This window comes from Coregonus lavaretus (genome assembly GCF_964263955.1).
Source record: "Coregonus lavaretus genome assembly, chromosome: 11".
Lineage (NCBI taxonomy): Eukaryota > Metazoa > Chordata > Actinopteri > Salmoniformes > Salmonidae > Coregonus > Coregonus lavaretus.
In genome coordinates this window covers 3,099,035-3,243,213 of record NC_139998.1, presented here as the reverse complement: position 1 = coordinate 3,243,213, position 144,179 = coordinate 3,099,035, and the positions used below count along the sequence as shown (strand labels likewise).

Sequence of the window (144,179 nt, the reverse complement as noted above, 5' to 3'; positions counted from 1 at the left end):
TGGTAGTGCTCACCTTGTCTTCTCCGGACAAGGTGTTTTCCGGATGCCCCAAACAAAGGGGATTCATCAGAGAAAATGACTTTACCCCAGTCCTCAGCAGTCCAATCCCTGTACCTTTTGCAGAATATCAGTCTGTCCCTGATGTTTTTCCTGGAGAGAAGTGGATTCTCTGCTGCCCTTCTTGTCACCAGGCCATCCTCCAAAAGTCTTCGCCTCACTGTGCGTGCAGATGCACTCACACCTGCCTGCTGTCATTCCTGAGCAAGCTCTGCACTGGTGGTGCCCCGATCCCGCAGCTGAATCAACTTTAGGAGACAGTCCTGGCGCTTGCTGGACTTTCTTGGGCGCCCTGACGCCTTCTTCACAACAATTGAACCTCTCTCCTTGAAGTTCTTGATGATCCGATAAATGGTTGATTTAGATTCAATCTTACTAGCAGCAATATCCTTGCCTGTGAAGCCCTTTTTGTGCAAAGCAATGATGACGGCACATGTTTCCTTGCAGGTAACCATGGTTAACAGAGGAAGAACAATGATTTCAAGCACCACCCTCCTTTTAAAGCTTCCAGTCTGTTATTCTAACTCAATCAGTATGACAGAGTGATCTCCAGCCTTGTCCTCGTCAACACTCTAACCTGTGTTAACGAGAGAATCACTGACATGATGGCAGCTGGTCCTTTTGTGGCAGGGCTGAAATGCAGTGGAAATGTTTTTGGGGGATTAAGTTCATTTTCATGGCAAAGAGGGACTTTGCAATTAATTGCAATTCATCTGATCACTCTTCATGACATTCTGGAATATATGTAAATTTTCATCATCAAAACTGAGGCAGCAAACGTTGTGAAAATTAGTATTTGTGTCATTCTCAAAACCTTTGACCACGACTGTACTTGATTTCCAAAGGAAGAGAGCTTTAGTGGTTAGGGTCATTAAGTCTGTCAAGAGAAATGCATAGAGACAGTTCTGCTGTACAATAGGCAAGGGTACTGAGCTGGGGGATGTATGGTCAATGTTGAAGAAGCAGACTGGAAGAAGCAAGTCCACTCGAATTCCAGTTTTGCTTGTGCGTAAAACAATGGCTGTAACTGATGAAGAAAAAGCTGACTTGTTGGGGAAGACATTTGCTAGGGTACAAACTGTGGTTACTTTGGACAAAGTACAGTGCATTCGGAAAGTATTCTGACCCCTTGACTTTTTCCACATTTTGTTACGTTAGAGCCTTTTTCTAAAATTAAATTGTTTTTTTTTTCCCTCATCAATCTACACACAATACCCCATAATGACAAAGCAAAACAGGTTTTTAGACATTTTTGCACATTTATAAAAAATATCACATTTACATAAGACTCAGACCCTTTACTCAGTACTTTGTTGAAGCACCTTTGACAGTGATTACAGCCTCGAGTCTTCTTGGGTATGATGCTACAAGCTTGGCACACCTGTATTTGGGGAGTTTCTCCCATTCTTCTCTGCAGATCTTCTCAAGCTCTGTCAGGTTGGATGGGGAGTGTCGCTACACAGCTATTTTCAGGTCTCTCCAGAGATGTTCGATCGGGTTCAAGTTCGGGCTCTGGCTGGACCACTCAAGGAAATTCAAAGACTTGTCCCGAAGCCACTCCTGTCTTGGATGTGTGCTTTGGGTCGTTGTCCTGTTGGAAGGTGAACCTTCGCATCAGTCAAGGACCTCTATGTACTTTCCTCCATTCATCTTTCCCTCTATCCTCTGTAGCTCAATTGGTAGAGCATGGTGCTTATAACGCCAGGGTAGTGGGTTCGAACCCCGGGACCACCCATACGTAAAAATGTATGCACACATGACTGTAAGTTGCTTTGGATAAAAGCGTCTGCTAAATGGCATATTATTATTATTATTATAGTCTCCCAGTCCCTGCCGCTGAAAAACATCCCCACAGCATGATGCTGCCACCACCATGCTTCACTGTAGGGATGGTGCCAGGTTTCCTCCAGATGTGGCACTTGGCATTCAGGCCAAAGAGTTCAATCTTGGTTTCATCAGACCAGAGAATCTTGTTTCTCATTGTCTGAGAGTCTTTAGGTGCCTTTTGGCAAACTCCAAGCGGGCTGTCATGCGCCTTTTACTGAGGAGTGGCTTCCGTCTGGCCACGCTACCATAAAGGCCTAATTGGTGGAGTGCTGCAGAGATGGTTGTCCTTCTGGAAGATTCTCCCATCTCCACAGAGGAACTCTGGAGCTCTGTCAGCGTGACCATCTGGTTCTTGGTCACCTCCCTGACCAAGGCCCTTCTCCCCCGATTGCTCAGTTTGGTCGGCCGGCCAGCTCTAGGAAGAGTCTTGGTGGTTCCAAACTTCTTCCATTTAAGAATGATGGAGGCCACAGTGTTCTTGGGGACCTTCAATGCTGCAGACATTTTTTGGTACCCTTCCCCAGATCTGTGCCTCGACACAATCCTGTCTCGGAGCTCTACGGACAATTCCTTTGACCTCATGGCTTGGTTTTTGCTCTGACATGCACTGTCAACTGTGGGACCTTATATAGACAGGTGTGTGCCTTTCCAAATCATGTCCAATCAATTGAATTTACCACAGGTGGACTCCAATCAAGTTGTAGAAACATCTCAAGGATGCTCAATGGAATCAGGATGGACCTCAGCTCAATTTTGAGTTTCATAGCAATGGTCTGAATACTTATGTAAATAAAAAATTTTGTTTTTATAAATTTGCCAACATTTCTAAAAACCTGTTTTCGCTTCGACATTATGGGATATTCTGTGTAGATTGATGAGGAAAACATTTATTTTAATCAATTTTAGAACAAGGCTATAATGTAAAAAAAGGTGGAAAGAGTCAAGGGGTCTGAATACTTTCCGAATGCACTGTATATAAGCAACAAAGGTTTGAGATTTTAAATGCTCATGTAAACGTGTATAAGAAAAGGGATACTTCTTTGGATGCTGATTTTACCATACATGAGATGTGTTTAGCCTTAATAGGCTGTGGATATACAACCCCAGGTCATGATCATTTGTGCTATGTAATGTTTAAGCATCTACCTGATGAGGTCATACATGTTCTACTGGAATTATTTAATAAGATTTGGAGTGAGGGGGTTATACCTTCTGGATGGAAACGTGCAGTAATATTACCTTTCGCAAAGTCTTGTAAGGATCCTTCATGTGCTAATAGTTACAGACATATAGCACTGACCTCTAACTGATGGAAAAGTTGATAGTCAACAGACTGTCTTATTTCCTGGAACATAGAGGTTTATTGAGTCAATGTCAAAGTGGCTTCTGTAAAGGTAGATCTACCTTGGATGCATTAGTAAAGGTGAGCAATGAAGTTGAAAAAACTCTGGTCATGAAAAAATGAATGGCTACTGTCTTTTTTGACATTGAAAAGGCATATGACAATATGTGGAGAGAAGGCCTCCTGATTTAAGATGGAAATACTTGGTATTGGTGGGAGGTTATATAACTGGGTTTTGGCCTTATTTAATTGCTATTTTTGAGTTAAAATAGGATCCATTTTATATGAAGCCAATGGAGTTGACAATGGTATTCCTCAAGGCAGTGCTATCAGTCCTATTTTGTGAGGAGGGTTTCTACATTCAAATATTTGGGTCAATGAGTGATATACATGGAAAAATCATGTCATACATTTTGAAATAAAGTGTAAGAAGGTGGTGAATCTTATGCGCTCGGTCTCTGGTTATGAATGGGGTGCTGACAGACAATCGTTGATGGATATTTATAGAGCTCTGTTCAGGACGACAATTGATTACGGGTGTATAGTTTATGGAACAGCGCCAAAAATGTGGCTTCAGAGGCTGGACAGAATCCAGTTTCTAGCTTTAAGCATTGGTGCATTTAAATCAAGATCTGTAAGTGCCTTACTAGTGGAGGCAGGTGAGATGCCTTTGGATATATGGTGTAAAAGATTGTCATTAGCTTATTGGGTTAGTCTGTGAGGTTGATCATCCCACTGCTACTATTCTAGATGACTGTTGGGGAATAGTAGATAAGGCAGTGGTTTTGGTTGGACAGTTGAAAAGCTTGCTGATGAGAGTGGTCTGAGCAAGTTGGAGGTTGGCTCTTCTGTGGTGATAGAGAATGTTCCTCTGTGGTTACTACCGGATTCTGTTGTTGATCTAACCTTGGTTGAGAAAATAAAAGATGGGTCAGAAGTCAATTATATAGGGAAACTGGTTGACAATTACATTGGTAGAAGTTTTTATGCATTTTTACTGCTTTTCACAGATCGATCCAAGGACCCAGATAGTGGGCGCACAGTAGCAGGCATTTACATTCCTGAATTTGATGTGCAGATATGTAGAAGACTAACAGATGAACTGTCAGTATACTCAGTTGAACTGTTGGCGATAGTAGTTGACCTCCAGTGGGTGGAGGGCGCTCAACCTATCAGAATTATAGTATGCTCAGATTCTCTGTCTGTATTGAATAGTTTATCATCTCACAAATCTAATAGGAGTGACCTACTATAGGAGGCATTAATGTTATTATGGAGAATCGAAAGACTGTGCGTAGGACTGAGATTCTGCTGGAATCCCAGCCCATTCGGGTGTGGAAGGGAATGAAATTGTAGACCAGATAGCCAAAAGGGCTTTAAAACGAGATATAATTGATATTCATGTTCCACTGGGTTGAGGTGAGGCCAAATGTAAGATCACAGGCATTTTGATAGATGTATGGCAGAAAATGTGTTTATATGCCCTCCAAAGAAAGGTTGGTGGACCAAGATTCAAAGGCCAGATTAGGAAGGAAGAGGTGGTGTTTGATCAATTGCGCCTAGGACATTGTACATTGAACTCGTCATTACATCTGGTTGGCAAGCATGTGAATGGTTTGTGTCTGGAGTGTTGTTATATTGTTGTAAGTATGTTGAAGAGAGGGAACATTTGAAGTGTAGGGTCTTTGGGGTTGGGCGGGTTTGGAAGGGATTTTGGGGATGGGGGAGGGTCTTTTAGAAGTAAGTAGGGCTCTTTTTTTTTATTTCTCAGAAGTACTGAGTTAAATAGGAGGATTTAGAAATGTGGAGCTAATGTGATTGACCACACACTCCAGCACAGTAGGTAGCGGCATGCACCTTAAACGTTAGTTTGCGGGCCACCATTATATCATAGAAGAAGAAGACTGGCAGTGTGTGAGTGAGAAAATGCAGCACCACCAACATTACTCACCGCACAGGGTAAAGTAATTGTTTTGTGGTAACAACAAAGGAAGTTTAAGTAAAAAGCGTGTAAAGGGCAATGAACATTAATATGTTAGAACGAACGTGAGCAACTATAAGCTTTCTCCTGGCTAGTAGCTATTTAGCTTTACATTTACAGTTTAGTCATTTTTATCTGTGTCAGGTTTTATCTAGCCCTTGATCATGACTCTCAGTTCCATTACATTACACATAAATCATTGGATTTAGGCATCTTCTGTAGGGGGAAGTTTTGTTAAGATCCCCGAGGCTCAATCGGAACATTAACACGTGACCTTGTGGTACGGTATTGGAAACATAAGGACCTTTCCCCCCCAAAAAAATTATAGGGTTAGTGTTTCCACATGGCATATCTCCATGTTACAAGATTTGTTTACGGAAAACAGACGGAAGACGAGGTGACCACCTGTGCTAATTAGCTACCTAGCATGCGCAGAACGCCTGTGTTCCTTCGTGGACACCAGCACGCGGTACCGCGCGGTGAAACACCACTTCCCATTCTATTTCAATGGAGGGAAAGCGGCAAGAAATGGAGTGGGCGGGAACCGTTGGGTAGCGCGAACGTGGCGTGGGAGGCGGTGATAAAGTCAGCATTTCCCAACATTATGCAAATCACCAGCGGCGACCGCTGGGCGATGACAAATTTGACGCTATGCGACCCAAGGCTGGAGACTTTCTTCAGCGAAGATGGCTGACAAAAATACTAATGTAAGTAATTATAGCGTGGAACACCGTATTATGGGCATATTCAACAGCGTTTAAGAAATATATTACCTTCAACAGTGTTATCTTGTGATCAAGCCATCAATATTTAGTGATTATTGGTGTCGTAAAAATGTTAGCTAAAGGGTTAGCAATTAGCATGTTTGACATTTCAATGGAAATACTACTATTATCAGCTTTTTGATAAGCAGTTTAGCAAAAACATACGTCCCGTATTATCGGCATACGGTCGACAGTTATTGGCCACCTTACTATTTTGTTAAATTACAAGACATATCAGTTTAATTTTGTTGAAAAAAGCGACACCAACCTCGTATCCGAAGTATTTACTAGATAGTTGACTAGTTGGCTAGCCTTTCGGTAAAAAATAATGACTTGCCTGCCTGTGGACTCTTAAAAAAGGGTTCCTCACCAACATATTCAGTGTTGTAACCAAATAATGTCTCATAATTTGTTTTACAGATTAGTCTTATGTTTTGAGAAAGTAGATAACAGTTGAATACTAAAATATAAATGAGTATGAATAATTTACATCAAATAAAACGTTAATTTCAGTAATGTGCATTGACATAAACAATGAAAACACTGTTGGAGTTTGTTGCAGAGTTGCACTTGGAAAGTAAAGGAAGAAATACACAAGATGGGTTGAATAAATATATATATATTATATTTTAGACATGTATTTTTTTGTACAAATAAATAATTTAATATGAACACAAACAAAACAAACAGTTAAATCTCGACCTCCATCCCTATATTGTCACAAAAATCACAATAAAAATCCAGCTCCACCACTACCTCTGGATCCCACTGCACACTTCTGCAGTGGAACCAGTGCTGGCAGAAGTCACAGCACACCCATGGCACCTCGGATCTACACTCCTGAGGGGAGCTTGCAGGCGGATCATGCTCCCCGCAGCGAGAACAGCAGGTGGTGTCTTCTTTTATATAAAATAATAATAAAATTGATTAACATATTTTGCAAAATGTAGAAGTTCTTCAACAACAATAGTAATTGATACAACTGAGAGAGAAAAAAACAGATTATGAAGTACCTGAGAGTGATGCCATGGGTGGCGTGACAGACGTGACCGGTGGAGCTTTTCTCTTCCTTTTCTGTGCTGCAGTTTGAGAAAAAGTAGTGTTAGACAGCATGTTTCATGAAAATCCTTTTCAACTTTTTTACATCAATACTTCTGGAGGAAGCTGCAGAAGTTTTGGAGTAGGTGGAGATGACTTGAGGGCTGGTGCTATGGACTGTAGATACGTAAAGATATATTTTTTTTACATTGCTGTTTTATGAAACAGATAACAAACAGTCATTTTTTCTTAATTTAACATGTGTTTACCTGTGGAGGTGGCTGTATTCAAATTGCAGGGGGCAGGGACACCAGATGAGGTTGCTATGGTGGTGTGACCAGGGGAGACGGAGGAGGCAGTTGGTCCAGAGGAGGCCGTGTTGGTGGTGACAAACAGGTGGGGTGGTGTGCAGCGTGGTGGTGGTGGTGGACAAAACCGCCGACGATGGCTTGGAGGACCTGGTGTTTGTAATGGTGGGGTTGAGGGGCCGACGATGGTGTAGCCGGGAGAGTAGGCACGTGGCCTTCTGCAGCTGGGGACTGCGGCGGCTCCTACAGGTGTTGCACACTGGGAGGCACTGGCAGTGGTGATGCAGCTGTCAGGAGTGGTTCCAGCAGGGGGTCCAGCAGAGGCGATGGCGTCAATGCCCTCTCCTGTGCCCTCTGTGTTCTGAGGGCTGCCCAACCCTCTTTCTCCTCTGCCTCTGCCCTCTCCTTCTCACCCCTCTCCTGCCACTGGCGCGTGTATTCCTCCCCGGTGAGGCATGTGGCGACCACAGGGAGTCTTCTGTATCGATCTAGCCGATAGTTCAGGACAGTAAGGATGTTCCCCAGGTCCTTCGCTATCAACCCCCCCTCTATTAATGGGTGCTCTTCTAGAGCTAGGGCTGGGACTGGAGCAGGGACTGGGACTGGAGCAAGGGTTGAGGGTCCTCCTGTGGTCACTGGGGAGGAGGTACTGATGGACGGCACAGTGCTGCTGGTTCCAGGAGAGGCGGTGGTGGGACCCGGTAGGGACCGAGACGGCATTAAACGGGACCCTTCAATGGCTGAAGGGTCAAAAGGGAAGAGGCCACACTTCTTAAACCCTTCCACCACATAGCGCATGTCCTTGCAGCGCTGGTACGGGTAGCGGAATACTCTGGCAAATTCTGATTTGTTTACCATGTAGGAGTGGTCAAAATGGCTAAGGTCTCCAGCTACCTTGGAGAACTCAGCCTTTAAAGGGCCAAAGTATGCCACATCCAGCAGCTGCAGGACATGGGTGCAGTGTGGTGGAAGACAAAGAAGTATAACCCCTTCACTTAGTGCCGCCGCGAGCACTTCCGGCTCCATGTGGCTCTTGTGCCCATCGAAGAGGAGGAGAGGGCGCTCTTTCACTGCTGAAACCACTTCCTGAACAGGTCCCCGTCAATGTAGCCACTGTTTGACCGTCCATACAAGGCTTGGGGGGGGGGGGGGGCCTCCCAGTGTGTAGTGGCTACCGGGGAAACACTTGGGGTAGATGATAAATGGGGGGACGTCCTCTTCAGCTGCGTTGAAGCAGGCCAGCACTGTGATGTGCTCCTTGGTCCCCAGACTCATTGCAGCCTGCTGGTACACATGTTTTGCGCCCCGGGGAGCCAGGACTTTGTGCCTGCGCTGGTCGCTACGAAACCCAGACTCATCGCAGTTATAGATTTGTCTGGGTTTCACCCTCAACCCACTCTCCTCCAAGTACTTGTGCCTCCTCCTGAACATTTCCCACCACCTCTTCCCCAGTGGTGGGATTGTTTCACCTGGGTGCCGAAACCTACAATAGAATAGAATATATAATTGCCCATCCAGGATGAAAATGTTTGTTTTGGCATCACCATACACATCCACATTTACATCACACACATTGAGAACAGTCAGTCCAGCAATCTACATACATAAACACATAGAACACCAAATACCTGCGTATTTTGTCAGCGTATTTCATCAGCCTCTGTCTGGTGAAGCAGAACCCATGGCTGGCGCTGTAGATACAGTACTGCACCAGAGAATTTTCATCCTCTGGTGAAAGCAATGTGGGTGGTCCACTGCGACAACCATGGGTCACCCGTCCGCTCAGCCTGTCCGCCAGGGTCTGCCGCGGTACACCATGCACCTTGGTAGATAAGAAAAGAAAACTGTTACTAGCAGATAAAATTCACATACACATGGTAATCTCCTAAAAACAAAAGATGGCTAACCTTGGCAGCCTGGCGGATAGCCATCCCTGCCCCGCAGTCCTCCATGGCATGGAACATGTCCACCTCACTCCACTGCTTCCTGTTGACTTTCTCCATGCTGTGGTGGTAAATACATGTAGCTAAATAACTTGGCATACTATACACATTTTAGAAAGATAACTCAATCTGAATATGTATAAACATTTACATTTCAAAGCTAAGGCATTGAAAAGTGATGAAAGTTTTCACAATAACTGAAAGTGTACCCACGTTTTTTGTTTGATGTTATGTGTAATGAAAATTAGTGTCCCAATTAGTTTAATATTGATGCATACATTGTAACATTTGACTTAATACTACCTCTATTTAGCTCTTGTAAGATTAAACATAGCCAACAGTGATAGGTGTCAAAAAGTTAATGGTTCAAAGTTCCAAATAAATTTTTGCAGATTGTGCAAAACGCCCCCATCAGAGGACTCAAATTTTGATACGGTAAAGCTTGACAACATTCAGCTGTTTTCGTGATATGTATTATCTAACGCTTACAATTTCTTTCCTTTTTGCTGTCTTAGCAGTTCTATCAACATTTAGGAACTAAGCTAGCAAACTCTCAAAACCTAACTTAACTTACATAAATTGCACTGAAAATCAGTGGTCAGCTAGCTAGAAGGGTGTCTTTAGTCGCAAAATGTACCATTATTTTCCAGTCCATTTAAATGTTGAGCTCGAGGTGATTTAGTCCTCTAACCGCTAGAGAGTGTCCGAAGTTAGGGGGTGTCCGATGTTGGGGGAAAATTAGCTAATGTCATAACGAATCATGTGAAAAATGTACAGTTGAGAGGAATATTTTAGTTAATGTAGAGACAAACGATTATGCATATTTTTTTGTCATAAAGTTAATTTACTAAAATCGCTATTTAGCAAGCCAGCTGACTAGCTAGCTAGCTAGCTAACTTTATAGGCGTTGTGACATTTACATTTACATAATTTAGCAGACGCTCTTATCCAGAGCGACTTACAAATTGGTGGGGTCGTACTCTGCGAAAGTTGTAGAGCGTGAACCTGCAGGATCGGGTCACCGCTTTGATGTTAGCGGAGAACGACAGGGTGTTGTCCAGGGTCACGCCAAGGTTCTTTGCACTCTGGGAGGAGGACACAATGGAGTTGTCAACCGTGATGGTGAGATCATGGAGCGAGCAGTCCTTCCCCGGGAGAAAGAGCAGCTCCGTCTAGCTTGAGGTGGTGATCCGACATCCACACTGATATGTCTGCCAGACATGCAGATATGCGATTCGCCACCTGGTTATCAGAAGGGGGAAAGGAGAAAATGAATTGTGTGTCGTCTGCGTAGCAATGATAGGAGAGACCATGTGAGGATATGACAGAGCCAAGTGACTTGGTGTATAGAGAGAATAGGAGAGGGCCTAGAACTGAGCCCTTGGGGACACCAGTGGTGAGAGCACGTGGTGCGGAGACAGATTCTCGCCACGCCACCTGGTAGGAGCGACCTGTCAGGTAGGACGCAATCCAAGAGTGAGCAGCGCCGGAGATGCCCAACTCGGAGAGGGTGGTGAGGAGGATTTGATGGTTCACAGTATCAAAGGCAGTGGATAGGTCTAGAAGGATAAGAGCAGAGGAGAGAGAGTTAGCTTTAGCAGTGCGGAGAGCCTCCGTGACACAGAGAAGAGCAGTCTCAGTTGAATGACCAGTCTTGAAACCTGACTGGTTTGGATCAAGAAGGTCATTCTGAGAGAGATAGCAGGAGAGTTGGCTAGAGATGGCACGCTCAAGACTTTTGGAGAGAAATTAAAGAAGGGATACTGGTCTGTAGTTGTTGACATCAGAGGGATTGAGTGTAGGTTCTTTGAGGAGGGGTGCAACTCTCGCTCTCTTGAAGACGGAAGGGACATGGCCAGCAGTCAAGGATGAGTTGATGAGCGAGGTGAGGTAAGGGAGAAGGTCTCTGGAAATGGTCTGGAGAAGAGAGGAGGGGATAGGGTCAAGTGGGCAGGTTGTTGGGTGGCCGGCCGTCACAAGTTGCAAGATTTCATCTGGAGAGAAAGGGGAGAAAGAAGTCAAAGCATAGGGTAGGGCAGCGGTGTCATTTGACTTAATAAATGATGATCGGATGCCTTCTTTTCAAAATGGTTGACGAAGTCATCCACAGAGAGGGAGGAGGGAGGGGGAGGAGGAGGAGGATTCAGCAGGGAGGAGAAGGTGGCAAAGAGCTTCCTAGGGTTAGAGGCAGAGGCTTGAAATTTAGAGTGGTAGAAAGTGGCTTTAGCAGCGGAAACAGAGGAAGAGAATGTAGAGAGGAGGGAGTGAAAAGATGACAGGTCCACAGGGAGTGTAGTTTTCCTCCATTTCCCTCTTCTGTGAGCTCGCAATGAGTCGTCAAGCCACGGAGCAGGAGGGGAGGACCGAGCCGGCCGGGAGGATAGGGGACATAGAGAGTCAAAAGATGCCGAAAGGGAGGAGAGGAGGGTTGAGGAGGCAGAATCAGGAGATCGGAGGGAGAAGGATTTAGCAGAGGGAAGAGATGATAGGATGGAAGAGAAGAGAGTAGCGGGAGAAAGAGAGCGAAGGTTGTGACGGCACATTACCATCTGAGTAAGGGCAGAGTGAGTAGTGTTGGAGGAGAGCGAGAGAGAAAAGGATACAAAGTAGGGGTCGGAGACTTGGAGGGGAGTTGCAGTGAGATTATTAGAAGAACAGCATCTAGTAAAGATGAGGTCAAGCGTATTGCCTGCCTTGTGAGTAGGGGGGGACGGTGAGAGGGTGAGGTCAAAAGAGGAAAGGAGTGGAAAGAAGGAGGCAGAGAGAAATTAGTCTAAGGCAGACGTAGGGAGATTAAAGTCACCCAGAACTGTGAGGGGTGAGCCATCCTCAGGAAAGGAACTTATCAAGGCGTCAATCTCATTGATGAACTCTCCAAGGTAACCTGGAGGGCGATAAATGACAAGGATGTTAAGCTTGAATGGGCTAGTGACTGTGACAGCATGGAATTTAAATGAGGAGATAGACAGATGGGTCAGGGGAAAAAGAGAGAATGTCCACTTGGGAGAGATGAGGATTCCTGTGCCACCGCCGCGCTGACCAGATGCTCTCGGGGTATGCGAGAACACATGGTTAGAAGAGGAAAGAGCAGTAGGAGTAGCAGTGTTTTCTGTGGTAATCCATGTTTCCGTCAGCGCCAAGAAGTCGAGGGACTGGAGGGTAGCATAGGCTGAGATGAACTCTGCCTTGTTGGCCGCAGAACGGCAGTTCCAGAGGCTGCCAGAGACCTGGAACTCCACGTGGGATGTGCGCGCAGGGACCACCAGATTAGAGTGGCAACAGCCATGTGGTGTGAAGCGTTTGTATGGCCTGTGCAGAGAGGAGAGAACAGGGATAGACAGACACATAGTTGACAGGCTACAGAAAAAGGCTACAATAATGCAAAGGAGATCGGAATGAAATGAACTAAACATCTGGGAAAGCGAGAGAGCGGGGCCTCCCTCACTTACGTTTCATTGAAACACTCAAATATAACTCTCCCAACTTCCACTTTAGAAATTATAATTGTTGTAAACTACAGCGGTTCAATGTTTCTAGGAATAGACTAACTTAGTTTATTCAGCTAGCTAACTTGGTACAGTATTCTTCCATGAAAACCGTCCAGGGTATTAGTATGAAATTGTAATTAGTGTTGTTTAATGTTTTAGGGACTCCTGAGAAAACCAGCAAACCAGGCTGTCGTCTTGTGAAACAGTGGATGTAAAGAATCTAGCTAGCTAAAGCATTTACTACAAATTGAATGTACAATTTTGTAAGCTTGCCTTGCTGATATTTGCAATGCAATGCAGCTGAAGAAACTAGCTAGCTAACTATTTTCTTGCTTATTGTGTAGTGGAGGATAAAAATACCTGTATGCCTATAGATGTGTAACTAGCTATGTAGCCGATCTGTGTATGGACCCTAAAACGTTTGGTATAAATATTAGTTCAGAACCTCAGCTATCATAGCCAGTTGTATCGACTTCAAACCAGTCTGAATGGTATAATGAAGCCTATGGATTGAGTACAATGTAATATACCTTGATTGTGCCAAGGATGCAAGTCGTATATACATGTAGTTATTAACAAGCATGAGATCCCCACATTGTAGCCTGTACATTGAATATATTCACTGACCATGTACTCTACCTTGGCAAATAAAGGTGCAGTTCAAGTATGAATGTCTGTGAGACATTCTTTTTCAGTCATATCCAATACCAGGAGTATCAAACTCCAGTCTTTGAATGATGCTGTGTCTGCATGTATGTATTACAATTATACACTTCAACAATGTTTACCAATCCTGGTCCTGGGACATCAATGGTTACACATTGTAACTATGCAATAGACTAGAAACATGATTTAACTGATTTGTAATTCATATATACAGAAACATCATTTTAAAAAGAGTACACTACACTTCCTATGCATTATGTAAGTACTCTAAAACAGGTTCATCTCAATATCTAATTTCCTTCATCTGCACTGATCTGAGGACACAGGATATGAAACGCTTTATTGAAAGTTCATTATCCAAGTGTTATAAATACATTAATGCATTATAAATATTATAATTGTAATATTATAAATACAAATTCAATCTGTACTTCAATGCACATCTGGTGTGCATTATAACAACAGAGGAAGAAAGAGGAGGTGGGTAGAGAGGTGTAAGAAAGAGTGTCAAAGACAGAAAGGGAAAGAGGTTAGAACAGAGGAGCATGGAAGACAGCATATGATTAATGAATTACAGTGCTACTAAACTTCATATTCTCTCAGGTCATCACAATTATATAGTGTCTCTAGTGGTGTCTCCTAACCAGCCTTGGTTGCCCAATAGGCCCGAAGGTTATCTTAAGAGCGGGTGAGTTGGCGATGACGGGACTGGGGGTTGGCATCCTCTCTCACATCAAAACATACCTGCAGTTGAGAGACAGATGGAGAGAGAGATAGCATGATTAAGCCTTGTGTTGTTGTTATTCTAACACTGTCAGTCATCATAATCATCAGGAGGTGAAATGCAAAACTGACCTTGGATAATTAACTCTGGGACTACTACATCTCTATCTGTATTTCAATGTAAAGCATGTCTTTAATAATACAGTGCTTCCTGTTGACCCGACCAAGTGATCTCTCACCTCTGATCATGCTGTGCTCTCTATGTAGCTAGTTCAGATGCGTAAGGGGGGAGAGGGACGAAGTGAAAGAGAGAGACTGTTATTGAGAAAATAAGGTAGTTAAAGAGACAGTGTTCAACAGGAATCTGTGTGTGTGGCCTCACCTGGTGTCCACACTAAGTGGCTGCAGAGTACTTTATACTGAAAAACAAGCACAGACACATGAGGACAAACAATATAGAGTAGTTATATAAATATAAATAATGAAGTGTCTTACTATTCTCCATGGTTGGTCCTCTTGCCTATTCTTTGAAGGTGGGAGCAGCCACAGTTCTACACCTGAGCCTGCTTACTGCACAACACAATCCATCAATCAGATTGATACACGAGTGTGTAGGTGTGGGTTATAGGGGTGTCTAATTGTTCATATATATATATATATATATATATATATATATATATACACACACACACACACACACACACACACAGTGGGGGGGGAAAAGTATTTAGTCAGCCACCAATTGTGCAAGTTCTCCTACTTAAAAAGATGAGAGAGGCCTGTAATTTTCATCATAGGTACACGTCAACTATGACAGACAAATTGTAGGATTTTTAATTAATTTATTTGCAAATTATGGTGGAAAATAAGTATTTGGTCACCTACAAACAAGCAAGATTTCTGGCTCTCACAGACCTGTAACTTCTTCTTTAAGAGGCTCCTCTGTCCTCCACTCGTTACCTGTATTAATTGCACCTGTTTGAACTTGTTATCAGTATAAAAGACACCTGTCCACAACCTCAAACAGTCACACTCCAAACTCCACTATGGCCAAGACCAAAGAGCTGTCAAAGGACACCAGAAACAAAATTGTAGACCTGCACCAGGCTGGGAAGACTGAATCTGCAATAGGTAAGCAGCTTGGTTTGAAGAAATCAACTGTGGGAGCAATTATTAGGAAATGGAAGACATACAAGACCACTGATAATCTCCCTCGATCTGGGGCTCCACGCAAGATCTCACCCCGTGGGGTCAAAATGATCACAAGAACGGTGAGCAAAAATCCCAGAACCACACGGGGGGACCTAGTGAATGACCTGCAGAGAGCTGGGACCAAAGTAACAAAGCCTACCATCAGTAACACACTACGCCGCCAGGGACTCAAATCCTGCAGTGCCAGACGTGTCCCCCTGCTTAAGCCAGTACATGTCCAGGCCCGTCTGAAGTTTGCTAGAGTGCATTTGGATGATCCAGAAGATGATTGGGAGAATGTCATATGGTCAGATGAAACCAAAATAGAACTTTTTGGTAAAAACTCAACTCGTCGTGTTTGGAGGACAAAGAATGCTGAGTTGCATCCAAAGAACACCATACCTACTGTGAAGCATGGGGGTGGAAACATCATGCTTTGGGGCTGTTTTTCTGCAAAGGGACCAGGACAACTGATCCGTGTAAAGGAAAGAATGAATGGGGCCATGTATTGTGAGATTTTGAGTGAAAACCTCCTTCCATCAGCAAGGGCATTGAAGATGAAACGTGGCTGGGTCTTTCAGCATGACAATGATCCCAAACACACCGCCGGGGCAACGAAGGAGTGGCTTCGTAAGAAGCATTTCAAGGTCCTGGAGTGGCCTAGCCAGTCTCCAGATCTCAACCCCATAGAAAATATTTGTTGAAAGTCCGTGTTGCCCAGCGACAGCCCCAAAACATCACTGCTCTAGAGGAGATCTGCATGGAGGAATGGGCCAAAATACCAGCAACAGTGTGTGAAAACCTTGTGAAGACTTACAGAAAACGTTTGACCTGTGTCATAAATTCATTAAAAATCCTACAATGTGATTTTCTGGAAAACATTTTCTCATTTTGTCTGTCATAGTTGACGTGTACCTATGATGAAAATTACAGGCCTCTCTCATCTTTTTAAGTGGGAGAACTTGCACAATTGGTGGCTGACTAAATACTTTTTACCCCCACTGTATATATGGGTGACTTAAAAGAGTATTTTGTTTTTGTACAGACATCACCCTTTCCTAAACAGCATAAGTAGAAATCAAAGGGAGAGAAACTGGGAATTGAAACACTGCAGTTGACATAGCTAATTAAATGGAAGAATCCTCTTATTGCAATGTGGATGGCTCTTAAAAGAGCCTTTGGTTGTGCATAGTGTAGTCTGTGTGTTGCCAGGGAACAGCACCCTCTTCGAAGAAGTAGGTGAAGATCTGCACACGGATTGCCTCCCGTGCTGCGTTGTTGGCCCCCATCCTTGAAACATCCTGCAGAGCAGAATACCTCTCCTCTGGCACACAGCGGCGAGATGCAGATCCCCTCCAGGTCCTCATGTTCATCCTCATGAAGTTATGCAGGACACAGGTAGCCTTCACACGCCTTCTCCCAGGAGGCAGTCCCAGATGGCCCTGGTCACCCAACCTTGCAGTGCCCTACACTGTAACTGTAGGCAATCGTTTTGAAGGAATCCAGTTGTAAGGTATCTGTAGGAATATGGAAGATAATGTCATTATTAGACTTTTATATCACCAGGTCATTGTGGATTACTAAAGTATAATATATTTTATAACAAATCATGATAACATTGAATAGATAGATGCATGTGACAACAGCAGGATCATATCAAGGATAGCATCACAAATGAATACATAAGACCAGGACTGAGACCCATTGCTCTTCATTGGGACCTCTTCATCTGCAGACATGCTTTCACAGCTCTCTGTATCTGAGGACAGAACACATCACAAGAAACAGACTTCATTATACTCAAATTAGACAGCACTGAACTTTATGTTACTATTGTTACTATTATCTCTGTCCTCAAATCTATGGCCTGGAACTACACAAAAGTACCTGCCCTATCCAGAATATAATACTCTCTCCCTTTGACAGTTGGAGCTGCTATCCTTTCACCCTCCTTCATGGCTGTTAGCTAGCTACCTACAAATGCATTTGGAGTTTGTTTTTTTACAATGATAAATACATCAAGATAGTTAGCTGATATGAAGTTAGGTAGCTGGTGATATTTCATTCACTTAGCTAGCTATACAGTATGTAAAGTTGGCTAGATAGCTAGCTAGCTACGTTAGCAGCTCATTTGAGCCTGAACTGTAGCTAGTTAGATAATAAAATTATTTACTTACTCGAAAAGATTCTCCCAGCCATGTGGACAATTGGAAACAGGGCAGCAAAGTTTGTTTGTCACCAGAGCGGTTTAGAGCATATTACTATTTACCTGTGAATAAATTCATGAAATGGAGAATGGATTAAACTATTTACCCATTTAATAACCAGACCTTCATACAAACTTGCTATGCTGAATTCTTGACACACAATCGAACGTGCTGCTATATGCTGCCAGCACACCCACAAGCAAGCCACTCTGGGCTTCCGGAGCGGCACGCAGCAATTTACCGCGTTCTAATGTACACGTACCGTAAGTGTAATTCGTGAAGTGTTGCGGAAATATTGTTTCGTCGGATGGAGGCACACATAGCTGTATGGATCTGTTCAAAACTGCTACAGTATATGTATATTATTTTATTTTAAGGATTCTTTCTCACTGATGAAAGATAAGGACCATATGTTTCGAAAGCTGTATCGCAAGCAATGATTATTGACGTTTCTAAACGTTAAAACACAGTGTCGGGATTGTAGTTCACATGAGGCAGTCATGGGCGAAGCTAATGGCTGAGAACTGTAGGGAGAAAGCATAATGCCGCCTAGAGTTTTCGAGAGTTAGGTTTTATCTAACTAGCTAACGCTGGGTAGTTCTGGGGGGGAAAAAACGAATAGTGAATGTTTTGAAGCCAAGAATACTTGCTAGCTACAGAAGTACTTGCACAATCACTTTCTTTGTCTTCATCATAGGGTCAGCAAGTTAGCAATGGATGTGCCACCAGTCAAGAAGATAAAAAAATTGATCGCAAAGGCATATAAAAGTAAGGTTCTTGGCAACTGCCAGCACACCACCCCTAACAAACTAGCTGGCAAATTTGAGTGCTTTCAGCTTAGATGTCTTTAACTTCATCACAGTAATTATGGGTCATGAAGGTGTGGACTTTGTTTGGTGATATCATGATCATGGCAGGAGAGTGACAGCCATGAGAGAGGCTTCAAACCAACAGGTAAGATAGAGAAGTGCCTCTCCAAGCTCAGAGTTCATTGACTGATCTCTTATCGTGTGAATCAATAATGAGAAAAATACTAGGAAATTCGTTATACATTAGCATAGAAAGAGTACAAAATGGATGTTTAATTGAATATATCCACATTAACAGTCACACTGGTATTCAGTACAGCCCTAAGACTGATTGGACTGTACCAGTGTAAGTGCCCCTCTGCAAGGCCCCATTAGCCTTGTAAATGTGCCTATTTTTAAGTTAAGATTTGTCTGTATAGTTTTCCCAAAAGTAACTAGAAATTAGCATTTAAAACCTATTTTATATATATTTTAAACGTAGCAAAATGTGTGTCCCCCAATGTCAGTCGCTCCTACACCCCTGCTCTTTGGCCTAGTGCACCTTTTATCCCCAGGCTTATTGGAAATGAGCGGACGTTTCTGGTGAATGAGATTGTTTGGATTTTGAACAAACTTTATTCTCACCCTCATTTTTGAGATACAAGAATAATCGGAAAGGTAGTAAGATGAACAAACCTTGTGAGTTGTAGACAAAATTATAAACCATTTGGTATCGTAACCATAGAGATATCTGCGCCATTATGGTGTCTGTGACAGCATGGGCAGCACCATTGAGGCTATGCTATCTCCATTTTAAAGTAAAGTAGTATTTTGATGTTTGAAAAAAGTATAAAGCTAATATTGATGACTTACTGCCACCTGCAGTGTTGGAGCCTTAAACCAAATATTGTCATTAATTTATTGTGGCCACTAGATGGCAGTCATATAGCTTAAAGCCATTTCCAACTAAGCAAACCAATTTGAAGAAGACAATGCCCTGATCATTGGCTGATCGCTCTCAATCCATAGGAATCCCCACCCAGTTGACTACTTTAAAATGGTGGAAGCCCTCAATGGCAAGGTCCATGCAAAAACAGGTTATTTCCAGGTAATGATCTCTATACATCTCTATGATCATAACCTAAAAGACCCACCTGGAGTGCGAGCTGCCGACATTCCCGGCAAACTGCATTGAAAGAGGTGACTCACTGAACTAAACTCCAATCAATGAGCGTCTGTTTTGTTCCACCTGAGCGGTTGTTCTGTCAAAGCAGGCGGATAGAACATTAAGACATTTTCTTATGCATAAAACATTATGTCATGACCAATTATGGGCCTGGAACAGTGGAGGCTCCTCAGAGGAGGAAGGGGAGGATCATCCTCCTCAGTGACTTTCAGAAAAATAAAAATAGTAAAACATTGAAAAAGTTATCCTTTTTAGATAAAACTATACTAAATATAATCACGTCACCAAATAATTGATTATTTTGCAATGAAGGTCTAAAGTAGCCTCAACAGCACTCTGTAGGGTAGCACCATGGTGTAGACGAAGAACAGCTAGATTCCATCCTCCTCTGGGTACATTGACTTCAATACAAAACCTAGGAGGCTTATGGTTCTCACCCCCTTCCATAGACTTACACAGTAATTATGACAACTTCCGGAGGATGTCCTCCAACCTATCAGAGCTCTTGCAGCATGAACTGACATGTTGTCCCCCTAATCAAAGGATCAGATAATGAATCTAGTACTGAAAGCATAAGATACAGCTAGATAGCACTGCAATGCATAAAATGTGGTGAGTAATTGACTCAAAGAGAAAGAAAGTTGAACAGTTTTGAACAAATTAATGTCTTCCAAAATGAAGGAGAAGCAAGAAAGAGTGTCATTTTCTTTCACTTTCAGTTTCACTTACTTAGCTAGCAAATGCAGCTAACTAACTTAGCCTACTCAACCAACCTACTCATACAGAGGGATGCCATGTTAGCTAGCTGGCTATCACTATCCAACACAACACTGAAACTCTTCCAAGTCAAGGTAAGCTTTTGGTTTTACAAATGTATTGACACCGGGGCCCGCCGGTGTAAGTGGTAAACTGCTTACTGACTGTACACTGTAACGTTACTGCATGATTGTAGCAGGTTTACTAATGCATTAGTTATATTAGCTATGTTGACTATGACATTACTTGAGCTAATATGGTGACAACGATGTAGGCTGTGTGTAGCAGTTATGATATGGTTTGGCTTGGAAAGGTTTTTTCACCTGGTCACATACAGCTGATGTGTTGTGCATTGACGTCCACAAGCGATGAAGGGAAAAGATGAGAGGAGGAGAGCGCATAGATGCGAGAAGGAATACAACGTGGCTGTTATGAAAGTGAACTGTGTTTACGCGTGATCAGGGGTGTATTCATTCCGCCGATTCTGTTGAAAAATGTTTCTTAAATGCAACAAAACCGGGATAAACATACCTGAATTTGTCCAATAGAAACTCTCGTTTGCAACTGTTGGACGATTGATTACACCCTATATCAGCTAGATGCAGGCAAAAGTGTGCAAGGCGATATTGAATGTGTTGCTGTCACCTCAAATTTTTCTCTCAACCTGTGTGCACCTACGTTGTAAACTTTAATTCATAGGCTAGGTTGTAGCAACCTCATGATTTCTGTATAGCACTTTGTGACATCTGCTGATGTAAAAAGGGCTTTATAAATCAATAAATTGATTGATAATGGGTATAGCGAAAATTTGAGTATCATGTAATAGCCTAAACCTATCGCTGTTACATTGAACTGGGTGAATGGAATATGAATGACAGTCATCCAATATGATGTATTGGAAATAAGGCCATGGTGATAAAAAAAAAAAACATTGTCCTCCCTCATCTTAAACGGCACCGACCGCCACTGGGCTAGACTAGTTCATGACTTGTGAATTTGTACAAAATCAATCCATTCTCGGAGACTATGCTCAGATTTGAATCTCGTTCTTCACTAGACACTTTCACCCATGCCTCATTTAGGATCAATAACTGAGCGGATAGATCTGTGCTACACTAATCTACCAGAAGGGGGAAGCAGCACACCTGTACATAGACTGGCAATACTTCTTGATTTACTTGCTTGTTTTATAAGCTGGTGAATGTGAGCCATTGATAGGGAAAGGATTTTATCCAGTGGTGGTTACCTGCCTGGGTGAGAAGTTTCACCTGCGGTCATAGGGAGCATTCATTTTTAGCTTTGTGAATATGAACTCTCTCACCTCGTTACTTTTTTATTTTTCTCATGTTGGAATTTGCCTCAAATCTGAAATTAAGAAGTGTGTACATTGCGGCAGCTTGACGGACCATTATTATAGGCTCTGTAATCTGTACAAACGAATGCTCAGTCCTCCTGTCGATACGTTTCCAATGACTTTCCATGACAACTCTGATGCATTCATTACACTCTATTCTCTGTAGACTGAAAAATCCTTGTAACCACAGATGAACACTGAGGTGAACATTTGACGTGACCGTAAGGGGCTTGATCCTAAATTAAACAGGGTGTCTGAACAGTGTGTCTCTCGACGATTCAGAAACATTTAGCTTTTGACCCTATGATCAGAACGTATAGCACCAGTAGCAGTCCATGTCAGAGGACACACACACACACTGATTTGATTCAGGTCAGTAGCTTGCTGTGTGTGTAACAGCTGCTAGGTGTTACTGGTGGTCAGGCAGAGTAGCAGCAGTATTTCAGGCTGGTGTGTTATTACTCTCAGTATGGTTGGGGTAACAACACACGTGTGCCTCATTAACACGAGGCCGAGGTGTGTGTGTGCCCCTCCACCAAGACCCAGTTGTGTCAGACTAGCTACCTCCATCTAGTTCCATCTCCCCTTAGCCATTAAGAATGGGACAGCTATAGATATGCACACTTTATTGCTTCTTTATGCTACCTAAATGTGATGGATTGCAATTTGTTACTATCATCAAGTTGTAAGCCTCCCTTTATTCACATCACTTTACACTCCTATCTCTCAATGTGATGTTTCAAACCGAGATGGATCATGGTCAGATCAAAACGAAGACCCAAAGGTCGTAATCAAAATATGGTCACTTCAAAGGTAGTTAGGGAGAAATATGTAGGCTAGTGTTGCTGGTGTGTGTTACCCCATTTCACTGAGGACCACACTACTAATTTCGCTGACTGAATAGTATCAGAAAATACATTTGGCTTGCTCAGATATTGGTATGTTTTAGATGGACAGCTATACGACAACTTGTCTGTCTGGCAGCTAGTCTGTTTCAGTATTGTGGCAAACACATACATACACACAGACACACACACGCACACCTCAGCCAGTTGTCTTGCCAACTCCATTGGCTCAGCCAGGACAGAAACAGTGAAGTCTGCCAATGGGGAAACAGACTGGAATCCAGGTTGAAGACTTCAGTTTGTGTGTAGAACACCAAACATATAGAAGTAGAATGACTAACTGAATAGTTATATGTAGTTAGCCTATGTAGCCAGGGAATGCATTTGAGTAAATGCTAAGGCTGGAATTCAATTACATTTGACATTAGTCATTTAGCAGCGGCTCGTATCCAGGACGACTGACAGTTAGTGCATTCATTTTAAGATAGCTAGGTGAGACATCCACATACACTACATGACCAAAAGTATGTTCGTCGAACATCTCATTATATGGAGTTGGCCCCCCCTTCGCTGCTATAGCAGCCTCCTCTCTTCTGGGAAGGCTTTCCACCAGATGTTGGAACATTGCTGCGGGGACTTGCTTCCATTCAGCCACAAGAGCATTAGTGAGGTCGGGCACTGATGTTGGGCGATTAGGTCTGGCGCGCAGTCGGCATTCCAATTCATTCCAATGGTGTTCGATGGGGTTGAGGTCAGGGCTCTGTGCAGGCCTGTCAAGTTCTTCCACACCAATCTCGACAAACCATTTCTGTATGGACCTCGCTTTGTGCACGGGTGCATTGTCATGCTGAAACAGGAAAGGGCCTTCCCAAACTGTTGTCACCAAGTTGGAAGCACAGAATCATCTAGAATGTCATTGTATGCTGTAGCGTTAATATTTCCCTTCATTTGAACTAAGGGGCCTTGCCCGAACCAACTTTACAGTTGGCACTATGTATTGGGGAAGGTAGCGTTCTCCTGGCATCCGCCAAATCCAGATTTGTCCGTCGGACTGCCAGATGGTGAAGCGTGATTCATCACTCCAGAGAACACGCTTCCACTGCTCCAGAGTCCAATGGTGGCGAGCTTTACACCACTCCAACCGACGCTTGGCATTGCGCATGGTGATCTTAGGCTTGTGTGGAGCTGCTCGGCCATGGAAACCCATTTTATGAAGCTCCCGACGAACAGATATTGTGCTGACGTTGCTTCCAGAGGCAGTTTAGAACTTGGTAGTGAGTGTTGCAACCGAGGACAGATGATTTTTACGCGCTATGCGCTTCAGCACTCAGTGGTCCCGTTCTGTGAGCTTGTGTGGCCTATCACTTCGTGGCTGAGCCATTGTTGCTCCTAGACGTTTCCACTTCACAATAACAGCATCTAAAGTTGACCGGGGCAGCTCTAGCAGGGCAGAAATTTGACAAACTGACTTGTTGGGAAGGTGGCATCCTATGATGGTGCCACGTTAAAAGTCACTGAGCTCTTCAGTAAGGCCATTGTACTGCCAATGTTTGTCTATGGAGATTGCATGGCTGTGTGCTCGATTTTATATACCTGTCAGCAACGGGTGTGGCTGAAATAGCCGAATCCAATAATTTGAAGGGGTGTCCACATACCTTTGTATTTATAGTGTATCACAGTCATTGTAGGTACAATAAATCAATTCAATCAAACCTGTCATAGCAATGGTTAGCAGTCTTTGTTTCCAAACTCCATAATAGCATACCTGTGAATGGAATCTACCTAGTAGAAGTTGTAGGTTTTTATTTGGTATCAAAGTCTCTGTATTTATTTGACCATGAAGAAAAGAGCTGCTGCGTAAATACTGCAATGCCGGTTTTATTTAATTGATCCTTAAGTTGTCCTCATCATAATGTCATTAATGTGTTATGACTACTTCATTTTCTGTGTACGTTTTGATTATCAAAGAGGTTAAAGTGTAGAGTTTGTGCTTCTTTTGGGAAACTGTATAAAGAGCGGGACACATATATTGATAGTTCAAACAGACAATGCATCATGTGACCAAAGACATAGCTCAAGGTTCACATTACACATTGACAATTGGGAGCTTTCTTTGACAAATCGTTGACTTTTTGAAAATCTTTTACATTGATCAATTCTTGTGGGGGCCACTGATTGGTTATGGGGGATCCCACTCCCAGCATCAGTCTGTAAAGGGGTGTCAGTTTGAGCCTGGCATTTTCCCCAGTTGCAGTGCCCCAATGGCAAAGATCTCCCGTGCCCCAATGGCAAAGATCTCCCACTCACTGTCTACCAGACCTGGGATCTTCAAATAAAACTTTAAACATAATTTAAAATACTTTGACTGGGCTTGATTGAGCCTGCCTGGCGCAATGGAACCAATAGACTAGTCACAGAACTGCAAGCCAGGCAATCCAGGCAGGCTAAAGAAATGCTAAAGGTATTTGAAAGATTTCAAATAGTATTTGAACCAAGGTCTGATTTAGTTGTTGACTACAAATAAATGTCCCAAAAATGTGCCATGTGAGGAGACTGCTCTGCTATGTGGTGAGAGACACAGAAAGAATGATGTCCAGTAACCAGTAAATAAACCATTGACTGAGGTTGGGGATCAAACTACACTGCACTGTGCCGACATAGAACTGCAAAAAAAGGAAGACCTAGTTTATATTTAGCTTGAGACACGACCACTCATTCTTAGAGAAAGGATTGACACAGCCAGGAAAAAACTAAACCTCCATGCCAATTCACGTCCATCCCAGCCTGGCCCCACCCAGACCACAACATGATCGGCTTGACTTTGCCCTGCTAGGTATGTTGGAGCAGCTATCCCATTCCTTCATGCTCGCAAAGAACAATCACTGTTTTTTCCACAGTTGTGTAAGAGCTTCTGGAGCAGGCCAGAGGCACAGAGGAGAGAGGAGATGGCCTGGGAGAAATGCTTGTCACCCAATAAAGCCTCCACTGGAACCTGACAACTCTGAGAGAGAAGCTGGAGACCATCCACATGAATCTGTCTGTCAGGGGAAGGAGCCTGTTTTACGATGAAAACTAAAAGAAGAAGAAGACGAAGGATACTTTATAATTATTTTATTTAACTAGGCAAGCCAGTTAAGAACAAATTCTTATTTACAATGACGGCCTACCCCGAACGATGCTGGGCCAGTTGTGCACCGCCCTATGGGACTTCCAATCACGGGCCAGATTGTGATACAACCTGGAATCGAACTAGGGTCTGTAGTGTCGCCTCTAGCACTGAGATGCAGTGCCTTAGACCACTGTGCCACTCAGGAACCCAAGAAGAGGTCACAGACTGAGTAAAAGTCGAGGGAAAGCATGTATCAGCATAGAAGATGAGAGAAAGATCGTACACAATATAAAAGTGGATCAAGATCCAGAAAAATCTTCCTCTGCGGTCCTCTTCTTCTCTGTTGGCCGTGGGTCTATATGAGCTAAACACAACCAGAGGGGAGGAAGAGGGGCCCATTGTGCCCTGAACAGCCCTCATTAAACATAATGGGTCACGCTGCTTCATACCCCCCAGCAGCCTCCAGACCACTGCCTCCATACAGCCTCCAGACCAAAGCCTCTAGCCAGGCTCCACTCCACTGACACCCCTAATAGAGACCTGGCCTGGCCCTGCACAGTTAAAGGTACAGTGTGATCTAGGATTCTGATCAATAGTCATTTCAATTCTTAATATAGGCTTCACCAAGTGGCGGGGCTGCCATTTTTCTGAAAAATGTATCCCAGACTGTAGCTTTAAAAAAGACCTGGCATTGGCCTGCATGGTTAAGGGACCATGACGACCATTAGGGCCACTTCAAAGTTCACTCCACTACATTAGTGGCCTGTTGATAGGTTCCTGTAGACCAGAGAGGGGACAGATCCAATTTCTCATCTCAATGGCTGACTGGTTTAGTTTTTCCATTCACCCAACCTGTCAATCAAACTGCTCCATAAACAAGTGGATGCTCTTTAAGACTCGTTAAGGGGCCATCGTTAGCCAATCATAAGCTGGTGTTAGTCATCATTAGCAGGACTGGAGGGCAGTAAATCAGATCTTATATCAGCTTTCAATGACACATCTCTAATAGGCCATATAGTAGACCTGACACTTGGGCCGTTACACTGTTAAAACGATGCCTTCAGTTTGATAGTAAAGCTTGTGGGGTTGTATATGAAATATGTCCACTCTTTTTTGGCAATGGGACCCGTCAGATTCCTGTAGGTTTGAGAGTGGCCAGAATGAATGGAAGATATTGTACATAGTGACCATTTTAAATCTGTCCGCCTAATTGGCACAGGCACCACACACACACACACAGAGAGAGAAACAGAGAGAGAGAGAGAGAGAGAGACACAGAGAGGCATATATACATAATATGACATTTGAAACGTCTTTATTCTTTTGAAACTTCTGAGTGTAATGTTTACTGTTAATATTTATTTCACTTTTGTTTACTATCTACTTCACTTGCTTTGGCAATGAGAGAGAGAGAGAGAGAGAGAGAGAGAGAGAGAGAGAGAGAGAGAGAGAGAGAGAGAGAGAGAGAGAGAGAGAGAGAGAGAGAGAGAACTATGGAGACGATGACTCCTAGCATTGTTCACCCACTTCAACTAGAGAGTACCCACCAATAAAACAACCGTTTATTACCCTGTGAAAATGTCTGTGGCTTTCTGACCTGCTAACACAGAAAGTGGGGGAAAGCATTTAAAGTAGTACTACCGACACATGGAAGTGGATTTGGGGAAGCCAGGCAAGGGTAAAATAAGTGACCAGGATGGGGTATAACCACTAAGTAAAGGGGTTAAATCAACACTTAGGATTCTGCTCTTTCACTTATTGTTTCATAAACTGTAACTTGTCACATACTAAGTCCTCTTATAGGCCTGAGCTAAATCCAGCATGGGGAATAGAGCTCATTGAGACTCGTATTTAGACTGAAAACGGATCTGAACAAATCCTGTCTACGGAGGCATCAGGGAAAACGATTGGCAGAATGAGATGCCTGTATGGCATTGTATGGGCTACAATTCTCTATTTGAGTGAGATGACCCAATAGTACAGAACCAATGTGAACTAGGGAGAGAAGGGTTAGGTAAGGGACTTGCCCCGACCATGTATCCCAGAGTCATGAAGACCGATCTCCCTACTCCACCCGTGAATGACTCTGGCCCTAGGCCATCTCTTGCCCAATAAAACAGGAGGGTCACCATTAAAAAGAGCAGGGGGCTCCCCACCACTCCCACCTCTACTCCTAAACATGCTCACTCCCTCCTCCCAGACTATCAGGTCTAGAGGGGCCACAGCCAGCCTTGCCTTCCCCAATCTCCCCTTCCTCTCTCCCTCCCCTCCTCACCACCTTCCTCCCTCCAATTCTCAGTATGTTTTCAATTATGACTAGGTGGATACGGGCTCTGCAGAACCCCCTACCTGATTTATAGACTGCTCCAGTCCAGTACTGCTCAGCACGTTTTTACTGGAACCGCTCGCTAGCTCTCCTGCAGTTACAGATGTCGGAGCTTAATATGACCCATTTCATCGCAGGAGGAAAATAATCCTGCAGCAGTAGGATTTGACAAATCTGCATGATAAACAATAACATGGGTGAATCTAGTTCTATCTAACATTGATGTTGCACACTCCTGAATAATTTCCTGGGATATGGTGATTATCCTGGTGGCTGGGAGGTTCCCAACAAGTTCTTTACATCTGCAGGGCGTCAGGTGGGATGTCCTTCAACCTGGAACAAGCAGAGACAAGGGGGGAGAAATTAACCTCACTGCTTAAATTTCAATGCTGGTTCAAGTTGCTGAAGCTACAACTACCTTTATTAATGTGCAATAGGTTTGTTACATTTTGCATATTTGTAGGCTCGGTCAAGTTGTTTACAGTAAGAGTGGAACAACTTTGCCTCTAATTTTAACTAGTAACACCAACCCCAATGGTGAAACACATTGGGGAAGGGAAAGTGGCATAAGAAACTTAGCTAACATTAGCTAGGTAAACAGACACTGCATGCAGCTAACTATCAAAACAGACTCATCAATTGAATGCACAAATAACTTGGCTGGCCAGCAAGCCTAGATTGAACAGTACACAGCTGGCTGTATTTCCTACGTTTGTCATCAGATGTTAAAATGTCTTACCTCCAAACGAGTCGGGCAGGACTGTTTTCTCCTGCAAGCCAATGCAATAGAGTGAAACGTGATCAGGTGCCCAATTTAGTCCCCGAAAACAAATGAGAAATAAATATTTGCTACATGTCTTTAGCTGGCTAGCAAGTTTGCCATTTCATGATTTAAACACTGTCTGGGTCTTCACAATTGACACATTGCTGAATCTACGATTAGTTAGTTTAGTTGTTCATCTCTAAACAGCCGATAAACAGGATTAGATCGCCTGCTAGCTGTCGCGTCCAACGTGTTAACTTCGCAATGGGCTGATGAAAACCAGTAACTCAACATTTGAATAAAACATTCATATCAAAGTAATTTGTTGAACATTTTAAAATAATTTGGTGAATAAATAAACTTTATATTTACATTTTGCGAAGTTATTCCTTATTCTTCTGGAAAATGGTTATCCCAAGCATGTCCTCCATTAATTCAGATTTTTACATTTTCGCCGTGCCGCAACGTGTTATGGGATAGCCCATCGGTGAAGGACATGCCAATTTTGAGGTCCTGCCTAGAAATTCTGCCTCAAAAGGCAGCATATTTATTATTGCCAGCTGATGTCTCCTTAAGCCATCAATACGTGCTAAATTCACCCGCACAGCAGATTTCAATTGCAACCATTATTGGTCACCTCATTATCGCTCCCTAAAAGATGATGTTGGTGTCCTGCTTGCAGCAAAAGTCTTTCAAGATAAGTTCACCCTCTGGTTGGTTAAGTTAAGGTCTGACATCTGTAGAGGTCAGAGGTCAGATACACAGAACAGTTAGCCTCTTGTGGGCTTGTGTGTAGTTCACTATGCGTCTCTCTGGCTCTCTCTGAGTGTGATGGACAGATGGAAAAAGGTTGTGTTTAGTAGGCACAAAGTGGAGAAAAAATAATCAGAAACTGAGTAAAATGGGGAGGTACTATCTGAACTTGTCCAATAAGAAAAAAAAATGGAAACGTTTTGTTAGTGTCAGTGTGTCGTAATGAACAGGACCAAGGAGTTGAGCAGACATGGCTATAATGATTGACAGCAGATAGACCACAGCCCCCTGTGATGTTATTCTGTTAGAGGGAGGTGGGGGGTGTAGAGGCTGGAGAAACAGATAGCCCATAGACGGAGAGAGTAAAGATGATGCCTAGTAAACACACAGAGAAGAAGTCATACTACATCGTTTCATTTTCCTCCTCTCTGACCCTTGACCCCTAACCCCTGACCTGTGGCATCAGATATCCCAGGATAGGACATGACGTGGTGTCTCACATGACTGGGTTATGATCACAATCCATCTCCACATATCTCATTGAATAACGATTAAAACATGTAATGATTTTAGTCCAATGACCTTCATCAGACAGACATTTGAGATTATTTGACATTCAGATAGGTGAAAACCACTCTGCTCCCTTGGTGTCGCTCTCTCTCCCCATTTCCTGCTCTCCCCACTGCTAAAAAATGCAAGGAATCTGACGCTAAGCAATTTACCTTGATACCCTCCACCATACTTGTTTCGTGAGGTCTTGAAAATAAAACATTTCATCCATTTACTTCATGGAGATCCCCTTTATTTCAAAATCTCATCAAAACATCAGTAAAATCAACAGTCAGCAAGGTAATTCTGTACAAAGTCTTACATCAAGAGCATGTCTCAATGATTAAAATGAAGGTTTTAGTAGGCTATTCAGCTCTGTGACAGACAAGACCAACAGCCGCACAGCACTGGCTTATTCAGAAAAGCTGCTGCCCCAAAGGAATTATCTCAAACATTTGTTGTTAAGTGCAATAACTTAATTCAATGGCACACACAATTATATTAAGGCACAATCAGGAATCAATAGAAATACAAGATGAATATACAAAAAAAACGTACAGTATATTGTAGCTTAAAGCCGTAAACAAATTAGAAAGCCATTTCAACCTGGGGTAAAATCCAGTGAAACTAATCATCAAGCAAACACACAAAATAACTTTACACTTCATGGCGATAAAGAGTATGGTAGATGTAATACTTCAAAACAAAATATGGTACATTTTCAAGGCTAATGGTTTCTCTGAAAGATCCACCATTGAACAAATGCTCTGCACAATATGAACAAGAAAAAAGCATCACTACACTCGAACACATTCACACAAATGTAATCGTATTAATAACCATGAACCTCTGTTGCTCGGTTTCAGTAGTATCACAATGGAGGGAGCTGCAGAGGAGTTATAGGGCACTATTTTAAGGTTTAGGGAGAATCAGCAGGGGTGACTGAGACAGCCTTCTACTGGGTTCACCAATTATACAACTCATTAACTTATTTGGAGGAATATGGAGTATGGGATCTAATTTCTGTGGAGAGATTGTGTGATGGAGAGGGAGACCCAGGCCGTCCAGTCGTCTAGCTGTCCGACTAGGGGAGGGAGAGAGGAGGGGATCTATAACCCAGCCTCTGGGCCCCAGTGGGCGTCACACAGGGAAGGATCAGCCATGAGTAGACTAATGAAGACTGGCTCTAGTGACACAAATGTTCACTCCTGTAATCACTGGCTTTAGTCTAGTGACAGGTCTGGTCACCCCAGCAATCGCTGTACAGTCTCACTGCATTCCTGCAATCCTGCTCAGATGTCATTACATTACCTATACATTAAAGAATGTTGCCTATAGGTAGCCAGCTTATAGGACCAATCAGGTCACCCAGTCATATAGCTTCTTTAGCCTTGTGTGCTGGGTAATGGAAGAGATTGATTCTACTCTCGTTATCTCTCTCAGAATGATCTTCTTGACTCTAACCAGTCAGGCTTCAAGACGGGTCACTCAACCGAGACTGCTCTTCTCTGTGTCACGGAGGCTCTCCGCACTGCCAAAGCTGACTCTCTCTCTCCTCTGTTCTCATCCTCCTAGATCTATCCGCTGCCTTCGACACCGTGAACCATCAGATCCTCCTCTCCACCCTCTCAGAGCTGGGCATCTCAGGCTCTGCACACTCTTTGATTGCATCCTACCTGGCAGGCCGCTCATACCAGGTGATGTGGAGAGGATCTGTGTCTGCACCACATACTCTCACTACTGGTGTCCCCCAGGGCTCGGTTCTAGGCCCTCTTCTCTTCTCTCTATACACCAAGTCACTCTGCTCCATCATATCCTCACATGGTCTCATATCATTGCTATGCGGATGACACTCAACTACTTTTCTCCTTCCCCCCTTCTGACACCCAGGTTGCGACATGCATCTCTGCGTGCCTGGCAGATATCTCAGCTTGGATGTCAGCCCACCACCTCAAGCTCAACCTCAACAAGACGGAAATGCTCTTCCTCCCGGGGAAGGCCTGCCGGCTCAAAGACCTCTCCATCACGGTTGACAACTCCACTGTGTCGCCCTCCCAGAGTGCAAAGAACCTTGGCGTGACCCTGGACAACACCCTGTCGTTCTCTGCAAACATCAAAGCAGTGACCCGCTCCTACAGGTTCATGCTCTACAACATCCATAGAGTATGACCCTACCTTACACAAGAAGCGGCGCAGATCCTAATGCAGGCACTTCTCCTCTCCCATCTGGACTACTGCAACTCGCTGTTGGCTGGGCTCCCCGGTTGTGCCATTTAACCCCTGCAATTTATCTAGAACGCTGCAGCCCGCCTGGTTTTCAACCTTCCCAAGTTCTCCCGTGTCACTCCGCTCCTCCACACACTCCACTGGCTTCCAGTCGAAGCTCGCATCAACTACAAGACCATGGTGCTTGCCTACGGAACAGCAAGAGGAACTGCTCCTCCCTACCTTCAGGCTTTGCTCAAACCCTACACCCCAACCCGAGCACTCCGTTTTGCCACCTCAGATCTCTTGGCCCTCCCACCCTTACGGGAGGGCAGCTCCCACTTAGACCAGTCCAAGCTCTTCTCTGTCCTGGCACCCCAACGGTGGAACCAGCTTCCCCCTGAAGCTGGTTCAGAGTCCCTGCCCATCTTCTGAAAACATCTGAAACCCTACCTCTTCAAACAGTATCTTAAATACAGTGGGGAACATTTTTATTTACTCAGCCACCAATTGTGCAAGTTCTCCCACTTATAAAGATGAGAGAGGTCTGTAATTTTCATCATAGGTACACGTCAACTATGACAGACAAATTGAGAAAAAAAATCCAGAAAATTACATTGTAGGATTTTTTATGAATTTATTTGCAAATTATGGTGGAAAATACGTTTTTGGTCACCTACAAACAAGCAAGATTTCTGGCTCTCACAGACCTTCTTTAAGAGGCTCCTCGGTCCTCCACTCGTTACCTGTATTAATGGCACCTGTTTGAACTTGTTATCAGTATAAAAGACACCTGTCCACAACCTCAAACAGTCACACTCCAAACTCCACTATGGCCAAGACCAAAGAGCTGTCAAAGGACACCAGAAACAAAATTGTAGACCTGCACCAGGCTGGGAAGACTGCATCTGCAATAGGTAAGCAGCTTGGTTTGAAGAAATCAACTGTGGGAGCAATTATTAGGAAATGGAAGACATACAAGACCACTGATAATCTCCCTCGATCTGGGGCTCCATGCAAGATCTCACCCCGTGGGGTCAAAATGATCACAAGAACGGTGAGCAAAAATCCCAGAACCACACGGGGGGACCTAGTGAATGACCTGCAGAGAGCTGGGACCAAAGAAACAAAGCCTACCATCAGTAACACACTACGCCGCCAGGGACTCACATCCTGCAGTGCGGGACGTGTCCCCCTGCTTAAGCCAGTACATGTCCAGGCCCGTCTAAAGTTTGCTAGAGTGCATTTGGATGATCCGGAAGAGGATTGGGAGAATGTCATATGGTCAGATGAAACCAAAATAGAACTTTTTGGTAAAAACTCAACTCGTCGTGTTTGGAGGACAAAGAATGCTGAGTTGCATCCAAAGAACACCATACCTACTGTGAAGCATGGGGGTGGAAACATCATGCTTTGGGGCTGTTTTTCTGCAAAGGGACCAGGATGACTGATCCGTGTAAAGGAAAGAATGAATGGGGCCATGTATCGTGAGATTTTGAGTGAAAACCTCCTTCCATCAGCAAGGGCATTGAAGATGAAACGTGGCTGGGCCTTTCAGCATGACAATGATCCCAAACACACCACCCGGGCAATGAGGAGTGGCTTCGTAAGAAGCATTTCAAGGTCCTGGAGTGGCCTAGCCAGTCTCCAGATCTCAACCCCATAGAAAATCTTTGGAGGGAGTTGAAAGTCCGTGTTGCCCAGCGACAGCCCCAAAACATCATTGCTCTAGAGGAGATCTGCATGGAGGAATGGGCCAAAATACCAGCAACAGTGTGTGAAAACCTTGTGAAGACTTAAAGAAAACGTTTGACCTGTGTCATTGCCAACAAAGGGTATATAACAAAGTATTGAGAAACTTTTGTTATTGACCAAATACTTATTTTCCACCATAATTTGCAAATAAATTCATAAAAAATCCTACAATGTGATTTTCTGGAGAAAAAAATTATCATTTTGTCTGTCATAGTTGACGTGTACCTATGATGAAAATTACAGGCCTCTCTCATCTTTTTAAGTGGGAGAACTTGCACAATTGGTGGCTAACTAAATACTTTTTTCCCCCACTGTAATCTTCCTCACCTCGAATTTTAAAAGCCTGTTTATGTTAAATGAAGTGTCCTTTAATAAAGACCACATGGAAAATTCAATATATCCCCAAAAAAATTATATGAATAAATACTTGCTAAAATGCCAAAAATCATTATTTTGAGATGTCCCTTGTCATGTTTTTCCAGACTTCTATGAAGATTTTATCCCACTTAACCCCAAACTGTCTCCAAGTTTTCACCATCATTGTTTAAGGCCCTGTTCTTGCTTTGAGAAAGTACTTTTTTGAAGATCATTATTTATTTCATGTGATTATTCATTTGAACGTAAAAACAAATACAGTGCCTTGCAAAAGTATTCATCCCCCTTGGCGATTTTCCTATTTTGTTGCATTACAACCTGTCATTTAAATTGATTTTTAGTTGGATTTCATGTAATGGACATACACAAAATAGTCCAAATTGGTGAAGTGAAATGAAAAAAATAACTTGTTTCAAAAAATTCTAAAAAATAAATAACGGAAAGTGTTGCGTGCATGTGTATTCACCTCCTTTGCTATGAAGCCCCTAAATAAGATTTGGTGCAACCAATTACCTTCAGAAGTCACATAATTAGTTAAATAAAGTCCACCTGTGTCACATGATCTCAGCAAATACAGTTGAAGTCGGAAGTTTACATACACCTTAGCCAAATATATTTAAACTCAGTTTTTCACAATTCCTGACATTTAATCCTAGTAAAAATTCCCTGTCTTCTTCCCTGTCTTCTTTTAGGAGAATATAACAATACAATAATAGTGCAACTTTTGAGGATTTTGTAGCCTCAATTCAGCTGGAAGGAATTAACATTTTAAACTATAAATGTAATAACATATACAGTTGAAGTCGGAAGTTTACATAAACCTTAGCCAAATACATTTAACTCAGTCCTGACATTTAATCCTAGTAAAAATTCCCTGTCTTAGGTCAGTTAGGATCACCACTTTATTTTAAGAATGTGAAATGTCAGAATAATAGTAGAGAGAATGATTTATTTCAGCTTTTATTTATTTCATCACATTCCCAGTGGGTCAGAAGTTTACATACACTCAATTAGTATTTGGTAGCTTTGCCTTTAAATTGTTTAACTTGGGTCAAACGTTTCAGGTAGCCTTCCACAAGCTTCACACAATAAGTTGGTTTAATTTTGGCCCATTCCTCCTGACAGAGCTGGTGTAACTGAGTCAGGTTTGTAGGCCTCCTTGTTTGCACACGCCTTTTCAGTTCTGCCCACAAATGTTCTATAGGATTGAGGTCAGGGCTATGTGATGGCCACTCCAATACCTTGACTTTGTTGTCTTTAAGCCATTTTGCCACAACTTTGGAAGTATGCTTGGGGTCATTGTCCATTTGGAAGACCCATTTGCTTCCAAGCTTTAACTTCCTGACTGATGTCTTGAGATGTTGCTTCAATATATCTACATAAATTTCCTTCCTCATGATGCCATCTATTTTGTGAAGTGCACCAGTCCCTCCTGCAGCAAAGCACCCCCACAGCATGATGCTGCCACCCCCGTGTTTCACTGTTGGGATGGTGATCTTCGGCTTGCAAGCACCCCCTTTTTCCTCCAAACCGATGGTCAATATGGCCAATCAGTTCTATTTTTGTTTCATCAGACCAGAGGACATTTCTCCAAAAAGTACGATCTTTGTCCCCATGTGCAGTTGCAAACCGTAGTCTGGCTTTTTTATGACGGTTTTGGAGCAGTGGCTTCTTCCTTGCTGAGCGGCCTTTCAGGTTATGTCGATATAGGACTTGTTTTACTGTGGATATAGATACTTTTGTACCTGTTTCCTCCAGCATCTTCACAAGGTCCTTTGTTGTTGTTCTGGGATTGATTTGCACTTTCTGCACCAAATAACGTTAATCTCTAGGAGACAAAACATTGTGTTAATACTTGCGTACTATTGTTTGTACAGATGAACGTGGTACCTTCAGGTGTTTGGAAATTGCTCCCTAGGATGAACCAGACTTGTGGAGGTCTACAATTTTTTGGGGGGAGAGATCAAGGCTGATTTCTTTTGATTTTCCCATGATGTCAAGCAAAGAGGCACTGAGTTTGAAGGTAGGCCTTGAAATACATCCACAGGTACACCTCCAATTGACTCAAATGATGTCAATTAGCCTATCAGATGCTTCAAAAGCCATGAATTCTGGAATTTACCAAGCTGTTTAAAGGCACAGTCAACTTAGTGTGTGTAAACTTCTGACCCACTGGAATTGTGATACAGTGAATGACATGTTAAATAATCTGTCTGTAAACATTTGTTGGAAAAATTACTTGTGTCATGCACAAAGTAGATGTCCTAACCGACTTGCCAAAACTATAGTTTGTTAACAAGAAATTTGTGGAGTGGTTGAAAAACAAGTTTTAATGACTCCAACCTAAGTGTATGTAAACTTCCGACTTCAACTGTATACACCTGTTCTGAAAGGCCCCAGAGTCTGCAACACCACTAAGCAAGGGGCACCACCAAGCAAGTGGCACCATGAAGACCAAGGAGCTCTCCAAACAGGTCAGGGACAAAGTTGTGGAGAAGTAAAGATCAGGGTTGGGTTATAAAAAAATATCAGAAACTTTGAACATCCCACGGAGCACCGTTAAATCCATTATGAAAAAATTGAAAGAATATGGCACCACAACAAACCTGCCAAGAGAGGGCCGCCCACCAAAACTCACGGACCAGACAAGGAGGGCATTAATCAGAGAGGCAACAAAGACACCAAAGATAACCCTGAAGGAGCTGCAAAGCTCCACAGCGGAGGTTGGAGTATCTGTCCATAGGACCACTTTAAGCCGTACACTCCACAGAGCTGGGCTTTACGGAAGAGTGGCCAGACAAAAGCCATTGCTTAAAGAAAAGAATAAGCAAACATGTTTGGTGTTCGCCAAAAGGCATGTGGGAGACTCCCCAAACATATGGAAGAAGGTACTCTGGTCAGATGAGACTAAAATTGAGCTTTTTGGCCATCAAGGAAAATTTGTGTTGGGTTTGCTATGTCTGGCGCAAACCCAACACATCTCATCACCCCGAGAACACCATCCCCACAGTGAAGCGTGGTGGCAGCATCATGCTGTGGGGATGTTTTTCATCGGCAGGGACTGGGAAACTGGTCAGAATTGAAGGAATGATGGATGGCGCTAAATACAGGGAAATTCTTGAGTGAAACCTGTTTCCGTCTTCCAGAGATTTGAGACTGGGACGGAGGTTCACCTTCCAGGAGGACAATGACCCTAAGCATACTGCTAAAGCAACACTCGAGTGGTTTAAGGGGAAACATTTAAATGTCTTGGAATGGCCTAGTCAAAGCCCAGACCTCAATCCTATTGAGAATCTGTGGTATGACTTAAAGATTGCTGTACACCAGCGGAACACATCCAACTTGAAGGAGCTGTAGCATTTTTTCCTTGAAGAATGGGCAAAAAATCCCAGTGGCTAGATGTGCCAAGCTTATAGAGACATACCCCAAGAGACTTGCAGCTGTAACTGCTGCAAAAGGTGGCTCTACAAAGTATTGACTTTGGGGGGGGTGAATAGTTATGCACGCTCAAGTTTTCTGTTTTTTTGTCTTATTTCTTGTTTGTTTCACATAAAAAAATATTTTGCATCTTGAAAGTGTTAGGCATTGTGTAAATCAAATTAAACAAACCCCCCAAAAATCCATTTTAATTCTAGGTTGTACGGCAACAAAATAGGAAAAATGTCAAGGGGTGAATACTTTCGCAAGCCACTGTATGTCCCTCATTTTAAGGTTAACCCTGCTACGTGAACGGAACTCTCGTTTTAGTATGTGGAAACTATTACATTTTTTCAAAATAAATAATTTACATAGTGTAACAGCTGAGCTGGTTCTATTCTTTTTGGCCATGTTGTGGTGTTTTGTGGTGGAAAACTGAGTCCGTCGAGCATAACACATCAACTTTGTTACCCATAGAAAGATAGACTATAAATGTTTTAACAATTGCTATTTTTTGGTGAAGCTTGCACTCAATTGCACCTCCCTGTTTCACACAACAATCTTCCTTCCTTGTCACAAAGGGGATTTATGGCAGATTTAAAATGAAAACCTCAAACCTGTTACGGTCAACCTTGTTACTTTAATGGCACTTTATTGGTCATATTTTAGTCATATTTTTTATTTAACCCCTTGAGATGGCAAAACATGTTTTTTTATGAAGTTCAACATGTGCTTTTTATGACAGAATATTACAATTAGGTGAATTGAATAGCTATTATTTATACCAAGATACACTACCCAAAATATACTCTTTTCGTGGAAGGACCCAGATAGTGAGAAAGTTGTAAAAACAAAACGCACCGGCACGTCGCCACTCGCCAGTGGCTTTATAAACTCATTTATCTAATCTGGCCTGCCTGCTCAATGTGTCTGTTAGCTACTAGCTACCCACTGCGCACAAACTGGTTGAATGAACGTTGTTTCAACGTAATTTGTCAACGTATTGTGACGTGGAATCTACGTGGAAAATACATTGGATTTGCAAAAAGTCATCAATGTAAACTGTTGTTTTGAGGGTGAAATTTCAACCACAGGATTATGTCTTCCTGGACAACATAGACAAACCTTGTATAAAATATGTTGAATTTATACCTTTGAAACAACATCAGATCTTCAATGTTATATCCACTATTAGGAAAAAAACAATAGGCTGGGCAGCACCTCCTACTGGAGAGTTGATATATCTACAGCTATCCATTTGGTCTCCCATCCAGAGTTTTAACCAGGCCCAGCCCAACTTTGATATTTATCACTGACTACTACCAATGTGCTATCGTGAGAATGATTATTGAGAGGTCACTTGTTAACTAAATAGATGTACTGTTGCTATTGAAGTCATTCCAAAGGGTAGATTTAACAGAGAAAATGAAATTGAACCATACTAAGTAGTGCTGAGCGATTTAATAGAAATGTTGGTTATTTTTCGGTTTTTAAACAACTAATTGACCAACTATTGATTCAATTATTTGAATTCCATTTTGTTCGTTTTTTTCTGTAACCTCAATGTGCACATTGCACAGTTTATATAGAGATAAATCAGATCCAGCCTGAACTGTGCGATGTAGTAGGGAGATGTAGTTTCCATCAGGCCAATATTCTACATAGTTTAGCGCATAAAACGTGGTAATTAACCACAATGACCATAATCCATTGCGCACCTACTTGTCCGGCTGTGTTTCTTTTACACCTGTTATAGAAGAGACAGAAAAATGCGCGATTGTGAGGTGATATAGAGAGCAGCCGTAGCTTCATGAGGTATCTACCTGAAAATACATGATCTAAGTGATAGTTGGTATTCAGAGTCATTCAAGTATGCCTTATTTACTTTAAAGAACTACTAAAATAGTGATTTTGTCAGACAGCTTAGGCAGCAGCTCTATAGAGATGAGATGATGACTTGGAATGAAATAATAGTCATCAAATAAAAACAAAGGTAATATACACAACAACTAAAATATTTGATTAAAGTAATAAATTATGGTTAATAAGTGAATAGCAGTAATGGGCAGTCACTACCACCATGGGACTTTTATTAATTGTATTATTCTGTGTTGTTACAGTATTCAACCAACATAATGCATAGTGGATTTAATGTTTAAAAAATAATCGAAACCTAAATGGAAAACTGTGATTATTTGTGAAATAATTTAACCAAAATCGAACCGACCTCAAAAAATACTAATCTCTCAGCACTGAGAGCCAATTTATGCTTGATCCCAAAATGTGGTCGGAGGCTCCGTATGGATGGTCTGACGCAATTGCGCAGCCTCCGGAGGCACGCAGATGCCAAATTGAGCTCCTACCGCATCGCAGTGCGCCTCTCAAATTTGGTACAAATGCGGAGGGCTCCGTATAGCTCCGCGTTGACGTGATTGGTTGACAGTAGGTGGGGGCGGTACTTTGACAACTTCCTTCACAACAGATCTGCGCTGCTCGGCGAAGTGCAAGAAGTATGAATGCCCTGACTTCTGCAGAGGGATGTTTAAGCCTTGAGATAATTCAGTATGTGTGCAATTCAGAGGGTGAATGGGCAAGACAAACAATTTTAGTGCCTTTGAATGGGATATGCTAGTAGGTGCCAGGCACACCGGCACACTGGGGCAGCAACTCAATATTAGGAAGGTGTTCTTAATGTTTTGTCCACCATGTAATCATCAATGATACCATTTAGGCTTAGCATTTGCAAAGTCATCAACAGCTATTCTTTCAATTCAACCCAGGGTTAATCTAAAAATAAAACAATACATATAGGCCTAGAGCAGGGGTCGGCAACAGGCGGCCTGCGGGCCAAAACCAGCTACTGTTTTTTTGGGCCCCACAAAGTGTTTAGTAAAAACAAAAACGTCTTTTTTTAGGGTTTTAATTTTGGGTCAAAAAACACTGTCAAATCACCAGGAATTCAGCAAAACATTAGTTTAATTTAGGACATTTGTTCCCAAGTATTCCTACAAATAAAAAAAGAGACGTGATCATGTCTCAACGTAATGAAGGTATGAATTTCTTGTTATTTTCAAATACAATGTATTTTTTGCATAGTTGTGTTCAATTTGCAGTGTACAAATTATTATCATTATGTTCCGGCCCCCCGACCATCCGCTCCGACAAAAATCGGCCCTGAATCTAGTTGCCAACCCCTGGACTAGGTTTTCAAGCTTATTCCTGCCTGTCTGTCGGCCCTGTGTGTGTGTGTGTGTGTGTGTGTTTGTGTGTGTGTGTTGTTATTCCTGCCTGTTGCCAGGGGAGACAGTGTTTCCTATAACCTGATACAGTGAGGGAAAAAAGTATTTGATCCCCTGCTGATTTTGTACGTTTGCCCACTGACAAAGAAATGATCAGTCTATAATTTGAATGGTAGGTTTATTTGAACAGTGAGAGACAGAATAATAACAAAAAAATCCAGAAAAACACATGTCAAAAATGTTATAAATTGATTTGCATTTTAATGAGGGAAATAAGTATTTGACCCCCTCTCAATCAGAAAGATTTCTGGCTCCCAGGTGTCTTTTATACAGGTAACGAGCTGAGATTAGGAGCACACTCTTAAAGGGAGTGCTCCTAATCTCAGCTTGTTACCTGTATAAAAGACACCAGTCAACAGAAGCAATCAATCAATCAGATTCCAAACTCTCCACCATGGCCAAGACCAAAGAGCTCTCCAAGGATGTCAGGGACAAGATTGTAGACCTACACAAGGCTGGAATGGGCTATAAGACCATCGCCAAGCAGCTTGGTGAGAAGGTGACAGTTGGTGCGATTATTCGCAAATGGAAGAAACACAAAAGATCTGTCAATCTCCCTCGGCCTGGGGCTCCATGCAAGATCTCACCTCGTGGAGTTGCAATGATCATGAGACCGGTGAGGAGTCAGCCCAGAACTACACGGGAGGATCTTGTCAATGATCTCAAGGCAGCTGGGACCATAGTCACCAAGAAAACAATTGGTAACACACTACGCCGTGAAGGACTGAAATCCTGCAACCCCCGCAAGGTCCCCCTGCTCAAGAAAGCACATATACAGGCCCGTCTGAAGTTTGCCAATGAACATCTGAATGATTCAGAGGAGAACTGGGTGAAAGTGTTGTGGTCAGATGAGATCAAAATCGAGCTCTTTGGCATCAACTCAACTCGCCGTGTTTGGAGGAGGAGGAATGCAGCCTATGACCCCAAGAACACCATCCCCACTGTCAAACATGGAGGTGGAAACATTATGCTTTGGGGGTGTTTTTCTGCTAAGGGGACAGGACAACTTCACCGCATCAAAGGGACGTTGGACGGGGCCATGTACCGTCAAATCTTGGGTGAGAACCTCCTTCCCTCAGCCAGGGCATTGAAAATGGGTCGTGTATGGGTATTCCAGCATGACAATGACCCAAAACACACGGCCAAGGTAACAAAGGAGTGGCTCAAGAAGAAGCACATTATGGTCCTGGAGTGGCCTAGCCAGTCTCCAGACCTTAATCCCATATCTGTGGAGGGAGCTGAAGGTTCGAGTTGCCAAACGTCAGCCTCGAAACCTTAATGACTTGGAGAAGATCTGCAAAGAGGAGTGGGACAAAATCCCTCCTGAGATGTGTGCAAACCTGGTGGCCAACTACTAGAAACGTCTGACCTCTGTGATTGCCAACAAGGGTTGTGCCACCAAGTACTAAGTCATGTTTTGCAGAGGGGTCAAATACTTATTTCCCTCATTAAAATGCAAATCAATTTATAACATTTTTGACATGCGTTTTTCAGGATTTTTTTGTTGTTATTCTGTCTCTCACTGTTCAAATAAACTTACCATTAAAATTATAGACTGATCATGTCTTTGTCAGTGGGAAAACGTACAAATCAGCAGGGGATCAAATACTTTTTTCCCTCACTGTAGGTTGGTGCTTGCAGGGAGGCGGCCCTGAGGGAGGAAGTGACACGTTCACTTAAAATTACTGGCAATCTTACGCCTGCTGCCCCTCTTTCGTCCCCCTGACCAAATTGGCATGGACCGTGTCGCTTGTGTTTCTGCTCTGTCTGAAGAAGCCTTTTAATCCCTATTTTATTATACCTCTCTAGTTTTCAGAAGAGCTAATTGTTATAGGAACCTAGAGACCACAAAGCATCTGCCAGCACATCCCATGCAGTCCTAAACAACACAGATGTTGTCTTTCAGATGTTTACTTATTACCATACCATTACTGCCTCTTAGACAATTGGTCATTGTGCTGTTGTGAGAAAAAAAGAGAAGTCATGAATGGGGCTGATTCATGAAGACATTGTCCAGAGGGACCATTGCTCTTGTTCATCAATGTTTGCCTATTATATTTGGTTTGTAATGTTTTGTAAAGTTGTTGTGTTGTTGTGTCCTCAGCCGGGTTTGAAATGGATTTGTCTCAGGGGGTGGGGGTTCAATAGAAGTAGACAAAAAAAGGGGGGAGTACAGAGACATGAGAGATCAAGGAGTGGCACTACCACTCCTTGTGTCTAGTTTAACCTCTACACTGCTCTCTCTCTATCATTGTCAGCATCTGCTGATTCTCTTTGTCACATAGTAAGTTATCTTGGCTGTGATGTCCAAGGCCGCTGGACTCGTTATCTTAATTGTCTCTATTAGAGTTCATTCATTCATTTGACCTGCTTTGGCATCATTAGTGCTGTCAGGTGGCTTAGTCATAGTCCCTTCCTGGCTCTCCTCCACCTCCTCCTCTTCCCCACTGGCCGTGTCGGCGGATCCAGTTGTGGCGCTGACTGGCTTAGTAGGCATGGTTAAGGCGTGTTCTGGTTCAGTTAGGGCGTGTACTTCCAGTCCAGACCTAGACCCAGGACCAATCCCATAGCATCATGTGTTCCAGGAGATAGCTGCACTGTGTTCCTTAGCCTTCATACGCAGCACTGCGATACTAGAAGACTTCCTGTCTGGATCGACACTGTTTAGGTCGTATCCGTTGAGGCCTCCGCCACCACCCATTCCTCCAGCCCCGAAGAGACTCCCCATGTGTGACTGTCCCATGTGGCCCCCATGGCCCTGTCCGCCCGGGCTGGGCACGCATAGGTAGTCAGAGACCCCTCCATGGGGGTGCGGGGTAATGCAGGAGGTGACTGATCCGTCAAAGGGCACCACACAGCCGGGGATGGGAGAGGCACTGCTGCCACCGCCCAGCCACGATGGGTTCTGGATCTACATGGAGGAACAGACAGGAGCAGGAGGTTAGGAGAACAGAAATCGTGTAACCCAAAACCAAATCTCATGCTAACTAACTTGATTTTCTTCTGGAGGCGAAAGCGGCTAACTAAAAACAGCAGATTCAGCCCCGGCCCTCTATAGAACAACTCCAACATTCCAGTTAAGTTCCCCGCTTTAACTCCACAAGAGATTACTCTTAACCCTCAATTCCGTGCTTGTTCATACTGTAGCTCTGAGCGCTATCCCATGCCTTATGTAGAATAAAAACGTTATTGTCCATCCAGGATGGACATTTTTCTTTGGCATCACCTTAAATTAAAAGGATCACATACACGTACATTCTCACATCATACACATTTAAACCAGTCAGTCCATCATATTGCCTACACTAAAAACATAGAGGACATTGATACATTCACTCACAACTGACCGCTGTCCCAACTGTACTGGATAGATAAGTACATATACCGATACAATTTACTTTACATTTAGTAGTCCAACAGCATAAGGAATAAATTCATGTTTGAACTTCTTAGCCATGGGCATTCCGAAGTGCCGGCCAGAGGGAAGCCTCTCGAACTGAGGGTGTAGAGGGTGGGAGGGGTCGCCAACGACAGCCAGTGCCTTCTTTTTGGTTGCCTTGTGGAACAGACTGCTCAACTGTGCCTGTGGTCAACTAATTACTTTGCTGGCTGTGTTTACTATTCTGGTTAGTTTGCTTTTGCTCCTCACGATCAGATTGCCATACCAGACTGTCATATTGAACGTGAGGATGCTCTCCACCAAGCTGCTGTACACCCTGTCCAGAACACCATGCATTCTCTTTAAAATTCTCTTTAAAACTCAGCTTGTCATCAATTTGGGTCCCTAGGTATTTGAAACACTCAACCACCTCCACTGGTTGGTCATTCAGAGGGAGTGGTTGGGACATTGGCAAGTTGTCTTTTCCACCTTAATGTGGAGGGCACTTGACCAGCACCATTCTTGAAAGATGTTGGTCTGTTCAAAATAGCTGTCCCCATCTGACGTACCAACTTTAAAAAAAGAGTCCCATCAGAGCCACGTACTTGAAAAGGCTCACATTGTTTCCTTGGATCTTCATCTCATTAGTGTAGATAGAGAACAACAATGGTGAAAGGACACACCCCTGGGGCGCCCCTGTGTTCAGGGTCAGTTTATCAGAGAGGGCCCCAATCATGAGGACCCTCTGTGGGCGGTCAGTTAAAAGGTCCTTGATCCAATGTGCGTTGCCTCCGTTGACATTCAGGTCCAGTAGTCATTTCAGCAGTTTGTATTTGCATTGTATTGAAAGCTGAACTAAAATCAATCAATAAAATGTGTGCATATGATTTTGCATGTTGAAGGTGACCAGCCACCATGTTTACCAAGGTCAGGGTAGCATCTTCAGTCCCCCTCTGTGCCTTATAGGCAAACTGTAATGGGTCCAGTTGATCTAAGAACAGGGTAAAGTGCTTACTGACAATCCTTTCCATGCGTTTGGCCAGAAGGGACGTGAGGTCCACAGGTCGAAAGTCATTTGGCCCCTGGCTTCTTAGGCACCGGTACAATGGTCGACACCTTCCAGCAGTTTGGCATTGTACAGGTGCTCAGCAGGTCGTGTAAAGACTCCATTGAGCTGGTTCGGCGCAGACTTAAGTACTTTGCCCCATAGTCCGTCTGGTTCCGGTGCTTTGTGTGTTTTAATATGTGACAAGCATGAGGCCACCTCATTCTCTGTTATCTGGACAGGAGATGATTTGGGGATGCTGTCACATATTTGTTCACATTCGTCTTTAAATTCAACGGTGTCAAATCTTCCATAAAAACAGTTAAGGTTGTTTATAAAGGATGAACAGTCTGCAATTTATTGTTCTCTCTTTTCTTTTCACTTCCCATCATTGAATTAAGCCCTTCCCATGCTTGTCTTGGATTGCCTGTACAGAACCTCTGCTCCACTTTATCCTTAAAGTCCTTTTTCGCTTTACACATTTTTTTACCTGTTTTCATTTTCTTTCTCCTTAACAGCATGAGTATCCCCTTTCAAGAAAGCAAACTTCCTTTAATTGAGGCACATTTTCAAGTCCTTAGACACCCAGGGCTTGTTGTTGGGAAATACTCTTAGAGTTTTTGTGTTTATGAGAGTATACTCACAGAACTTGATGTATGATGTGATGCTGTCTGTCAACTCATGGGGATCCCTGCACGAGTCAAAGAACACCTCCCAGTCTGTGACAAAAAAAGCAGTCCTTGAGCTCCTCCCTGCTCTCCTCTGTCCATACCTGAATGGATTTCTCTACAGGTTTTTCGCGTTTCACCTGCTGCCTGTATCTCGGTAGGAGATGGATAACGTTATGGTCTGATTTCCCGATGGGTGCTCTGCACACTGCCTTGTATTCGTCATCTACGTTGCCATAACACTGGTCCAGGATGCGAGTTGAGCGAGTCGGACAGGTGACATACTGTTGCAGAGTGGGGAGGTGCGCAGAGTGGGAGAGCGTATTAAAATCCCCAAGCACAAATACTGGCTGGTCAGCTGATCGTGAAAGCGCAGCCTTGAAACAGTCTGTAATCCTGTCAGCAGCTTCCTTATTGTTAGGTCCAGGCACATAGACCAGAATAATGGTAATCAGTCCAAACTTGCGTGGTAGATAGAATGGCCTGAATTATACAACGAGAATCTCATAGTCTCTGGTGCACACTTGTTCAATCACATTACACTGCATGGCCCAAGTATTATCTACAAAGCTACATAGCCACCTGCCTATTAATTTATGTGATGTTGTTTTGTCTCGATCTGCTCTAATAACAGTGTATCCATCAATGTTCACATCAATATTGTCCTGCTTGAGCCATGTTTCTGTAAAGCAGATTCGATTACTTCTCCTAAAGTCCTCTTCAAATGTAGCCCTTGCCGCTAACTCATCCAGGTTATTATTTAGTGACCGCACATTTGACAGGGTGATCACCGGGAGCGGGTGACGGCTTCCTCGCCTCCGTAGTCTGTTCCTAACACCACCTCTTGAGCCTCGCTTCTTCTTAGTTTCACTTTTTGACTTTGTAGAACAACCATCTGGCAAGGCAATGCTGTTTTCGAGAGTGTGAGCTTTATTTGGGAAAGAGAGCAGAAACTCACGGGAGTAGGTGATGGCAGTTGATTTATTCACTGACCATACAACCTCCGGTAGTGATTGTAAAGTTGTTCGCATATTACAGTGATTAGGATTAAGGTCACACTAACCATGTACAATCCACTTTCAAACTTGCGAGGCACTTGGACTTAAGACAAAACTGATCAAAATTGAGTGATATACTATAAACAAACAAACAATTAACGCAGGTGAGCTCAGGGTCTGGCAGCAGTGCCTTCTGTACCTGTGTGTAGTTCTCTGGCCTGGTGAGCAGGGGGAGCTCGTAGGCAGAAGAGAAGTGAGTTCTGACTTGCTGCATCTGACCAAACCTCTCCCTCTTCCTCCACTTGGCACGCCGGTTCTGGAACCACACCTGTAGAGAAGAAGAGGAGGATACATCAGAAACATCACTCTTAGAAAACAGGGGCTACCTAGAATCGTAAAGGGTTCTTTGTCTGTCCCTGTAAAATAAACCATTTTGGTTCTTGGTAGAACCCTTTTGGGTTCCAGGTAGAATGGTTTTTGGTTCCAGGTAGAACCTTTTCATGAAAGATCCACCATACATCAAATGGAGATGGTCATATCAACTACACGTTGTGATCTAAACTGACTGCATTGTGATCTAAACCTAGAAACACCCACCCACCTTGTCAAACATTTGTGGTCATACCTTCCTGTGTGGTGTCTGGTATACAACAGGAGTTCCCTGATCCTGGTGCAGAATACACAGGGTTTCTCCTTCCCCATATTGACTGATACCATTCAATTCAATAATAAAAAAGACAAACAAGTAAAAGTTGTCTAGTAAAATTTTAATGCAGTGCCAGGTCTCTCTCCATTCAGAGACGTCAGTATCAACCCTGTCTGTCGATCAGGACTCCGTCACATCATTTTACAAGTCTCCAAGTGCTGGCTCCATAGAGCATCTGTGAACATATACACAGTCACTGTTATATTATCAATGTCAGTTAGGGATCGGTGATATCTGACAAACAAATGTATACTATCTTGATGTTTGAACAGGTCAGACTAAACCTACGTAATTCTGGTCTCCCCATCGATGACCGTTGGTGAACATACGAGGTAAGGTCTTATTAATGGTCATGGCCTCTCATCAAAGATACTGGTCGGTCACACACAAACGAACATGTGTACACACACACACACACACACACACACACACAGAGAGAGCACTGATTACATTGTCAATGTTGGTTATGATTAGCATGATGGAACCAACCTGATCACTGCGTTCACCTTTCTATTTCACTTCAGATATCATAAAATGTGAAGTGAAATAGAATGGTTAACACAGCGATCAGGTTGGTTCCACCAGGCTAGGTTATGTCCTGGACATTATATGCATCTAAGAAGTAGAAAATAAGCAACAAATAATGTCAGTTTACATAAATTATGTTTCACAATTGGGTTATCAAATGTATCAAAGTAATGAAGTGGGTTACCTTCTGTATTTGTACAGCTGTTGCCGCTGACAGGTGAAGGTTGTTGGCCCGTTACTTGCCAATATGTGGCTGACTGTTCCATATATAGTAATGCTCACATCGAGGGCATGTCTGATTGATGCTGATGAAGGCCCCCTTGCTGGTCTTCTCTATGCTGAATGTTTGGCTACAAACTGGACATCTCTCAAACAACTGCAGCAGGCAATCTTATGAGGTGACGTTGACTGGGAGGGCCTGTGACAGTGTGATATAATAGACAGCCATGTGGTAAACTGCATTTTGTTCTAAAGAAAGGACAAAGCTTTTTGCTAATGCACTTCACATCTGCTTGGCTGGGGAATTAGCCTACTCGTTTTTTCAAGCCGGGTATTTTTTAATACAACTTTTCACATAACACACATTACCTGCTGTAGCTGATAAAGCTGTCTGTGTCATCAGGGCAGTAACTCGGGTCACTATCAGAGGCCTCATGATGGTGTCCTTTTCATAGGAGTGGAGGGAGAACCATGGCAACCATGGAGGTCACATGATACACTTTTATTATGAAAACAGCAAGTGAACAGTGAATGAAATTATTTTTGGAGGTCGCTAAACGATTGCAATCGCATTGCTGGACATGTTATGATGGCCACCCTTGCTCCTTCTGGTAGGTCCCATTGGGAGTTTGGTTTACTCAGGACCACTGGGAACAGGTCCTGGCTGTTACCATGGACAACAGCGGAAAGTCACAGTGAAAGAAGAGGTCAAGGAGAAAGAAGTGTGGAATTGATCACTTTGATTTAATTTTTAATATCATGACCAGGGGAGCAGTCTGGCACCCAACTGTGCACTTTGTCTAACAGAATAACAGGGTCGATGATTCCCTCAATTATAAACTCGAGAAATAACCTAATCTTGTTTGGAAGCCAATTTCATGCTTTGCAGACTGACTGGCTCCCCATTCAATGAAGGGAAACAAAGTAGGCGGAGAGGCGATTTGCACATGGAGCTTGGCAAAAGGGGGAATTAATTGTTGTCATAATTGTAATCCAAACTCAACCTTCATTTACTTGTTGTGACGCACTCAGGTTCCAAACTCTGTTTTAAACTAAACTGACTTTATGACCAAAATGATCCTATTTCAACTTTGTAGGCAACATATTGATGCCACATAGGCCATTTTCAAAGGGATTGGTTGGTTTTTAGGGGCAGTAGCATTTTAAAGTTCCGTCCACCACTAGGGCTATTGATGTATGGAGGGGGCTGTGGCTGCACAGCTCTTGTGTGTGTGGTTGTGCTTGTGTGTGTGTGTGTGTGTGGTTGTGTATGTGTGTGTGTGTGAGACACAGACCTCTCCTTCTCCTAAGACTGTGCCACATCTGGGGCCTGCAGCTTCTCAGCAATCACACAGGGGACCTCCGCTATCATCACAACTGGAAGGCAAAGGGTGTGTGTGTGTGTTTATTTATCCTAAACATAAACCATCAACTTAGTGAATACCATTGGTGTTTAATGAGAGTTTCAGCATCAAATATCCTTCTAATACTTTTATTTATTTTACTATGTCAATGTGTCTTATTTTATTGTAGATCAGCTTTAATATTCCAGATAGATTGTGGCTTCTATCAATGTAATTGTCTGCATCATTTCCAACCCCCCATACAGTGCATTCGGAAGGTATTCAGTCCCCTTGACATTTTGTTACATTACAGCCTTATTCTAAAATTGATTAAATAAATAAAAATCCTAAATCAATCTACAAACAATACTCCATAATGACAAAACAAAAACTGGTTTTTAGAAATGTTGGCAAAAAAACTAGAAATACTTTATTTACATAAGTATTCAGACCTTTTGATATGTGACTCGGATCGGAATTGAGCTCAGGTGCATCCTGTTTCCATTGATCATCCTTGAGATGTTTCTACAACTTGATTGGAGTCCAACTGAGGTAAATTCAATTGATTGGACATGATTTGGAAAGGCACACACCTGTCTATATACGGTCCCACAGTTGACAGTGCATGTCAGAGCAAAAACCAAGCCATGAGGTCGAAGGAATTGTCCGTAGAGCTCCGAGACAGGATTGTGTCGAGGCACCGATCTGGGGAAGGGTACCAAAAAATGGATGCAGCATTGAAGGTCCCCAAGAGCACAGTGGCCTCCATCATTCTTAAATGGAAGAAGTTGGAACCACCACGACTCTTCCTAAAGCTGGCCGCCTGGCTAAACTGAGCAATCGGGGGGGAAGGGCCTTGGTCAGGGAGGTGACCAAGAACCCGATGGTCACTCTGACAGATCTCCAGAGTTCCTCTGTGGAGATGGGAGAACCTTCCAGAAAGACAACCATCACTGCAGCACTCCACCAATCAGACCTTTATGGTAGAGTGGCCAGACGGAAGCCACTCCTCAGTAAAAGGCACATGACAGCTCTCTTGGAGTTTGCCAAAAGGCACCTAAAGACTCAGACCATGAGAAACAAGATTCTCTGGTCTGATGAAACCAAGATTGAATTCTTTGGCCTGAATGCCAAGCGTCACATCTGGAGGAAACCTGGCACCATCTCTATGGTGAAGTTTTTTAATTAATTTGCCATTTTCTTTTTAACCTTATATCCACTAGAAACTCATGGACAGTATGGACAAAGGTATAAAAAATCAATACTATATATGAATAAATGGTTTTAAAGTTGTACAAGTATAAATGACCAAAGTTGCCATAGATCACCTGTTAAAGGTCCAATGCAGCCATTTTTATCTCAATATCAAATAATTTCTGGGTAATGATTAAGTACCTTACTGTAAATGTTTTCAAATAAAATGGCCAAAAATAAACTAAGGGAGGGGGACAGGGGGAGCAGGTAGCTGACTAGTGGTGGCTATTCAGCAGCCTGATGGTCTGGTGGGGTAGAAGCTCTTGGCCAGTCTTCCAGTTTTTGCCATGATGCTCCTGCACTGCCCACGTCTTAGTGATTGAAGCGGGGAGAACAGGCCATGGCTCTCGGGTGGCTGTGGTCCCTGATTATCTTTTTGGCCTTCCTGCGACACCTGGTGTTGTATGTGTCCTGGAGGGCTGAGAGATCCAGTCAAATACTCAGTGAGAGTATTTGACATACACATGCTCACACATTTTCATGACTTCAGCTGAAATATCATTATATCAGACTAGGGCTGTGATGGTCTGGCTGCTTCTCTCACACTCTCTCTTTCCCTCTTCCTAAAACAGACCTGGGATAACTATAGTTTTAACTATGCTTTATGGGAAGTAACTATTGTTCCGCGGGAACAAATAGTTACTTTGGAGGTGACTACAACTATATGAATACAGATCTAAATAATGACTACTTAAAAAAATATATTTTTATACAGATCTCAGGAAGTATAAATAAGGTGTGACGCTCAATTACTGTATGACTATTTCAACATGCCACTGAAAAGGTTGAAAGCTGCAATTCATTTTATGATACCTGAAAAAACTGCAGAGTAATTCAGAGCCATTTGCAAACATTGCAAAACCACAAGTTGGATATCAAAAACTACTTTGAACCTCTTTGTCCATCTGAGGGTAAGTGTTCTTGTTTCAAATACACACTATACCATATTTAAAGGAATAGTTTATTCAGAATACTAACTAACATAATTTTCAACCTACATTTGCTTTAGTTGATTCTTGAAGGCAGTTTGGGGATATTTAGTTTCCTTTTGACACTTAATAGCCATATTTTGTTGCTGTTAGCATTCTCAGTAACACTTAACATTAAGCTGTTATAGTGTCTGTGTAGAGAAACATTTTAGTAGCATGTTGTTACATAATACTTTGGTAATTGAATTTTAATTGCATAGCAATGAGCTGAGAGTTTTTGTAACTACTGTATACAAGAGAAAGTGTACTGTTCCCTATTTAATTTATGTAATAACTCCATTATTATGCAATTATAAAGCAATTTCCAAAGTCCTATGCAACAACAATGTTGCTATTGTCATAATCAAAGTTACTACAGATGTATAAGAACTTGATGTCATACTAGGTGGGCGGGGCACGCGTAAACAAGATGGCGTATTGAATAGAAATCGGTACAAAACACCTCAAGATAAAAACATAATATTCAAAATCAGTAAGTTAGACTAAATATTAGCATTTCATATATTCGCAGTTAATATAATTCAATCTGGATAATAACAGAAATAAGATCATAAGGCTAGAGAAATATATCGACAAATATTACTACAACAAGCAACACCCAAACATGACAGAAGACAAGCGTGGAGAGCCGATCCCCAAAAGAAAACGCGACTCATCGACAGATACAGATGATATATGCTTTTCACCACTGGGTATGGTAAGTGTGGAAAGCGACCTGTTGAAGTCGATAAATGACAAATTGGGCATATTAGAATTGGTCAGTAAAGACGTAAAAGAGTTGAAAGCGAGTCTTCAAATGAGTGACGAAAAAGCTTTGGTAATGGAGAAAGAAACCAAAGAAATAAAAGTGACAGTCTCTAAAATGGAAACGGACGTTAGGGAATTAAAAAAGGAGAACAATCTTCTGAGAGAAGCCTTACTAGACATCCAAACTAGATCGATGAGGGAAAATCTAGTACTTACGGGTATTCAGGAAAAGGAGGGAGAAATAACAGAGAATATTATGAAGGACTTCCTGCATACAGCGCTACAAATCCCACTCGAGGCTGTCGATAAAATCCAACTAGAACGTGTACATCGTTTCGGAAAAAGAGGACAGAAATATGAGCGCCCAATCGTTGCCAAATTTGCTTTTTTTAAGGACAAAGCTATGGTGAAAAGCCTGGGAAAAAGACTTGCTGGCACGAAAATAGGCATGAATGATCAGTTCCCGAAGGAGATTGTAGAAAGGCGCAAAGTTCTGTATCCAATCTTCAAGGAAAACAGATTAAAAGGGAAACGTGTTGCACTAGTGGTGGATAAATTATATATTGACAACCAAATGTTCAGAGACACAAAGACTACTCCATGGCTATTCTAAAAGTTGTAATAGAGGAGTCAAATATTGGAGCACCTGATACTAGCAATGATAGGGATTGTAATATTAAATAACATTTATAGTAAGTATAGTATTTTATAAATGGATAAAACGATATAACAAGCAGAATAATACATCTTTATATACAAATAATTAGAACATGGATTTTTTGGCGGGAGATTGTTGTTTTGGCGGATGGTTGTTGTGGTTGGTCCTGTGTTCTCTCTGGCGTCCTCTCCCCCTTGCAGCAGATGTGGATGCGGGTGCGTTTGCACGCTCGGCCCATTTCTTCCGCAGTCAACCATGTGGTGTGCATTTTTGTATTTGAAAAGGTACGGCGTTAAGTGAGTGAGAGGGGAAATGGTTGCATATCCCAGAGCCGACCGGGGGTCTATGAACAGGGGTAGTGAGAGAGAGAGCTTTCAATTTTGTGTAGATGAGGGATATACATTTTTAAATATAGTATACATCTAATCTAATTATTCATTGTCCTATCATGATGGAAAGATCCCTAACCCTATAACCTGGACACCCACCTGAGCGACCCATACACCAAAGAGAAGTTCCCATCTATTTTATGGACCTGCTGTGAATATGCAGCCTAAACAGAGAAATAAATGCGGTCAGAGACCTACTTGAGCAGCACCGCCCCCTCAAGATTCTGAGCCTGCCTGGCAGGGTTGGTCCTACAAAGCCAGAGCCCCCTGATGGGAGAGCAAAATATACAAGCAAATTCTCAAAGCTGCTAATGAGAACCTTGACGACCTTTTACCTAGCCGGTGGGGATTCCGGTGGGGTACGCCCACCCAGGTAGTGGCAGTGCTGGCAACACTGGCTGCAGTAACCCATGGGGAGGGGGTCACACTCGGACAATCAGAGAGGGGGTTTATCATTGTGGCCCAGGTGGCACAAAACAATCAAAGGTCTGACCGCATGGAGATGCTTGGGAAAATGGTTACAACAGGGGATCAGAGTGTTTGTGTCTCAGGTGAAGAGGGTGGATCTGATCTCCATCACCTAGGACTTGACATAGATTAAGTAGATTAATCAAATCTCACATTGTTATCAATTTCTGCTCAATCTGCATGCTTTCTCAATCAGCTTTAACTGTATGTGCACTCGTAGATCAAGTTATTTCTCGAGTTGGGCTCTGGGATATAACAGCCGTTGAGTATCGGATTTTATGGTGGATTGTGGGGGAGGGGGGTTGAGTGTGTTGGAGTATGTGAGTATGTGCGTGTGTGCTGGTCTGGCATCTGTTGTGGGGGGGGTGGGGATGTTGGGGGGGGGGGGGTATGGGATGGACCGCGGGAATTATTTGCTAGGATAATAATTGCTTGTCAATGAATTAAATGTAATACAATGGCAATCCTGGTTATATGTTAGAATCCTATGCGTGAACTGCCGACATTATTACGCATATTAATTTATAATGATGGAAAATAGGATATGCATAATAAAAATAATAATAATAGTTATATAGATATATATATATATATATATATATATATATAGAGGTGAAAGCATTGGAAATGCTTTTGGCGGTTAACCTGCTTCTGTTTTGTGGGTGGCACTGTGTGCTGTTATCGATGGATGGGTCCTGGCCTCTCGGGGCCTTAGGGATACGGAGGGACGTGGGTGGGATGCTGATCACTGGGATGACGGCTCAACTTGGGATGGGGAGGGGCTTTAGCGGGGAATTAGTGGAGAACAATTGAAGGGTTACTCCGTAGCAATGCAAATATCACGGTACAGCTATATGGACACTCAATCATTACGCTATTTTTTATTGATAAATTTACAAACATATATAATGATAAATAGACTTGAAACTTGTATCTCATTATGGTGTATGGTGAAATAAGTATAGCCAGTTATAATTGTAATGGCTTAGCTGATAATAACAAAAGAAGAACAATATTTACATGGCTCAAAGAGAAGGAATATAATATCTATTGCATACAGGAAACTCATTCAACAATTCGAGATGAAGTAGCGTGGAAAAAAGAATGGGGGGGGGGAAATATACTTCTCCCATGGGCAAAGAAATTCAAAAGGGGTGATGATATTAATTAATAGTAATTTCGATCCAAATGTGCAAATTGTCCAAATAGATACGCAAGGTAGATGGATTATTTTAAATATGGTATTGGACCATAAACAGATATGGCTCATTAACCTTTACGGACCAAATAATGATGATCCACAATTCTTTGACAATATATATAATAAATTATCAAGCCTGCAAGCAACTCAAGACAATATTATTATGGTGGGGGATTATAATACTGTTTTAAATAGCTCAATGGACCGAAAAGGAAATCACACCACAAACAATCACCCAAATGCTCTTAAGGAAATTGTGAATGTCATGGATACATTAGAACTAGTAGATATATGGAGGCTTAAATATGCTGATCTAGTGAGATATACATGGCGGAGACTGAATCAAGCTAGTCGTCTTGACTTCTTTCTTATCTCATTCTCGTTGGCACCAAAAGTAAAAAAAGTGTTGATAGGGGACAGAATGCGGTCGGACCATCATATAATAGGCATATACATTACTCTGACTGAATTTCCAGGTGGGCGAGGATATTGGAAATTTAATCAAAGCCTATTAGATGATAATTTATTTATAATTAGAACAAAGGAATTTATAACTGACTTTTTCCAACATAACATAGGTACAGCGAATCCCCTTATTGTATGGGACACCTTTAAATGTGCCTTTAGAGGCCATGCAATTCAGTACTCATCTCGAAAACAAAAGCAATTTAGGTTAAAAGAGTTTATACTAAGAAAGGAAATAGAAAGTCTAACAGAACAGATAGATGGCAATAAAAACTGTAACATAGAGGCTCAGAATAAATTAGAGGAAAAACAAAAAGAAATGGAAAAACTTATTCAAGAAAGATCAAGTGTAATATATTATAAAAATAAAGCAAACTGGATGGAATATGGGGAAAAATGCACAAAATTATTTTTTAATCTTCAACATAGGAATGCTACCAAAAAGAACTTAATGAAACTGGTTACAATTGACGGAGTCACCCATAATTCACCTAATGATATTTTGAAGGAAGAAACAAAGTATTTTAAGCATATGTTTTCTTTTCAGTCGCCTCCATCTCCTCTAACTGAAGCTAATTGTAGAGATTTTTTTTCTATTGATAATGTCAAATTAACAGCCACACAGAAAGACTCTTGTGAAGGTGAAATTACAGAGGAGGAACTTCTGGATGCAATTAAAGACTTTAAGTCCGGGAAAACTCCAGGGTTGGATGGCATACCAATCGAGGTATACCAAACCTTTTTTGATATACTAAGAGGACCGTTATTAGCATGTTTTAACCACTCCTATGTAAATGGTAGATTATCTGACACTCAAGAAGAGGGTCTGATCTCATTATTACTGAAACAGGATACAAGTGGAAAATATAAAGATCCAGTCCATTTACAAAATTGGAGGCCCCTTGCACTTCAGTGTTGTGATGCAAAAATCCTAGCAAAATGTATAGCGCATAGAATTAAAAAGGTATTGTCGGATATTATTCATTCTAATCAGACAGGTTTTTTACATGGAAAATACATTGGAGATAATATAAGGCAAGTATTGGAAACAATAGAACACTATGGAAAATATGGGAAACCAGGCCTGCTATTCATAGCAGACTTCGAAAAGGCATTTGATAAAGTTCGACTGGAATTTATATATAAATGCCTGGAGCATTTCAATTTTGGAGAATCTCTTATAAAATGGGTCAAAATCATGTATAGTAACCCTAGGTGTAAAATAGTAAATAATGGCTATTTCTCAGAAAGTTTTAAACTATCAAGAGGAGTGAAACAAGGTTGTCCACTATCGGCATATCTATTTATTGTGGCCATCGAGATGTTAGCTATTAAAATCAGATCCAATAATAATATCAGGGGATTAGAAATACAGGGCTTAAAAACAAAGGTGTCATTGTACGCAGATGATTCATGTTTTCTTTTAGATCCACAACTAGAATCCCTCCACAGCCTCATAGAGGATCTAGATACATTTTCTAACCTCTCTGGATTAAAACCAAATTATGACAAATGTACTATATTACGTATTGGATCACTAAAAAATACAATTTTTACATTACCATGTAGTTTACCAATAAAATGGTCTGATGGTGATGTGGATATACTCGGAATACATATCCCAAAGGAAATAAATGATCTCACTTCAATAAATTTTAATAGAAAGTTAGCAAAAATAGATAAGATCTTACTACCATGGAAAGGAAAATACCTGTCAATTTGTGGAACAATCACCCTGATTAACTCTTTAGTATTATCCCAGTTTACCTATTTGCTTATGGTCTTGCCTACGCCTAGTAAACAGTTTTTTAAATTATATGAGAAAAAAATGTTCAATTTTATTTGGAATGGCAAGCCAGACAAAATTAAAAGAGCATATTTATATAATGAATATGAATTCGGAGGACAGAAATTATTAAATATTAAAGCATTAGACCTATCACTAAAAGCTTCAGTCATACAAAAGTTATACTTAAATCCGAACTGGTTCTCAAGCAAATTAGTAAGATTGTCTCACCCACTGTTCAAGAAAGGCCTTTTTCCCTTTATTCAGATTACAACCTCTCACTTTCAGTTATTTGAAAAGGAAATAATCTCCCAAATGTCACTATTTCTAAAACAAGCCATAGAAAGTTGGTTGCAATTTCAATTTAATCCTCCAGAAACGACAGAACAAATAATGCAACAAATATTGTGGTTAAATTCAAATATACTAATTGACAAAAAACCTTTATTTTTTGACAGAATGTTTAAAAAAGGTATAATCTTCGTAAATGATATCATCGGTAGGACTGGTGGAGTTATGTCGCACATGCAGCTAACAAAAACATATGGAAATGTCTGCTCTACCCAAAATTACAACCAAATAATTGCAGCCTTACCGCAAAAGTGGAAGAGGAAAGTTGAAGGGGGAGAAAGTAAGGAACTTGTCTGTCGGCCTTGCATTAAAGAACATAATTGGTTAAGGAAAACTGTGATAAATAAAAAAGTATATCAGTTTCACTTAAGGACCAAAGGATTGACAGCCGTCCCATTTAGATTGCAAAATAGTTGGGAAGAGATCTTTGACGTACCGATCCCATGGCATAGTGTTTATGAACTTTTTTTTTTTTTTTTTTTTTTTTTTTTTTTTAGTTATTTAGCAGACGCTCTTATCCAGAGCGACTTACAGGAGCAATTAGGGTTAAGTGCCTTGCTCAAGGGCACATCGACAGATTTTTCACCTAGTCGGCTCGGGGATTAGAACCAGCGACCTTTCGGTTACTGACACTACGCTCTTAACCACTAAGCTACCTGCCGCCCCGAACTGACACGCAAAACGACACCGGATTCAAAAATTAGAATCTTTCAATTTAAATTATTATATAAAATTCTTGCTACCAATAGAATGTTATTTATATGGGGGATACAATCTTCCCAGCTCTGCAGATTTTGCTGTGAAGAGATAGAATCATTAGATCATTTGTTTTGGTTCTGTCCATTTGTAGCTTGTTTTTGGACACAGGTCCAGGAATGGCTAAAGGATTGCAATATTTACCTGGAACTAACCTTGCAGATAGCATTACTGGGTGATCTGAAAAGTCATAGTCAATCAATCAATAATATAATAATACTTTTAGCAAAAATGTTTATTTTTAATTCACAATCTGTAGAAGCAATGAGAATAGAAAGGTTCAGAACTTTTGTAAAACATCACAGTATGGTTGAAATATATATGGCAAATAGAAATCCTATATGGATGGTGTTAAGAGATAGATGGGAGGTATTGAATAGAGTTGAAGGATGGGACTAATAACAAATAACAACAAATAATAACAAAGATAGCTAATAATGTAAGCATACTGTGTCCATAATAAGTATATAGGTTGTATGTTGGGAGCTTTTGGGAAAGAGCACAGTTAGAAAGATATGGCATTTAGAAGCAAACCGGATGGACATCATGAAAATGATCGGAGAGGTTTAGAGTAGAAGAAGTTCAGGAGCAAAAAAATAAATAAATGGATGTGTATATGTGTGTATGTGTATATGTATATATATATATTTATATATATATATGTATGTATGTATGTATGTATGTATGTATGTATGTATGTATGTATGTATGTATGTATGTATGTATGTATGTATATGTATGTATGTGTATATATGTATATATATGGATATAGAATTATTGTAAAATTAACTCTGTCCATAAGGTGTAGATAGTAATTATAGACCGGAAGTAGAGGCCTGGGCGTTGTTGTTCACTAATTTACTCCAAGTAGGGAAAGGATGGTGGGGTTGAAAAGTAATAAAGGGGAATATATATATATAAACAATAAAAAATAAACATGGGGGATTGGAAGTGATGCAGACAATTACATTGATAGAAGATACAATCTATCTGCAATATTAAGCTGATCCATCCCCCCCCAAAAAAAATAAAAAAAAAAAAATAATAATAATTAAAAAATGAAAAAAATACACTTGATGTCAAGTGTTACTGTATGTCTCACTCATTATGAAAATAGATTTGTTAGTAATCTCCCGGGTGGCGCAGTGGTCTAAGGCACTGCATCGCAGTGCTAGCTGTTCCACTAGAGATCCTGGTTCAAATCCAGGCTCTGTCGTAGCCGGCCGCGACCGGGAGACCCATTGGGCGGCGCATAATTGGCCCAGCGTCGTCCAGGGTAGGGGAGGGAATGGCCGGCAGGGATGTAGCTCAGTTGGTAGAGCATGGCGTTTGCAACGCCAGGGTTGTGGGTTTGATTCCCACGGGGGGCCAGTATTAAAAATAATGTATGCACTCACTAACTGTAAGTCGCTTTCGATATTTGGCAGCCATCAAATACATATTTTTGGTGTTTTCAAATAACTTAAAATATTATTTGTTTTTCTGAGAGGTATTCAAAATGCTTTCAAATATTATTTGTATTTCTGTGACCTGTATTTGAATATCAAAGAAAATAGTTAACTTTTAGTTGAAACTATATTCGACTACATATATTCTTTGATGGTATTTTCAAATAAACTACAAAAATAAAAATAATCGGCCCAGGTCTGTCCTAAAATATTGTTTGCTCTTTATATTTTTTTTCCTTCTCTTTCTCTCATCTTCTGTTCTGTACTGCATTTCCGTGTCTGTCTAGTCCAAAAAGTTATCTCTTAGTTTAGATGTGCAGTAAAGTATACGTTGATAAGATTTTTGCAACTTCTGGAAAAATCATGGAGAAGAATAGTGGAGAGAGAAAGCGAGAGAGGAAGATACTGGAGAGAGGAAGTGAGAAGAGCAGACCAGAGGAGGTAGACTGGGCCTCTCTCTGTTTAGATGTATTTATTTATTGTCTCAGTCTTATCCTTTGAGGGGAAGGAGAGATTTCTTCAAAGAGGGAGGCCAATCTAGAGCCGGCACAGGGTTTGAACTTGGATTATGGGATGGATATGACCCAAACCAATCAGCATGCGGTTTCACAGCCATTTACGTGCAATTTCCCTTTGGCCCATCTCTCTCGCTCTCTCACACACACACACACATTTATATTTCCACCAAAAATTTTAACAACAGTACTACACTGTTGGGGAAAGGAGTTGAATGAGAGTAGGCCTACAGCAGGATGGGTGTTGTAACACAATATTGAGTAATCTAGAATTGAAAAGGATTGTTTTCCAACGTGATGAGGCCAAAGGGGTGTATGGGCTAGCAACTAAAAAACACACTCAAACACATGCCATCACTTTGACAAGGCAAACTAGTTACACGTTTGAAGAAAGGACCTTATATGGCTGCTGTTTAAAGACAACCCAATCAGCATGCGGTTTCACAGCCATTTAAGTGCAATTTCCCTTCAGCCCATCTCTCTCTCTCTCGATCTCTCTCTTTCTCTGTCGCTGGATCTCTCTATCTATCTCAGTCTTACTCGCTTACACACTCACACACATTTATATTTCCACTAAGAAGTGTAATCATTAACAGTAGTACACAGACAGTATCTCTAGCTTAAATTGACACATTTTGATGGGGATTTTTTTATTATGCTAATTAGATTCCCACGGGGGGCGCGGACATCAACCTTAGGGGGTTTAAAATGTATACAGTTTAGATTGTTTTATCACTGGCCTACACACAATACCCCATAATGTCAAAGTGGAATTATGTTTGGATTTTGTTTTACAAATCAATTCAAAACGAAAAAGCTGTAATGTCTTGAGTCATTAAGTAGTCAACCCCTTTGTTATGGCAAGGCTAAATAATTTCTGGAGTAAACATTTGCTTAACAAGTCACATAATAAGTTGCATGGACTCACTCTGTGTGCAATAATAGTGTTTAACATGATTTTTGAATGACTACCTCATCTCTGTACCCCATACAGTGCAGTGAATTTCAAACACAGATTCAACTACAAAGACCAGGGAGGTTTTCCAATGCCTCGCAAAAGAAGGGCACCTATTGGTAGATGGGTAAATAAAAAAGCAGACATTGAATATCCCTTTGAGCATGGTGAAGTTATTAATGACACTTTGGATGGTGTATCAATACACCCAGTCACTACAAAGATACAGCCATCCTTCCTAGCTCAGTTGCCGGAGAGGAAGGAAACTGCTCAGGGATTTCACCATGGTTACTTTAAAACAGTTAGAGTTTAATGGCTATGATAGGAGTAAACTGAGGATGGATCAACAACATTCTAGTAGCTCCACAATACTAATCTAATTGAAAAGTGAAAAGAAAGAAGCCTGTACAGAATAAAAAATATTCCAAACATGCTTCCAGTTTGAAACAAGGCACAAAATGTGGCAAAGCAATCACCTTTTTGTCCTGAATACAAAGTGTTATGTTTGGGGCATATCCAATACAAAACATTACTGAGTACCACTCTCCATATTTTCAAGCATAGTGGTGGCTGCATCATGTTATGGGTATGCTTGTAATCGTTAAAGACGTAAAAATAGTTTTTCAGGATAAAAAATAAATGGAATAGAGCTAAGCACAGGCAATATCCTAAAGGAAAACCTGGTTCAGTCTGCTTTCCACCAGACACTGGGAGATTAATTCACCTTTCAGCAGGACAATAACCTAAAACACAAGGCCAAATCTACACTGGAGTTGCTTACCATGAAGACAGTGAATGTTTCACTTTGTCATTATGGGGTATTGTGTGTAGATGGGTGAGCTATTTTATATTTATTTAATCCATTTTGAATTCAGGCTGTAACACAACAAAATGTGGAATAAGTCAAGGGGTATGAAAACTTTCTGAAGTAGCATATAGCCTGTCAAGTTATTCCTTTGGTTATTTTGTGTCCTAGTTCATCAAAGTACTATTACGTTTTCTCATGGGACTCTGATTACAAAGGGTTCTCCAGATGATTGACTAGTGCAGAATCTACTGACCAAAACAAAGAGAGATTAAAATCGGAGGACCTCAGCTCAATACAATACAACCGAGGAGGACGAACGAGACAGTACTAGCTTTCCCCCTCTCGGTTACACTGCTGGTCTACACACACACACACACACACACACACTCTCTCTCTCTGTCTCGCTCTCTTTCTCACTTTTTCTCTCTCTTTCTCTAATTCAAGCTCTACCTCCCCCCACCCGTCCCTCTGTCTCTCTCTCCTCCCTTTTAATTTGGTGTGGGGATATTGGAAAGTGAGATGGGAGAATGTTCAAACTGGAGCTTGTTTTCATTTCATGTTTAATTTCCTGACGCATAAGCCCTTGGCTTTCCTCAGCTAACCCCCTTGACCTTTCTAGAGGCTCACAGACTAGAGCAGTGGACTGACTACACACGCGCGCACATACACACACACACACACACACACACTTTCATCCTCACACACTCACATAAACACATTTTCAAATCTAAAACAGAAACATAGGCACCCTCCTAAAACAGGCCAACAAATACATTCACATTCTCTAACTAACCATTCACACACACATTACCTACAATGGACCCATGTATCACAGAGGGTTTTGCTTTGCTCTCTACAGCGTGTGTGTTTTTGTGTATGTCTGTGCGTGCGTGAGAGTGTGTGTGTGTGTGTGTGTGTGTGTGCGTGCGGGTGCTGCTCTCTTCAGTGCACTCCTTTGAACCGCAGTAGGAACAGAGACTTGGGGCTAAATAGTTGTGAGGAGAGATCATTCAGGGAACCTTGTCTCCTATTTCCAAAGCAGGAATCACATCACAGCCAAGCAGCAACCCCTCTCAGCTCAGCTAGCATAATCAGGAATAGCATAACAGAAACAGCTGTCTGCAAAGAAGGTTTACTATAAGCACCATAACATTACCTCACCTATATGGGACAACTCACTTCAAGGTAGCACAAATTAATTAGAAAAGTATCCTTACGGAGAACTCTGGGATAGCTATCTATAAAATATTAGTCCAGTTCTAATATTTACTGTATTGTATGGCTTCTTCATGATCCCATTCTGAGTTCTCTACCTCACCTGCATATATATTATGTTACATTTTATGTTGTAGTTTATTTAAACTGTGTGCAAATAAATGCAATTTAATAGAGTAATAAAACAATGAAAACTAAAATATTAAACGAGAGAGAGAGAGAGAGAGAGAGAGAGAGAGAGAGAGAGAGAGAGAGCTTTGAGGTCTAGCCTTCTCACTTCATCTCCGTCACACAGGACATAACCATGGAGATTGAAAGACTGCCTTAGCGGTCATTCAGATGCACCCCATTCCCTCCCTCCCTCCCTCCCTCCTTAAACCCAGTAAAGTTCAAGTATGAGTCAAGAGTACTAATTACACAAAGTAAACAAGGAGACTGTGACAATAGCTAACTGATGTTATACAGTGCCTTTGGAAAGTATTCAGACCCCTTGACTTTTTCCACTTTGTTAGGTTACAGCCTTATTCTAAATTTGATGAAATCGTTTTTTCCCCTCATCAAGCGACACACAATACCCTATAATGATAAAGCAAAAAATGTTTGAAAAATGTTTGCTAATTTATAAAAAATTAAAAATACAGAAATACCACATTTACATAAGTATTCAGACCCTTTACTCAGTACTTTGTTGAAGCACGTCAAGTCTTCTTGGGTATGACACTACAGGCTTGGCACACCTGTATTTGGGGAGTTTCTCACATTCTTCTCTGCAGATCCTCTCAAGCTCTGTCAGGTTGGATGGGGAGCGTTGGTGCACAACTATTTTCAGGTATGTCCAGAGATGTTAGATCGATTTCAAGTCCGGGCTCTGGCTGGGCCACTCAAGGACATTCAGAGACTTGTCCCAAAGCCACTCCTGCGTTGTCTTGTCTGTGTGCCATTGTCCTGTTTGAAGGTGAACCTTTGCCCCAGTCTGAGGTATTGAGCGCTCTGGAGCAGGTTTTCATTAAGGATCTCTCTGTTCTTTGCTCCGTTCATCTTTGCCTCAATCCTGACTAGTCTCCCAGTCCCTGCCACTGAAAAACATCCCCACAGCATGATGCTGCCACCACCATACTTGGTGCCAGGTTTCCTCCAGACGTGATGCTTGGCATTCAGGCCAAAGAGTTCAATCTTGGTTTCATCAGACCAGAGAATCTTGTTTCTCATGGTCTGAGAGTCTTTATGTGCTTTTTGGCAAACTCCAAGCGGGCTGACATGTGCCTTTCACTGAGGAGTGGCTTCCGTCTGGCCATTCTACCATAAAGGCCTAATTGTTGGAGTGCTGCAGAGATGGTTGTCCTTCTGGAAGGTTCTCCCATCTCCACAGAGGAACTCTAGAGCTCTGTCAGAGTGACCATCGGGTTCTTGGTCACCGCCCTGACCAAGGCCCTTTGCCCCCGATTGCTCAGTTTGGCCGGGCCACCAGCTCTTGGAAGAGTCTTGGTGGTTCCAAACTTCTTCCATTTAAGAATGATGGCAGCCACATTGTTCTTAGGGACCTTAAATGCTGCAGAAATGTTTTGGTACCCTTAACCAGATCTGTGCCTCGACAGAATCCTGTCTCTGAGCTCTACGGACAATTCCTTTGACCTCATGGCTTGGTTTTTGCTCTGACATGAACAATCAATTGTGGGACCTTATATAGACAAGTGTGTGCCTTTCCAAATCATGTCCAATCAATTGAATTTACCACAGGTGGACTCCAATAAAGTTGTAGAAATATCTCAAGGATGATCAATGGAAACAGGATGCACCTGAGCTCAATTTCGAGTCTCATAGCAAAGGGTCTGAATACCATTTTAGAATAAGGTTGTAACGTAACAAAATGTCTCTGAATACTTTCCGAAGGCACTGGTGTCAATAAAATATCACACATTGAAGTAAAAGTTCCTTATAATGGGATTTTGTTAGTACTGGCAGACAACCTCTGTACTTTGAATGTTAATTGTTGTCAACTGTTCTTTTCATTGTGAGATGAAAAGTATTCTAGGACGAGACTACAGTACTCCTTGATATATGAAAGTGTAATGATATAATGAGGATGGACCTGGACTTGTTTGTAGATTCTAGATGGACCCTTTCCTTTGATAAAATTGTTAGGGTTTAGTCTTGATTGCTTGTGTATTTAAAGCAGGCATCCGCAGGTTGTGGGCGACCCTATGCCTCCCAACTTCTTGTGTAGCGTTCACACTTTGAACCGAAAACAAGGGGGTTGAGCATTGAGCTGCCTTGGGCTGGCCTTCTGGGCAAGGTGTGTCTTTGCGTTAAATCCCGCCTACTCGAATGACCCTGCTGCCACCCATGCAAGAGACTAGCGTTGATGACCCTTGGGAGTTTAGAGGGTCAAGATATGTTATGGGGATTTTAATAGCAAGCAGATGTAGTTGGGAGGTATGGGAGGAATCTACAGGGGTAGTGATCACTACCCAATCATGTGTACTGTAGTAATGAGGGTGGAAGATACAGCAGGAAATCGGATGAGGAGATGGATCAGAAAACGGAATGGGGTCCGTTTCAGGAGTTGAGTGAACAGGGGCTGTTGCAGGTGGATCTGCCTTAGACCGAGTGGCGCAGGGGTCTAAGGCACTGCATCTCAGTGCTTGAGGCGTCACTACAGACCCCCTGGTTCGATTCCAGGCTGTATCACAACCCGGCCGTGATTGGGAGTCCCATAGGGCGGCACACAATTGGCCCAGCGTCGTCCGGGTTTGGCCGGTGTAGGCCGTCATTGTAAATAAGAATTTGTTCTTAACTGACTTGCCTAGTTAAATAAAGGTAAAATAAAAGAAATAAAAAAATCTCAGTGCAGGTATAAAAAACAGTGAATGATAAGAGGAGCAATAGTAGGGGCCTCAAGGCAGAAGTGTTAGCCCAGGCATTTGTAAGGTGCACAGCTCAAATAATCTAACGGAGGAGGGACAGCGTGGGAAAGAGAAGACCATCCAGGGATCCTGGATCAGAGAGAGGTGGTGGAGGATGCATTGAATGCCCCTTTTACATTGGATGAGATGAACATCTGTCCGTTGGATTGGGACAGATCAACGCCGCCTAACTCATCGACAGCTTTGCTATAGGAGGCATTTAAAACTGAGATTCGGTTTTCCTGGGTTACAGCAAGGTTGGTGTACTTAGAAAGCAGGTTATCCTTTTCTCGCAGCCGAGCTAACAGCCGGAGGATCTCTTCCCTAGGCTGCTTGATGATGGTGCATTTAGGGCAGCAATCCCTGTCCATTTTCCAGTTACACCTTATCTTCATCTTGTGATTTGTGCCCAGCCGTGGATAAAAACACCAGTGGGCAAGCACTGCTAGCGTTAGCCTATTCCATTTCCATGATGGCTAGCAGCTACCAGGAATCCGGAACACAAACTTGCAGTCCCAGCCGTGAATCCATAGCAATACAAACTTTAGCTATGATTAAAAACTATTTCATAAAAACTATTTCATAAAAACAACAAACCGAGTGTAGACAGTACAATGTTCTGTTGCGCACTTTGATGACGTCTGTTGCGTGATGACATCTGTTGTGATAGCTGTATGCGCACTCACCGGGAAGATGTTACTATGGGGACATACAATCACGCCCCAAGCCGGCTCAGAGGGTACCAAACTAGGAGGCCCATGGCAGCCCAGAGATGATGAACCACAGCAGCGCGAGGCTCAAACCCACAGAAAACCTGCAGTAACTTGAAAACTTTGTACTCGCGCGCAGCCACGGCAGCCCAAGACTCAAACCCACAGGGAACTGTGGTAACACTGAGAAATGCGCCGCCTCATCGACGAACCACGCCAGTCCAAGGCTCAAGCCCACAGGGGAACTGTGGTAACCTGAATAATTGGTATTGGTATTGATTAGGATCCCATTAGCCACTGCAAAAGCATCAGCTACTCTTACTGGGGTCCACATGAAACATGACATAATACATAGTACAGAACATTATTAGTCAAGGACTCAAATACATACATTTAAAATGTCACAAACAGCCTAAATATCAGTACATACACACAATATCTAGGTCTAATACAGTGGGGAAAAAAAGTATTTAGTCAGCCACCAATTGTGCAAGTTCTCACACTTAAAAAGATGAGAGAGGCCTGTAATTTTCATCATAGGTACACGTCAACTATGACAGACAAAATGAGAAAAGAAATTCCAGAAAATCACATTGTAGGATTTTTTATGAATTTATTTGCAAATTATGGTGGAAAATAAGTATTTGGTCAATAACAAAAGTTTCTCAATACTTTGTTATATACCCTTTGTTGGCAATGACACAGGTCAAACGTTTTCTGTAAGTCTTCACAAGGTTTTCACACACTGTTGCTGGTATTTTGGCCCATTCCTCCATGCAGATCTCCTCTAGAGCAGTGATGTTTTGGGGCTGTCGCTGGGCAACACGGATTTTCAACTCCCTCCAAAGATTTTCTATGGGGTTGAGATCTGGAGACTGGCTAGGCCACTCCAGGACCTTGAAATGCTTCTTACGAAGCCACTCCTTCGTTGCCCGGGCGGTGTGTTTGGGATCATTGTCATGCTGAAAGACCCAGCCAAGTTTCATCTTCAATGCCCTTGCTGATGGAAGGAGGTTTTCACTCAAAATCTCACGATACATGGCCCCATTCATTCTTTCCTTTACACGGATCAGTCGTCCTGGTCCCTTTGCAGAAAAACAGCCCCAAAGCATGATGTTTCCACACCCATGCTTCACAGTAGGTATGGTGTTCTTTGGATGCAACTCAGCATTCTTTGTACTCCAAACACGACGAGTTGAGTTTTTACCAAAAAGTTCTATTTTGGTTTCATCTGACCATATGACATTCTCCCAATCCTCTTCTGGATCATCCAAATGCACTCTAGCAAACTTCAGACGGGCCTGGACATGTACTGGCTTAAGCAGGGGGACACAGCAGGATTTGAGTCCCTGGCGGCGTAGTGTGTTACTGATGGTAGGCTTTGTTACTTTGGTCCCAGCTCTCTGCAGGTCATTCACTAGGTCCCCCCGTGTGGTTCTGGGATTTTTGCTCACCGTTCTTGTGATCATTTTGACCCCACGTGGTGAGATCTTGCGTGGAGCCCCAGATCGAGGGAGATTATCAGTGGTGTTGTATGTCTTCCATTTCCTAATAATTGCTCCCACAGTTGATTTCTTCAAACCAAGCTGCTTACCTATTGCAAATTCAGTCTTCCCAGCCTGGTGCAGGTCTACAATTTTGTTTCTGGTGTCCTTTGACAGCTCTTTGGTCTTGGCCATAGTGGAGTTTGGAGTGTGACTGTTTGAGGTTGTGGACAGGTGTATTTTATACTGATAACAAGTTCAAACAGGTGCCATTAATACAGGTAACGAGGGGAGGACAGAGGAGCCTCTTAAAGAAGAAGTTACAGGTCTGTGAGAGCCAGAAATCTTGCTTGTTTGTAGGTGACCAAATACTTATTTTCCACCATAATTTGCAAATAAATTCATTAAAAATCCTACAATGTGATTTTCTGGATTTTTTTTCTCTCAATTTGTCTGTCATAGTTGACGTGTACCTATGATGAAAATTACAGGCATCTCTCATCTTTTTAAGTGGGAGAACTTGCACAATTGGTGGCTGACTAAATACTTTTTTTCCCCACTGTACATAGTACAGTGCAAATTACAATGCAAGATAATTGTGGTCCTCTGTAGCTCAGCTGGTAGAGCACGGAGCTTGTAACGCCAAGGTAGTGGGTTCGATCCCCGGGACCACCCATACACAAAAAAAAAAAAATGTATGCTCGCATGACTGTAAGTCGCTTTGGATAAAAGCGTCTGCTAAATGGCATATTTATTTTTATTTTATTTATATAAAATGACTGTCTCTTCACAGCCCCCTTTGTGCAGTCAGGTGTTCTTTTATCAGTTTTTTAAAACTGGTTGTATTGCTAGCTTGAGTTACCTGGGCAGAGTTCCATGTAGTCATGGCTCTATTTAATACTGTGCGTTTCCCAGCCTCTGTTCTGGACCTGTGGACTGTGAAGAGACCTCTGCTTGCATGTCTTGTGTTGTACCGATGAGTGTCCGAACTGTGTGCCAACTGCTTGAACAGACAGTTCGGTACCTTCAACACATCAATACTTTGCACAAAGACCAATAGTAATGCAGTCAATCTCTCCTCAACTTTGAGCCAGGAGAGACTGACATACATGTTACTGACACTTTCCCTCTGTGTACATCTAAGTGCGATACGTGCTGCTTTGTTCTGGACCAACTGCAATTTACCAATGTCCTTCTTTGCCGCACATGACCATACAGCTGAGCAGTAGTCCAGGTGCGACAAAACTAGGGCCTGTAGGACCTGTCTGGTCGACTGAGATGTCAAGAAGGCAGAGCAACTCCTTATCATGGACAGACCACTTCCCATTTTAGCAACATTGAGACTATATGTTTTGACCATGAAAGCTTGCTATCTAGGGTTACACCCAGCAGTTTAGTCTCCTCAACTTGCTCAATAGCCACATTATTCAATAATAGATCTAAAAGAGGTTTAGCGTTGAGCGAGTGATTGTCCCAAAAATTAAGCTTTTAGTTTTTGAGATATTTAGCACCAGCCAATTGCTAGTTACCCATTCTAAAACTGACTGGAACTCTATATTAAGTATCTCCGTTATTTATTTTACTGTTGCAGCCGACGTGTATAATGTTGAGTCGTCAGCGTACATAGACACACAGGCTTTATTCAAGGTCAGTGGAATGCCATTTGTAAAAACAGAAAACAATAATGTCCCTAGCCATCTGCCCTGTGGTACACCACACTCAAATGAATTTGCATGAGAGAGGCTTCCATTAATGAAAACCCTCTGTGTTAGGTAGGTAACTCTCAATTCATAATAAGGCAGAGGATGCAAATCCATAACACCTACGTTTTTTCAGCAATAGGTTATGTTCAATGACATCAAAAAATGCACTGAAGTCTAACAAAACAGCTCCCACAATCTTCTTACTATCAATTTCTTTCAACCAATCATCAGTCATTTGTGTCAGTGCCGAGCAGTGGTGTAAACTACTTAAGTAAAAATACTTGAAAGTACTACTTAAGGAGTTTTTTTTGGGTCTCTGTACTTTCTATTAATATTTTTTTAAACTTTTACTTTTACTTCACTATATTCTTAAAGACAATTACAGTGGGGAAAAAAAGTATTTAGTCAGCCACCAATTGTGCAAGTTCTCCCACTTAAAAAGATGAGAGAGGCCTGTAATTTTCATCATAGGTACACGTCAACTATGACAGACAAATTGAGAAAAAAAAATCCAGAAAATCCCATTGTAGGATTTTTAATGAATTTATTTGCAAATTATGGTGGAGAGTAAGTATTTGGTCACCTACAAACAAGCAAGATTTCTGGCTCTCACAGACCTGTAACTTCTTCTTTAAGAGGCTCCTCTGTCCTCCACTCGTTACCTGTATTAATGGCACCTGTTTGAACTTGTTATCAGTATAAAAGACACCTGTCCACAACCTCAAACAGTCACACTCCAAACTCCACAATGGCCAAGACCAAAGAGCTGTCAAAGGACACCAAAAACAAAATTGTAGACCTGCACCAGGCTGGGAAGACTGAATCTGCAATAGGTAAGCAGCTTGGTTTGAAGAAATCAACTGTGGGAGCAATTATTAGGAAATGGAAGACATACAAGACCACTGATAATCTCCATCGATCTGGGGCTCCATGCAAGATCTCACCCCGTGGGGTCAAAATGATCACAAGAACGGTGAGCAAAAATCCCAGAACCACACGGGGGACCTAGTGAATGACCTGCAGAGAGCTGGGACCAAAGTAACAAAGCCTACCATCAGTAACACACTACGCCGCCAGGGACTCAAATCCTGCAGTGCGAGACGTGTCCCCCTGCTTAAGCCAGTACATGTCCAGGCCCGTCTGAAGTGCATTTGGATGATCCAGAAGAGGATTGGGAGAATGTCATATGGTCAGATGAAACCAAAATATAAATTTTTTGTAAAAACTCAACTCGTCATGTTTGGAGGACAAAGAATGCTGAGTTGCATCCAAAGAACACCATACCTACTGTGAAGCATGGGGGTGGAAACATCATGCTTTGGGGCTGTTTTTCTGCAAAGGGACCAGGACGACTGATCCGTGTAAAGGAAAGAATGAATGGGGCCATGTATCGTCAGATTTTGAGTGAAACCCTCCTTCCATCAGCAAGGGCATTGAAGATGAAATGTGGCTGGGTCTTTCAGCATGACAATGATCCCAAACACACCGCCCGGGCAACGAAGGAGTGGCTTCGTAAGAAGCATTTCAAGGTCCTGGAGTGGCCTAGCCAGTCTCCAGATCTCAACCCCATAGAAAATCTTTGGAGGGAGTTGAAAGTCTGTGTTGCCCAGCGACAGCCCCAAAACATCACTGCTCTAGAGGAGATCTGCATGGAGGAATGGGCCAAAATACCAGCAACAGTGTGTGAAAACCTTGTGAAGACTTACAGAAAACGTTTGACCTGTGTCATTGCCAACAAACGGTATATAAGAAAGTATTGAGAAACTTTTGTTATTGACCAAATACTTATTTTCCACCATCATATGCCAATAAATTCATAAAAAATCCTACAATGTGATTTTCTGGATTTTTTTTTCTCATTTTGTCTGTCATAGTTGACGTGTACCTATGATGAAAATTACAGGCCTCTCTCATCTTTTTAAGTGTGAGAACTTGCACAATTGGTGGCTGACTAAATACTTTTTTTCCCCACTGTATGTACTTTTTAATCTGTACATTTTCCCTGACACCCAAAAGTACTCGTTACATTTTGAATGCTTAGCAGGACAGGAAAATGGTCTTCAATTCACACAGAACATCCCCGGTCATCCCTACTGCCTCTGATCTGACAGACTCACTAAACACATGCTTCATTTGTAAATGATGTCTAGGTGTTGGAGCGTGCCCCTGGCTATCTGTGTATACAACAACAACAAAAATGATGCAGTCAGGTTTGCTTAATATAAGGAATTTGAAATGATTTATACTTGTACTTTTACTTTTGATACTTAAGTATATTTTAGCATTTACATTTACTTTTGATACTTAAGTATATTTAAAACCAAATACTTTTAGACTTTTACTCAAGTAAAATTTTACTGGGTGATTTTCACTTTTACTTGAGTCATTTTCTATTAAGGCATCTTTTAATTTTACTCAAGCATGACAAATTGGGTACCTTTTCCATCACTGGTGCCGAGCATGTTGACTGCCCTTCCCTATAAGCATGCTGAAAGTCTGCTGTTAATTTGTTTTCTATAAAATAACTTTATTTGATCAAACACAAATTTTTTCCAAACGTTTACTAAGCACTTTTAACAGGCTGATTGGTCGGCTGTTTGAACCATTAAAGGGTGCTCTGCTATTCTTCGGTAGCGGAATGACCTTTGCTTCCCTCCATGTCTGAGAGCACACACTGTCTTCTAGGCTTAAATTGAGGATGTGTCAAACAGAAGTCACAATGTATTCCGCTACCAACCTCAGCAATTTACCATCCAGGTTGTCGGTACCAGGTGGTTTGTCAATTGTTTCACCTCTTCCACACCCCGACCTCAAAACTACAGTATTGTATTTCATTATTTGGTCCATTATGCATGAATATGAAGGCTCAGCATTTGTTGTTTTTATGTCATACCTAAGTTTGCTAATATTGTCAACAAAAAAGTTATTAAAGTGGTTGGCAATATCAAAGGGTTTTGTTATGAACAAGCCATCTGCCTCAATGAAAGATGGAGCTGAGCCAACACACGTCTTTCAGGAATCGCACCACCAGATGATGAGACCCTGGTGTAGAGCCGTCAATCCCTGCAAGACACGACAAGATGGTTGCCATATAAACCTTAAATGTGGAAAAATAAATGCCCTGATCAAAAAGCTCTTGCAAGAACATCAAAATGTCCACCAAAGAGCTCTTAAAAGGAGAAAGTATTTTAACCTGACACCAACCCTCAAAACGCACGCCACTTATATGTATACAGCCCTCTCTATAGTCATAATCACGTTCGAGGATACACAACCTTTCAGGGGCCAAACCCACAGATCCCATATTTGCGATCATGGTGCCAAACTCACCCATGCGCCTGGGACAATAGATCCCGACAACACGGAACCCTCCACAGGTCCCCTCCCAACAGGCGGATTGTCCCCGGGATGCAGGGTTGTCTGAGCCAACGAGGAGCCACCAGAATCAACAACAGACCTGCCTGACGGACCCTCTTCACGGTGGCCTGAATCAGGTCCACCAGAGGAAACACATAGAGCAGGGTCCAAGGCCACTGATATGCCAAATCATCAGTTCCCAACGGAGCGCCCAGACCCCTCATTGAGAAGAACAGACGACAGTGCGCGATTCTCGTGATGCGTAAAGATCTACATTGACTCTGCCGAACCGGTCCCATAACTGGGCAACCACCGAGGGGTGCAGTCTCCAATCCATAGAGATAGGACCCCCCTGGAAAGTAGATTGGCACCCCTGTTGAGAGATCCAGGAAGATACGTCGCCCTGAGCGACAGGAAATGCTCAATGCTCCATGTGAGCAGATAACGTGCCAGGATTAGGAGAGAGAGAGAGAGACCGTGTCCGTTAGTGAGCATTTCCCATTTGCCAAGATAATCCATCCACCTGACAGGTGTTGTCACAAGTGTAGAGAGGAGTAGGTAGGAGGCAGTCGCAGGTTTAGAACTACTGAATTTATTAAAGCATCATAGCTTAAAGCGGGACGAAACCCACAGTGCAAAATATAAAGTACTCAGGAAATAGTAGGAGCGATTCCTCTCAGGAAAACAAGCAACATATACAATGACCGACAAAGACACATGGCAGAGAGAGTATATACAGTGGGGGAAAAAAGTATTTAGTCAGCCACCAATTGTGCAAGTTCCCCCACTTAAAAAGATGAGAGAGGCCTGTAATTTTCATCATAGGTACACGTCAACTATGACAGACAAATTGAGAAAAATAAATCCTGAAAATCACATTGTAGGATTTTTTATGAATTTATTTGCAAATTATGGTGGAAAATAAGTATTTGGTCACCTACAAACAAGCAAGATTTCTGGCTCTCACAGACCTGTAACTTATTCTTTAAGAGGCTCCTCTGTCCTCCACTCGTTACCTGTATTAATGGCACCTGTTTGAACTTGTTATCAGTATAAAAGACACCGCTCCACAACCTCAAACAGTCACACTCCAAACTCCACTATGGCCAAGACCAAAGAGCTGTCAAAGGACACCAGAAAAAAATTGTAGACCTGCACCAGGCTGGGAAGACTGAATCTGCAATAGGTAAGCAGCTTGGTTTGAAGAAATCAACTGTGGGAGCAATTATTAGGAAATGGAAGACATACAAGACCACTGATAATCTCCCTCGATCTGGGGCTCCACACAAGATCTCACCCCGTGGGGTCAAAATGATCACAAGAACGGTGAGCAAAAATCCCAGAACCACACGGGGGGACCTAGTGAATGACCTGCAGAGAGCTGGGACCAAAGTAACAAAGCCTACCATCAGTAACACACTACGCCGCCAGGGACTCAAATCCTGCAGTGCAAGACATGTCCCCCTGCTTAAGCCAGTACATGTCCAGGCCCGTCTGAAGTTTGCTAGAGTGCATTTGGATGATCCAGAAGATGATTGGGAGAATGTCATATGGTCAGATGAAACCAAAATATAACTTTTTGGTAAAAACTCAACTCGTCGTGTTTGGAGGACAAAGAATGCTGAGTTGCATCCAAAGAACACCATACCTACTGTGAAGCATGGGGGTGGAAACATCATGCTTTGGGGCTGTTTTTCTGCAAAGGGACCAGGACGACTGATCCGTGTAAAGGAAAGAATGAATGGGGCCATGTATCGTGAGATTTTGAGTGAAAACCTCCTTCCATCAGCAAGGGCATTGAAGATGAAACGTGGCTGGGTCTTTCAGCATGACAATGATCCCAAACACACCGCCCGGGCAACGAAGGAGTGGCTTCGTAAGAAGCATTTCAAGGTCCTGGAGTGGCCTAGCCAGTCTCCAGATCTCAACCCCATAGAACATCTTTGGAGGGAGTTGAAAGTCCGTGTTGCCCAGCGACAGCCCCAAAACATCACTGCTCTAGAGGAGATCTGCATGGAGGAATGGGCCAAAATACCAGCAACAGTGTGTGAAAACCTTGTGAAGACTTACAGAAAACGTTTGACCTGTGTCATTGCCAACAAAGGGTATATAACAAAGTATTGAGAAACTTTTGTTATTGTCCAAATACTTATTTTCCACCATAATTTGCAAATAAATTCATTAAAAATCCTACAATGTGATTTTCTGGAATTTCTTTTCTCATTTTGTCTGTCATAGTTGACGTGTACCTATGATGAAAATTACAGGCCTCTCTCATCTTTTTAAGTGGGAGAACTTGCACAATTGGTGGCTGACTAAATACTTTTTTTCCCCACTGTATACAGTGATAGAGTGGGGATTGGAACCAGGAGTGTGTAATGATGACGAGACAAGTCCGGGGTTGATGAGTGAAGGGCGCTTGCCAGCAGTAGGTTCGGCAGCAGCTAGAAGGCCGGCGACGCCGAATGCCTGAGCTGGACAGGAGAGGGAGCCAAAGCGATGGCTGGTGTGACATATCAAGAAGCTGATTAAACAGCATGATCATTACACAAGTGCACCTTCTGCTGGGGACAGTAAAAGACCACTCTAAAATGTGCAGTTTTGTCACACAACACAATGCCACAGATGTCTCAAGTTGAGGGAGCATGCATTGGCATGCTGACTGCAGGAATGTCCACCAGAGATGTTGCCAGAGAATTGAATGTTAATTTCTCTACCATAAGCTGCCGCCAACGTCGTTTTAGAGAATTTGGCAGTACGACCAAACGGCCTCACAACCGCAGACCACGTGTAACGACGCCAGCCCAGGACCTCCACATCCGGCTTCTTCAACTGAGGGATCGTCTGAGACCAGCCACCCGGAAAGCTGATAAAACTGTGGGTTGTTCTAAGAACTGGTTGTTGTTTTTAGAACTGGGCAGCATTGAAAGGAATTGCAACATGAAATGACCTTTATCTTAAAGAAATAGCAAGACTACAAAATCCCACTATGTCGTTGAACATCAAAACAATTGCAAGACAACAGGTGCAATTCCAATGCATGTATTGTGTGTGAAAACCCCAGAAATATACAAGTTGCCGGAAAAGCACCCACCTTTCCTCTCCTCGACTGTATAAATTATTTCTGCTACAACACTGGGAAGCAAATGTCATTTTCATGGTGTCTCTCGACAACAAAGATACGGAACCCATTACAGGCTACTCTACTCTCCTACATCACACACATTAAATGAAGGGTCCTCCAGCGATCGAAAAAAGCAATTTTCACATTGAGCCAATAGATAGATACTCCATTTAGTTCCGAGCTCTCAGCGGAAGAGTGTGTGTGTGTGTGCTCGTGTGTGTGAACTGCAGCATGGTGGATGGTGCCGGAGTGAAGAGCAGTGGGGCTGATACGATACTGGGAAGCAAAGTGCACAGAGATGACCCACCGGGCCTGACGTGCCCTGCAAGCTGGATGAGAGGAGGGGAGAGAGTGAGTGGGGAATGTGGGGAATGAACTGTGTTTATTATACCCACACCTAGACGATACCGCACTCTCGATACCCCTGAACACCAAGGAACCTTGGGTAGAAACAATGTGCTTTCATGGTACCACCGTTCTGATACCCGACCCCCATCGGGTTCGGCGACTTTGGCAACTAGTAACTTGCCCCCATTGACCGAGCCACTTCGGAACACTGTTGCCACAGTAAATGCTTGGGGAGGAGGGCACCGCTGAGCCACCACCGTCGCCCCCATACTTTTCCCCACAGCCGGGATAGTTTAGCGGGACAAACGCAGCACAAAATCAGCCATAGCACGGATTTCGTCTTATTCAGCTCCCGCAGCAAATCAATTTGATACATCTGAAGCATTGTGACCAAATTCAATGACCGGGCCGCCACACCCTCAGCCTGGTACATTTTGTCCAGCTGATGCTCCAAGAACCGGCACTGTTTATGCGTAAGCACCGTGCTAGGACTAGCATCTGGAGCTAAATAACTAGTCGGCGGCGTGCAAACAAGCCCCGCCTCCTCCATACCCTCTACATTCATGAATGCCATAACCTGGTAGCACCAGCCTGGCTGAATGAGGGGAATCCCAGGTCGCCTTTAGCACATCGGCAAAATCTTTAAACAGGGGTAAGCGACACTTCACCGCTGCAGGGACAGGAGGTAAAAACCTTCCCCCAAACCTGGAGGAACTCCGCTGCAAAGGAGAAGACTGCCAATCCACCCCCAGCTGATCAGCCACCCTATGACACAGCTCCAACAAAGGCACATTAACCACCAATGGTTCACTCTCCCCCGCCGAATCCAAAGACGGGGCTTCAGGCTGCCCCAGACTGATGTCATCCAATTCACACTCCGAAAACACTCCAGAGCCAACCAGGGATAGTATATCATCCCCGAAATCCAGACTCTGAACACCGCCAGAGAAATCGGAATGAAACTCATTCAGCTGGGATGACACCCCTATCAACTCCGGCCATCAATGCTGCTCTCTGCCGGCCTCAGACAACCCCATTCCCGAGGTCGCCTCACCGGAAGAATCTTCGCCAGCAGCCTCAATCTTCCTCACAAAGTCAGCCTGATCAATGGACGTTGAACCCAGCCGGAGACAATGGTTACACAAACTGGTCCAAGCCAAGGCCTCCTCTCTCTCAGGTGAGACCATGGCCGTATCTGGAAAAATGTCCATATCCGTTACGATACTCATTTTGTCTGACTACTCGGCAAACCCCTATTACCTACCTCCCCTCTCTCTCAGGTGAGACCATGGCCAGTATGTCTCTACCTACCTCCCCTCTCTCTCTCTCTCAGGTGAGACCATGGCCAGTATGTCTCTACCTACCTCCCCTCTCTCTCAGGTGAGACCATGGCCAGTATGTCTCTACCTACCTCCCCCCTCTCTCTCTCTCTCAGGTGAGACCATGGCCAGTATGTCTCTACCTACCTCCCCCCTCTCTCTCTCTCTCTGTTGAGACCATGGCCAGTATGTCTCTACCTACCTCCCCTCTCTCTCTCTCTCAGGTGAGACCATGGCCAGTATGTCTCTACCTACCTCCCACCTCTCTCTCTCTCAGGTGAGACCATAGCCAGTATGTCTCTACCTACCTCCTCTCTCTCAGGTGAGACCATGGCCAGTATGTCTCTACCTACCTCCCCTCTCTCTCAGGTGAGACCATGGCCAGTATGTCTCTACCTACCTCCCCTCTCTCTCAGGTGAGACCATGGCCAGTATGTCTCTACCTACCTCCCCTCTCTCTCTCTCTCAGGTGAGACCATGGCCAGTATGTCTCTACCTACCTCCCCTCTCTCTCAGGTGAGACCATGGCCAGTATGTCTCTACCTACCTCCCCCCTCTCGCTCTCTCTCAGGTGAGACCATGGCCAGTATGTCTCTACCTACCTCCCCTCTCTCTCAGGTGAGACCATGGCCAGTATGTCTCTACCTACCTCCCCTCTCTCTCAGGTGAGACCATGGCCAGTATGTCTCTACCTACCTCCCCTCTCTCTCAGGTGAGACCATGGCCAGTATGTCTCTACCTACCTCCCCTCTCTCTCTCTCTCAGGTGAGACCATGGCCAGTATGTCTCTACCTACCTCCCCTCTCTCTCAGGTGAGACCATGGCCAGTATGTCTCTACCTACCTCCCCTCTCTCTCTCTCTCTCTCTCTCTCTCTCAGGTGAGACCATGGCCAGTATGTCTCTACCTACCTCCCCTCTCTCTCAGGTGAGACCATGGCCAGTATGTCTCTACCTACCTCCCCTCTCTCTCTCTCTCTCTCTCTCTCTCAGGTGAGACCATGGCCAGTATGTCTCTACCTACCTCCCCTCTCTCTCAGGTGAGACCATGGCCAGTATGTATCTACCTACCTCCCCCCTCTCTCTCTCTCTCTCTCAGGTGAGACCATGGCCAGTATGTCTCTACCTACCTCCCCTCTCTCTCAGGTGAGACCATGTCCAGTATGTATCTACCTACCTCCCCCCTCTCTCTCTCTCTCAGGTGAGACCATGGCCAGTATGTCTCTACCTACCTCCCCTCTCTCTCTCTCTCAGGTGAGACCATGGCCAGTATGTCTCTACCTACCTCCCCCCTCTCTCTCTCTCTCAGGTGAGACCATGGCCAGTATGTCTCTACCTACCTCCCCCCTCTCTCTCTCTCTCAGGTGAGACCATGGCCAGTATGTCTCTACCTACCTCCCCTCTCTCTCTCTCTCAGGTGAGACCATGGCCAGTATGTCTCTACCTACCTCCCCTCTCTCTCTCTCTCTCTCTCAGGTGAGACCATGGCCAGTATGTCTCTACCTACCTCCCCTCTCTCTCTCTCTCAGGTGAGACCATGGCCAGTATGTCTCTACCTACCTCCCCTCTCTCTCAGGTGAGACCATGGCCAGTATGTCTCTACCTACCTCCCCTCTCTCTCTCTCTCTCTCTCTCTCTCTCTCTCAGGTGAGACCATGGCCAGTATGTCTCTACCTACCTCCTCTCTCTCAGGTGAGACCATGGCCAGTATGTCTCTACCTACCTCCTCTCTCTCAGGTGAGACCATGGCCAGTATGTCTCTACCTACCTCCCCTCTCTCTCAGGTGAGACCATGTCCAGTATGTCTCTACCTACCTCCCCCCTCTCTCTCTCTCTCAGGTGAGACCATGGCCAGTATGTCTCTACCTACCTCCCCTCTCTCTCAGGTGAGACCATGGCCAGTATGTCTCTACCTACCTCCCCTCTCTCTCAGGTGAGACCATGGCCAGTGTGTCTCTACCTACCTCCCCCCTCTCTCTCTCTCTCTCTCTCAGGTGAGACCATGGCCAGTGTGTCTCTACCTACCTACCTCCTCTCTCTCTCTCTCTCTCAGGTGAGACCATGGCCAGTGTGTCTCTACCTACCTCCCCTCTCTCTCTCTCTCTCTCTCTCTCTCTCAGGTGAGACCATGGCCAGTGTGTCTCTACCTACCTACCTCCTCTCTCTCTCTCTCTCTCTCTCTCAGGTGAGACCATGGCCAGTATGTCTCTACCTACCTCCTCTCTCTCAGGTGAGACCATGGCCAGTATGTTACCAACAGTCAATTCATTGATGGTGAATTGATGGTTGAATTAATAAACGGTCCGTATGTTCTCACTATAATTTACTCATATTCCAACAATATGATGTTATCAAAATCAACGTTTTGTTTGGCATATGCACAGGATACAGTGGGCTGTATACGGGAATATGACATTGCATTTTGCCGTGTACTATTGAAGTAATAATTTGTTTGATGTTTTCCCGCACAGTGCCAACAACCCCCACAGACTCGGACTCGTCCCTCTTGTCCCATTACCAACCAAGCGAACGTTTCTCCAGGAACATCAGTGCAAAGGGCTAGGAAACTTTTGTTCATACAGAATGGCAGACATTACACTCGTTACAAGTATTTTTCCCTTTCCTGCTGAAACTTGAGAAATTAATATACAATTACATTGAGTTAGAATCAATACTATGAAAACCTGGTTTGGAAAGGCTATTGACACTTGCGCTAATAAGTGATTTCACTACATTTCGGTGATATGATTTGCTCCCATCATCATCAACACTGCCGGAGTAACAGAACCATGGATGCTGCATACTTGCTGAATGATTTTAAAAAACGGACCACATAAATCTCTTATGTAAAAATCCACGTTTTCATTTTAATTAAAACATTGAAAACTTTACCAAGTAAAAGTGACTCTTTTCAAAAACAAAATGAGACAATTACAACGACAACTGAACACTCGTAAAACTTAAATAAAACACACGTACAAGGCAGGACATCTACAGCAAGCTACCAGCTCTCAGGAAAAAAGCCTACAGCGTGCCGCAGTGGATCACAGAAGATGGCCAGTACTCACCACACACAGCAGCTTGGAATGACGACCCTGTTGCCAGGTCCCAAACCTCCAGGCCACAAACTGCTGTTATGTGCTGCTCCTGGTACCCACCTGTCACCCACTACTAGGAAGTCATCAGAGCCGGAATGACTGAATTGCATCCTAACGGCCCTGCTACAGAGAGGGGGGAGTGGGGGAGACATGACCACTAAATAAGTCAGTGTCACAACAGTGTCCTTGACATACATAGGATGTGGTGTTGTGCTATAACAAGTATAACATGAGTCATGCTAATGTACCATCCTATCACTTGATGGCCCATAGTCCACCAATATGTCATGCAGATGAGCCATTGTTTACTTGACTCACCCCGCTGGATATTCATTCTGGTGGGTAGTTCACACTAGGTAGGAATCAATGCTATATATAGGCAGGCAATGTGCTGAACAGGCAAACATAACTAACTATTATGGTCGATGACCAAGAAAATAATGATTGAATCACGAAGCATAACAAAAAATGCATACAGCATTTCTTCAGTGTTGGGGTTTGCACAACCCTCAATCACCAGTATCTCCCTGAGAAATTACAGTACATGTTTGGGTGATGTTACTGTACTGAATTTTATAGCTAGATGCATTTTTGGGGGTGGTCCTGGGCTGAAAATGCTGTCGACCACATAGCTAGCTAGCAGTATCATCTACAAACCAAACACAGTAATGTTATCATGTCAACAATCTGCATATCTAGCTTTAGCTAGCTAACATTAGCTAGTTGAAATAAAGGCATTGGGCATCTTGTGGGGTTTATGCAGTGTAGCTACATGACGTTATCATTAGATTCCTTTGAGTACAAAACAGTCCGAATACAGAAGATGATTGTTAGCTAGGTAAGTAGCTGTGTTAGCTAGCTTGTACATTGAACACAATAGGGTTAGAAGCTAATGTAGTCAGCAGGCTAAAAACGCAACCAAACACTTACCTACCAATCCATGTGAACAGTGGCCATTTCGGCATCATTCTTCCACCTTTCAAAATTAATTCCAATGTTTATCCGGTTTCTGGATTGGTCATGAGCAGTCTTTTTCTCGCTTCTTTTTCTCTTTTGGGGTCGAGTTGATTCAGATCCAAGAACCGAGAATGATGCTTGTTTCTTTTCTCCCTGCTATACAAGGACAGTTTATCTGCAAACAAGTTAGCTAGCTTGTTGGCTTCGTCTGCTCTGTGTTTGTGTCAGGCAGCTGTAACGTTACACACACGTTACACACAGGTGACACACACACACACACACATATGAATGCAGTTATTTTACTGTACCTCCACTCTACCAGACCAGGTTCTGTTGTCCTGACTATGTCTCAGAGCATGCTGAGAAATTGAATGTGACTTCTGAGTGTGTCTTATTGCCTTGCTAAATAACTTTGAGTTTTATTTGTTCCTCTCTCTTTTCTTTTCTTCAAATAAATGCTGTGCAGTGATGTAGTTTGAAGTAATATTGTCGTTTTGGGGGGATGCCCTTGGCCTCTGACCTCTTAACAGAGTCTGCAGTGTGTAGAACTTAAGAGTAGTATTCCCGCTAGTCCTGTCCACAGGAAGACAGAAAGAGAAGGGAAGAAGAAAAGAAGATAACAGCCCATGCTGTCTGTTCAGAACAAGGTCTGTCCACATGCCAATCTTCTCTCTGAGATCTTCTCTCTCTCTCGCTGAGTGAACATTTACATGATGAAATGGACAGAGCTTCTACAGAAAACAGCTCATAGTAGTCCTTTTGGCCTTTCGATTTTTGCGGATCTGTAAGGTGGAAGTAATATTGTGGAAGTTCCACTGCTGCCCTGATTATACCTATCCAGACCCTTCAGAACTGAATACATTGAATGGTTGGGGCCAAAAGGAAAGGGTAGGGAGAGAATTGGGACCGGGCGTACTAGTAGTACTTCAGACCATGGTCCTCATCATGGTTTAGTGGTTGTTCACCTGAGCCAAGTAAAAGGTCAGAGGTCAAAGCTCCGAAATCTCCTCACCTGTACTCGTGCCTCTGTCAGGTCGGTCCTCAACGCCAGTTGTTCTCTGACATAGACATCAGGGTAGTGAGTCTTCTGAAACACCTTCTCCAACTCCTCCAACTGATACGAGGTGAAGGTAGTGCGGTTACGCCTCTTCTTCCCCTTGTTGCTTTCCGCAGCCTCGCTCCCCTTGTCCATGGGACTGGAGAGGTGGTCCAAGCCAGGGTCGGACTGACCCTGACCCTTGACCCCTGACCCTGGTTCCTTCAGGTTCAGATAGGAACCCTCTATCACAGGGGAGTCAGTGTTTAGGGTCAGCTCAGAGTCTTTGTCTTTAGCTGTAGGGGAGAGAGAGGAAATATGGGGGAGAGGAAAACAATATGAGAGGAAATTTGAGTTTTTCAAGGTCCATGATTTCCTGCATGAGTGTGATATGGTCTTGACAATAAACAAACAAATGTGGGAATGAATAAGCTGAAGGGTTATGGTCGAGGTCTAGGTAGAAGAACAGTGAGGTCTGTCAGACTCTGTTTGCATTTACTGGGTATGGCGTGCCCCTAAAACTGGGTCCTGTTCAGTCGGTCATACTTTAGCATAATGTTTTGAAACATTTGGAAAAAGAAAATGAGAGAGTAGATGCCCTCTAATGAGCAGGGTGCACGCGTGGAGAAATAGTCTCAGTGGGAAGAGTTATGTGGGTCAGAGTTGGTCAGATGACAGAATACTTAGCTAACCCTCTCCGTCACTGCTAAGTGTCTGCTACATGTATTGTTTCTTTTCCTAGCAGACCTCTGGCTAGTCATCCCTGTCTGCCATGATAACATTCATAACACCCCTGGTCCCTGGCGCTGGTCTGCACCTTGACTCAGATCAGCCCTCACCCAAATTCAAATCAGCACAAAATTGTCAAAACAGTGTAATAGAACAGCACAATTGACCTCATATCGCTGTAGTGGCCAACATGGCATCCTCTCTTTCTTTATTTCTTTTCTAAAGGCAGCCTGCCATTGTGCCCTTTAGAAAGGCAGCCCCATATCCTGATTGGCTCTGTGTGTCTCTCAGTTCCACAAGCTCTGAGATTTATACTCCTGGTAGGCTAAACTCGCCAAGTCCTCACCAACAAAACATATATTCTATTCCCAGTATTCCTGCCTGCTGTGTTGTCTGGCTCTGCTCCAACCTGTTTTGGAGAACAAAGCCTACACACTTTTTTCTGCTGGGAGCAGCCAAGATTCCATTGTCTTGTCTCCAATTTTGTGCGTCGACAGAAGTGTGTGTCTGCGTATGTGTGTACACGTGTGTGAGAGAGAAACAGAGAGAGAGAGAGAGGGGTAGGGATTAGTGTTGAATGGCGGGAATCCGCCATAAAAAAAACACTCCCTTTTCCCTGGATAAGTAATTGCGAGAAACCAGTAAATGTATAATAAATGTATATGAACAGCATGGAGTGAAATGGAACTGATAAATTATATGCAATGTCTAAATCTGGCTTCTCTACGGCCTCTGCATGATGAATCAACACTCAGGGTGGGGACAGACAGCCCATCTCAGTATGGAGCGCAGTTCACAATGCATGTGTAGACATGTCATCTCATCATGGTAACTTTTTTTCTTGTGACCGGTAGGCAGTGGCGATTTTAGCATGTAAATCTTGGTGGGGCAAACAAACAAAAAATTATTTGGGATGCATGCCAGCAAAGCCACTACACAACACAACACTAAACCATACATGAATTGCACTATAACGGTGCCCACAAACTGTTTGGGCCTAAAGCTGTCCCAACAGCAGAGTCCCAACAGCAGTCCCAACACCTTACCACTGCTACACCTGGCTATCAGCGGAGCCTTGTCTGGCAGTGAAACAGTTCATTCAGCCTCATTTACTGCCTTTAAAAAAAACATAGCTGATATGGCTGACTTGCTTAAACAAATGTGGTTTCTACTGACAATTGAGATGTACAAACAATGGCAAAAGGGGATAAGATGCAATCCGTAATTTCGATTAAGACATTAATGAGTGAGCTAAGACAGACGTAGTCAATATAACTATTTGTTCAGCACTTTTTAAATGTACAGCGACAGAATTCAGAACATGGGCCGTTCTTACAGTATTCTCCCTGTACACCAAGTCAGAACCGTAGGATAAATAAAGGGGGCATATAAGCAGACAATGAAAGCTCTTCCAATATTATATTATTATATTTCTCTAAAACAGGTTATAGGCTACGTGTGCACCACCAAGTCAGAACAGTAGGCGAAATAAAGAGGGGAAAATAGACCAAATTATTAGGGTGAGGCACATGGGCTACTAACAGCTTACTACACAACATACACTTAGTATTACTTTCTTAGCTACAGTATACATATCGCCCTGGCATATTACATCATTTATGAAGCAGCATACAATACGTTTTTGGACTCACCTTGTGTTGTGGTCACTTGCACAGGAAAGTCTGGCATTCTCTGGATTTATGGTGCTTTCAAGATAACTGGGAACTCGGAAAAAAACAAGGTTGAATCATGATGACGTCAGTGATCTTCAGGTCGGAGCTCTAGAAAGAGGCCCGAGTTCCCGACATACAATTCCAAGTTGGATAACCGTTCAAAACGTATTTTCCTAGTCGGAGCTCGTTTTTTCAGAGTTCCCAGTTGTCTTGAACTCACTGAAGTCAAATTTCCCAGTTCCAAGTTAAGTTGTTTTGAGCACAGCAGAAATCATGCAGGATTGACAGCATGGCCAATGGTGAATGTTTATCATTTTAAGCTTGGAAAAGAGACCCTTAAACAAAGACTTGGGACCACAAACCCACTCCACTGAATAGCAGGCTAGTGATTGGTTTGCAATGCTTCCAGTTAGCCACTGATCCCTTCCAAACCACTCATTGTTGAATTTGCGATTTCCAACTTGTTGTGTAATGTTTATGTCCAATGGCTGATGAGCACTGATACGTTTTATCTATAATTTCTCTTAATTATTTCTCTTCATATGACAAGGATTAAAAAAGATTTGCCAGTAGATTGTCGACTTGATTCATGATGATGACTGCTAGCTAAGATTTTGAAAGTAGGATGTTGACATGATCGGTCCAATCAAAGCTACTGTAGATATAACGTGATTTGACGTCATTTTATCTGTGGCCAATGACCTTGAGCCTTCTTGGATGGGCACTTCTAATGTAACTCTATGGCAGCACCCAAGGGGCTTGAACTTTTGAGCTCTACCCTTAGATTTGGCGTTGACGTAGTGTCCCCATGAGTGACAGAACACTGAGCCAATCATGGCGCAACTAGAGAACATTACCAACTCCTACGCGTCATATTTTCCACTGGCTGCCTTACTCAAGAAAGCAAAAAATAGACCTTGTTTGTATGCGGCTTTATTAACTCAATGATTTTTTTAATGATTTTTTATTATTATTTGCAAACTGATATGTGACACGTATTAATGCCAAAATAACATGCAAAACAGGCACCCCCCCAAAAAAACCTTTTTATTATTTATTTTTTTGCAAATAAATGTGGGGCTCAAAACAGGTGGGGCTCTCACTTGCCTTGAATGACGGATTGCCACTGCAGGTAGGCCTACATTTGCTGCAGCATAGTCTATGCTACAGTAATATAGATACCGAATGCGCATCTAATTTACCCATCTCCATCTGGCTTTCGGGGATCACCTTGTTTTTTCATTGTAAATATTATTTTATTTTGTATTGCAGCTGCAGAATTTTAAAACAGCCTATCACTCGAATATCGTTGCTTTAAATCAGTGCACACGCAAGCACTCTGTCTTTCTCTCTATCCATGAACTCCATTGAAATTGCATCTACAATAGATCATCCTGTTCTAGATTGAGATATAGCCCTATATATAGATGTCCTAGCTCTTTCAGGTAATACATTCAATGCAGTATTCGCCTTATATTTAGCTAATTAGTTATGGGTTATGTACAATAAGCTTCTAACTTATAGCCTCTGTCTCTTGAGCAATACACAAGCGCCTGTGCGCAGCTGGCCTCTCCTTAAAAAACGCTTCTTAGCGCTTGGAGTCCCATGCTAGACTAAACTAGCTTGCTGGACATTTCTTATAGCAATAGACTATTCGAAGAGGGACGCAAGCTCTTTTTTGCTGAATGTTAAATACAGCAGCCAATAGAACTCACGGGTAGTTTGAAAGAAGAGCAAATGCGCGATGGCGGTAGGCTATAGCAGTTATTTATTCAGACCCTTAACCATTCAATCTTCGTGAAGAGAGGTGAAAGCCTTCTGCATCTAATTATAGTCCTATATTATTCAAGGATGTCATTAGAATGATGGACAGCTAAGTGAATTTCACTTAACTGTTGAAAGCGAGGAAGAAATTACGCAACAATAGAGAGAGAAAGAGGAGGTAGACTAATAACATTAAGGGAGATATTATGAAAGGTATATATGTGTCAGACTACTAATTATATAAATAGGCCCTACTGTATTTCAACATGTGCTGAACCAGAATCGTATGTTCTCTTCTGCTTTATCATGGAATGAATGATGTGCGTAATTCTAGTCCATATAATACAGTATAATACAATACACTACAGTAATACAGTTCACACTAAAAAAGATTAGCCTACTGGCTAGTTGTATTTATTTACCGAAGAGAGCATGTAGCTAGCTACATCTATGGGCTTTTATGTTTGTGCGTAATGTGCCTATATCATATACAGTGGGGAGAACAAGTATTTGATACACTGCCAATTTTGCAGGTTTTCCTACTTACAAAGCATGTAGAGGTCTGTCATTTTTATCATAGGTACACTTCAACTGTGAGAGACGGAATCTAAAACAAAAATCCAGAAGATCACATTGTATGATTTTTAAGTAATTAATTTGCATTTTATTGTATGACATAAATATTTGATCACCTACCAACCAGTAAGAATTCCGGCTCTCACAGACCTGTTTTTTTCTTTAAGAAGCACTCCTGTTCTCCACTCATTACCTGTATTAACTGCACCTGTTTGAACTCGTTACCTGTATAAAAGACACCTGTACACACTCAATCAAGACCAGAGAGCTGTGTAAGGACATCAGGGATAGAATTGTAGACCTGCACAAGGCTGGGATGGGCTACAGGACAATAGGCAAGCAGCTTGGTGAGAAGGCAACAACTGTTGGCGCAATTATTTGAAAATGGAAGAAGTTCAAGATGACGGTCAATCACCCTCGGTCTGGGGCTCCATGCAAGATCTCACCTAGTGGGGCATCAATGATCATGAGGAAGGTGAGGGATCAGCCCAGAACTACACGGCAGGACATGGTCAATGACCTGAAGAGAGCTGGGACCACAGTCTCAAAGAAAACCATTAATAACACACTACGCCGTCATGGAATAAATCCTGCAGCGCACGCAAGGTCCCCCTGCTCAAGCCAGTGCATGTCCAGGCCCGTCTGAAGTTTGCCAATGACCATCTGGATGATCCAGAAGAGGAATGGGAGAAGGTCATGTGGTCTGATGAGAGAAAAATATAGCTTTTTGGTCTAAACTCCACTCGCCGTGTTTGGAGGAAGAAGAAGGATGAGTACAACCCCAAGAACACCATCCCAACCGTGAAGCATGGAGGTGGAAACGTCATTCTTTGGGGATGCTTTTCTGCAAAGGGGACAGGACGACTGCACCGTATTGAGGGGAGGATGGATGGGGCCATGTATCGCGAGATCTTGGCCAACAACCTCCTTCCCTCAGTAAGAGCATTGAAGATGGGTTGTGGCTGGGTCTTCCAGCATGACAACGACCCGAAACACACAGCCAGGGCAACTAAGGAGTGGCTCCGTAAGAAGCATCTCAAGGTCCTGGAGTGGCCTAGCCAGTCTCCAGACTTGAACCCAATAGAAAATCTTTGGAGGGAGCTGAAAGTCCGTATTGCCCAGCGACAGCCCCGAAACCTGAAGGATCTGGAGAAGGTCTGTATGGAGGAGTGGGCCAAAATCCCTGCTGCAGTGTGTGCAAACCTGGTCAAGACCTACAGGAAACGTATGATCTCTGTAATTGCAAACAAAGGTTTCTGTACCAAATATTAAGTTCTGCTTTTCTGATGTATCAAATACTTATGTCATGCAATAAAATGCAAATTAATTACTTAAAAATCATACAATGTGATTTTCTGGATTTTTGTTTTAGATTCCGTCTCTCACAGTTGAAGTGTACATATGATAAAAATTACAGACCTCTACATGCTTTGTAAGTAGGAAAACCTGCAAAATCGGCAGTGTATCAAATACTTGTTCTCCCCACTGTATCTATTGGATAACGGCACAATCATTTGGGCTTTTTTGGGCTTGGGCTCCATTAAATGTCGTCAATGTAGGGCTCATAAAATGTCTCATCAGGCTCAGGTAGCATCAGGTTTGAATTTTCATGCTGATCAAAGCTCTAATAAAATCCAGACATTTATATGCTTTATAATGCTTTTGAATGACACTTCTGGTTTTGGCAGGAAATACCGGGTTACCCGGGAGAAAATGGATTTATTCTCCGGATGAAATATTTGTAAAATACCGGGAAAATATTCAATCCTAGTAGGGATAATGTCTCAATAGTTCTTCAAAATATTCCTCCCTCATACACGCATAAAATATAATAATAATAATAATAATATATATATATATTCAGTATTGTTCTTTTTCACTCTCCTAAGGTTTGTCTGTGGTAAGCAGCAGACCTCTTCAGTTAGTGAAGGTCGACCATTTAAACCCAGTCAAACCCAGAGAAAACATCAAAGTGAAATTTAACTGGCTGTAAAGTTAAAGTGCGCCCTCTCTGCTTTTATAGGATGGGATGGAAAGGGTCAACTCACGGCAAATAAAATAAACATTGTAAATTAGCAACCTGGGGAAGGGTTAATGACCAAACACTAAAGAAAGGGAAAATAAGCTCCTCCGATTCTCATCCTTTGTCTAAATTCAAGTGTTACATCTCATTCACTCCCACAGTGTTTATAATAAGTATTCACCCCCCCTTGGATTTATTCACTTCTTATTGTGTTACAAAGTAGAACTAAATGGATTGAATTGCCATTTTTTGTCAACGATCTACACAAAATAATCTGTAATGTCAAAGTGGAAGACATTTTTATTTTTTTATTTTTTTAAGATTCATGAAACACTAATATACCTTTAAGTATTCACCCCCTGAGTCAATACATCTTTGAAACACCTTTGGCACCTTGGAGTCTTCTTGGGTAAGTCTCTAAGAGCTTTGCACACCTTGATTGTGCAATATTTTCACATTATTCTTTTCAAAATTCAAGCTTTGTCAAGGTGTTGAGGATCACGGCTAGACAACAATTTTCAAGTCTTGCCATAGATTTTCAAGCAGATCTAAGCCAAAACTGTAACTTGGCAACTCAGGAACAATCATTGTCTTCTTGGTAAGGAACTCGTGTTGATTTGGCCTTGTGTTGTAGGTTATTGTCCGGCTGAAAGGTGAATTCCTCTCCCAGTGTTTGGTGTAATGCAGACTGAAGCAGGTTTTCCTCTAGGATTTTGCCTGTGCTTAGCCCCATCCCGTTTCCTTTTATCTTGAAAAACTCCCCAGTCTTTGCCGATGTCAAGCATACCCGTTATCATGATGCAGCCACTACCATGCTTGACAATAAGGCAGCAGTTACTCAGTGATATGTTGTGTTGGATTTGCCCAAAACATAAGGCTTTGCATTTAGGCCCAAAAGTGTATTCCTTTGGCGTGATGCATACAGGATGCATGTTTTGGAATATTTTTTATTCTGTTTATTTTTATTCTTCTTTTCACTCTGTTATTTAGGCCATTACTGTGGAGTCATTACAATGTTGTTGACCCATCCCTAGTTTGCTCCCATCACAGCCATTGAACTCTGTAGCTGCTTTAAAATCACCATTGGCTTCATGGAGACAGCAGTTTCATTTCTGTCCTGCAGCTCAGTTCAGAAGTACGACTGTCTTTGATGTGTCTGGGTGGTTTAATCCATCATCCACAGCATAATTATTAAATTATTATTAAACGCTTAAAGAGATATTCAATGTCTGATTTATTGTTACTCATCTACCAATCACTGCCCTTCTTTGAGGCTTTTGAAAAGGCTTTTGTAGTTTAATCTGTCTTTGAAATTCAAGACTTGACAGAGGTACCTTACAGATGTTGGACAGTATGTATGGGGGACAGAGGAAGGAGTAGTCATTCAAAAATCATGTCAACACCTATTATTCCAAACATAGTGAGTTCATGTAACATACAGTGCATTCGGAAATTATTCAGACCCCTTGACTTTTTCCACATTTTGTTACGTTACAGCCTTATTTTAAAATGGATTCAATTGTGTTTTTTTCCTCATCAGTCTACACACAAAACCGCATAATGACAAAACAAAAATAGGTTTTTATATATCTTTGCAAAAACGGAAATATAACATTTACATATGTATTCAGACCCTTTACTCATTACTTTGTTGAAGCACATTTGGCAGCGATTACAGCCTTGAGTCTTCTTGGGTATGACGCTACAAGCTTGGCACACCTGTATTTGGGGGGTTTCTCCCATTCTTCTCTGCAGATCCTCTCAAGCTCTGTCAGTTTGGATGGGGAGTGTCGCTGCACAGCTATTTTCATGTCTCTCCAGAGATGTTAGATCGGGTTCAAGTCCGGGCTCTGGCTGGGCCACTGAAGGACATTCAGAGACTTGTCCCGAAGCCACTCCTGCGTTGTCTTGGCTGTGTGCTTAGGGTCGTTGTCCTGTTGGAAGGTGGACCTTCACCACAGCAAGATGCTGCCACCCCCTGTTTCACCGTAGGGATGGTGCCAGGTTTCCTCCAGATGTGACGCTTGGCATTCAGGCCAAAGAGCTCAATCTTGATTTCATCAAAACAGAGAATCTTGTTTCTCATGGTCTGAGATTCCTTTAGGTGCCTTTTGGCAAACTCCAAGCGGGCTGTCATGTGCCTTTTACTGAGGAGTGGCTTCCGTCTGGCCACTCCACATCATAAAGGCCTGATTGGTGGAGTGCTGCAGAGATGGTTGTCCTTCTGGAAGGTTCTCCCATCTCCACTGAGGAACTCTGGAGCTCTGACAGAGTGACCATCAGTTTCTTGGTCACCTCCATGATCAAAGCCTTTCTCCCCCGATTGCTCCGTTTGGCTGGGCGGACAGCTCTAGAAAGAGTCTTGGTGGTTCCAAACTTCTTCCATTTAAGAATGATGGCGTCCACTGTGTTCTTGGGGACCTTCAATGCTGCAGACATTTTTTGGTAACCTTCTCTAGATCTGTGCCTTGACACAATCCTGTCTCTGAGCTCTACGGACAATTCCTTCGACCTCATGGCTTAGTTTTTGCTCTGACATGCACTATCAACTGTGGGGCCTTATATAGACAGGTGTGTGCCTTCCAAAATCATGTCCAATCAATTGAGTGTAGCACAGGTGGACTCAAATCAAGTTGCAGAAACATCTCAAGGATGATAAATAGAAACCGGATGCACCTGAGCTCAATTTCGAGTCTCACAGCAAAGGGTTTGAATACTTATGTAAATAAGGTATTTCTGTTTGTTATTTGTATTAATTTGCAAAACATTCTAAAAACCTGTTTTCATTTTGTCATTATGGGGTATTGTGTGTAGATTGATGAGGACATTTTTTTATTTAATCAATTTTCCAATAAGGCTGTAACGTAACAAAATCTGGAAAAGGTGAAGGGGTGTGAATACTTTCCGAATGCACTGTATTATTTGTTATGCCAAATTTTACTCCTGAACAAATTTAGACTTGCTTAAATAAAGGGAGTGAATACTTATGCAACAACTATATTTTAGTTAATTAATTTTGATTAATTTGTAAACATTTGTAGAATTTTCTTTTCACTTTGACATTATGGATTGTGTTGTGTAAATCAATGAAAAAATTCACAAATCATTTTCAATCCCAATTTGTAACGCAACAAAATGTGAAAAAATCCAAGGGGGGTGAATACTAATGATACCCACTGTATATGTAAACTGGTGATCAATAAGCCAGCAGGTGTGGTAAGCAGGCAGCCCAGTCTGTCTGTCTGTCTGTTCAGGTTCAGTTGTGTTCAGTACAGTGTTAGGGAGGCTTGTCTCCCAGATGTTTCTGAGGACTGAGTAGGGCTGGGCGATATGGCCAAAATATAATATCACAGTATTTAAAAGACAAATGGACAGTATGACGATATTTGACGGTATTTTATGTTTTTGAATAAATAAAAGGGACTTGGGTGTTCCCTCCATGGCTGTGGATGCCCCTCCAGCTACCTCTCCCTGTCCTAGTCAGTCAACTGCCTGGGCACAGCCTGGACCACCGCGGCCACCCTCTGCTGGGCCGTGCTCTCTGGATCAGAGCTCTGTCCCTTTGGCAGTTGTGGCCTGCACGCAGCCGGCGTCTCAGTAGCCCTCTTATCAGGTGAGTTCTGTGGCTCTGGCCTCACAATCTGCTTCGAGACACGGCAGAGGCCGGATAATTCCGGCGATTGTGATAGGGTGTTTGATGGTGAGACATATATCTGCACCTGGGGCAAAGACTTTGTGTTTTCCTGGGGCAAATGTTCAGGATATCACCAGGTTGCTTCCCAAGGCTGTGCGTCAGTCACCGGGGGCTGATACTGTCATGGTTCATGTGGGGTCAAATGAAATTATGAAGGGCAGCTCAGAACAGCTGAAGATGGATTTTAAAGAACTGATTGGGTCACGACTTGACACCAACAAACGCCCCATAATAATTGGGCCCTCTGCCCTCCCTAAATCGTGGCATTGAACAGTTCAGCAGACTTTTAGTCCATAACTGGCTACGAGACTATTGCAGCTCTGTGGGTGTAACATTTATTGACAATTTTGATACCTTCTGGAAACAAAGCTCGTATTATAAGGAGGATGGGATCCACCCAAATCATTTGGGTCCCTGGATTATTTCACAGCATTATAAGGCTGCGTTGAGACAATGACTTATCAACGACACAAGTCCAGCTCATTTAATCCCTACCATTGTGTCGCTGAGTTGTCATAATGCTTCAGCAAATGTACATTATCTTAGGGGCGTTGGAAGACAATTGAAGTAACCTAATTGATGTCCCTCTTACTGCCCTGAATGCCTCTACTGATCCTACAGCTATTGTATGCAGTAATCATATGCCTATGAAACATAGTTATACTGTTAGCACTGAGGTGGTGTGCCCTAGCAGGAAGTCCACTGTGTGCAGTTCACCCTGCACTAACATAAATGACTCGTGCATGTCTACCTCTGCTAAGCTTCCCAGTAAAGCAAGAAAAACAATCAAGCATCTCAGAAAAGTGTTAAAAATAGCCCACGTTAACATATATAGCTTAAGAAACAAGGTTCACGAAATCAATAATTTGCTAGTAACAGATGCCATTCACATTCTGACAATATCTGAAACTCACTTAGATAATACCTTTGTTGATACAGTGGTAGCAATACATGGTTATAAGATCTACAGAAAATACAGAAATGCCAAAGGAGGACGTGTGGCTGTTTTTAAAATTCAGAACCACATTCCTGTAAAGCTTACAGAGGATCTCATGTTAAATACTGTTGTAGTAATATGGTTAATCTGCCTCACCTAATGCCAATTCGGGTGGGAAGCTGCTATAGACCACCAAGTGATAACAGTCAGTATCTGGATAACGTGTGAAATGCTTGATAATGTATGTGATATCAATAGAGAGGTGTATTTTCTGGGTGATTTTAAATATTGACTGGCTTTCATCAGGCTGCCACCTCAAGAGAAAGCTTCAAACTTTAACTAGTGCCTGCAACCTGGTTCAGGTTATCAATCAACCTACCAGGGTAGTTACAAACAGCACAGGAATGAAATAATCAAGATGTATTGATCACATTCTTTACTAATGCTGCAGAAATATGTTTGAAAGCAGTATCCAAATCCATCGGAGGTAGTGATCACAATATAGTAGCCATATCTAGGAAAACCAAAGTTCCAAAGGCGGGGCCTAATATAGTGTATAAGAGGTCATACAATAAGTTTTGTAGTGATTCCTATGTTGTTGATGTAAAGAATATTTGTTGGTGTGTGGTGTGTAATGACGAGCAACCAGACGCTGCACTTGACACATTTTTGAAATTGCTTATCCCAGTTACTAATAAGCATGCACCCACTAAGAAAATGACTGTAAAAACTGTTAAATCCCTGTGGATTGATGAGGAATTTAAAAACTGTATGGTTGAGAAGGATGAGGCAAAATAAATGGCAAATAGGTCTGGCTGTACAACCGATTGGCAAACATACTGCAAATTAAGAAATCATGTGACTAAACTGAATAAAAAGAAGAAGAAACTACACAATGAAACAAAAATAAATGACATACAGATTGAAAGTAAAAAGCTTTGGAGCACCTTAAATGAAATTTTGGGCAAAAAGGCAAACTCCGCTCCATCATTCATTGAACCAGATGGATAATTCATCACAAAGCTCCACTGATATTGCCAACTACTTTAATGATTTTTTTCGTTGGCAAGATTAACAAATTTAGGCATGACATGCCAGCAGCAAACTCTGACACTACACATTCAAGTATACAGAGCATTCTGAAAGTATTCAGACCCCTTGATTTTTTCCACATTTTGTTACATTACAGCCTTATTCTAAAATTGTTTAAAAAATAAAATATAAATCTCATCAATCTACACACAATACCCCATAATCACAAAGCGAAAACAGGTTTTTAGAATTTTTGCAAATGTATTCAAATTAAAAAACAGATACCTTATTTGCATACGTATTCAGACCCTTTGCTATGAGACTCGAAATTGAGCTCAAGTGCATCCTGTTTCCATTGATCATCCTTGAGATGTTTCTGCAAGTTGATTGGAGTCCACCTGTGGTAAATTTATTTGATTGGACATGATTTGGAAAGGTACACACCTATCTATATAAGGTCCAACAGTTGACAGTCCATGTCAGCTCAAAAAACAAACCATGAGGTCGAAGGAATTGTCCGTAGAGCTCCGAGACAGGATTGTGTCGAGGCACAGATCTAGGGAAGGGTTCCAAAAAATTTCTGCAGCATTGAAGGTCCCCAAGAACACAGTTCCCTCCATCATTCTTAAATGGAAGAAGTTTGGAACCACCAAAACTCTTTCTAGAGCTGTCCGCCCCGGCCAAACTGAGCAATCGGGGGAGAAGGGCCTTGATCATGGAGGTGACCAAGAACCTGATGGTCACTCTGACAGAGCTCCAGAGTTCCTCAGTGGAGATGGGAGAACCTTCCAGAAGAACAACCATCTCTGCAGCACTCCACCAAATCAGGCCTTTATGGTAGAGTGGCCATACGTAAGCCACTCCTCAGTAAAAGGCACATGACAGCCCACTTGGAGTTTGCCAAAAGGTACCTAAAGGACTCTCAGACCATGAGAAACAAGATTCTCTGTTTTGATGAAACCAAGATTGAACTCTTTGGCCTGAATGCCAAGCGTCACATCTGGAGGAATCCTGGACCTGGCACCATCCCTACGGTGAAACATGGTGGTGGCAGCATAATGCTGTTGGGATGTTTTTCAGCGGCAGGGACTAGGAGACTAGTCAGGATCGAGGGAGAGATGAAAGGAGCAAAGTACAGAGAGGTCCTTGATGAAAACCTGCTCCAGAGCGCTCAGGACCTCAGACTGGGGCGAAGGTTCACCTTCCAAGAGGACAACGACCCTAAGCACACAGTCAGGACAACACAGGAGTGGCATCTCGACAAGTCTCTGAATGTCCTTGAGTGGCCGAGCCCGAGCCTGGACTTGAACCCGATCGAACATCTCTGGAGAGACCTGAAAATAGTTGCGCAGCGACGCTTCCCATCCAAACTGACAGAGCTTGAGAGGATCTGCAGAGAAGAATGAGAGAAACCCCCCAAATACAGGGGTGCCAAGCTTGTAGCGTCATACCCAAGAATACTTGAGGCTGTAATCACTGCCAAAGGTGCTTCAACAAAGTACTGAGTAAAGGGTCTGAATACTTATGTAAATTTCATTTTTTCATTTTTCTAAAAACCTGTTTTGCTTTGTCATTATGTGGTATTGTGTGTAGATTAATGGGGGGGGGGGGGGGGGGGTATAATCAATTTTAGCATAAGGCTGTAACGTAACAAAATGTGGAAAAAGTCAACGGGTCTGAATACTTTCCAAATGCACTGTATCTGACCAAATTATGAAAGACAAGCATTGTAATTTTGAATTCCGTAAAGTAAGTTTGGAAGAGGTGAAAAAAGTATTGTTGTCTATCAACAATGACAAGCCACCAGGATCTGACAACTTGGATGGAAAATTACTGAGGATAATGGCGGACGATATTGCCACTCCTATTTGCCATATCTTCAATTTAAGCCTACTAGAAAGTGTGTGCCCTCAGGCCTGGAGGGAAGCAAAAGTAATTCCCCTACCTAAGATTAGTAAAGCCCCCTTTACTGGCTCAAATAACTGACCAATCAGCCTGTTACCAACCCATAGTAAACATTTGGGAAAATTGTGTTTGACCAGATACAATGCTATTTTACAGTAAACAACTTGACAACAGACTTTCAGCACGCTTATAGGGAAGGATATTCAACAAGCACAGCACTGATGATTGGCTGAGAGAAGGGTAGGTAACAACACATCTGCCACGCTGATCCTCAACACGGGGGCCCCTCTGGGGTGCGTGCTCAGTCCCCTCCTGTACTCCCTGTTCACTCATGACTGCATGGCCAGGCATGACTCCAACACCATCATTAAGTTTGCCTACGACACAACAGTGGTAGGCCTGATCACCAACAACGATGAGACAGCCTATAAGGAGGAGGTCAGAGACCTGGTCGTGTGGTGCCAGGATAACAACCTCTCCCTCAACGTGATCAAGACAAAGGAGATGATTGTGGACTACAGGAAAATAAAGTGGACTGCGCACGCCCCCATTCTCATCGACGAGGCTGTAGTGGAACAGGTTGAGAGCTTCAAGTTCCTTGGTGTCCACATCACCAACAAACTATCATGGTCCAAACACACCAAGACAGTCGTGAAGAGGGCACGACAAAGCCTATTCCCCCTCAGGAGACTCAAAAGATTTGGCATGGGTCCTCAGATCCTCAAAAAGTTCTACAGCTGCACCATCGAGAGCATCCTGACTGGTTGCATCACCGCCTGGTATGGCAACTGCTCGGCCTCCTACAGAGGGTAGTGCATCTCCTTGCTTCCACACATAGCCTACAAGCCATTTTAAAAAGTTGAATAAATCCATGTAATATAGCCTACACCTTCACAATAAATCCATTATTTATTTTAGACAGGTCTAAAGAAGCATGTCTATTTCAGAAGAAAATAATAGCATACTCTGAGTTGTCCTTATGTTAGGTCCTGATGTGGGTATGCCAGATGGCTGTGGGCTACACTAGTTCATTTAGCAGACAAGATTTGCTTATAATTCCATGGCATTATTTTATATTATTTCACAGTATGAAGAATACAACTTAACAAAGCTGAAAAAAATATACATATTTTCTCCAAACGATTTGAGGGAGTGCGCACATGCGGCTATTCTGTGTTGAGAGGTTAACAAAGAAATAGGTACTCCTATATGCTAAATTTAGAGTTATTCATGTAACCTTAGTTGTTCTACAAACGTTGGGCTATATCTTTTGATTTTTTATGCATCGTAAGGCTGCATGATGAGACTAATGATGATTTGAAAAAAGTATCTTAAGGCATGAGCTCTGCTTTGTTTTTTTTGCGCAGGCTGTACACACTCCAATAGTCTCTCATTCACAATTTGACAAGCACTTGATAATGCCTCGAATTTCACAATGGCATCTCCTTTGTGGCCGTAATGCACCCTAAAGAATCCATGCCTTTTGCGGCCCGGAATGCTGCGTTGTGCCCTTCTCCCTGAGTGTGCTGCGCAATCCGAAGGAGGGCACAAGCTCCAGAGGTGTCCGGCATGTCTGAATCCGGGATCCACAAGAGCAGAGGGACGGTCACGTGATCTTCCACCCCTTAGGCCAGGAGTGAGTATTCCATCTTCATCACTGTCTACTAGGCTCTTTTTGGTGTCCATTATGATTCACACCTGGATTCCATTACCTTCCTCATTACCTCCCTTTTATCTGTCCCTCCCTTACGTACAGTCCTCAGTCAGTATTGTTCCTGTGTTCAAGCTATATCGCCACGTTTGTTGTTTTATTAAACGTTGCACCTGCTTCTCGACTCACAGCGTCATTGTTACAGAGCTAATGTTCCATTAGCGGAAAACACCATTATCAAAAGTGACCGCAAATGCAATTATGCATGTAATGCTTTTATTAAAAAAGGTGCATTTTTATGGTGAAAATTGTCTTCCCCGAACTTGAAACTCACGCACTGCTTATGTATGCCAGTTAGGCTCTAAACCCATTGTAAAGCGGATTAATGTGCTTAATTTTAATAAGTTAATTGGCCACTTTAGTTGTGATACAAACCTTATTAAAACATATAGGCCTATGGGGTAGGCTACATGAGGTGTGAGACTATGATTAGAAAAAGTTGCAAAAAAAAGGCATTGTTTCTTATGCTGGGCATTATTCACAAGTGATAATATATAATTCACAAGTGATAGGCTAATATTGTCACCCATCAGACTATTCTTGATTTAATATTGTCTTTACATACAGTGAGGGAAAAAATTATTTGATCCCCTGCTGATTTTGTACATTTGCCTACTGACAAAGAAATGATCAATCTATAATTTTAATGGTAGGTTTATTTGAACAGTGAGAGACAACAAAAAAATCCAGAAAAACGCATGTCAAAAATGTTATAAATTGATTTGCATTTTAATGAGGGAAATAAGTATTTGACCCCCTCTCAATCAGAAAGATTTCTGGCTCCCAGGTGTCTTTTATACAGATAACGAGCTGAGATTAGGAGCACACTCTTAAAGGGAGTGCTCCTAATCTCAGCTTGTTACCTGTATAAAAGACACCTGTCCACAGAAGCAATCAATCAATCAGATTCCAAACTCTCCACCATGGCCAAGACCAAAGAGCTCTCCAAGGATGTCAGGGACAAGATTGTAGACCTACACAAGGCTGGAATGGGCTAAAAGACCATCGCCAAGCAGTTTGGTGAGAAGGTGACAATAGTTGGTGCGATTATTCGCAAATGGAAGAAACACAAAAGGACTGTCAATCTCCCTCAGCCTGGGACTCCATGTAAGATCGCACCTCGTGGAGTTGCAATGATCATGAGAACGGTGAGGAATCAGCCCAGAACTACATGGAAGGATCTTGCCAATGATCTCAAGGCAGCTAGGACCATAGTCACCAAGAAAACAATTGGTAACACACTACGCCGTGAAGGACTGAAATCCTGCAGCGCCCGCAAGGTCCCCCTGCTCAAAAAAGCACATATACAGGCCCGTCTGAAGTTTGCCAATGAACATCTGAATGATTCAGAGGAGAACTGGGTGAAAGTGTTGTGGTCAGATGAGACCAAAGTCGAGCTCTTTGGCATCAACTCAACTCACCGTGTTTGGAGGAGGAGGAATGCTGCCTATGACCCCAAGAACACCATCCCCACCGTCAAACATGGAGGTGGAAACATTATGCTTTGTGGGTGTTTTTCTGCGAAGGGGACAGGACAACTTCACCGCATCAAAAGGGACGATGGACGGCGCCATGTACCGTCAAATCTTGAGTGAGAACCTCCTTCAACCAGGGCATTGAAAATGGGTCGTGTATGGGTATTCCAGCATGACAATGACCCAAAACACACGGCCAAGGCAACAAAGGAGTGGCTCAAGAAGAAGCACATTAAGGTCCTGGAGTGGCCTAGCCAGTCTCCAGACCTTAATCCCATAGAAAATCTGTGGAGGGAGCTGAAGGTTCGAGTTGCCAAACGTCAGCCTCGAAAACTTGATGACTTGGAGAAGATCTGCAAAGAGGAGTGGGACAAAATCCCTCCTGAGATGTGTGCAAACCTGGTTGCCAACTACAAGAAACGTCTGACCTCTGTGATTGCCAACAAGGGTTTTGCCACCAAGTACTAAGTCATGTTTTGCAGAGGGGTCAAATACATATTTCCTCATTAAAATGCAAATCAATTTATAACATTTTTTACATGTGTTTTTCTGGATTTTTTTTATTGTTACTCTGTCTCTCACTGTTCAAATAAACCTACCATTAAAATTATAGACTGGTCATGTCTTTGTCAGTGGGCAAACGTACAAAATCAGCAGGGGATCTCACTGTATACTAAATAATATATGTGTGACATTTGTTTTGATTTAGAATGGACCATTATCATGCACCTGCATCAAAACAGACATGTCATCTATGCACTTAAATAGCGAATGGAAGACGCTTTTCCCCATGGTTTATTTTCATGCCAGCCAGGTAGGCTATACTCCTGTTGTAAATATAAGCAATGTGCTTAATATTAGGAAAGTTGAGAAATAAATATAGTAGGCCTAGCCTATAGAAAGCTGATGGGATCCTCCTCTTTTTAATAGCGGCCATCACTCTGTTTTCTCCCGGAATTGCATAGCCTATAGAAATGTTGCACTCATGAAGTGTTTGATTTTAGAAAACATTTGCATTGATGTCAGAGTGATTAGAGGGACAATAGAGTGCTGAGTACCAGGCAGTTAGTAAGTTTGGTAGACTACTAATGACCATCAGCAGCATCAGATCTTGGAGAAGCCTAATTACCGTGACGGTCTTGTGGAATTTGACTGCCTTCATGACTCGTGACCGTCGGTGTGGCGGTAATACGGTCACCGCAACAGCCCTAGCCTCTCCAACAAAATCCAGGTAGAATCAGCAATTACCCATGGCAGCTGTCTAGGCCCCTTAATTTTTTTCAATCTTTACTAATGACATGCCACTGGCTTTGCGTAAAGCCAGTGTGTCTATGTATACAGATGACTCAACACTATACACGTCAGCTACCACAGTGACTGAAAGGACTGCAACACTTAAAGAGCTGCAGTTAGTTTCAGAACGGCTGGCAAGGAATGTTAGTCCTAAATATTTCAAAAACGAAAAGCATTGTATTTGGGACAAGTCATTCACTAAACCCTAAACCTCAACTAAATCTTGTAATGAATAATGTGGAAATTGAGCAAGTTGAGGAGACTAAACTGCTTGGAGTAACCCTGGATTGTAAACGGTAATGGTCACAACATATTGATACAACAGTAGCTAGGATGGGGAGAAGTCTGTCCATAATAAAGCGCTGCTCTGCATTCTTAACAGCACTATCAACAAGGCAGGTCCTACAGGCCCTAGTTTTGTTGCACCTGGACTACTGTTCAGTCGTGTGGTCAGGTGCCACAAAGAGGGAAAATTGCAATTGGCTCAGAACAGGGCAACACGGCTGGTCCTTGGATGTACACAGAGAGCTAACATTAATAATATGCATGTCAATCTCTCCTGGCTCAAAGTGGAGGAGAGATTGGCTTCATCACTACTTGTATTTGAGAGAGGAATTGACATGTTGAATGCACCGAGCTGTCTGTTTGAACTACTGGCACACAGCTCTGACACCTATGCATACCCCACAAGACATGCCACCAGAGGTCTCTTCACAGTCCCCAAGTCCAGAACAGACTATAGGAAGCGCACAGTACTACATAGAGCCATGACTACATGGAACTCTATTCCACATCAAGTAACTCATGCAAGCAGTAAAATTAGATTTTAAAAAACGGATAAAAATACACCTTATGGAACAGCGGGGACTGTGAAGCAACACAAACATAGGCACAGACACATGCATACAAACACACGCTAACATACGCACTATACACACAAGTACACATGGATTTTGGGTTGTAGATATGTGGTAGTACAGTAGGGGCCTGAGGGCAATCACTTAATATGTTGTGAAATCTGAATGTATTGTGATGTTTTAAAAAATGTATAACTGCCTGAAGCTCAATTGGTAGAGCATGGTGCTTGTAACGCCAGGGTAGTGGGTTCGATCCCCGGGACCACCCATACGTAAAAATGTATGCACACATGACTGTAAGTCGCTTTGGATAAAAGCGTCTGCTAAATGGCATATTATTATTATTTATTATAAATTTTGCTGGACCCCTGGAAGAGTAGCTGCTGCCTTGGTAACAGCAAATGGGGATCCATAATAAATACAAATACAAATTCAACTTCAACCCCAAAAATGTCTGCATTTTCATCAATTCTTTATGGCAAAGCACTTGGGTGAACTGTTGGAATCATGGAAGTAGAATGATTGTTCTATTCTATAGTTAACAAATAATAGTACAGTGTTGTTTGACATGACAATGAATGAAAAAGGCAGGGAGGCATTATTGTGACAGGGTAGGAACTAACATGTTGATAAGTGTTTCCTAGGGGACCCTATATTCTTTGGCTACATTTAATGTTTTCTCTTAGCTACTTCATGTAGCTAACATATTCTTACTTCGCATATTCCTCTTTGATTTAGAAGATATTGTTTCACCAACAACATGCTAATTTAGGTCCACACCATCCCTGGTATTATCATGCTGTATAGCTAATTATGTTTGCTCTAACTCAGTACATTTATTAGCTAGCTAGCGATTAGCATTAGCGATTAACATTAGCGATCAGCATTAGCGATCAGCATTAGCGGCTAACAATTAGTGGCTAACAAGATTTAGGCCCAACTTGCTTAGAAAAGACAAACTAGTTGTTTGCAGATGTAAGATACACAAACTAATAATGTAACTATAGAATGTTATCGGCCTATATATCGAATCTCCCATTCCTCTCAAATTTAGAAAAAGCTGTTGTGCAGCAACTCACTGCCTTCCTGAAGACAAATAATGTATACGAAACGCTGTCAGAAAGATATCAGTTAGTCTCTGTGGATGGTTTGTCCTCTGACAAATCAATTGTAAGTTTCGGTGTTCCTCAAGGTTCCGTTTTAGGACCACTATTGTTTTCATTATATATTTTACCTCTTGGTGATGTCATTCGGAAACACAATGTTAACTTTCATTGCTATGCGGACGACACACAGCTGTACATTTCGATGAAACATGGTGAAGCCCCAAAATTGCTTACCCTGGAAGCCTGTGTTTCAGACATATGGAAGTGGATGGCGGCAAATATTTTACTTTTAAACTTGGTCAAAACAGAGATGCTAGTTCTAGGTCCCAAGAAACAAAGATATCTTCTGTTGGATCTGACAATTAATCTTGATGGTTGTACAGTCGTCTCAAGTAAAACTGTGAAGGACCTCTGCATTACGCTGGACCCTGATCTCTCTTTTGACGAACATATCAAGAAAATTTCAAGGACAGCTTTTTCCATCTTCGTAACATTGCAAAAATCTGACACTGTTTGTCCAAAGATGACGCAGAAAAGCTAATCCATGCTTTTATCACATTTAGATTAGACAACTGCAATGCTCTACTCTCCGGCTACCTAGATAAAGCACTAAATAAACTTCAGTTAGTGCTAAACATAGCTGCTAGACTCTTGACTAGAATAAAAAAAATTGATAATATTACTCCAGTGCTAGCCTCTGGTTTCCTGTTAAGGCTAGGGCTGATTTTCAAGGTTTCACTGCTAACCTACAAAGCATTACATGGGCTTGCTCCTACCTAGCTCTCCAATTTGGTCCTGCCATACATACCTACACATACACTACGGTCACAAGACGCAGGCCTCCTTATTTTCCCTAGAATTTCTAAGCAAACAGCTGGAGGCAGGGCTTTCTCCTATAGAGCTCCATTTTTATGGAATGGTCTGTCTATCCATATGAGAGACGCAGACTCGGTCTCGACCTTTAATCTTTACTGAAGACTTATCTCTTCAGTAGGTCCTATGATTGAGTGTAGTCTGGCCCAGGGGTGCGAAGGTGAACGGAAAGGCACTGGAGTGACGAACCGCCCTTGCTGTCTCTGCCTGGCCGGTTCCTGTCTCTCAATTGGGATTCTCTGCCTCTGAGCCTATTACGGGTCTGTCACTGGCTTACTGACGTGATATTCCTGTCCGGTTTGTCGCCCCCTCGGGCTCGTGCAGTGGAGGAGATCTTCGTGGGCTATTCTCAGCCTTGTCTCAGGGTAGTAGGTTGGTGGTCTGTTGATATCCCTCTGGTGGTGTGGGGGCTGTGCTTTGGCGAAGTGGGTGGGGTTATATCCTGCCTGGTTGGCCCTGTCCGGGGGTATCGTCGGACGGAGCCACAGTGTTGATATTAAGAATCAAAGTGAAAACAGCATCATTGTCATCAACATTGTTGCATGTCCTGCATTGACCATGCAGACTGAATGCAAGTGTCTCGTGTTCAAGGAACAACAAATGTTCTTTCTTTCTGCAAGCGGCTCAATTCCCAGTGCAAACAGGAGGGGGGAGAGGGGACATCCCTGTCTTGTGCCCTTTTCTAAAGCAATTTCATCAGATAATGTATTATTTGTGTATATTTTTGCTTTAGGACATTTATCCCTTTAGAACCAATAGCGGCCGTCAATGGCCTTTCTTTAAATGACTATAGCGGCCGTGAAGGGCCTTGTGTTTCTAACAATGTTTCAACTACGCAAAATGACCTTGCTAACAACCTGTTGTCATATTCGTGTGTCTGTTGTCATCAATCAGAAACCGGAAAACAGGGTATGCTGTCATTTGACTTTTAAAATAAAAAATCATTGAATTACTCAAAACGACGGCGCAAACACATCCACGACTATTCACTGTGGAAGAGGCTTTATCTATGTTGGTTGGTTATACGGATTCGGACACATCCTTGCACTTTGAAAGCGATGATGTTGAGGTGAGTGAAATAAGTAAATAGCAGATATGTTTGGTGTTGTCAATGTTTGATTCTGTGAAATTTGGGGAATAGCTCTGATTATTAGCAAGTCCTGTCATGATCACTTGGTTGGTACAGGTGAGCACATCAGCAGTGGAGAAGGAGCTCGAATGATTGCTCTCTGTCTCATGGAAATAAATTAGTTGCAGTGTTTAGCTGTATATAGTCAGCTAACTAGTTGGTTGTTTTGTCTTGTTTCTACTGATGTAATTCATATGGAAATGGCCAAAGATGCTAGCTAGTCTGTCAGGCAAGAAAAGTTGTGTGTGGCAGTACATTTGGGCTGTGCTTGCAAAGCGTCAACCACAGCTGTCACTTTAACTAGCTAGCCATTTGGACAACCTGCTAACTAGCCACCAAAATGAAGATTAGAGTAATTTGTGTTTATCTGTTGGGCTTAGGGCATGGTTTGTCATGTTTTCTAGGTACAGATATTCATAGGCTATACATTGCCTAGTTTTCCTATTATTTGACAGCTTAGCTGTCGTGTTAGGGTAGATGCCCCCACAGTGGCACTCATATGACATCTATGAACATATTCATTAACGTCTTTTTGTGTACTGTATCCTGACTGATTATCCATCAGACCGACATATACACTACCAGTCAAAAGTTTGGCCACACCTACTCATTCAAGGGTTTTTATTTATTTTTTCTATTTTTACATTGTAGAATAATATTGAAGACATCAAAACTATGAAATAACACATATGGAATCATGTATTAACCAAAAAAGTGTTAAACAAATCAAAATATATTTCATATTTGAGATTCATCAAATAGCCACCCTTTACCTTGATGACAGCTTTGCACACTCGTGGCATTCTCTCACCCAGCTTCATGAGGTAGTCACCTGAAATGCATTTCAATTAACAGGTGTGCCTTGTTAAAAGTATATTTGTGGAATGTATTTCCTTCTTAATGCGTTTGAGCCAATCAGTTGTGTTGTGACAAGGTGGGGTGGTATACAGAAGATATCCCTATTTGGTAAAAGACCAAGTCCATATTATGGCAAGAACAGCTCAAATAGGCAAAGAGAAACGACAGTCCATCATTACTTTAAGACATGAAGGTCAGTCAATCCGGAAAATGTCAAGAACTTTGAAAGTTTCTTCAAGTGCAGTCGCAAAAACCATCAAGCGCTATGATGAAACTGTCTCTCATGAGGACCGCCACAGGAATGGAAGACCCAGAGTTACCTCTGCTGCAGAGGATAAGTTCATTAGAGTTATCAGCCTCAGAAATTGCAGCCCAAATATATGCTTCACCGAGTTCAAGTAACTGACACATCTCAACATCAAATGTTCAGAGGGGACTGTGTGAAACAGGCCTTCATGGTTGAATTGCTGCAAAGAAACCACTACTAAATGACAACAATAAGAAGAATAGACTTGCTTGGGCCAAGAAACACAAGCAATGGACATTAGACCGTTGGAAATGTGTCCTTTAGTCCAAATTTGAGATTTTTGGTTACAACCGCCGTGTCTTTGTGAGACGCGGTGTGGGTGAACGGATGATCGCGCATGTGTAGTTCCCACCGTAAAGCATGGAGGAGGAGGTGTTATGGTGTGGGAGTGCTTTGCTGGTGACACTGTCTGTGATTTACTTAGAATTCACTTAACCAGCATGGCTACCACATCATTCTGCAGCGATACGCCATCCCATCTGGTTTGGGCTTAGTGGGACTATCATTTGTTTTCAACAGGACAATGACCCAACACACCTCCAGGCTGTGTAAGGGATATTTTACCAAGAAGGATAGTGATGAGTTCTGCATCAGATGACCTGGCCTCCACAATCCCCAGACCTCAACCCAATTGAGATGGTTTGGGATGAGTCGGACGACAGAGTGAAGGAAAAGCAGCCAACAAGTGCTCAGCATATATGGGAACTCCTTCAAGACTGTTGGAAAAGCATTCCAGGTGAAGCTGGTTGAGAGAATGCCAAGAGTGTGCAAAGCTGTCATCAAGGCAAAGGGTGGCTATTTGAAGAATCTCGAATAGAACATATATTTTGATTTCTGAAAAAAAATGTTGGTTACTACATGATTCCATATGTGTTATGACATAGTTTTGATGTCTTAACTATTATTCTACAATGTAGAAAATAGTAAAAATAAAGAAAAACCCTTGAATGAGTAGGTGTGTCCAGGAGGAGGAAGAGGAGGAAGATGGTCAGGAGGAAGCAGAGGGAGAGGAGGAAGCAGTGGGAGAGTAAGAGGGAGAGCACACCCCTGAGGGGAACGTTTCCATGGAGTGTGTCTGCCCCAAGTCCCATCATTCATCCATGTACCACACAGCCTTTTAAAAAGTGTTAGGAGTCCAATTCACTGAATTCTTGTCAAAGTAGGCTGCTATTTTCTTCGTTACAGAAGTACGAATATTTGTCAATGCAATTGCCTACTTTGTGTGGGTGCATTTAGATTTCTTTCTCTGGATTTTTTCTCTGAATCTTTCTCGATCTAATACTTGTTGCATTTACTGAATTGGTGTACTATTTTTACATTTTGTGCCACTATGTAGGATAGGGCCATGCTTCAAGAAGTTTCATGGCATGTTGTAGGCTAAATGCAAACACTCAAGTCACAGTGTGACATGAATTTGTCCTACAAATCTTATAGGTGTGGGGATCTAGATGTGATGCCTAGCTTAGAAAGAATGCATTAATGATTAAACATAAAAGGTTTGTACTGTACTGATATAAATTGTTTCACATAACAAGCTGTGATTCATGTGAGGAATGTTAGGGAGTAGGGTGAGACAGACTTGTATTTCTCACAGACACATACACACGGCCTCTTTGTGTTATCCCACTGGCTATAAGGTGAATGCACCAATTTGTAAGTCGCTCTGGATAAGAGCGTCTGCTAAATGACGTAAATGTAATGTAATGTTAAACCGCGCTCAAGGACGTAGGTACAAGGAGTACAGGGGAACAGTGTCTATGGGTGCTGACTCTACAGGTTGTGATGATAACAACTTATGCCTGGCAACAGTGTGCAACGGTAAAGCGCCAAGGGGGTGGGACCAGCCTGTGCGCCAACGATTGGCTGAGTAAGTCTAAACCACGCTCAGTCTCTACTCTGATAGGCCCAGCAAGGAGCGGGAACTATCACTGTCAGGGTATTTAAAGAAGAGCCTGTAACAATGGATCAGTTCTCTGAGTGCCCTGCGTGGTATTTCAGTGGACCCGTATATACGAACATCATATTTACCATTGAAGTGTTTTGCATTAATTAAAATACTAGTCTATTTTAGAAGAAGTGTATTGACCACTTTTGTTCCTAATACCAGATTTGAATTGACGCAACTTAACATAGGGAAATGGTGTAATTGTCTCTGAACATTTTTTTTTTTTTTTTTTTTTTATCTTCTCTCTTTATCTGTCTCTATCTAATACTTGCTGCATTCACTGAATTGTTGTCAAAGTAAGCTACTATTTCTACATTTTGTGTCAGGTCTTGCAAAATTATTCACCCCCCTTGGCATCTTTCCTATTTTGTTGCATTACAACCTGTAATTTAAATGGATTTTTATTTGGATTTCATGTAAATGGACATACACAAAATAGTCGAAATTGGTGAAGTGGAATGAAAAAAATGACTTGTTAAAAAAATTCTAAATAATAAATAACGGAAAAGTGGTGCGTGCATATGTATTCACCCCCTTTGCTATGAAGCACCTAAATAAGATCTGTTGCAACCAATTACCTTCAGAAGTCACATAATTAGTTAAATAAAGTCCACCTGTGTGCAATCTAAGTGTCACATGATCTCAGTGTATATATACACCTGTTTTGAAAGGCCCCAGAGTCTGCAACACCACTAAGCAAGAGGTGTTGGGAGACTCCCCAAACATATGGAAGAAGGTACTCTGGTCAGATGAGACTAAAATTGAGCTTTTTGGCCATCAAGGAAAACGCTATGTCTGGCGCAAACCCAACACCTCTCATCACCCTGAGAACACCATCCCCACAGTGAAGCATGGTGGTGGCAGCATCATGCTGTGGGGATGTTAGTCCCCTGTAGCTCAGTTGGTAGAGCACGGCACATGTAACGCCAGGGTTGTGGGTTCGTTTCCCACGGGGGGCCAGTATGAAAATGTATGCACTCACTAACTGTAAGTCGTTCTGGATAAGAGCGTCTGCTAAATGACTTAAATGTAAATGTTTTAATCGGCAGGGACTGGGAAACTGGTCAGAATTGAAGGAATGATGGGTGGCGCTAAATACAGGGAAATTATTGAGGTAAACCTGTTTCTGTCTTCCAGAGATTTGAGACTGGGACGGAGGTTCACCTTCCAGGAGGACAATGACCCTAAGCATACTGCTAAAGCAACACTCAAGTGGTTTAAGGGGAAACATTTAAATGTGATTAAAAAAAAAGTATATCAGTTTCACTTAAGGACCAAAGGATTGACAGCCGTCCCATATAGATTGCAAAATAGTTGGGAAGAGATCTTTGACGTACTGATCCCATGGCATAGTGTTTATGAACTGACACGCAAAACGACACCGGATTCAAAAATTAGAATCTTTCAATTTAAATTATTATATAAAATTCTTGCTACCAATAGAATGTTATTTATAAGGGGGATACAATCTTCCCAGCTCTGCAGATTTTGCTGTGAAGAGACAGAATCATTAGATCATTTGTTTTGGTTCTGTCCATTTGTAGCTTGTTTTTGGACACATATCCAAGAATGGCTAAAGGATTTCAATATTTACCTGGAGCTAACCTTGCAGATAGCATTACTGGGTGATCTGAAAAGTCATAGTCAATCAATCAATAATATAATAAATCTTTTAGCAAAAATGTTTATTTTTAATTCACAATCTGTAGAAGCAATGAGAATAGAAAGGTTCAGAACTTTTGTAAAACATCACAGTACGGTTGCAGCTGTAATTTATGCAAAAGGTGGCTCTACAAAGTATTGACTTGGGGGGGGTGAATAGTTATGCACGCTCAAGTTCTGTTTTTTTGTCTTATTTCTTGTTTGTTTCACACACAAAAAATATTTTGCATCTTCAAAGTGGTTGTTCCTGTACCCAAGAAAGCAAAGGTAACTGAACTAAATGACTATCACCCCGTAGCACTCACCTCTGTCATCATGAAGTGCTTTGAGAGACTAGTCAAGGATCATATCACCTTACCTGTCACCTTAGACCCCCTTCAATTTGCTTACCGCCCCATTATATCCACAGACGATGCAATCGCCATCACACTGCACACTGCCCTATCCATTTGGACAAGAGGAATACCTATGTAAGAATGATTTTCATTGACTATAGCTCAGCATTCAACACCATAGTACCCTCCAAGCTCATCATTAAGCTTGGGGCCCTGGGTCTGAACCCTGCCTTGTGCAACTAGGTCCTGGACTTCCTGATGGGCCGCCCCCAGTTGGTGAAGGTAGGAAACAACATCTCCACTTCGCTGATCCTTAACACTGGGGCCCCACAAGGGTGCGTGCTCAGCCCCCTCCTGTACTCCCTTGTTCACCCATGACAGCGTGGCCAAGCACGCCTCCAACTCAATCATCATGTTAGCAGACAACACAACATTAGCAGGCTTGATTACCAACAATGACGAGACCGCCTACAGGGAGGAGGTGAGTGCTATGGGAGTGTGGTACCAGGAAAATAACCTTTCACTCACGTCAACAAAACAAAGGAGATGATCGTGGACTTCAGGAAACAGCAGAGGGTGCACCCCTTTATCCACATCGACGGGACCGCAGTGGAGAAGGTGGAAAGCTTCAAGTTCCTTGGCGTACACATCACCGACAAACTGAAATGGTCCTACCACGCAGACAGTGTGGTGAAGAAGGCGCAACAGAGCCTCTTCAACCTCAGGAGGCTGAAGAAATTTGGCTTGGCACCTAAAACCCTCACAAACATTTACAGATGCACAATTGAGAGCATCCTGTCGGGCTGTATCATGGTAACTGCATCGCCCGCAAATGCAGGGCTCTCCAGAGGGCAGTGCGGTCTATTAACACATTACCGGGGGCAAACTACCCGCCCTCCAAGACACCTACAGCACCCGATGTCACAGGAAGGCCAAAAAGATCATCAAGGACATCAACCACCCGAGCCATTGCCTGTTCACCCTGCTATCATCCAGAAGGCGAGGTCAGTACAGGTGCATCAAAGCTGGGACCGAGAGAATGAAAAACAGCTTCTATCTCAAGGCCATCAGACTGTTAAATAGCCATCACTTGCACATTAGAGGCTGCTGCTGCCTATTGAAATCACTGGCCACTTTAAGAAATGGAACACTAGTCACTTTAATAATGTTTACATATTTTGCACTACTCATCTCATATGTATATACTGTATTCTATTCTATAATATTCTACTGTATCTTAGTCCATGCCGCTCTGTCATTGCTTGTCCATATATGTATATATTCTTAAATTCCATTCCTTACTAGTTTTGTGTGTAAAGGTTGTGAAATTGTTAGATATTACTTGTTAGATATTACTGCACTGTCGGAGCTAGAAGCACAAGCATTTCGCTACACCCGTTATAACATCTGCTAAACACGTGTATGTGACAAATAACATGTGATTTGATTTGATTTGGTAGGCATGTTGTGTAAATCAAATGATACAAACCCCCAAAAGAATCCATTTTAATTCCAGGTTGTAAGGCAACAAAATAGGAAAATTGCCAAGGGGGGTGAATACTTCTCATTGGCATCGGCTAATTACTGTTGAAGTCCGAAGTTTACATACACTTAGGTTGGAGTCATTAAAACTTGTTTTTCATAACAACATCTCTGACAACATCTGAGGAATCTCCTCCAAGTCGCAGTTTTACAGTATGTAGGAGTAGATTTATAATAACCTGTGGTGAGTCCCATCTTCATAACATTTAAAATTGGATCGCTAAGATTTGTCGCAATTGTATACACGTCTAAAATACATCACCACAAATCGGGATCTTTTTTATCACTGACATGACACCCAAATCTCCTCTAGGTCAGGACTCACAGTGCCTTAGTCCCTTGCAGACAGGGCATTGTGCTAGGTGTAAGCTACCATCAGCAGCACTGGTGCTCCATGTCTCAGCATTCATACACATGCCTAATGTGTAGTGTAGACTTTTCCCACAGCCGCTGCCAGACTACAGAATGTGGAGTGAGATTCATGTCATGTCATTATGACGAGGAGTCAGTTCTCTGCTGTCCAGATGTTCCACTTAGCCCTACATCGATCTCAGATACAGTGCACACCCTATTTCACAACTAGCTTAGTAACTTGTTATTGAAGATATTTTTGAAGATGCATAATGAAAATAATGGTGAGACACAATAGAGGACATGATATCTGAGTATTTGTTAGCCTTTTTCCAGACACAGCTGAAAACTACAACATTGGGTTCTGATCAAAAGTACAACACTTTATAGGGAATAGAGTGCCATTTGGGGCACAACAATCCACATCTGCCTTATATTTACGGGGTGGCTAGCTCTCCTGTTGTGCTGTATGGCCTGCATTCCTGCAGACTCCTGCCCTCTAAGCACTCTAATCAGTTCCACTGGTTATTTGATTTCAGTCATTGCTGTGGACTGTGGTCAGGTAGAGGTTTCTATAGATTGAGGATCCCAACCCCTACAACCTCCCCTGGCCCTGTTGTCCCATGCATTGCCTGAGGCACTAGCCTATAGCATGTATAGGACCAAGACTAAGGCACTAACAACCTCTCCCTCAACGTGATCAAGACAAAGGAGATGATTGTGGACTACAGGAAAAAGAGGACCGAGCACGCCCCCATTCTCATCGATGGGGCTGTAGTGGAGCATGTTGAGAGCTTCAAGTTCCTTGGTGTCCACATCACCAACAAACTAACATGGTCCAAACACACTAAGTCGTGAAAAGGGCACGACAAAGCCTATTCCCCCTCAGGAGACTGAAAAGATTTGGCATGGGTCATCAGATCCTCAAAAAATTATACAGCTGCACCAGAGAGCATCCTGACTGGTTGCATCACTGGTATGGCAACTGTTCAGCCTCCGACCGCAGGGCACTACAGAGGGTAGTGCGTACGGCCCAGTACATCACTGGGGCCAAGCTACCTGCCATCCAGGACCTCTATACCAGGCAGTGTCAGAGGAAGGCCCTAAAAATTGTCAAAGACTCCAGCCACCCTAGTCATAGACTGTTCTCTCTGCTACCGCACGGCAAGCGGTACCGGAGCGCCAAGTCTAGGTCCAAAAGACTTCTTAACAGCTTCTACCCCCAAGCCATAAGACTCCTGAACAGCTAATCAAATGGCTACCCGGACTATTTGCAGTCCCCACCCCCTCTTTTACGCTGCTGCTGCTTTCTGTTTATTATCTATGCATAGTCACTTTAACTCTACCTACATGTACATATTACCTCAATTACCTCGACTAACCTGTGCCCCCGCACCGGTACCCCCTGTATGTAGCCTCGCTACTGTTATTTTACTGCTGCTCTTTAATAATTTTTTAGTTATCTATTCTTTACTTCACACTTATTTTTCTTAAAACTGCATTGTTGGTTAAGGGCTTGTAAGTAAGAATTTCACTGTAAGGTCTACACCTGTTGTATTCGGCGCATGTGACAAATTCAATTTGATTTGATTGATTATAGCTGAGACGAGTTTGTAGCGTTAGCCTCGATAATGATGATAATGACTAGTATAAGAGTTGCAATATAGTTGATATGTTATGGTCAGTGCCGAAGGAAAGATAATGAATCGTCCAAAATATTCTGAAATATGTGAAAAGAGCACAGCCATTGAACAGCAGTAAAGATATGCAAGGTATGCAGTCGTTGTACAGTCGTTGAAGTTTAACAATTGTGGGAAAACAGAAAGGTTCTCATAAGCATGATGGCGGTGTGCGTATACTGTATGTATTTCAAGCTAGGTGTGAACATAACATGCACAGAGGGAATATACACTACATGACAAAAAAGTATGTGGACACCTGCTCGTCAAACATCTCATTCCAAAATCATGGCTATTAATATGGAGTTGGTCACCCCTTTGCTGCTATAACAGCCTCCACTCTTCTGGGAAGGCTTTCCACTAGATGATGGAACATTGCTGCGGGACTTGCTTCATTCAGCCACAAGAGCATTAGTGAGGTCGGGCACTGATGTTGGGCGAATAGGTCTGGCTCGCAGTCGGCATTCCAATTCATCCCAAACAGAGCATGTGAGCGGAGTTGAGAGGTTGGAAATCCTGCTCATCGCTCATGGAGCGCTCCATGTCTTTTCCAACCGCTCCACTAAAAACTGCTCCAATCATTAAAATCACAGTTTAACCAACACCCATCTATTTTTGTGATTACCTGGAGCTACCATTTGGTTTTGAAGCATTGAAACCAAACCAAATGGATATGAATGAAAAGTATTTGAATAAAGATGAAAAGGTGAATGTAAGAAGCGCACATCATTTCAAATAGGCTACATGTCATATTAAACAGCATTTAAACACTCTAAATTGGTCAGGAGCCAGACAGGGAGCTTAAGAAGGAACGAAAATGAATTATTTAGGCTACATTATTTCAATTATTTCAAGGCTATAGTCTACAAAGAAATACATTGTGAAGCATTTGTGAGTGTGACACAATAGGCTGGTAGGAAAATAAAGCGCTCAGCATTTAAACAACATTTTGTTGTATTAAATCATTATAGTCTATAAATTGCGCATATAGGCTGTGGCTTACTTTGAATTAAATTCAAATTAAACGAAAAATGACTTAGAATTCATTTTTAGAAACAGGAGTATGGCCAGTCTGTGGCTTCAGGCTCATGCGATGGTGCCTGGAGAACAGGCCAGCAGCGGAGAATATCCTCTCCACGCTTGCAGAGCCACTGGGGATGCTAAACACCCTTTTGACCACTCTTGCCAGGCTGGGCAGAGATGCAGAGTTGTTTTTTTATTTTATTCTAGGTAGGCCTCAGATTCCACAATGATTCTTTAGTTGTGGACACTACATCACCGCACTCCCTCTCTTGCTCTTGGTCCTCATCTTTGGTAGTCACCTTGATTTAGCACCTGTGTGTTCTATCAGTTTCGTTATGAAAATATTTAGCGAACTCCATGACAGTAGCTAAAGCAAGGGGCTATAGCAGCACACAAGTAGACTACAAATGCATGCTGGGCCGGGCATGCTCTGAGTTTGTGAAGAGAGCGCTACAGGAGCGAAATTGGAGCGGGCGAGAAGGCCGGAATCTCGCATGGGAATGGGAATCTCGCTCCAAACTCCAGTCAAATTGGGCACGCTCCGCTCCGCTCACATACTCTGATCCCAAAGTTGTTCGATGGGGTTGAGGTCAGGGCTCTGTGCAGGCCAGTCAAGTTCTTCCACACCGATCTCGACAAACCATTTCTGTATGGACCTCGCTTTGTGCATGGGGGCATTGTCATACTGAAACAGCAAAGGGCCTTCCCCAAACTGTTGCCACAAAGTTGGAAGCACAGAATTGTCTAGAATATAATTGTATGCTGTAGCATTAAATATTTCCCTTCACTGGAAGTAAGGGGCCTAGCCCAAACCATGAAAAACAGCCCCAGACCATTATTCCTCCTCCACCAAGTTTTACAGTTGGCACTATGTATTCGGGCAGGAAGCGTTCTCCTGGCATCCGCCAAACTCAGATTCGTCTGTTGGACTGCCAGATGGTGAAGCGTGATTCATCACTCCAGAGAACACGTTTCCACTGCTCCAAAGTCCAATGGCGGCGAGCTTTACACCACTCCAGCCGACGCTTGACATTGCACATGGTGATCTTAGACTTGTGTGCGGCTGCTTGGCCATGGAAACCCATTTCATGAAGCTCCCGACGAACAGTTCTTGTGCTGACGTTGCATCCAGAGGCAGTTTGGAACTCGGTAGTGAGTGTTACAACCGAGGACAGACGATTTTTACGTGCTACCCACTTCAGCACTAGGCCGTCTCGTTCTCTGAGCTTGTGTGGTCTACCACTTCGCAGCTGAGCCGATGTTGCTCCTAGACGTTTCCACTTCACAATAACACCACTTACAGTTGACTGGGGCAGCTCTAGCAGGGCAGAAATTTGATGAACTGACTTGTTGGAAAGGTGGCATCCTATGACGGTGCCACGTTGAAAGTCACTGAGCTCTTCAGTAAGGCCATTCTACTGACAATGTTTGTCTATGGAGATTGCATGGCTATGTGCTCAAATTTTCTACACCTGTCAGCAACGAGTGTGGCTGAAATAGCCGAATCCACTAATTTGAAGGGGTGTCCACATACTTTTGTATATGTAGTGTACCTTCACTGCCAAACATTCAACAGTCATTGTGTGTGTATGTGTGTGTCTGTGTCTGTCGTTGTGCTTTTTACTATAAAAGTGAACAACGTTATAGGTCTTATACAGTATACCTGTGTATTGCAGAAATGTCAACTAGGGAGCTATGTCCATGGTCCCCAATCTACCATTAAAAAAAATATTAATAATAAGCTGGGTACAGTTGTGCTGTTGATGGAGAAAATACATTATAAAGTTGCGCAATGTCTCTGCTCCCTTGAGCACCAAGACCCCACAAGTGATAACAGAAGGCTGTTGACGCCAGAGGCTTTGGCTAGCTTCCCAACTCTATCCTCCCCAAAGCTATGATGCCTTCAGAGCAATCTGGCTGCAACATTTTACAGAATAACACTGCACAGCTTTCCTCCGGGGAGGCATATTGAATTTAATGATCGCAGTTGAAATGGATCTGCTCTGTCATTGGTCTTTACAAAGTGTTTATGATGCAGGGGTGCACTACCTTGGGCTTTCTTCTTTGAGAAAGACGCATGTAAAATGTGTGTGATGACAATTTAAGCCGAAACAAAAGGCCTGACTCCTATTGTTTGCAGTCACAGGAAAAACAGTTTTACTTTTCACTTTATGGGATATAACTTTAGTGAGAAGAAGTGCCAGCTGTCGAGCTACAATCTCGTGATAATATAAGGCCCACAATGTTGCTGTAGGCTCTACAGATATAGGATCTTAATTTGATCACCCTGTTGCAGAACTTTCCTCCAATGCAGGTAGTAATGTATTTGAGTTTTTTTTTTAAAGGCTTATGAAGTTTGTAATTTCCACTTTGAAATTTCTGAGTTGATTTTCCCTTACTAAAAATGTAGGCTATCAACCCCTACAATCCACATAATAATTCACATTTCCTGTTGCTCCAGGATTACTTTCCTGCAGTTAGCAAACTGGCTCAAATTAAGATCTGTGGTTCCACAGTCCACAGTTTTACATTTCTTTCACTGCATGATATTGAGGCTTTTCATTTGAATTTCATGCTTTTATGAGTTATGGAAATTTGTTTGGTAATGATATGAAAATTAAAACCAACGATATAAATCATATGATGGATGCACTTTTTCAATGTGGGAATGGCCAAGTGCGTGCAACAGTCAATTCCCACATTACTTTCATTTTTATTTTAAGATTATCAAGATTAAAATAAAGTTATATTATGAGACGATTAATAAATGATTGCCCATGGAAATATAGGCTATCCAATAATAATAATAATAATAATAATAATAATAATAAGTGGTGCTAGTAATATTATTCCTATTATGATTATATTTTCAATATTGTTGTGATTTTTTTAGTTGTTGCTGTTTTTGGTGTACGTTTTGAAGACTTTAATTTTCCTATTTTTAAGTCCGTTTTAATCAAGGTTCAATTAATGGGCTGTTCTTTCTCCGTAAAACTTCCCCTGTGGTGTACAAGACGCAACAACTCTGGATATTAGAACTGGTGCATTCTTTCTAAAGGTCGCGCATTGGAGCAGCAACACAAACTGTGTCATAACATCTGTATAACAGTTGCTTTTAAATCATTTAAATACACGTAATTCTCTGGAACAAATCTATAAAAGATGTGAGACTAGACCTAGATTTTTATTCCCTTTGTGCTCGGATTTAAACACAAAACGAGATTATTTTATTTTCAATTGATTTCATACGTTAAAAAAAATAAAAAAATGTTTCACACTTTATTAACACTGAAGTGCATCGATCAAGGCAACAGCAGGCCTATAGGCATCTTGCAATCCCAACTATTGCCGGTTTCGAATTGGTAACGCCATTACACTGTGTTTTCATATTAACATCATCATTACTGACATGATCTTTGTATCCGTTCACCGTCGACATTACATTATTACAACCAATCTTCTAAATTGATATGAACTTGGAACATAGTCCGACACCATCCAAAGTCTCTTGTGGTATGCGTCCATGCTCATAGGATTGTCAACCCGCGCACCTTTTGAAATAGTCCAGGTAATCCATTTCCCTCCATTGTCAAGGTCAATCTGGGGGCCAACATCCATTAATCTAAAGTTAAACCTGCCTCTGGCCAGGTTTAATTGAAGCCTTCACTTAGATCTAGATTAACTCTAAATCGTGCTTCTGGAAATCAGACTTTTTAAATCTAGACTAGAACAAGTCTGAGACTATTTTAAACCATGTCTGAGAAATGCAATTTTAGTTAGTCCAGTTTAAAAGTGCAATTAGGCTAAATCTGTGTCTGCGAAACCACCCCTTTAAGACCACAGTTATACATTTCACAGAGCCTTTAGTTATGGCCTTATTATCCTCAACTTTGTGGTATGAAAATCCTGGCTTATGGGGCACATCAGACCTTCAAGTCACAATATGTGACCGACCGGCTCGATCTTATGTAGCAAAATTTGAAATTGTGTTTTTTACATTGGATAAAAGTAGAGACTCAGAGCTAGAAAATCATATATCATACACTACAGTTGGGGAACAATGGGAAAGTAATTCTGATTTGAAAGTCGATAAACTTGTAACCTCACTTTTGAGAAAATGGCCTTTGAATGTTTTGGTACACCTACTGAGAGCTTTTCTTTGTCTACACCCATTCAGCATTGTTCACACCCTCTTAAGCTTTAGCCCCACCCATCTCTTAAAGGGTTGATCCGAGTGTTCTGTCCTAACAACAGCAGTAAAGCACCCAATCTAACTGGCCAACGTTGGCTAGCTTGCTAGCTACTTCCAGACACAAATGAGAGAACAGCTCACTCTGACCATTTTACTCGCCCTAGCAGAGCTGGTTAGGCTGTTTTTATGTAATCCAGAGCGTTGGTGACTGCAACTGTGCTGCTGGCAACAATTTATGCTTTTTTTGCCAACGTTTACTGACAACGTCACCGGCCATATTCAACGGGTGTTGAGCGTTCGTAAATTCGTCAGTTATTCTGCACCCTGGCACACTCAGATGAGAGTGCTCTGAAATCGGAGTAGATAGCCAGAGCGTATTTACCAGCTACGTCTATCAACAGTTGCCGCAGTGACATCATTAATATTCTATTGAAATGGTTACTTGCATAGTGAAGTATTTTGTTAAGACATGTAGCTAGCTAGCTAAACAATGAACCATGATCCCAACTCATGACGTTAGTACCCTGCATGAATCTGCAGGTAGCTAACCAACCAGGTTCAATGTTAGCTAGCTAACATTAGGCTATAACTAGCAAAACAAATTACTCTCAGATACGAATAATATTACTACACAGATCATACACATAACGTTAGCTAGCGAGCCAGAGAACAACTTTCGGACAAAATTAGAAACTTGTAATATCTGAAAATGTAGCTAGCTAGACTCTCTTACTCGTATACATGGATGGATGCGTCTCCCTCTGTCACAGATGCCATGGTTGCCCTTAGTTTGAAGATGTAATCCGGAGACAGGTGTTTACTCCATCTTCTTAGCGATCATAATCTAATTCCACTGATTTCAAAACTCGGTCCTCCGGAAAGTGGAGAGCAACACTTATGCAGTTCTACTATGCGATATATATTTTTTAAAGCCGCGTTAGACAGGATTACCTACACATACTGACAAGCTCAAATAGACAGAAGCACGCTACATGGCAGACCAATCCGAACTCATCTCTCTGCATGTCCAGCCTACTCATTATCTCAGCCAATCATGGCTAGCGGAAAGGTTGATGTCTTTTTCTGTGGCTAAACCAACTAGGCTTGTACTTTAACAATTTTATTCATATTTACAGATGGCATACAAGTTTGTTATTAAGGCACATCAAAGATTCCATAAGGCATTTCTGCCAAAAAATGCATTTTGATAAATAAATAAAGTTTACGTTCAAAAGGCTCTCCTGTGAAGTAGTGACGTGCGGCATACGCCTAGTTTCCTGAAACGAGTCACATATGCTGGTTTGTGAAGTGATTAGTAATTCCTATCAGAATCCAGCCAGAGGAAGGAGATCCAACTATTTGAATTCATTATCACCCACAACCTGTGATTGCTATGGTGAAGGACTTAACAAAGAAGACTACCTAAATCATCTAAACTGGAACAACCATCTCAGTAACAGTCCAACCCCTTACAAATTGGATCAGTTTATAAAAATGTAAGTTATTTGTCTTTGTATATTATAGGATAAATTAATCAATCAATGCGTATGAGGAAACATAGATATTAAAACTATTCTAAAAATCTACCTGCGACAAAGCATGCTGGGAAATATGAGAAGGAGGCCCCTCCCACATATTTTTCACTCAGAAAGTTAATGGTAATTAATGAACTCAACACAGTGGAGTAAGAACACCACATAATTGAAAATATGTCTTGCCTCAAATGTCCTGGGCCTCGTTTCCCAGCTGTGAGGTAACTTAAGCATTAAGATGACTGTACCAAATTCATCGTTATTTACCAGCCACATTTTTAAGCGTGTTTCCCGAACAAGCGTGTAGAGTGAAAATATAAAAGCCAGTTGATGCTTGATCTGAAAATGTGGTCGGAGGCTTCGTATGGAGGGTGTGAAGCAATTGCGGAGTCTCCGGAGGCATACGGAGGCCAAATCAAGCTCTGTACCGCATCGCCGTGGCCTCTCAAATGTTTTAACAATGCGGAGGGCTCCGTATAGCTCCGCATTGACATGATTGGTTGACGGTAGGTGGGGGCGGTACGTCCTGTATAAACACAAACACAATTCCTTGACAACTTCAACGCTCCTCTAAGTGCAAGAAGTATGAAAGCCCTGAAGTCTGCGGAGGCTGCATCGCAGTAAATGCTGACGTCGGATTGGCCATGCATAGTTTTTTTGTGCCACAGCTAAGAGTGTCGTTGGGGCCATGTTCGGTTTTTCACTTGCATCAAAAGCAAACACGACTAATAGCTGACATTTCATGTGAAATGTAGGCAAGGCCGATACATTTCGCAGAATAGTTTTTATGAATGAAAATAACACCGTAATCTACAAACTAACCATTTGTCATGTAATGTTCATTGATTTCAAGATTTGAACCCCGGGTGTCTCCTTTCCTCAACAGTGCTTTTTGCACACTGCACCACAAAATATATCTGTCTCAGATAGTTTCTTTTTATACAGTAACTAACCCTCTACTGCACACATTTAGTTTTTTCAGTCTGAGGATCTCATCTCGTGGGAGTCTGTATTTTTGAAGGATCGCTCCATTGTGAGTCTGCAATTGGCTCAGGTTGGTGCAAATATATAGCCTACACCCACTGACTGCGCGGACGGCGCCGCCAGTTATGTTGGAGAGCAACAATCGGCTGAATAGCAGCCATACTGTTGTTCCGCTGATCTCTGACAATGTCTTGGCATTTATAGTGTTCCGGGTGTTTCCAATTTGCACTGGATAAGATTCAGCTGTGTATAAAACTAAGCTTGACTAAATGTTACAAATGCATATTTCAAATGTACAGTACATTAGAAGAACAAAAAAAGGATAGCACTCCGGTGAATAAACTTAAATAAACATTTGTATTGCCCCACGAATGTTTCGGGTATGAGCCCTTCTTCAGGGTACATAGGAGGCAATGGCAATCAATGTTATGACAACAATACAGACTACACACAGGTGGGCATAAGTATAGATTCTCAAAGTCAGTATTGACCCAATCAAGAGATCCCAGCAGAGGGAGCTGTGGGGGAAACATGAAAATAAAAGACAAATAAATATACACTACCGTTCAAAAGTTTGGGGTCAATTAGAAATGTCCTTGTTTTCCATGAAAACATACATGAAATGAGTTTGAATAGGAAATATAGCAAAATGCATAGGAAATGCAAGGTTAGAAATAATGATTTTTAATTGAAATAATAATTGTGTCCTTCAAACTTTGCTTTCGTCAAAGAATCCTACATTTGCAGCAATTACAGCCTTGCAGACCTTTGGCATTCTAGTTGTCAATTTGTAGAGGTAATCTGAAGAGATTTCACCCCATGCTTCCTGAAGCACCTCCCACAAGTTGGATTGGCTTGATGGGCACTTCTTACGTACCATACGGTCAAGCTGCTCCCACAACAGCTCAATAGGGTTGAGATCCGGTGACTGTGCTGGCCACTCCATTATAGACAGAATACCAGCTGACTGCTTCTTCCCTAAATAGTTATTGAATAGTTTGGAGCTGTGCTTTGGGTCATTGTCCTGTTGTAGGAGGAAACTGGCTCCAATCAAGCACCGTCCACAGGGTATGGCATGGCGTTGCAAAATGGAGTGATAACCTTCCTTCTTCAAGATCCCCTTTACCCTGTACACATCTCCCACTTTACCACCACCAAAGCACCCCCAGACCATCACATTGCCTCCACCATAATTGACAGATGGCATCAAGCACTCCTCCAACATCTTTTAATTTGGTCTGTGTCTCACAAATGTTCTACTTTGTGATCCGAACACCTCAAACTTCGATTCGTCTGTCCATAACACTTTTTTCCAATCTTCCTCTGTCCAGTGTCTGCGTTCTTTTGCCCATCTTAATCTTTTCTTTTTATTGGCCAGTCTGAGATATGGCTTTTTCTTTGCAACTCTGCCTAGAAGGTCAGCATTCCGGAGTCGCCTCTTCACTGTTGACGTTGAGACTGGTGTTTTGCGGGTACTATTTAATGAAGCTGCTAGTTGAGGACCTGTGAGGCATCTGTTTCTCAAACTAGACACTCTAATGTATTTGTCCTCTTGCTCAGTTGTGCACCGGGGCCTCCCACTCCTCTTTCTATTCTGGTTAGAGCCAGTTTGTGCTGTTCTGTGAAGGGAGTAGTACACAGCGTTGTACGAGATCTTCAGTTTCTTGGCAATTTCTTGCATTGAATAGCCTTCATTCCTCAAAACAAGAATAGACTGTATCAGAAGAAAGTTATTTGTTTCTGGACATTTTGAGCCTGTAATCGAACCCACAATTGCTGATGCTCCAGATACTCATCTAGTCTCAAGAAGGCCAGTTTTATTGCTTTTTTAATCAGCACAACAGTTTTCAGCTGTGCTAACATAATTGCAAAAGGGTTTTCTAATGATCAATTAGCCTTTTAAAATTATAAACTTGGATTAGCAAACACAACGTGCAATTGGAACAGAGGACTGATGGTTGCTGATAATGGGCCTCTGTACACCTATGTAGATATTCCATTAAAAATCTGCCGTTTCCAGCTACAATAGCCATTTACAACATTAACAATGTCTACACTGTATTTCTGATCAATTTTATGTTCTTTTAATGGACACATTTTTTTTTTCTTTAGAAAACAAGGAAATGTCTAAGTGACCCCAAACTTTTGAACTTAGACAAACACACAGTAAAGATACATTATGATGTCATAGCCTAAATGTTAGCAGGGTATTTTCAGCCTACATATTTATTAACCTTCTACAAAAAACAAGAAAAGGAACATTCTTCATTGAGACCTGCTGGGGCAAGGGTGCCCAAGCTGTCTATAGCCAATGTCTCTCTTTGGAGAACTCTCTTATCCATCCCCATTCGGGTGAGAGGATAGAATGACCTGTAGCACGAAATATGTTATATGTCCTTATGTGTTCCTATAACTTTTTTATATGTGGGTAAGACCAAACGTGAACTTAAGACAAGGATTTGAAAGCATATAAGAGCTCCATTCGCAACCAAGACGAAAAATCCCCTCTTGCCAGGCATTTCAATTTCCATAATCATGAACTAAGTGCCTTACATTACTATATATGGGTATTGAATTGGTGAAGGTGCCACGTAGGGGAGGAGATGGGGATAAATGACTTCTCCAAAGCGAGACATAGACCTATTGGATCGCTTGAAATATGTATTTGTAAAAAAAATTACAATTTTTGTTCTTTGGATGTTATACTAGGATTCAGCACCCGATCTAAGTTAATATATGGGGGGAGTTGAGCACGTTGTTTATCTTTTCATGAAATATTACATTAGATTCTATACATTGCCCATATGAAATATTGATTTATGTCCATTCACACAAAACACATATAAATTGTTTTAGAATTATGTCTTGTGAGGTAAGGCAGAAAAGAAGCCTAATGATGCACTTTGGCTGCTCTAGATCAGGGTTTCCCAAAGTTGGTCCTAGGCCGAGTTAAGGTGACAGACATTCCTAACACTGATCTTAATAAAAGGCATGGAGAAAGTCACATCCATTTCTAATGACTAAATGCACTCTAAACCGGACGATGGGAAAGTAAACATTAGTGTTTAAAATCTGAATACAGGTATAGGTGTTCTCCTGGTTGGAAAAAGCTGCCTATGATGTTTAATCTTACATTCTAAACGCCTGTGTTTAAGATGAGAACACTTATTGGCAAATCTCAATGCTATATGTGTGTGTGTGCGCGCGCGCTGCATCACTTGCTCCCAGTCCCCACAGAGGCCAATTCCCGTGATGAGAAATCGTGCAATAAATCATCGGACTACAAAATGTCAGATTATTGCTTAATCTCATATTTCGGGGACTGTCCTCTGAGTTTCTATGCTATCCCTATAGTTCAATTAAATTGATAAAATAATCTATATCAGTCTACTCCCTTTTTGTGTTTAATAAAAGTCATAATATAAATTGCATAAGATGGTATGTGCATGAGGTTTGCTGGTGTGTTGAGAAAGTATAGGCTTGTATACTGTAAATATTCAAACATAAACTATTTGCCAGGGGTGCATGGTATTAAAGCTTTGGATAAAAGCGTCTGCTAAATGGCATATATAGGCTAAGGTCAAAATAAATCAGAATATGCCAGAATGAAAGTCAAATTGTTCCGCATTATTTGTCATTATTGTATTGACTTCACCAACAACTTCGCTTCATAAAATATGTGGTAATGCAGTTTCTAAACAGACAAACGTTAGCATGTGTGTGTCTTCTGTTATCAAGATGCTTTGGGGGATTTTAAATGCTGGCTTCTCTTCACGAACTCCAGTTGCTCTCTGGCCTCTTAGCCTATAAAATCTGCACGTTTCCCTTTAATTGTTAGCCTCCTTGCCCACACGGTTCTGTTAACTCAGTATCCTAGTTATGGCTGTTTGGGATGCTGATTGACTGACAATGGCCTAACCGCCTAAACGTTGGTTTTGCTCGTTGCCTCTGAAATTAATAAATAACATACCTGAACTTTTAAACTCTCTTATTTAAGTGCGGATCCTCTATAGAAATTAATCTGATGTTTTAAGTTTGGTCAACGCACCAGTTCTGAGCGCAGTGGTTTCAATAACCTTTGGATGCTGATTGCACTGCGCACAAATTTAGAACCGTTTGAAACTCACCATAGCAAGGGGTAGGCGCGCCGTTGTGTCCACTGCTTTCCGGGGGGGTTTTGCAAACTGGTCGTTGCATGAAGAGGTGGTATTTGTTGAAGTTGTTGCTTTCCTCTGAGGCGGCATCCAGTGACTGGCACTCCTGTTGTTGGAAAGGATTCCGAGACTTCTCCCGGTAACCCTGTTGTACTTTGCTTGGTAGGAACGTTGGGCTGTATTTGGGTTCACTCGTTTGGAATGTCCTTAAGGGATTTGACGGTTGGTGATCCCTGCCGTGTGGCGAAGACGTGTTATAATATGAATCCATCGATGTCATATTACAATATGAAACGCACGTATCTGCGTTCATTCCTAAATTAAAATAAAAAACCGAATCGAAAAAATCCAAACCGTTTCTTCGTTGTCCTTTTGCCCTGCAGCAAACACAGGCATGCACACACTCTCACACACACTTTCTCTCACACATACTCTGCCGCATCTGGGGTTTGTTATAAAATGAGTCAGATGCTTTCCAGAGTCTTGAAGCAGATTTAACAAATGCGAAGAAAGCCCCCTGAAGGTTTACCGGGGTAAGGAACCAAAATGCCTCGCTTTAGAGATGATGCCACTGGTCCCACTAAAGTCCTCAGCACACGACACTCCGACCTTGTCGCTTCATAGACTTTGTTAAAGTAGAACTAGCCCACCACCGTTATTATTCAGACACCAGAGATGGGTGGTCAAACTAAAGAGCAGATTTTGTTAACGAGAGAGACACAACACATTACATTGAGGGGGAGGGGGGGGGCGTAATTATTCTGAGTCAGTGGCATTATTTACCCTTTATTTATGCAGGTAGAAATATATATTTTTAGGATACGGTATTTCTACAGAAATACAAACACCAGCACAATGTTGAATAAACTATAAAATACACAATTTATTTACATTATTTTAGGCTTCATTATGCGCTCAATTCATTAACATTGAATGAAATGACCGCTATGGTAATCAAACTAATTTCTAATAAACATTTGTTTTATGTTATTAGCACTATACAGTTCTGTGTCGGCACGGTATACATTTTCATTTTCTCAGTCTGCCCTTCTGCTATTTACGACAACGTTTTCTGTAAGCAGTCAATTATGAAAATACTATTAGTCTTGTTCGTGATTGCTGCAGGGAAACGCGGTTATAGGAATTAAATCACTCCTCTACGAAAAAAAAAAAACACGTTTACTTTGAAGCTGCACTATTATAGCCTACTATATTACAATTTATTATGGGGTTATTGTAGACAGTAGACTATTACATTGCAATAATTAGAAGTAATTGAAATTGACAACAATGACGATGCCGATACCTATAGTCGACTTGTAACTAGGCCTATAGTAATGATAGTGACAATTTCTTGTGATAAAAGCAACATTGACATTGTATTTGAATTAAAAACAAATGTATAAAACTTGAAACCTATAGCTTCAATGTTTTGTGAAAATGTATAGATGTCAAAGTCCTACCGTTTTTGATGAACAAGTAATAAAGTAAAATCTAATTTATTTGATTGGTAATGTATTTGATTGCATGAACAACATGGTTTCATTTAGCTAACCTTTTAAATCTGACAGATTTATTTGTTGGATATGTTACTTTTTGGAATGGATTTTAGACCACGCGCTTTTTTTACTTGATCCATTGAATAAAAAGCTCAGAAGAAATTGTACATGAATCAAAAAGCAACAGTAGGAAATTCATTATTTTTTTCTACAAATGTAGACTGGAAATATTTTCACCTATATCACGGCCAATCGAAAACTAACAGGATACAAAATAAAAGTATTTAGGATAATTATTTCATGGATATTTAGACTAGAATAATGTATATTGATTTCTAATGATGAATGCCTACATTTTACTCACATATACTTTTGAAATTGATTTTGAGATGTATGTTTGTTTTCGTCTCAGTGTTATACCTGCCCCATGCATGCCCGTTGATAGAACATTAGCCTAATGTGTGCAACACAAATGAAGCTCCAAAAGTTCCAAATCCACATTGATGAACTAACTATGCATAGGCCCAATAGGAAAACGGTCGAGAGCAGACGTTTCAATACCTACCACTGGCCAATTCTATCCAAATTGAACATAATTAAATTACACAACATGATCTGAAAGAGGTATGAGCCTTGTTACAACTGCTTCCCCCTTATTGCCACGCGAGTTTGTTTCTTAATAGCCAGATAACGCGCAGAGGTTCGTGCTGAACCTCAGTGGTAAGCGTTTTGACTCATCACATATGCTGCTGTTTATCTATCCTGTTGCCTAGTCACTTTTCCCTACTTATATGTACATAAAGTATCTACCTCAATTACCTCGTACCATTTTTACATTTACATTTTAGTCATTTAGCAGACGCTCTTATCCAGAGCGACTTACAGTTAGTGAGTGCATACATAATTTTTTTAATTTTTTATTATACTGGCCCCCGTGGGAATCGAACCCACAACCCTGGCATTGCAAACGCCATGCTCTACCAACTGAGCTACATCCCTGCCGGCCATTCCCTCCCGTACCCTTACACATCGACTCGGTGGTACCTTGTGTATTTAGCCAAGTTATTGTTACTCATTGTGTATTTATTCCTCGTTATTTTTCTACTATTTCTCATTTATTCTCTCTTCATTGTTGGGAAGGCCCCGTAAGTAAAGCATTTAATTGTTAGTCTACACCTGTTGCTTACGAAGCATGTGACACGTTCAATTGGATTTGATTTGATTCAAGCGATGTCAATGGACAGCGACACTGGGTATTATATTGAGAGCTGTGCCATTGTGCTGGCTGATTGTTTAGGCTACGATTAACCTCGCACCTGTTCTCTCTGATTTGGTGAGAAGTGTCACATAGCCTAATATTATTTTGGGATTGAATATGGAGTGACCAACACCAGACTCACGTTTCATTGGAGGGGCACGATTTCCTTTGTGTTGTTGAGTTGAGTTTACTCGCAACTCTCATCATATGTCAGCTCTAAAAAGGTTCTAGCCTGTATACTGTATAAACCCAGTGAAGGTATGATTTCGCCTGGTCAGAAATATGGCTAGCTGTCTCGTCCGACACCAGCAGGCAGCGATCGAATTCATATTTTGCAACATTGTTGCCGAGGTCGGAGTGGCAAACAGCAAGGTTCATACCATAGAGCAGGACTGCCCAACCCTGTTCCTGGAGAGCTACTGTCCTGTAGGTTTTTGCTTCAACCCTAATCTAGCACACCTGATTCTAATAATTAGCAGGTTGATAAGATAAATCAGGTTAGTAACACCTGGGGTTGGAGAGAAAACCTACAGGAGGGTAGTTCTCCGGGAACAGGGTTGGGCAAACCTGCCATAGAGAATGCTAGAGCCATCTAGTGGCCAAAAGGCAATGTTAACATGGGCAGCGCAATTGAGGGCTTCCAACATTTTAATGTAGTCAATTGGATGGGACTTCATTAGCTGATCCCTACTGGTGACCCTGTTGGAGTCATGTCCAACCAGGTCATCGGGAGGGATCAGACAACTGTGATGAAGAAGCTTGACTACTTCAAAATGGAGATAGCCTCAATGGCGCTGCCCATGCTGTCACAGATGCTATTATAGCACAGATACAAAGATGAGTCTTCTATCTATCTCTATGGTTTGTACAAACCTCTGCGTTTGCAAACTAAATGCTAGCGAGAAGCAAGAGGAAATAAAGTGTGTAATAAAACAATACACTAAAAAGGGAGTCTATAAAGAACCTTTTTGATCAATTCAAATTTCAACTGCCATTCCAATAAAATAAAATAATTGCAGAATTACCGCAAAAATGGAAGGGGTAAAAAGTAAGGAATTTGTCTGTTGGCCCTGCATTAAAGACCAACATTGGTTAAAAATTGTGATAAATAAAAAAGTATACCAGTTTCATTTAAGGACCAAAAAATGGACAGCTGTGCCATATAGATTGCAAAATAGTTGGGAAGAGATTTTCGATGTACCGATTCCATGGCACATGGTTTATGAACTGACACACAAAATGATGCTGGATTCTAAACTTTGTGTTTTTCAATTTAAATTATTATACAAAATTCTTGCAACCAATATAATATTATATATATTAGGGATACAACCATCCCAGCTCTGCAGAATTTGCTGCGAAGAGAGAGAATCATTAGATCATTTGTTTTGGTAATGTCCATATATAGCTTGTTTTTGGTCACAGGTTCATAGTCAATCGATCAATAATTTAATAATACTCTTAGCAAAAATGTTTATCTTTAATTTACAATATTTAGAAACTATGAGAATAGAAAGGTTCAGAAGTTTAGTGAAACATCACAGCCCAGTTGAAAAATATATGGCAACTAGAAATCAAAACTGGATGGTGTACAGAGATAGATGCACTGTAAAACCGAATAAGTTAGCAGAACTCAATACATTTGTGGCAACTGATTGCTTCAGGTTTTTTTTTGTTATGAAACTTAAAAGTATTGATTGATACAGTACTTAATCATTTCTGTTAATTAATATACAATTTTGATTACAGGTTGCTTAAAAAAATATTAACTTTATTACTATGATCTACAGTAACTTAAAATATATCGATTTAACTCATTATGTTTAAGTAAACGTAACACACCACTTTCAAGTAGTTTTACTACAAACTTAATGTTGCATGAACTTAATATTTTTGTGTTATGCTTACTTCCTAGCCATTAACCTGTAATCAATTATTGTAAGTTGCGACAACTAATACGCAAATTAAAAACGACAAGTTACTTAAATCAAAAGGTAGTTGTACATGTAATCAAACACTTTGTGGCAACTGATTGCGTAGGTGTTTTTTTTTGTAGCATCAACTCAAACAAAATAATTGCAAATGTTAATAGAACAAAAATGAATGCTTTTAAACCAGGAATAATATGGATTTATTGTTGCAGTAACAATAACACTTTTACTGAAGAAAAGACTCCTGATCAGAGTACATTTAAAGAGAATACAGTAAAAGGTTCACATGTTAGAGAACATAGTGCAAGGTTCCACAATTAAAGAGCACAGATTGGGGTCATTGTGGCATTGTCTCAGTGGAGGTCAGGTTTGTGTCAGTTATTTTCAATTCAGTCGATTTGGTAAGTAAACTGAAATTCTAATATTTTCCTCATTGCTTCCTTTGAGGAAAATATTTGAATTTGAGTTTACTTCCTGAATTTACTGAATTTAAAATGGAATCGACCTGACCCTGACCTCCACAGAGACATTGCCCCATATGTAAGCCCCAAATTCAACTTGTCAGTGCTAGGCCTATTCAAGTGCCGTGTTACAAACAGTGGACAACATGCTTGAAAAAAGTTACAGTGGTAAACCTATTCAAGTGCCATGTTAATAACGGTGGACAACATGCTTAGAAAAAGTAATCTCGATGCATTTGAGCAAGGAAATAATAAATTAAGGAAAATGGCAGATCTAAGAAACACCATGACCTACAATTGTTAGCCTACATACTGCAAATATTCACTTTTAAAGAGAGTACTTTACAGTAGCACTTCCACCATGGTTGGGGTCACTTCCTTTTCAATTCAGGAAGTAAACTCAAATTTCAATATCAATTCCAATTTTTCGCATTGCCTCCTATGAGATGAAATTAGAGCTGGAATTTCAGTTTACTTCCTGAACTGAAATGGAATTGACCCCAACCCTGGTGGAGGTGCTACTGTAATCATGATTAGGGGGTAAGAGCAAGTGGATTTTGTGGTTCCTTTCCTAAACAATAACACCATTTCAACAATGTCAACAAATGTCAGTTTGGAAGTATAAAACAGCTTATTATTTCAAGTAAACAGAAATTCCAATATCATTTGAGACAGCTCAACGGGAACAATACCTTCCAAAAGATAATGAAAAACCTGTGATGGGGCGGAAATATTGCAGTGATGCAAAAGTATCACTTTGCACAACATTTTGGACATTAAAGTCATGGCTGGCTTTTGTTCTCAGGCTAATCTCTTTGCGGACGTGTAGTGACTTGGCTCAGTATTTGGTTCTGAGATTTTGCTTAGAATATCAGTGTTATTAAACAGTTCTTGAATCAGTTCTTGAATCTGAAGTCTAAAACACACTGTACTGGCATTACCATGGGATAGTTTCTCAAAAGATGTCAGCTTTAGCTGATAAAACAGCTTATAAAAAACCGAAATGCATATTAACCATAAACCCAAATGCTATGGAAACAAACACATAAAATAAATATAAATGCACAAGTGAAGATTCAGGAGTGTATGTTTTCATACAAAAAGTAAAGTCTCAACAATAGAATTCTATGCAAATTCCACCTGCATGGTTCAGGAAAAAGCCCAGGTAAAGCACTTGTGGTAGGTGGCCTGCAAGATTTTCTGTTCCGACTTCAAACAAAATACTCTGACAATCTTTTGTACTGTATTCTAGCAGCTCAGCATAACACTTCTTACAGAATCCAACCCAATGTCATCTAAACAATAAGACTCCAACCTTAAGCCACATCTTGTTATGTTAAAACAAAAACAAAGAGGGTTATCAGCTTGTGGCATTTGGTCAATGCCTACACATGTATCATCTAATCATTCTTCAGAGCCTTCAGTTTCCCATCTTCTAAACCGAACAGGATTTTCTGAATGAGCTCAAACATGTTGGACAGTTCTTTTGGATAACTGAGATGTAGAGCACAGATCAGACCAAACATTACCAGGAAAGCATCTGGCAGTCTGGGGAGGTCAATCACCAAAACTTAACTCTCCAAGACGACAGAGATCTTGACCGGATTGTAGTGGACGGAATTCCTGAGCGCTCTGGAGCAGATTTTCATCAAGGATCTCTCTGTACTTTGCTCCGTTCATCTCTCCCTCGATCCTGACTAGTCTCCCAGCCTGCTGCTGAAAAACACCCCACAGCATGATGCTGCCACCACCATGCTTCACCGTAGGGATTGTTCCAGGTTTCCTCCAGACGTGACGCTTGGCGTTCAGGCCAAATATTTCAATCTTGGTTTCATCAGACCAGAGAATCTTGGTCTGAGAGTTATTTAGGTGCCTTTTGGCAAACTCCAAGCAGGCTGTCATGTGCCTTTTACTGACTACCATAAAGGCCTGATTGGTGGAGTGCTGCAGAGATGGTTGTCCTTCTGGAAGGTTTCTCCCATCTCCACAGAGGAACTCTGGAGCTCTGTCAGAGTGAACGTTGGGTTCTTGTTCAACCCCCTGACCAAGGTCCTTCTCTAGGAAGAGACTTGGTGGTAATTTCTTCCATTTAAGAATGATGGAGGCCACTGTGTTCTTGGGGACCTTCAATGCTGCAGAAATGTTTTGGTACCCTTCTCCAGATCTTCGCCTCGACACAATCCTGTCTCGGCGCTCTACGGACAATTACTTCGACCTCATGGCTTGATTTTTGCTCTGACATGCACTGTCAACTGTGGGACCTTATACATACAGGTGTGTGCCTTTCCACATCATGTCCAATCAATTGAGTTGTAGAAACATCTCAAGGATGATCAATGGAAACAGGATGCACCTGAGCTCAATTTCGAGTCTCATAAGAAAGGGTCTGAAAACTTATGTAAATAAGGTATTTCTGTTTTTGTGTCCAAACAAAAGACTCCACTTCGCCAGATGATTACATGATCCATCAGGTTAGCCAGTGTGTCTGGGGGTGGTTACGGCCATCTATTGTATTACATGAACATGTGTAAATGTCTAGACATAGTGACCCATCCACTTGGCTAGATGTGGCTGGGGGGTAGTTAAATAATTTATTTCATGTGACCCATCAATTTAGGCAAGTGTGTCTGTGTACGCATCATCTAATAATTATAAAATATTTATTAAAAAATGTATCTGGACACTTTCTATTTTTGATATTGCTACTATGCAAATATGCACGTAACCATTTCACTGTACCGTTTATGCCTTCTGTATCCCGTGCATGTGACAAATAAACTTGTATTTTGTTTGCTATACTGTGTGTTGACCAGAGACGGTAATGTGAAGAACAACATGACCTGCACCAAAGTCAGATTAGGATATTGGCCAATGACTGGATGAAGTGTATTTTTACCTGGAGTCTTTCCTTATTGAAGGCTATTACTTTCACCACTTTCGTCTTTAAATCTTTGGTTGTTTACTACACTACCTTACTCACTCTGTTTAGCACATGGCTTCACATATGAATCCTTGAAGAGATGGGTGGGTCCAAGGCTTAAAAGAGTGTGAACGATGCTGAATAGGTGTAGACAAAGAAGAGCTCTCCAGTAGGTGTACCAAAACAATTGAGGGACATTTTCTAAAAATTGGGGTTACAAGTTTATGAACTTTAAAAGCAGAATTACAGTACTTTCCCATTGTTCCTCAACTGCAGTGTATGATATACCATTTTGTAACACTGAGTCTCTACTTTTATCCAATGTAAAAAACACAATTTCAAATTTTGACAATGAGGCATCCTGGAAATTGGTCTTCTCACGAAAACGTATGTAGCGTCCGAACGGTTTGGCCTAAAAACGAATGTTACCACTTTTCCAACAATTGTTTACAGACAGATTATTTCACTTATAGATCACTGTATCACAATTCCAGTGGGTCAGAAGTTTATATACACTAAGTTGAGTGTGCCTTTAAACAGCTTGGAAAATTCCAGAAAATGATGTCATGGCTTTGGAATCTTCTGATAGGCTAATTGACATCATTTGAGTCAATTGGTGGTGTACCTGTGGATGTATTTCAAGGCCTAACTTCAAACTCAGTGCCTCTTTGCTTGACATCATGGGAAAATCAAAAGAAATAAGCCAAGACCTCAGAAAGAAAATTGTAGACCTCCACAAGTCTGGTTCATCCTTAGGAGCAATTTCCAAACGCCTAAAGGTACCACGTTCATCTGTACAAACAATAGTACGCAAGTATAAACACCATTGGACCACGCAGCCGTCATACCGCTCAGGAAGGAGACGCGTTCAGTCTCCTAGAGATGAACGTGCTTTGGTGCAAAAAGTGCAAATCAATCCCAGTACAACAGCAAAGGACATTGTGAAGATGCTGGAGGAAACAGGTACAAAAGTATCTATATCCACAGTTAAACTAGTCCTATATCGACATAACCTGAAAGGCCACTCAGCAAGGAAGAAACCACTGCTCCATAACCGCCATAAAAAAGCCAGAGTATGGTTTGCAACTGGCATGGGGACAAAGATCGTACTTTTTGGAGAAATGTCCTCTGGTCTGATGAAACAAAAATAGAACTGTTTGGCCATAATGACCATCGTTATGTTTGGAGGAAAAAGGGGGATGCTTGCAAGCCGTAGAACACCATCCCAACCGTGAAGCACGGGGGTGGCAGCATCATGCTGTGGGGGTGCTTTGCTACAGGAGGGACTGGTGCACTTCACAAAATAGATGGCATCATGAGGAAGAAAAATTATGTGGATATATTGAAGCAACATCTCAAGACATCAGTCAGGAAGTTAAAGCTGGGTCGCAAATGGGTCTTCCAAATGGACAATGACCACAAGCATACTTCCAAAGTTGTGGCAAAATGGCTTAAGGACAACAAAGTCAAGGTATTGGAGTGGCCATCACAAAGCCCTGACCTCAATCCTATAGAACATTTGTGGGCAGGACTGAAAAAGCGTGTGCGAGCAAGGAGGCATAGAAACCTGACTCCGTTACACCAGCTCTGTCAGGAGGAATGGGCCAAAATTCACCCAACTTATTGTGGGAAGCTTGTGGAAGGCTACCCGAAATGTTTGACCCAAGTTAAACCATTTAAAGGCAATGCTACCAAATACTAATTGAGTGTATGTAAACTTCTGACCCACTGGGAATGTGATGAAAGAAATAAAAGCTGAAATAAATCACTCTCTACTATTATTCTGACATTTCACATTCTTAAAATAAAGTGGTGATCCTAACTGAGTTTAAATGTATTTGGCTAAAGTGTATGTAAACTTCCGACTTCAACTGTACCACTGCGCATGTGTAAAGCCTGGTCTGGTGATACCACCCTGGCGCCTCTCGTGTTGTGTAGGTATTTTTTTCAGAGACATTGAATGTCTATCGACTATCGTCATTCCTTAATTTCTCCTCTAAAATGTTATTTTCCCAATATAATTAAAGTTAGTTATTGTGTAGCAGCATAGCACGGCAATCTCCCTGTTCTGTTAGGCTGTTTGTAGCCTAATTTGCTTGTACATTGCATATTGAATACAGTGCATTGGGAAAGTATTCACACCCTTTGAATTTTTCAAAATTTTGTTACATTACAGACTTATTTTAAAATTATTTTATCAATCTACACACAGAACAACATCCACCTCTACGCAGACGACACCATTTTGTATACATCTGGCCCTTCATTGGACACTGTGTTAACAAACCTCCAAACGAGCTTCAATACCATACAACACTCCTTCCGTTGCCTCCAACTGCTCTTAAACGCTAGTAAAACTAAATGCATGCTCTTCAATCGAACGCTGCTTGCACCCGCCTGCCCGACTAGAATCACTACTCTCGGCGGGTCTGACTTAGAATATGTGGACAACTACAAATACCTAGGTGTCTGGTTAGACCGTAAACGCTCCTTCCAGACTCACATTAAGCATCTCCAATCCAAAGTTAAATCTAGAATTGGCTTCCTATTTCGCAACAAAGCCTCCTTCACTCATGCTGCCAAACATGCCCTCGTAAAACTGACTATCCTACCGATTCTTGACTTCGCCGATGTCATTTACAAAATAGGCTCCAAAACTCTACTCAGCAAATTGGATGTATTCTATCACAGTACCATCCGTTTTGTCACCAAAGCCCCATATACTACCCACCATTGTGACCTGTACGCTCTCGTTGGCTGGCCCTCACTACATATTAGTCGCCAAACCTACTGGCTCCATGTCATCTATAAATCACTTCTAGGCAAATCCCTGCCTTATCTTAGCTCATTGGTCACCATAGCAACACCCACCCGTAGTATGCATTCCAGCAGGTATATCTCACTGGTCATCCTTCCAGTTCTCTGCTACAAATGACTGGAACGAACTGCAAAAATCTCTGAAGCTGGAGACACTTATCTCCCTCACTACCTTTAAGCATCAGTTGTCAGAGCAGCTTACCGATCACTGCACCTGTACACAGCCCATCTGTTATTAGCCCACCCAACTACCTCATCCCCATATTGTTATTTACATTGTTATTTATTTTGCTAATTTGCACCCCAGTATCTCTATTTGCACATCATATTCTGCACATCTATCACTCCAGTGTTAATACTAAATTATAATTGTAATTATTTTGCACTATGGCCTATTTATTGCCTTACCTCCATAACTTACTACATTTGCACACACTCTATATAGATCTATTGTGTTATTGACTGTACGTTTTGTTTATTCCATATGTAACTCTGTGTTGTTGTTGTTTTTACCGCACTGCTTTGCTTTATCTTGGTCAGGTCGCAGTTGTAAATGAGAACTTGTTCTCAACTGGCTTACCTGGTTAAATAAAGGTGAATATTTTTTTTTTAAATACCCCATAATGACAAAGCAAAAACAGGTTTTTAGAACCTTTTGCAAATTTATTAAATATAAGAAACAGAAATATCTTATTTACATAGGTATTCAGACCCTTTGCAATGAGACTCAAAATTGAGCTCAGGTGCATCCGGTTTCCTTTGATCATCCTTGAGATGTTTCTACAACTTGATTGGAGTCCACCTGTGGTAAATTCAATTGATTGGACATGATTTGGAAAGGCACACATCTGTCTATATAAGGTCCCACAGTTGACAGTGCATCTCAGAGCAAAAACCAAGCCATGAGGTCGAAAGAATTGTCCGTAGAGCGCCGAGACAGGATTGTGTCGAGCCACAGATCTGAGAAAGGGTACCAAAATATGTCTGCAGCATTGAAGATCCCCAAGAACACAGTGGCCTCCATCATTCTTAAATGGAAGAAGTTTGGAACCACCAAGACTCTTCCTAGAGCTTGCCGCCCGAACAAACTGAGTAATCGGGGGAGAAGGGCCTTGGTCAGGGAGGTGAACAAGAACCCAATGGTCACTCTGAATGAGCTCCAGAGTTCCTCTGTGGAGATGGAAGAACCTTCCAGAAGGACAACCATCTCTGCAGCACTCCACCAATCAGGTCTTTATGGTAGAGTGGCCAGATGGAAACATCTAAAGGACTCAGACCATGAGAAACAAGATTCTCTGGTCTGATGAAACCAATATTGAACTCTTTGGTCTGAATTCCAAGCGTCACGTCTAGAGGAAGCCTGGTCTGAATACTTATGTAAATGTAATATTGCCGGGTTGTAAAGAAAATACATTAGCAAAAATCTCTAAAAACCTGTTTTTGCTTTGTCATTATGGGGTATTGCGTGCAGATTGATGGATTTGTAAAAAAATAAAAGGGTGTAACGTAATAAAGTGTGGAAAAAGTCAAGGGGTCTGAATACTTTCAGAATGCAATGTAAGCATATTTTTGTAGAGCTAACATTTACTGTTGTATCCCTATTATTCACTATTTATTTCATAATGAGGATTTTGCAAGAATTGTATTAAAACCTGTTACTGCAGTGGTCTAAATCAGGGTTACACAGTGTTTCTTTGTAGTCTTAAACAAATCTACTTTGAAACAAAAGTATACACCTCACAAACATGGTTATGGGCTTAAAAGAAGACCCCTGTACCATGTCAGATATAGAGTTGAAATGTATTCAATTTTGAGTTTGCATCCTGTCACACCTGCTCCCGCTCTGGTGCTCGAAGTCGCCGGTTTACTAACAATCGGTCCTGGCAACCCATCATTACGCACACCTGCACCACATCATTATGCACACCTGGACTTCATCACTACCATGATTACTTCCCCTTTATCTAGCACTCTGTAGCCTCACTCATCAGGCAGTATTGGCTCTGTTTTCTTGTCCAGACGCTTCTCTTTTTTTGTATCGCTCTATGTTCGTTATTATTAAACTCACCAACTGCACCTGCTTCCTGAGTCCCTGCGTCTCCGTTTACACATCCCAATATTACACTTTATGACTGAAATATAACAAAACAGTTTTACATAGAAACATAGAATTTTCTGCATTAAAAAAAATAATGTTGATTAATTATGAAATTATGAAATATATTAATAGCATTCCACCCATGAGGCCATTAGAGGGTGATTTGGTAATTTGACTGCAGGAAAGGGATGTATTATCAGTTTACATGCTCGGATAAAGTATTTTTGAGATTGCAGCAACTCAATAAATAATGTCAAGTATCATCTTTAGGGAAATTTCACCAACTTTACTGATACATAATTGATTCTAAGAACATAGACGTGAACTATTCGGAAGCTTTCCAAATGATAATGATTAAAGTGTAGTAGAATATGGTTAAAGACCCCTCCCTGGTAAAGTTCCGAGCACACCACCACTAACGAGAAACACCCCACTGCCACAAGCTACTGAGTAAAAAACAAACAAATCACTGACCTATATATCACTCAACCGTGACATTCTTCAATGATTTTTAGAAACCCATTTTTTGTAAATGTGGCTCACTGCTTCCTCTCCTCTCTGTTTATCACCAGGAAGGAGGAAACATGGTCAGGTTATTCGGCACGGTGATGACACACAGACACACACACGCACATTCATTGTGCTGTGCCATGCTGCCAGAGGGATTGATTTTTCCTAGACACAACATCCCAGCTCAGCCCAGCTCTGCGCCTGTAGGGTTTATGTTGGCACAGAACTCGCACAGATCTGAAACAGAAACACCCCTGGCTATCAGCTCACTGTACCTGAGAGAGAAGGAAAGAGAGGGAGAGAGAGAAAGAAAGAGAGGGAGAGTGAGGGAGGCAGAGAGATGTTCACTGTGTTTGTGTGTGTGTGTGTGTGTGTGTGTTTGTGTGTGTGTGTGTGTGTGTGTGTGTGTATGTTACCTGTGGGAAATATTTTGGAACAATATTCAACATGGCCAAACTCTAAAATATGGGACAGTCAAAGTCTATAATATTCTATGTGAGATACACATATAACTGCTCTCATACTGTTCATATGTTATTCAAAGAAACATATGAAAGCACCAGAAATATGTCCCCTTTCAGTAAGAGAAACAAGGGAGTTGATTGAAAGTGTAGTTTGGAGTTGAACCTGTCTCCTGTGACACACACAAAAACACACACACACTGTCCCCTGTAAAGTCTGGCTAGCGTATATACTGAGCAATGTTAATTAAAGGACTGCTGGGAATTCCAGCTGAACAATAAAAAACCTTCTCAGTCTTTCAATCGGTCCTTTACATCACATCACAGAGCCTCAGACAGACAAGACTGATGCTCCTGTCATTGGGCCCTGTATTTTAGTGTGAGTATTTTGTAAGGTGATGCTGTAAATGCAGCTAAGCTAAAGTAAATTAGAACTCTATTGAATCAGTGTGTCGTCTGAAATGAGTGAGTGTCTGATGTCAGGGGGACATTGGGACTGCTGGACAACATGTCTTCCAGATGATGAGCTGCCATGGTGGTGCTGAGACTGGATCCCTCACCATGGCAACCAGATGATGACCAGACTGTGTAACACTGTGGGTGCTGCACCATGGTGACTTCCTCAATCCTAACTAAAAGCAATGACTCCCCAGTCATGGTAAACAACATGCTCACTCCATGACGCTGTTGTTACATCGTCGTGACAACCAGACGATGAGACGTGGTGCGTGTGGTGTGGTGATGCTCTCTGTCTTCCTGTCTGTCTGTCTGTCTGTCTGTCTGTCTGTCTGTCTGTCTGTCTGTCTGTCTGTCTGTCTGTCTGTGTCTGTGTGAGGTATAATAAGTACTAGCTTGTTTATTTCAAGGTGAATGTTGCTGCTCATAGCAATGTTGCTATTTACCACAAGTCTATTTCATCTGACGTCATTGGTTTGGATCCCACCAGCTTAGAGTATATCTATATGAGTTTGACTTGACACATGGCTTATAGCCCTGTCTGAGAGGTTGTAGGTGGACAGACAGGTTCTCAGTTACCACCTCCCATAGAGAGGTCTGTACTTGGGTTATGGTGATCAGGCGGTGGTTGGTTACTCCTCATCCCCTTGAAGATGGGTGTGCGCCCCGCCCCACCCCACCCTCTGTGAAAGACTCCAGGAGATTGTTTTATGTCTTAAATTGGTTTCACATGAGGCGGACACACGCTGCGTCAGCAGATTCACTGATCAAATTAACCAGAGATGAGGAAGGAGAGAAAGAAAGAGCCAGCGGTTGTACTGATCTATAATTCAATAAACAGGACTGAAGGAGAGAGACAGAAGGAGGCTCCATTCCCTCCTTCTCTTAGTTCTCTTTGCATGAGAGAATAAAACAGGAGTGAATGGCCAAGGCATCATCACCACCTCAACATTTCAGAGAACTACTCTCTGTGTAGCTATGGATCTCTGAAAGCATCTGGATAACAGTGTCTGCTCAATGACTAAAATGGCTAACGCAAATGTCATCCTGTTATCCCACAGAGAGCAGGACATACAGTATACAATGTCCAGAGATTTCAAAAGTTGATACTGTATTGAAAAGCTACTCCTTTTGGGCCTGGTCTTTTGTAAGGAGATTGATACGAGTAATGCCCAACCTCCTGAAGGAGTCGGATCCCCCTGCTGTGTTGCCATTCCCCTCAACTTAACATTTGAGCCTCATCGATTCTCTATACCCCTTTAACTTTCCTCTAAATCCTTCTGTCTATTGTAGTTTAGGAATTTGACCAATTACGCAAAATAATGCCGTCCTGCCTATAGAGCCTTGTTGCCTCTTTGTCTTCCATTGGTTCTCCTCTCAGAGAGCTGGTTCACCGGGAACCAATCAGGAACACAATCAAAGTGCCCAGACATGAAAGAACAGCTCTTCCCTTTGATAGTCCATTATTTCTTAATCTCTCTCTTGTTCTCTCGCTTGCTCTTCCATTCTCTCTTTCTCTTTCTGCTTGTCTCTCTTTCACTCTCTCTCTTGTTATCTCGCTGTCCTCCATTCTCTCTGCCCCCCCTTCTCGCTCTCTTTCTTTTGGTAGCTCCTGCCACCCACCTGTGTAATCTTCTAACTGAAACAGAGACATCCTATCAATGAGCATTATGTTAATAGTTGTGAGACAATGTTCTGGTGCACTTCTGTTCCCCCTGAATAATCCGTAGAAGACTACATACATAGGTGGCTGACGATAGCAGTGTTCAATAGAAACAAAGACTCTGGGGAAAGCTGAAGTATTGTATTCTGTCCTGGGCCCTACAGGAAGAGTTAAGACATTTAGTGTGTTTCATGAACATCGTATGTTTCCTTTTTATGCACATACTTTCAGATCAAATGTATAGGCGAAAATGAGATACATATAAAGAGTGAAAAGGGAAATGCGAAGAAATCAAAGTGGTTTTACTAAACATGTCATGAAATCGCATGAGACCTGGTTCGATTTGGACAGTCTTGCTGAGCTCATGCTGGTCGTTTTGTACAGTCTAGTCTGCTTAACCATCAGCAGTCAGTCAGCACTTCAGTCCTGGACTGGACAGCAGGGTGATTCAACTTTAATAGATGTAATATTGTTCGTTTTGAGGGTCCAGAGAGATTTACCACTGAGTCAACATGTCAGACTCCCTTTCCTCCTCACTCAATGCAGCCTCACTGCAGCCTCACCCAAACCAACACGCTCCAGCCACATTGGGGCTCCATAGGCAACATGTAGCTGTAGCAGTTGTGAGCTAGCAGGCAAGTGAAGCGCTAGTGCCCTTCTTGCGGGGACATCACCTTCCATGAGATCTAATGTCAACTGTCAACGATCAACTGTCGCTCACGGAGTGAAAGGCTAGCCTCTTGCTCTGTCAGCTCATACGGTTGACTTGCTCTCAGGTCGGGATGAAGGACGGAGGAAGCCTTTAAGAGGACTGCTAGGAT

The 144,179-nt window shown here is 42.2% G+C and overlaps 1 protein-coding gene across 1 annotated transcript; it reads right to left on the bottom strand.

Annotated features, from left to right (window-relative positions):
* Positions 1–43,587: 43,587 nt before the first annotated feature.
* LOC311136877 (homeobox protein aristaless-like 4) lies at positions 43,588–127,597 on the bottom strand (the record flags this gene model as incomplete). The annotated part of the gene is made up of 4 exons (XM_084171190.1): positions 43,588–43,926; positions 47,305–47,433; positions 83,920–84,239; positions 127,258–127,597. 4 exons carry the CDS (start codon positions 127,595–127,597, stop codon positions 43,588–43,590), a joined length of 1,128 nt encoding a protein of 375 aa, XP_084027316.1.
* Between the last annotated feature and the right edge of the window lie 16,582 nt (positions 127,598–144,179).